A 144,179-nucleotide genomic window follows, 5' to 3' on the forward strand; every position below is an offset into this window, starting at 1 on the left:
GCTGTTTCTGTGAATAAAGAAAAAATAAATAGGTCTAGCAATGTAATTCCTTATTGTATTGATCAGACTCTCGCCATTAAAAATGTCTGCCCTTTAACCTTTTCCTTTTAATAAATCTTTCAGTGACTCAGATGAGCATGACATGAATGTGTTTCCCAGAAGACACTGTAAGCAATACTTTTTTATATTACTGACAGTGTAAAAAAAAATGGACATGTTTTAAGCCCTCTACAAATTGCTATTTAAAAACACAAGACATGATTGATCACCAGATGGAGCAGTAAAAATGAAAACTGGGAGATAAAGATGGAATACAAATATTTAATCATAAATGGGAAAACAATGAAAATCTGAGAATAACTATATTCTGCTTGCAGATAATAACCTTTCATATGAGAATGAGTCACTTATGGAGTCTAACATCGGGACATAAATCCAGTTGCATCATAAATACAAATTTTTGCCTGGAACACACTTGCTTATGACTGAAAACATTTGTTTAGCTATTGTAACTTGGAAAAGTCTAATATATTAAAATTTTGACATCACAGTAGTCAAGAAACATTACTTCTTATACCAAGAAAAAAAAAACCTTAGCTATGTCCCCACCCAAACCTCATCTTGAACTGTAGTTCCCTGAATCCCTATGTATCATGGGAGGGACCAAGTAGAAGGAAATTAAATTATGGGGGCAGTTACCTTCATGCTGTTCTCATGATAGCGGGTGAGTTCCCACAAGATCTGATGTTTTTATGAAGGGCTTTCCCCACTTGCACTCTGAACTTCTCCTTGTTGCCTGCTTGTGAAGGACATGATTGCCTCCGCTTCCACCATGATTGTAAGGTATAAATTCAGCATGGATCAGGTCTCCCCAGCCATGCTGAACTCTGAGTAAATTAAACCTCTTTCCATTATAAATAACCCAGTCTTGGCTATGTCTTTATTAGCAGCATGAGAACAGACTAATATAGTCTAACATATTAGAATTTTGACAACACACCAGTCAAGAAACATTACTTCTTATACCAAGAAAAAAGTTATTTTCTTCTGTAACTTCAAGAAAATATGACAGCTTCATAAAGCATATTGAAAGCATTTTGACAAGACATTGGATACAGAATAGTAGAGGCCTTATAAAATACTTTCTTTGGGATTAAATAGTTCCATTCTCATGGGTTCCAGGATGTTGATGAAATAGAAATTTATTTTAAAATATTTAGCAGATGGTATTGCATTATTTGTTTATGTAATTGAAGTATTTAAGATCACTCACACATGAATATAACATGTTAGACCAAAACAAATCATTTCATCAAAAATTGTTATAAGTTTAATAAGACAGAATATTAAAGTTTATTATACAATTATATTGGGATAAGTATAGGAATTGACTTCTCTGTCTCAATGTAAATTACAATAAAAAATAACTATATAAGAAGTAGTGTTATAAGTTTTTTGGCCTTTAGAGGAGGCACTGAAATGTAGTACTCACTAAAGAAAGCATTTTAAATTTATTAAATCAAAGCATCTTGTGTCAACCACTTGTGTACATTAACTTCTCTCCACCTCACAGCACCCAATAGAGAGCCTCTTCTTACTGTCATATCCATTCACCATCCCATCCTCACATTTTGAAAGGACCAGCCTTTAAATGTGAATAATTTGGCCTCTGCCTGAATACACTGCAATAAAACAAAATACCGACTGTGATAAATGGTACCTGTGAATATCTTGTACTGTCATAATGAACATGACTTTGGTATTTGTTTCAATAATGCTTGATGGCAAGTTTGTTTACATTTTTGACATAATTTTTCAAGTCTACAGATTTACATATTAGTCCACAATGCCTGGATCATTGGCAGTAAAGAGTCAGGGAGAACAGGGCAATGGCTTCTCATAAAAAATTTAATGAGAGAGTCACATAATTGCTTTTATAAGGATTAGCATTTCAGATACATAAATGGCTTGAATTTCAAGACTAAAGGAAGGTAATAATGGTCTTCTTGCTTCCCTGCCTTCTCATAATCTTTCAGAATACCAATCAGGCTAATGCATTAAGGAGAGTTCAACTGACAAAAGAGAAACAATTCTTTCTTAATAAATGTGTGTGATTGCAGTAAAACGTTCTTCCAGGTCCATGTAAAACATATTCTCAAACATCATCTGATTGTGACTATCCATTTTTAATACTTTTATTCTTTTAGTTTTGAATTTCCTCATTGTCCAGTTTTGACTAAATTATCCACCTGTGCACTAAATTCACATGACAAAGCCATGTTAATAAATATTTTGAAAACACCTCAGTAACTCTACTGTTTGTGATGTATTTTCTTCAACACCCCACTTTCAGCTTCAGATAGATCTTATCAAAAGCAAATAAAGACAATGAGTAAAGAAAAAATAAAAATTAAGAAACTAAATCATATCACCACAGAAAAATCAGCTTCACTAGAGAAAGACAGGAAGAAAACGAAGAAGGAAGAAAAGACCATTTTTAAAAAATCATAATAACAAATAACAGGAGTAAGTCCTTAATAATATCATTGAATATAAATGGACTAAATTCTCCAATCAAAAAACAGAGTGGCTGAATGATTGAAAAAGAAGACTCATTGATCTGTTTCCTAAGAAACATGGTTAACTTATAAAGACAAACATAGAATGAAAATAAAGAGATAGGAAAAGTTATTTCATGCCAATGGAAATAAAAACAAAAAGAGCAGGAGTCACTATGCTTATATCAAATGAAATAAAATTCAGGACAAAAACTGTAAGAAGCTACAAAGAAGGTTATGATGTAATGATAAAGGAATCAATACAGCAAAAAAAAAAAAAAAAAAAAAAACACTTTTAAATATATATACATCCAACACTGGAACACACAAATTTATAAAGAAAATGTATCTCTCTCATTAGTAGACCTAATGAGAGAGATAAACCTCAATACAATAATAGCTGGAGACTTCAACACCCTATTTTTAGCTTTGGATAGATCTCCCATGAAGAAATTCAACAAAGAACAGTAGACTTAATCAGCAATATCGACCAAATGGATTTAATAGATATTTACAGAACATTTCATCTAAGAGCTGAAGAGTATACATTGTTTCCTTAACACATGGATTATTCTCGAGAATAGACCATATATTAGGTCACAAAACAAGTCTTAGAGTATTCAGAAAATTGAAATATTATCAAGCATCTTCTCTGACCACAGTGAAATAAAACTGGAAATTTATCATCAGATAATTTTTGCAAATTATGCAAATACATGGAAATTAAATAATATGCTCCCACATGACCAGTGAGTCAAAGAAAAATTAAGAAGAACTTTAAAAAATTTACTGAAACAAAGATAATGGAAATAGAACATACCAAAACCTATGGAATACAGTAAAAGCAATAATAAGAGGGAGGTTTATAGCTATCAGGGCCTATATAAAAAAAGACTAAAAGCTTCAAATGAACAATCTAATGGTGCATCTTAAAGAACAAGAGAAGCAGGGAAAATGAAACCTAAAATTAGTAGAAGAAAAAAAATAATGAAGATCAGGGAGGAAATAAGTGAAATTTAAAAACACAAAAGATCAATGAAACAAAATATTGGTTTTTTTTTTTTTTGAAAAGTTAAACAAAATTGACAAACCTTTAGGCAGACTAAGAAAAAGAGAAGATCCCAATGAATACAATCAGAAATGAAAAAGGAAACATTACAACTGATACCACAGAAATTCAAAGAATCATTACTGGCTACTATGACCAACTATATGCCAATAAATTAAAAAATCAAAGAAATAAACCAATTCCATGACACATACAACCTACTAAGTTTGAAGAGAGAAGAAATCCAAAACCTGAACAGACCAATAACAAGCAACAAGAGCAAAGCCATAATAAATACCCTCCCAGTAAAGAAAATCCTAGATCCCAATGACTTCACTGCTGAATTCTACAAGACATTAAAAAAGAATTAATATCATTTCTACTGAAGCTATTCCAAAAAATATTGGAGGAGGGAATACTTCCAAACGTATTCTGCAAGGCCAGTATTATCCTGATACCAAAACCATACAAAAACACATAAAAACAAAACAAAACAACAACAAACTACAGGCCAATCTCTGATGTATATCATTGCAAAAATCCTCAACAAAATACTAGTGAACTAAATACAATACATTAGAAAGATCATTCATCATGATCAAATAGAATTTATCTCTCTGAGATGTAAGATTTGTTCAATGTACACAAATCAATCAATGTGGTAGGTTATATGAACAGACTAAAAGATAAAAACCATATAATTATTTCAATTGATGCTGAAAAAACGTGATAACATTAAATAACACTTCCTGATAAAAACCTTCAATAAACTGGGTATAGAAGGAATATACCTCAACATAATAAAAGCCATATATGACAGAGCTACAGCTAGTATCATACTAAATGGGGAAAAACTGAAAATCTTTCCTCTAAGATCTGGAACAAAACAAGGAGGGCCACTGTCACTGCTTATTCAACATAATACTGGAACTCCTAGCTAGAGCAATCACATAAGAGAAAATATAAAGGGCATCCACACTGGAAAGAAAGAAGTCAAATTATCCTTGTTTGCAGATGATACAGTCTTATATTTGGAAAAACCTAAATGCTTCATAGGAAAATGATTAGAAGTGATACATTAAGTAAAGTTGCAGGATACAAAATCAACAAACAAAAATCAGTAGTATTTCTATATGCCAATAGTGAACAATGTAAAAGTGAAATAAAAAAGTAATCCCATTTAAAATAGCCAAACATAAATAAATACGTAGGAATTAATCAAAGCAGTGAAAGAACTCTATAATGAAAACAGTAAAACACTGTTGAAAGAAATTGAAGAGGCTATTAAAAAATGGGAACATATTTTATGTTCATGGGTTGGAAGATCAATATTGTTAAAATGTTTACACTACCCAAAGAAATCTACAGATTCAATATGATCCCTATCAAAATAGCAATGATTTTCCTCACAGAAATAGAAAAAAAAAATCCTAAAATTTATATGCAACCACAAAAGAATAGCAACCAGAATAGCCGAAGCTATCCTAAGGAAAAAGAACAAAACTGGATGAATCACATTACCTGGCTTTAAATTATACTACAGAGCTATAGTAAACAAAATAGCATGGTACAAACACATAGACCAATGGACCAGAATAGAGAACCCAGAAACAAATGCACACACCTACACTGAACTCGTTTTTGACAAATGTGCCAAGAACCTACACTGGGGAAAAGAGTTTCTTCAAAGTGGTGTTTGGAAAATTGAATATCCAAATGCATACTAATGAATCTAGACCTTTATCCAACACCATATATAAAAATAAAATCAAAATGAATTAAAGATTTAAATCTAAGATCTCAAACTCTAAAACTACTATAAGGAAACTTTGGGAAAAATTTCCAGGACATAGGTCTGTACAAAGCCTTGTTGAGCAATATCCTACAAGTACAACAACTAAAGCAAAAATGAACAAATGGGATCACATCAAGTTAAAAAGCTTCTGCATGGCAAATGATACAATCAACAAAGTGAAGAAACAACCATGTAATGGGAGAAATATTTGTAAACTACCTATCTCACAGGAATTAATAACTAGACTATATAAGGAGCTCAAACAACTCTATTCTAAAGAGTCTATTAATCTGGTCAAAATGTGGTCTAAATATTTTGAATAGACATTTCTCAAAAGAAGACATACAAATGGCAAACAGGCACATGAAAATGTCCTCAACGTCATTAATCTTCAGAGAAATGCAAGCCAGAGCTATGATAAGATATCATCTCATCTCAGTTAAAATGGCTTATATTCAAAAGTCAGGCAATAGCAAATGCCAGCAAGAATGTGAAGAAAAGGGAATACTTGTACACTGTTGCTGGGAATATAAATGAGTAAAACCACTATAGAGAACAGTTTGGAGATTCCTCAGAAAAACAACAATTAGACCTACCAACAATTAGACCCAGCAATCCAATAGCTGGGTCTATACCTTAAGACAGGAAATCAGATATGTCTGCATTCCTATGTCTGTTGTAGCACTGTTTACGATAGCTACAATTGGACACAACCTAAGTGTCCATCAACAGCTGAATGGATAAAGAAAATGTGGTGCATATACACAGTAGAGTAGTACTATTCAGCCATTAAAAAAGAATGAGAACCAGTCATTTGCAACAACATGGATGAAACTGAGATATCATTATGTTAAGTGAAAGAAACCAGGCATGGAAAGACAAACACCGCATGTTCTCATTTATTTGTGTGATCTAAAAATCAAAACCACTGGACTTGTCAACATAGAGAATAAAAGGATGGTTACCAGAGGCTGGGAGGGGTTATGGTAGTATGGAGAGGAGGTATCGATGGATAATGGGTACAAAAAAATAGAATAAATAATACGCACTGTTTGATAGTACAATAGGGTGACTGTAATCAATAATAGCTTAATTGTATATTTTTAAATAATTAAAAGAGTTTAATTGGATTGTTTGTAACTCAAAGGATAAATGCTTGAGGATATGGATACCCCATTCCCTATTATGTGCTTATTTCACGTGACATGCCTCTATCAAAACATCTCATGTACTCCATAAATGTATATACCTACCATGTACTCACACAAATTTCACACATTTTAAGTATCTTTTTAAAAAATCTTTTTCTCAGCTAATTGAAAGTATAACTGTCAAAAAAATCCCCTATTAGTGCAACAACAAAAGGCAATAAAGACCAATTCAGTAATGTTGGACTGTTAATAAAAAATAAATAAAAAATAAAAAAACTTTTCTTTTTATTTCAGTTTCTTATGGTCTAATGACTTCATATTAGTTTTCCAGTATCTCACTGTTTTAGGAACATCCAAATTAGTAGCTCAGAGCCCTGGAATTCAGACTATTCAATAATGCCAGTGGTGATTCACTCAGAAATGCAGTTCATTCACAGAGAATGTTTAGCAGATTATACAGTAATCCATAGCAACCTTCCTTTCCGGTTCTTCTCTGTCACTTCTAGGTAATATCTATGTGAGTAAATAATACTTTCCTGGAGGAGACCATTTGCTCTACTTGATTTCAGGTTCCTACATTCTTAACATTCCATTGTTTCTACTAACCTTTTGAGAAAATATAGAAAATTTAGCCGTGTCAAGTCCACCAATTGCCACCTAGATGATGGCTTGACAGGAAGTCTAGCAGGTGCCTTGTTCACTGCTGCCTTCCTCAAGTAGGTGCCCACTGCTGGCTCCATGAGTGCTACCTGAATTAATTCAAAGTTATCACTTGATAGGAAAAGAAAATGATTTGATAAATACAATGCTCAGTAGTATCAAACTTTGAATAAGTTCACTTATCTTATTGCCTGGGTGATTATTTAGTTGTTTAAGGGATTTCACCCAATAGAAAGAGTTTGAGTTTCACATAGAAACAGAGTATAACCATGAAATAGTTTAATAATACCTCACAAAGTTATGAATAGTAAATGGAGTAGTATCTGCCAAGTGGCTAAGATATGACACTTAGTAAAATTAGATGTGGTCAGCAAATGTTTATGCTCACTGTTAATATTTAGTGTAGTTGAGGTTGTTTATAATGCCACTAAGGGTAAAAATTAATATATCCTGTTCAGTCTGACCTAGCAACTCAATAAAGTGCACCCCCCAAAAAAATGTAGAATAGAAATGATATATCCTTACTGATTCTAGTGAGCATAATAGAGATGTTTATCTTAGAGAGTTGATTAGCAAAAAGCATAATTGCAACTGAAGTTTGTGTTTAAATCCACAATCATTATGCAGCAGCATGGACAGCAGCAATCCTGAACTATAACCCGCTCCTGGACCTGCTTCTCCTGTATCTCATCATACTTTTTATATTCCAATTTTTTCATCTAAAACTTTCAATTATGGGTATTACAGTTTTGACAGTAGTTCTTTGTATCAACTAGATCATCTGCTGCTATCTTTGAGAAGATGCTGAAGAATGAAAAGTGGTTGCTGTCTTACTCTTAAGAGAGAGCATATTTGCACTTTAATAGTGTTCTGCTGTTGGCTTGAGTCATTCATGAGTGACTCAGGATCCAGGATCTCATACTCCCACTTTGCCTTCTCTGACTCATTCTTTCCCAAAGGAAGATTCATTTATCCTGTGAGTAAAACTCTCTTCCCTAGGTTCTTCTCTTCCTGGAATCCTTAACCATATATTTACCACGCTGTCATGAAGTCATCTTAAAAGGTATGTTTTGCACTGCAGGAGTTACCCATGGATTCTGGATGCAGAAGGATCATTGCGGACAAGCGATGGAGAAGAAGTAGAAACATGGTTCCAGTCTGAGGCTGAGTTGCATCTTCCAATCCAGGTTTTATTGTTTTTTTAAAACTTAATTTTTTGATACTCATTTGACTCTTGTGCTTGTTTCTCAATTGCTTCTGGACATGGAGAGGAAAAGAGTAAGATGATTAGCGAAATTATTCACGTAAATTTCTTAAACCCCACAGTAAACAACCTAGGTCTTTGAATTCATGAGAGACCATTCTATGACTCTCCAGGCAAATGATAATTTGGGAAAGAAAAAACAAAACCAACTTGAATGTGGAAATATAATCACTTATAACAGAAAAGCTGATGATTATTCAGAAATATAGTCATCCACATCTTTGGCAAGAAAGGTATATCAGAAGTTGGGCATCCACTATTCTTCTAGTAACAGCTAACTCCCAGAGTAACAAGCAGATATAGATGGTCGATTCCTTTGTTAGTCACTAGTAATTCCAGCTTTGAAAACAAGGCTGTTGCTTGTTACTTTTTCATTTTTCTATTACTCATAGTGTTTCTGACAGGAGGCTGAGCTGAAGGTGTCAATGTGAGAGTTGAACATTTAGCATTGAGGTTTTTTGCTCTATCCTCTAACGCTTCTAATTTTTATTTACTTTTTTTGGCAAACATGTCTGCTTCCTCATAAAGATCCAGCCTCTGAAAATAATTTTATACTTATTAATTAGTTGAAATGAATAGTCAAATTCTGTTTTTAAAACAGAAGTCTCATGCATTCTTCAAATTGAAAAGCAGGTTCAAGAGTAGAGAAAACACTTTCTTTTTGTAGCAGAAAGCATTTTATTTGATTCACAATGAATAAGGTTTCTCCTATCTGACAGCTACACATGCTGGGCTTAACAGCAGTACACAGGTGTACTTGGAGAGAGAGAAGATTATATTTTGGAATATTATAGGATGTTAGCCTTTATTATTATTATTTTAATATTCCTTAAAGTTGTAAAATGGTTAACTATCTAAATCGACCTTTAAGGGATTTTGATTCCTGAACAATTCTATATGTCCACTAATGTTTCTCCCCCTTCTCTTATTTTTACTTCATGAGAAAATGATGGAATTTAACTTTAAGTGGTGGATAAATGGGTTAACATTTTTGGTAATTCTCTCTTCTGGTTCAAAAGAAGAAATAGTTCTGTCATTCCTTTACTTGAAAACTTTTTTTTTTTTTTTTAGAAATAAAATTTATTTGGAAGTTTTTTATTTATTGAGGACAGTAACATAAAAGTGTTACTTTTATTTTGCTATGACAATGCTCTTTGAATAACCCTGCACATATAACATTTCAAATGGGTAAGAGTATATCTTTTGGATAATGTCCAAGATATGGAATTATTGGGTTGAAGAGTAGATGCATTTATACATTTATATGTTGCGACATTCTAACCATAGCAATAGCGTCTCTTAAACTCCCCCCAGCACTGCAACTCAGCAAATTAGGAAAATTGAATTTTTGCCAAATAGAAAGGTAAAAGAATGAGCAAAGGCTCAGTTTGTGTTTTTCTAATTACAAACAAAGTAGAATATTTTGTTAATCTTTACAGTTCACATTAATTCCTTTTCTATAAACAGTGTCTTTATTGTGTGACATAGTTCTCTATGACTACATTGGTCTTTTCCTTATCTGTTCATAGGAGCTCTGTATGTATTAAGAATATAGTTATTTGTTCTATGAGTAGTGGATAGTTTTCTGGATTATCATTATTTTAGCTTTGTTTTTTTGTGGTATGGATTTATTTTTATGGAATTGAATTTAAAATTTTTTTAAAAATATTTTGTGTATTTGAATTTGAAATAGTGTAAGAAAGTCTCCTTCAATGTGAGGTGATAAAATAATTCTGTATTTTCTTCAGATATATTTATGTCCTTATTTTAGATCTTTGAATGTTGTAGCTAGTTGGACTATATCCTGATAGTTGAAGTGATGTATTAATGCTAATTAATATTCTTATCACATCATTATCTACTTGTTCCCTGATCATTTATTACCTAATCTGTTTGTAAAGTGTGTTTATTTCTGAGTTTTCTATTGTTCCCCAATGCACATTTTCTTCATGTGCCAGTAGTATACACTAAAAGAGTTACTGAAAGCATTGAAAATCTTGATGGGCTAGTTTATCTTCTGTGCTTTTTTCCTAAGTTTTCTTGTTGTACTCTTATTTGTTTTTAGAGTTTAGATTGATTTAGCTTGTCTACTTCCATTGTCTTTTCAAAAAGGACTTGTGTGTTTGCATTTGATTCGTATTTATTATCATACATATTACTTTAGAAAAAACATTCAATAGAGTAAATGTTCAAAACCTGGCTCACTCCAACCTCTTTGCATCTTAGCCCTCTCATAAATGTGACTCATTCTTCATATATTATATAATATATAACAAATATATTCAAAAGTTTGCTTTGACCATGGTTGTTTCCTTGTTCAACCAACATTAATGAAGACAGTTGGCTAATCACAGTACTTCTTAGCTAGCTACGTGGGCTACCAAATGCTGCACAAATCACTGAATTTTTCTGTCTTCTTTGCCCATATTTTCCACCCTGGACAAATGTCTTACCCTATGTCTGACATGCACCACTTTAGGTCCAAATCACATCTGCACTGACCACCTCAAATAAGTGTTTACTCTTTCCTTTGAAATCTGCTTTTACTTCCTCTGTGTGTCAATCATTTGCCTCCAGCCTTTGACTTCAAGGCTAATTACCATATTACCATTTTATATGTAGCGTCTTCTTTTTTTTTTCTTTTTTGAGATAGAGTCTTGTTCTATCATCTAGCAGGCTGGAGTGCAGTGGTGCAATCTTGACTTACTGCAACCTCCACCTCCTGAATTCGAGTGATTCTCTTGCCTCAGACTCCTAAGTAGCTGGGATTCCAGGCACCTGCCACCATACTTGGCTAATTTTTGCATTTTTAGTAGAGATGGAGATTCACTATGTTGTCCAGGCTGGTCTCAAACTCCTGACCTCAAGTGATCCACCTGCCTCAGTGTCCCAAAGTGCTGGGATTACAGGTGTGAGTCACCGTGCTTAGCGGTATCTTCTTAATTAGGTCAGGAATCCTTTAAAGAAAGGCACTAATGCATAACGTTTTCATATTCCTTTAGACAAGAATACATGGCACAGGGAGTGGGGAGAGGGTGCATATATATCCACTCTTTTTGCATTAGTTTCTCAGGATTCTTTATCTCCTCTAAGTGCTTGTCCTCAGCAATTCAACATAAAAAGCTCACCTCCTTCTATTCTAAATAATGAATTAAATATTTGACTCTGTTCCAATAAGCAGACAGTTCTTTTTTTGTGTGTGCAGCAAGACAATATTCACAATCCTGCCGTTTGTCATTAATCCAGTTTTTAATCATGAACAGAACTTTCTTTCTCCTTCTGTTGCCAAGAATTTACAGCTTCTTGCGAATTGACATGCAACAAAAAATGGATTTGTCCAGGGGCAGAAGCTAACTCTGTGGTCTCCGGAAAAGCTGGACTGTAGATAGGCCAGATGGCAAAAAAGCTTCTTGTGTGTTCTCTAAATGTAGGTACAGATTCCCACTATCAGGTGATACTCAGGATAAAAATATCTCTTTTAAGAGGCATTGAAAATCTAAATTGAGTACATCTGGCAAACCTCCTTTATTTACTCTTTGTTAAGCATCATAAAGTATCCTTTCAAGGAAGAGAGGGAATGATTTACATTTGCAAAGCCTAGGCTGATTTATTCCTAAAGAATTTTGCTCACCCAGATGATTTGTGTTCCACCTTCCAAGATCTCTCAAACTAGTTTTCCAGGTGCAGAGGTGAGAGTTGCCAGTGTATAATTTTTCGATTACCCTTCACTCCCTTCTGCAAGATTTTCAACACTTTGGCTGTTGTCCAATCTCCAGCTATAGTCTCTGTTTGAAAGGATAAATTACATTTTTTTGTAATTATGTAGAAATAAAAACACATTTTACCAGTGAAGATGCCAAATCTGCCAACTATTTTAAAACATCTTTATTCTCATGCACCCGAAACTAAAATAAGTTCTATTTCAAATTAGATCCCTTTTGCAGAGTTTTATCAGCTTACAATGAATCTTAAAAACAAGTACCCTAAATTTAAAATATTTTGAATTTGATCATGTAATTAATGATCATTTTAAGAAAGGTGTAGCAGAATAATTGTTTTAGACACCAGACAAGACCAGGAACTAATAAGATAACAGTTATTCTGTAGGGACTTCTCCTTGATCTTTAATCTTTAACTTACAAAGACATTGAAATAGGGCTCACATCTATGATTCTCTACTTAATCAATTATGAAATACATGATTCCTAAAAGGTTTTAATTAATTTTTACAATATCAATAGGAGGTAAGCATTACCCATGTAGAAAAAATTCTTGAAGAAGAGTTGCTAAACTATGAACCATTGAAGCATTAGGTAGTCAGAGAAACAGCAATATTTGGGATCTTATCTATAAACTCCAGCTGTATGGTTCTTCTACTTAGAGATGTCCTGCATTCATTATTTAATTACTTAACATCAATGCATTAATACATTTGATCAATAAAATAATTAAATTTTATCTCAGGAGCATTTGGGTAGAGCATGGACCAGCATGCTTGAAATGGCATTAAGGATGATAACTTTGCATTAAAATTTAAATCTCTCCTTAAATTTATCCAGGAAAATAATGTTGTTGTTTCTGTGTGAAGCCGTTGAAAGAAATCTAATTGAAGAAAATTATTACTAGAAGGGAAATGAAAGCCAATAATAAATTAATATCACACAAGTAATAATAAATGATAAATAATCAATAGTAGTCAATTAACAGCAAAATAAACAATGGCATTCCCATAAGAGAGGTAAATGAACACTAAGCCTTATTAAATTTCATTGATCAGTGTGTAAATATGTCCCTAGACCAAATGCATTTGAGCAAGTGCATTAGCTTCCCCCAAGCAAAATGCCCAAATCCATGACCTTGCATTTTAAATAGTTTACTAAATTGGATACGGAGAGAGAACAACTGGAATTAGCTATCACTTTCTGAATGTTCTTACACAAACCTGTGTGTAGATATCAATATCCTAGCGTTTTTCATCCTGCAATTATTTCTTTTCTTTGATTTTTATTGCAATAATACATACATTTTTTTAAAAAACTAAATACTACCAAAGGGTGTGCAATAAAGTTAACATAAACACCTCAGTCTTCCTCACACACAGTTCCCCTATTCAGACAAAATAATTTACAAAGATTTTTATATTTAATTTGTCCAATGGATTCCCTGAGATTTATAAACAGTAACACACCCACAAAAAGTAAATAGTAAACTTTCTTTCAGATTTTTAAAATTTACCCATTATGTATTGATATCTCACTCTAAAAGGCCAGGCTTTTAGCTTACCACTCATGTATCCACTCTCCACTTGCAATAATTATCCCATAATTCTCAATACCTATCTCTATTGTTCCCATCTGCAAATTCAAGTGACTATTTATGGTCCATAAACCTTAATTTTTATGTCTTGAAGCCAACTTTCTAAAATAAGGGCATTGGTGCACCCATTTCCTCCAACTTATCTTTATTAACTCACTGTGTCATTGCTTTCATATTCTTCTCTTAAGGCAAAGTTAATTGTTTTATAATTATAGAAGTATAGTGCAAATATAAATTAAAGTTTAGGACAGGCCCAGGTAGTATATTGATTAACTCTTCTCCTTTGTGATATATTGATATGTTTATATTCAATTATAGTTTCTTCTGATCTAAACTAGACAATAGGTCAATTACTAAGTGACATATCAGTGCTTCTCTATTTTTTCTCTTATATTTATTTCCTGAACTTCACATTTTCCTTTCTTATTTAATTTGCTGGAATGTGACCACAATTCATTTCTTAAAGAAGACTTTTTGCCAAGCATACTTCCTGAGTTCTTTCAGATTTCAAAATAGTTTATTATTTCCTAACATTTTAACTGAAAGTATGCATGAGTATGTAAGTCTACATCAAAAATCTTTTCTGCTAAGAATTTTGAAAGCATGTTTCCATTTTTATGTAAAATGCTAAGTTAATGATAGTCTGATTATATGTCATTTATAGGTGATTTTAAGATTTTTTTATGTTTCACAATGATGTGCCTAAATATTTGAAGGTATACTGCATGGAAAGCCTTTTAAATTAGGTTGGTTACCTCTTTAACTTTTAAGGAATTTTTGGTACTGTATTTTTTTATCATTTCACCTTTGCTCTCTTCATGCTTTTTACCAATAACTTCTTAGCCAAATGTTAGCCATCCTGAACTGATGTTATTTTTTCTCTTCCATATTCCTTTTTTACTGTAGTCATATCAAATGAGCAATTAACTTCGTATTTATTTTCCAACATTCCCATTAAATATGTTATTTCAATGATGACTTTAACTTCCAAGATTTTTTCCTCATTAACTTACCTCCCTTCCTCCCTCTCTTCCTTCCTTCTTTCATTCCTTCTTTCTTCTCGTTCTCTCTCTCTTTTCTTCCTTCCTTCCTTCCTTCCTTCCTTCTTCTCTCTCTCTCTCTTTCTTTCTTATGGCCAAAACCTCAAATTCACCTAGGAGATTTTTAAAAATTATTTTGGTTTCCCAAATTATTCTTATTTACTCAGTGTTAATTTTTACTTAATACATCTTCTTCATTCTATTTCATGTTGCAATACCTTTATGAACTTACAGTGAGTCATGGTAGCCAAACTGTGCTAACCTACCCTGTGTTAGCCAGACAGACTCCATTTTGCTGAGAGTCAGACAAACTCTATCTTAACCTCTGCCTCACCACCCCCACCATTTCTTTTTTGAGTGCATATCTTGGTCATGCCCCTGTGCTGGGTCATGTTGTACTTAGAATAGAAACATATAACCATGGTAACCATATCCTGCTTGACAAGCCCACTTGCTATTGTGAATACCCCCTTAATTGACTGTATGGAAAGTACCAAATGCCCCTGCTTAGTAACCAGGAATCATGGGAGCCACTTGTATATACCCTCCTTAGTTAATCAACAATCATGGGAGCCTCCTGCCTCCTAGTTACCAGCCTCCTCCCTTAACCTGCTTGTTCTGCTTCTGTAAAATTCCACTTCAGCTAGGCTCCCCCTCCCATTTCTTAAGCAAGGTATAAAAAAAAAAAATCAATCCCCTTCCTTGAGGCCAAAGATTTTGAGTGTGAGCTGACTCTCAGTCGCTGGCAATAAAGGACTCACAATCAGATTTCAGAGTGTGGCGCTTTCCTAACAACTTGCTCGGATGTAACAAAACCATACGTAACAATAAGGGCCTAAGAAGATTGATACAGAAACTGCATTCAGCAGAAAATACTCTAGAGAAAGAAATCATAGGGGTGGATCTTGAGATGCAGAGCCCTACCTAACATGACAAGAAAGGATGAAGAAGATTTCACTCTGGGTCTGTTACTTAAACTAATCAACCTTATTTTCCTCAGATGGCTTTGTCACACTTGTGTTCGTACCTGGGTAAAGGGCCTCAATGTCGAGCACTGAGCATAAGGAGTTGGAGAAAGAAACATGGGTGATTTACATCTGCCAGGTAAGTCCTACGTTAATTGTCTTGTCTTAGTCCTATTTATTCCTTACACCCATCAAAGCACTGACATTTCTTAGTCTGCATCCTCTTTGGGAGTTCTGCTGAAGTCTGCTTTTCATTAGCTACTACTTCCTCTTCAAATGTTCTAGACCCTGTCTTTCTGTTCATTATTAATGACTCATCCATTCATCTCTTTTTGTTTATCAGAAATGTGTTTAAACCTGTCTTTTATTAATGCCTCTCCCCCAGTGCTCTTAGCTGTTAATTTATTTATTTACCTTCTTTACCTTTATTATACATGCATGTTAGGACTTGAAAAAGTGGAGGTAGGTACCAGTGCTTTATCTACCATCTTGCCCTGACGAATCCACCTCTCACATGAAACAGTGAGTTACTGAAAGACAGCAGTTGTGCTTTTTTGTCTTTGTATTCCTAGTTCTTATCATGGGGCCTGGAATATGTTACATGTTCAAAAAGTGGGTGATATAAAAGAAAACAAAGTTAATTCTATCCTAGGCAGATGTGCGGTAGCTAAAGGTCATTGCATTTTCACTGTACAATTCTTGCAGAAAGCAAGGCTATGCTGTGTGAAGCAAAATGTTGCAAGAAAGTCTGCCATCATTTCAAATCCTTCATGTGATAATTTCTGAATTAAAGTGTTATTATAATGAGGAAATGGCAAATTTTCTTAATAAGGAAAATAGTAAAACCATGAGCCTGTGAAATTAATAAGACTTTATAAATGAAATATATTTACAATGAAAATTTCATGCAAGGGAAATATTTAAATTACATGAAATCCTTGCACAGAACAGCAATGATAAATATATATGAATTTACTGACATGTAGTCATCAAATACTCATATCTGTGCATCATATAAAACACTTATATACAATTACATTTATCACCAATGCAGGCAGTTGATAGCCCAGTAACTCATTCTATGTCATTGATTCAGAACAATGATCTTTAAATATTACCAACACGGTAGCTCTGGAGGGGTATTAAATAAATAACATTATTATAACTTCCAAGTGTTTATGGGGAACATGCAATTTAATTCAACATCATAGTGAAATGTTGTCTTTTTAAAAAGACAAAGTAAACCAAAGCAGTATGTTTTCTTTTTAAAAACTCAGTGAACAGTGTTTTAAATGCCATTTCATATCTGACTTACATAAAAGTGAGAAAAGATAAATTTCTACTTAAAAGTCAACTGACACCCTGATGCTATACAATTACTACCCCGTTACACTAGTTTTTCAGATAAGGAAATAGGGTCCTAAGTACAGTTTAATGTGCACTCAATACTACAAAGTTATTTACAGTTTTAGAACTAGAAATAAGGACACCTGGATTCTAGTTCAATCTACTACTTTTTATATTACACAGTCTGTAGCCCATATGTGGAAAAATTGTGGGGAAGCAGGAAACCATCTGAAAGGTAATGACTTAAGTAGACCTATGCTTTAAAAGACTGGTCTTCAGGTCCAAAGAAAACAGGGATGATTCTTTACAAACCACGTCCATAAAGAATTCCAGAGAACAAAGCAGTTTAAGACAACCTGGGCCTTAAAGAAGGAAACTAGAGATGCTGTTTGGTTAATTCTCAATAGTTTCTGAATGACTGAATATGGATTGCTGTCAGTTAGGGCTGGTGTCATCTTTCTGAAGGACCCGTCCATGTTGATCTCCACAAAGCACTTCTACTGCCCCATACTGACATGAATACACTTTAAGAACTGTACCTTCTTGGGTAAGAAGAAACACTTGGCAGCACAGATGGCATTGTCATCACATAGTCTTCCCAAGAGTTAGGAGTTGAGAAAATGATCTAACATGTGAACAATGGATGAGCAGATGGTATCAATAAACAGCCTCTCAATTCCCGGATAATGGAATTGCATGTCAGAATTATGAGCTCATAGCTGGGGTGAAGTTCACCTTATGAGAAAAAGAAAAATTATGTTTACTAGAGCCTGCAGTACCTGCTCAGAGGGCTTTGTTCTACATATAGATCGATGAGGGAGAAAAAGGTAATAAATGTCAGACAATGACTAGCGAATGAGCAAAGCACAAACAAAAGGAGAATGAATGGTTTAGATGATGTCACACATCATCACAAAATGTCTGGCTGGGGTTATCCGGTTGCCCCTCTGGCCACTTGCCCAGGAATGTACCTTGGCAACTATGTACTCATTTTGTTCTGAGGCTTTTGTGGTCTTGTAAAAACATTTGAAACAGTAGTCTGAAAAATGAAATGTGATTAATAAAAGATCAACTGTTATTGGTTTCCATATGGGATATGTCTAGGCATTAGACTGGTATCTTCTGTAACAAGAGGATTCTACTCAGACATTATAATACATTTTCTGAGGCTCAGTCTCAGTAAGCTGTAAGTAGAATGTACTGTCTTAAACATAAACGTAAATCTTTTCCTAAATATTTGCTTTAAGGAGCATATTGTCAGTAGATGCAGAGTAGTATGAAGACCCAAGCATTTGCTGGATAATCTCTGCCTAGGCTTTCCAGCACAGGGTCTCCTATCAGATAGTGACGCACATCAGTGAAACAAAGGGCAAGGACAGGGACGTCTGTCTGTCTGACCTTACAGAGGAGCTGCCCTTTGGATGACTATAATGTCTAAATATTTTAAGCCCTATATCTGGGTTTCCTGAGTTTTTAGCTCTGCCTGCAATTGTCTCTGCTTGGAAGAGTAATAATTAGTTCTGTAGTTCTTTAATATTCACATACGTAATTATTGCTTTGCATTCATTGAGCTGTGAACATTTCTGTCTTCTACTTTAGAGATACAGGATTGGAAAAATAAATGAATTTCATCCAAAGAGAACTAGCACAAACATACACATATACACAGAGTGCACACAAAAAGTAATGTTAGCCGGGCGCGGTGGCTCAAGCCTGTAATCCAAGCACTTTGGGAGGCCGAGGCGGGTGGATCACGAGGTCAAGAGATCGAAACCATCCTGGTCAACGTGGTGAAACCCCGTCTCTACTAAAAAAAAAAAAAAAAATACAAAAAACTAGCTGGGCGTGGTGGCGCGTGCCTGTAATCCCAGCTACTCGGGAGGCTGAGGCAGGAGAATTGCCTGAACCCAGGAGGCGGAGGTTGCGGTGAGCCGAGATCGCGCCATTGCACTCCAGCCTGGGTAACAAGAGCGAAACTCCGTCTCAAAAAAAAAAAAAAAAAGTAATCTTAAAGAGGCTAGAAACGGGATGGTTTGGGGTTCCTGCTATGGAGTAGAGAGCAACCGGTGCCAGAGATTCAAAACTGTTCAGTGGATGTCATTACTCTGTCATAAAGAGTAATTCCATCAGGAAAATTGACATGCATTAATGTATTGTTGGTGCAACAGCTGAGAGGATGTAAAGACATAGAAAAAGTGGATATTGCAGATAAAAGGATGTTAACATGACATAATTTTTAAGAGGGCTGAGGAGAAGGATTGATGAGATACTTATATTGCTCTAAATTTTACAGATAATGATGTCCACAAAAAAGAGTTTGGTGAAATAATTTTAAATTTTGGTGAGCACAGACTATCAATGCCACAAGAAATGGGTAATTTTCTGTGAAAATTTGGCTAGGCTGTGATCCCCAAGTGTTTGTTCAGACAGCAATCTGCTTGTCCCTGCGAAGGTATTTTTAGATAAGATTAACATATAAATCAGTAGACTTTGAGTAAAGCAGGTGACCCTCAATAATGTGAGTGGGTCTCAAATTTATTTTAAGTTGAAGGCCTTAAGAGAGAAAAATTAAGGTCATCCGTGAAAGAGGAAATTTTTCTGCCTGATCACTTTTAGACTCAAGCTGCAATATAAGCTCTTCCTTGAGTCTCCAACCTGACAGGTTGTCCTAGAGCTAAGAGCTTCTTTATCTATCTCTCTCTCTCTGTACACACACACACACACACACACACACACACACACACACACACACACACATCTTATTAGTTCTGTTTCTCTGGAGAACTCAGAGTAATGTACTTCCTCAGTAATTATTGTAATGTTCTGGATTCTGTTACTTTACTATCAGTATTATAATTGCAAAAAAGAAGAAGAAAATTTTATTAACCATTTCAGACACTAAGTGTTCAGACATTTTGGATAAAAGAAAATGCAATCTATATGTTTCAGACTCACTTGCTGTTATTTAGAACATTTATATTGGAGATGGTTTAATATTTCTGTATATGTATTTTTCTTGAAAACAAGCAAAATAAAAAGTAGATTTTCTACTATATCCATATGCAGAGCATAAAATCTGTTTCTACCTCAAGATTTTTCAAAATATCCTTGGATTGCAATGTTGACAAAACCGTCTCTTAATGCTAAAAACAAAACAAAACTAACTGCTGGCAATAATACCTTTGCACTATAAAATATACTGAGTCTGAATTAGGTCAACAGGAAAAAAATTGATTGTCAAAAGCTGCATATGAAAAAATATTTCATTAAATGCATTTGATATGAATACATAACTGTAAAAGGTATATATTTCTAATGTACACTTGTGATATAGAGAAATCTGAAGCCAAGCTATAATCTTTTCCACAAAATAACTTATTATTTAAAAGAAAAGCTTCCTATTTTTCTCTTACCATTCAAACAATATACTGAATGTAGGCCTCCAAGTACCAATTAAAAAGTGTCTTTTTGCAGAATGTCCCATTTGAGGTGTCAAGTGATGAAAGATTGCCAACTGGCTTTGGAGAAAAACAATAAATCCTTAAGAGAAAAATATTGCTGCAATTTGTTTTATTGTATATTTAGTGAAATTCTTTCGATAGACCTCAATCTGAAGAAGTATTAGTACACAAATATCCAAGTAATTACTAGCTATTTAATCCCCCCACACAGACTTTTTCTTTTTCTTCCTTTCTTTTTTTTTTGTTTTGTTTTTTTTTTTGTTTGTTTGTTTGTTTTTCATTCTCTAGAGTAAAAACATCTAGGAAAGGAAAGAAAAAGTAATATATTTATTGTCCTTCTGATAGAAGATTTCAAATTTCTGAGTATCTTACAATAAGTGTCTGGTATTTTATTTACTATCATTGTATGTCAACTAAACATCACATAAAACCTGACATGCTGTAAATGGGAGCGAAAATAGTACCAGTTCCGAATGTTTGGGAAACATAAGTTTGACCTAGCTAGGCTGACCTTTCATCTTCTATCAGTACATACTCAGAAGACTGATAGATGTGCCTTGGACTCTTCAGTCCCATACATCATCAAAGTCCTCTCTTATGATGTTATTATTATAGTTAACATTTCAATTATCTCTCATTTCAAGGGCCCAGATGGCAATGTATCATGACAAGACCAAGGTTGGCTGTCTCTCCTTTGACCTATTACAATGACTTTTGGTCCCAATGATTGTCAAAATGTAAGCCTCTGTTACTACTAATGATATTTCAAGAATATGTGAAAAGGGCCGGCATAATCTATAGAAAATGGCCATGTATCTGGAATCCAGTGATGACTTTTCATAAGATCAATAATGAAGACTTTTCATAAGATCAGTTAAAGGCAAGACAGCAGTGGTTTTACCTCTGCTTCAGCAAAACATCAAATAGCAAAGCAGATCTACTGATTTTAAGCATTGGATAACTGGCCCATAATATTTTCAGATGTTGCATCATAATATTTTTCTAGCATTGGTTGGTCAGTATTTGATTGGCAATCTGCAACTTTAGAGAGTTCTATAAAATTAAAAAAGATCAGAAAAAAGAAATTGTAAATGTGAAATGCAATTTAAAATAATTCTAAGGAAAGGGACAGCTGTTAGAAAATATTCTTAAAAAATAAGTTTAAGAAATATTAGAGTGGGGGGACAATGAGCAGACTATAATCCAGGAAGAACTAGTACAGGAACACAGAAGCTCCATTCACCTTCCTGTGGAGGAGAAATCAGGTCTACACTGGCATAAGAGCGTTCATATTAACTTGGCCAAGATGAAGGTACTGAGATGCTGAATAATTCTGTAGAAACCTAGAATCATATAAGTGCTCATGTCTTTTATTTGAATGTTTCTCATCTGACCATTCCTCAGAAAAGCAAATAATTTTGATGATAAAGAGCTGCTACTGTAATTCAGTTATGTTTGCAAAAATGTCTCACTCCAGTTGATCAGATCATACTAGAAACTGCTGCCACAAACGTTTTTGTGACCAGATACATTTGAAATAACAGCTGAATCATTCAGTCATGCTTAATAGTCCAGAAAAAAAAGAAAAAAATACAAAAAAATATAAAAACATAGAAGACACACTCCATTCTGCTACTGAGGGATGGCAACATTGATTTTGCTTTACTATGAAACATAGCATCCAGAAGAAAAACAGAATTCAAGCATCTGGATATAAATGTCTTTTTCAATTTCACATATCACTAATAAGGCATTTAAGATTCAGACTACAGAGTCTACACTAATTTAAATAAAAATTGGTTTATTACAGGACATTCCAACTTATAAATTACATAACCTAAAACAAGGAAGCCAGAAAAATACCTAACTATATCGCAGGACTGACTCAGCAGAAATCCTACTGCTGCTGCTTGCTAGTCAAGAGTCCCAAAGCCAGGATCTATGCTACAGCTGTTTAGGAAAGAAAAATGAAATGCCTCTATGATCGTAAGACCCTTCCCTTTCCAGTTCCCACACTGGAGCATCTACTAGTAAATTTCTGGTCACATCCAGAGCACCAGCTGCAAAGGAATCTGTGGGATATGTAGTGTTAATATTCCATACTCTGAGCTCATCCAGTGTATTGGTCACTGGCACTCATAAAGAGAAGTCGAAAATGGAGACCATCAAAATGTTGGAGAAAGATTAGAGAATTGTTAGAAGGGATACTAGGTGAATTATAGTATTACAATTATTAAAATACACTTTTTATATTTTGAGAGTTTGAATTTATAAATATCTCATAGATTACATAGATTAACTAAATTACTACCAGTCCAAAAATTATCTGTTTTATTTATACTGCATTTTAATAGATGTCCTTTTACTTTCAAAAATTGTAGCATTTTTAAACAAATTTTCTTAAGAATGTGATACAGGAGAAAACTGAAAAACAACATATTTAGATTTTATCTGAGTTTTTTTTTTTTTTTTTCGGTCAGCTGGTGAAATTGGTAAATACTGCTAATAAGTCTTTATACCAAATTACATTTTTAAATTAGTTTCATAAAAGGAACAACAGCATGTCCATGCTAGATATTTATAGTCCATTTAGCTTGAGCCATCTGAAATAAAACAACTGCACTTTTACATTCAAAGTTATTTGTTACAGAAACTTAATAACATAATCCATAATGTGATGTGAGGTACTTGCCAAAAATTTTAAAGTTTTTATAACACATAAGTAAACATTTGAAAGCAAACCAATTTGATTTATAAATATTTAAAAACTAAAATTTAGCAAACTTTTTTTTAAAGAGATATGATCTTGCTTTGTTGCCTAGGCAGGAGTGCATTGGCCATTCACAGGCGCAATCATCACACACTACCGCCTCAAATTTCCGAGCTCAAGAGATCCTCCTGCCTCAACTTCCCAAGTTGCTGGGAATATAGGCATGCCCCTTTACATTTATATATGAAAAATCTCGTAGTATTGAGGGACTGTGTTAGAAGGACTTCCCGAGGTCGGCTAGGGGCATTGTTTCCAGTGCAGGAATTCTCTGGGTTTTCCTGCCTCTGGACAGGTAGGACCCTTTGTTTCTAATTTTTTCCCCTCTGGCTTTTGGAGGTAGGAGGCTTTGTGACTCAGGGTTATGAAACAAGTAGCCAATCCGGTAATGGAGTCAAAGATCAATCAATCCAGAGGCAGTTTGAAAGACCTTACTCATTGGATGAGAACATAAATGGGGCGGTAATAACTCAAAGGTAAAAGCTAGCCTCCAGCCAGGGCTGGATTCCTCTCCAGATCCCCTCCCACGCTGGGTGGGAGCTGTCATTTCACTCTGCCTAATAAACTGCACTTCTGCACACTCCTTGGGTCCACAAGTTCTATTTCAGCCGTAAAACTTACCGGGACTTTGGGGTCAAGTTCCCCATTCTTGCGGGTTAGGAAGGCCAAGAACCTAAGTTGCGACAATAGCTAGACCACTTCTGTAGTGGTCTACCGGTTACAACTCCTGGTTTTCACCCAGGCGGCCCGGGTATGATTGCTGTGTGTGGGAACCAGGGAATCCGGCTGTAGTTTTACTCTGGTTACAGTATCACAGTCACCTGAGTTATTCACATTTCCCTGTTGCTTATAACTACTTGCCATCCAAACACCTTGTTTCTTTTATGTGTCAATCATTCCCTGTGCCGTTTACCTAGCACTGAAACCACACTGTGCCTGAACTTTAACCTCGCTTTTCAACCTTGTCCGATTTTTAGCATTGACAGACGTTTTTGTTTATTCGGAAACGCTGCTTCTGGAACTGACGAAATGCACTGGTTTGCATTCTCTTGCACAGAAAGAAAAACTAAGCTTACAAAACGGAGAAGTGGAACAGCTATTCTCCGGAGAATAGCTTTTTCTTTTATGTCAGATTATAATGATCTTGAGGCCCTCACATGTTTTTCCATCTCATTTGTGTAAACGACTCTCTTCATGATTCAGTATTTGTGAAGAGAATCTGAAAATTATGGACTTAACCCTCCCTAAAATGACAATAAAGAAAGAAAAAAAAGAAAAGAAAAGAAAAGCATGTTTATGCTTCTTAACCTCATAGCTAAAAATTAAAAAGGTTTTTATTTACATAATTTATCTAGCACTGGGTTTAATGTAATAACCTAGCTTCTAAATAGAATATATTCCTGAATTGATTCCATAATCTATTTGGTTACCAGGGATTTCCTCCTGGTAGTTGTAGAAATAGAGAATGGACATATTTCTCTATTAACTATTTCTTCCTTATCTTTTGAGAAATCTCATAACATCACAGAATGTTATGTTTCACACTCTGTCAAAATGTAAAACGGCTTCCTCTTACCAAGTGTAGCTGTTGTTGGCTAGCAGCTCATCAGTGAATTTCACACGCAGATGTTCTGTTCCTATCTGCACACTAAAACCTAGTGCTTTCAGTACTAAAGATCTTCGTCCTGCCACATTAAACTATGACAGGCCCTGAGCTATCCAAGTGATAGGAAGACTCAAACAGCTTTATTTACTTCTGAATATACTGAAGGAGTTAGGGGTCGGGGAGGGCATGAAATCTTTAATTTGAGCCAGCTGTGAAACTTCCAGAGAATCCCTCTGTAGCCAGTGCTGGGCTAAGATTAAACCAGGCAAAATGCCTGAAGAGACACTGAGTAGGTTTGATACAAATTACATTGTCCTGCTGGTTTGAAAGTGCACATTACTGGAGTCATTAAGCATAATCATCCTCAATTACAAGCACTATAAGCCTGCATACAGCAGCCCAGTAAATGCAGCCATTGTCTGTCTGCAATGTCCATAATCTATGAAGACATTGCCTCCCCTCACTGGACAAGAAGCCACCTCCTTTCTGTCCTTTTCCTCTCTCTTGTCTACGTGGTCCCAGTGTTTCAAGTTTTATCTCCAAAATAGTGAAATCTGTTAAAGCATTTTTTTTTTCTTTCACAGTTCAATATTGTTAAAGATATTACTTTTCCTATTCCACACTAAGGAGTATACATTAGTTATGACAAATTTCAGATTCACTTTTGCTTGCCCTATTAGCTTGGCCAGTCTTTTTTTTAAAATTAATTTTCTAATTATTTTGCAATGGTATTATAAAACTTCATATCACAAAGTGGTAATAAAATAAGGAAACAAATAGGATATTCTTAATTACTCAGAATCTATATGCTTCCAGTCAAGGTTGAACTGAGCAAGAGTTTGGGAAGACATACCTAATATATATATATATATATATATATATATATATATATATACACACACACACACATACCCCACCCTAATACATATATATTATATTAGACATGCATATATATATACCCACACACATATATAAAGAAACAATTGTGTTTGGATATATACATTCATGTATATGTCTGTGTGTGTACATATATGTATGTGTGTCTTCCCAAACACTTGCTCAGTTCAGCTTTGACTGGAAGCATATACATTCTTATAATTAAATGTTATAATATGAGAGTTATAAACCATGTATGTCTCCTAAATGTTATGAGTTTTATATGTATATTTGAAATATTTCATATATATGAAATATTTTCAGACTAGCATAGTCTAAATACAAAATAGTACAAAAATAGTACAAAGTACTTTAGTATCTTTCCCCCTACATTTCCTGAATGTTAACATTTTTTCATACATGCTTTATCATGCTCTTCACTTTTTATCTCTCTATCCTTTATCTATATATCTATTGATCTTCTATCATCTATCATCTCTATCATCTATCTTGTCTATCATCTATTATATCTATCTTCTATCATATCTATCTACATCTATCTATTTTTGTCTGTGTGCTGTACTTTGCATATCTGTCCCTTTTAAAATTCCTGTTGAAATTGAATTGCCATTGTAACTGTATTTACAAGTGAGGCCTTTATGAGATGATTAGGTCCCGATGGTATCATCCTCATCTGTAGGTTTAAATCCTTAATAAAAGAACTTCTAGGAATGAGGTATCCCCCCAGGCTTCCACTCTTCTACCATGTGAGAACACAGGATTCCTCCTCTCTGGAGGGTGCATCATTCAGGGCACCATCTTGGAAGCACAGATACTTCCAAGATCTTACCTTACCAGGCAGCAAAACTGCCAGCACCTTGATCTTGAACTTCTGAGCCTCTAGAACTGTAAGAAATAGATTTTTATTGTTTATAAATTACCTATCTGCAGTATTCTGTTATAGCAGCACAAAACTGGCTAAGACACTTGTGTGTTTTGTTTTTTTTAAATACATATTTTGAAACTAAGTTGCAGATTTTACATTTAAATACCCCTTTACCTCTCAATACTTCAATATGTTTATAAATTCAGTATATTTCTAAAAATAGGATATTTCTTACACAACCAGAATCCAATTATTAAAAGGAAGAAAATAACTTTGATAAAGCAGCATTATCTGATCTAAATGTTTTAATCAGATTTGGCCACTGCTACCACTAATGTCCATTCCTGTTCCAGAATTCAATACAGAATGGCATGTTATCTTTAGTTTTCGTTTCTGTCTGATTTAACATTACCTTACATATTTAAAGAGGTCAGGCCAATTATCTTGTTGATTCTCCCTCATTTTGAGTTTGACTAATGGTATCTAACTATTAGATGCAAATTATAAAATTTTTGCAGGAATATAGCAGGTGTGATAATATGTGTTTCTCAGTATTTCTTATTAGGAGGCATCTGGTATTGATTTGTCCCATTGCTGATAACGTACATTTTAAATCTGCAGTTAAGGTTGTGTCTGTCAGGTTTCTTCACTACAAATATACTATTTTTCCCTTGTAATTAATAAGCATCTTATGAAGAGATGTTATCGAGTAAATATTTGGCTTGTTGTCATACTTTTGCCCATTATCCATTGATATTCTTGCCAGAAACTGTTATTACTATGATTGCAAACAAATGGCAATTTTTCTAATTCCATGATTGTTTTTACATGTGTTACTTGGAATTCTACAGTAAGAGCTCTTTGTTTTCCCCACTTATTCATGTATTGGTTCATCTCAACATTTAATCCTTGAATTTTATTATATTCTGTGTGTTATGTTACTATTAATGTGATTCATATTAGTCAAATGGTTCCAAATTTGGTCAATGGGAGAGACTTCAAGCTGGCCCTTGTGTTCTTTTTACATGTCCTCATCATTTTTTGAGCTTGTTTTTGTTGTTGTTTTTTACCTCCTAACATGACAAAATGTTCTAAGTACATCTTATCATTTCCATGTTTTAGTCCTAGAATCAGTCATATCTACAAGGATACCTGCATACCATTTAGAAGAATAATACTTAGAAACAAAAATCTGTGTGTAATGTTTGCTCAGTGATGGTGGGATGTTATTGCCCTTAAGAACTCTTTCTGGTTAGAAAATAGATTCATGTACGTATGGACATTGTGTGTTTATGTGTGTGTGTGTGCACACATCCAACATATCTATACCTATTTGTTGTAGATATAGTGTGGCTGTTACTTGCTGATACTTGGTGAGTAGTTTTTTCTTTTTAATTTATGGGTAATTCTTAATTTGGGGATTTTCTGTATTTGAGCATATTACTTTTGCTTTTTGTTGTTGTTGTTGTTTGTTTGTTTTCTTATTTTCATATTTTCTTTTCTGCATTGTTTTGAGAGGAACTGTGCGTTAACATGGATTTAGTTGGGTGCTGTTGTCTCTGGCTATGTGGAAATGTGAGCATAATTTTCCACTGTATTTCACTAGTTTTCACTTGGAATTTTTTTATTCAACAAATACTAGGAACTACGAGAAATACTTGAGATAATTCTTACATAAGGGAAATGGAAAAAAGATAGCATTCCTTATCTTTAAGAAATGATAATTATAGTATAGGGTAAACAAAACCTAATGTCAGAAATATCAGGTATCAATAATCAATAATAAAACCTTATTTATTGCTAGACTCTTTTTGTAGTTATTTCAGTGGCTTTTGTTTTGACTCTGACAGTAAGTTTCACTGAATTTCTTGCCTTATTTAAACCTTTTCAGCAGGCAGGATGGAGACTACATGGGGAGTTCATTCAAACCCAGGTGGATTTGGTTTTGTATGTACAGTTGTTGCTGATATTTCTTGCCAACTCTCTTCCAGTTGAAAAAAATCTAGCTTGGCATTAGATGAAATTATCTTTAACCCTTTTAATAACTCCTTTCAAGGAGTTAGATAAAAATTGATGGTTTTTTTTTTTGCCCAAAATATACCAGTCCTTGAGCATTAGTAAGTGATTATTTCAAATAAAGTTTTTAATATTCCTTTAAATATTATTATAAATTTATAATTTTAATTATTTTTACTCACAAAATATTATATTATTTAAGAATTAAGTTAATAAGTCAATTAATATAAATTTATGTAAAGTTTATTAAATTGTTTTTATGTTATTTAGTAATTTTCAATTGTCATATTTTTCATTTGAGTAAGGGCTATTGTATTTAAAACTTTTTCCCTAAGATATGAGGCATTGTTGAGATTGTTGAGATCTGAAATCTCAAGATTGTTGCGATTTCAAACTTTATGTATTTATCATTTAATGTGGCTATCGTAAATATGGATATCATTTAACAAGAGTGGAAATAAGTACCCATGAGGCATCCTATAATTTTTAAAAAATGGTCATATAGGAAAAAAAAAGAAAGACAAAGATGTAATTAATTAAATCTAGGTTAAATAATTTACCTATTTTTGAAATTTAGAATAATTTATCTAAACTACTAATGAGACAGGTAATTCCACATAACATAGAAGAAATTTCTATTAGGAAAATTAAACAAAAAATCAGAGCATATGTTATTTCTGAAATGTCAAGCAATAACCTTTAGCAATATTTGTTACTCCGAAGTAGACAGAATAACTTTTACTACCATCTCAACTACATACTACTATATATTGCTGCATTTTTGTAGTGTTTACCATGGACTGTGCTGTGTCCTAACAACTTTTAATAAACTAACTCATTATTGTTATAACACCCTATGGATGAGGTTCTAATATCTTTTAATTTGAGCAAACTGAAGTAGAGAGACTTTAAGTACCTTGTCTAACATTACTAAGCTAGGAAATTGAAGAACAAGTCACCAAATAGCAATCATGCTATTATAGCAGAGAACAACTTAGTTACTGAGAGACATTTAGGTTTTAGCTTCAGAGTTTAGGCCCTCTGATTAGCAGCATTTAAAACTATGATATATAATTAGAGAAATGTGTAACTTCACATTTTACATAGCAACAGAAAACTTAATGTTTTCCGTTGGCTATTAATAATCCATAACAAAAAAAATAGTGTAAAACAACAAACATAACTACTTTATTGTTGAACCTCTTTGGATTTTACCCTTTAGCTTTCAGTGTTTGATTTCTAAAACTTTATTATTTGGAAATTAAAATGCTACATATATAGTATGCATTAAACAAAACACTTCCTACTTGATCTTACACATTGTAAAACAATGACCTTTGCTTTCAATTTGTAAGTTCATTCAAAAATCACCCTTACTTTAATTTGCGAATGCTCTTAATCAGGTCATTCTCACTCCTAGATTGACCATCTCTGTGGGTACAGGCCACTTGCAGTTTATTGAACTATATACTGCTATCATTACAGAGAAACTCCTTTCCAGACATATGAGCTTCTCAATAGCACATGGAATATTCTCCAGATAGATTATATGTTAGACTACAATACATGTCTAAATAACTTTCAAAAAATTGAAATTACATCAAATATCTTTTCTGATCTCACTGTCATAAAACTAAAAATAAATAACAAGGAGAACTTTAAAATAATAGAAATACATGAAAATTAAACAGCATACTCCTGAACAACCAAAGTGTCAATGATAAATTTAGGAGAGAATTTTAAAGTGTTGTGAAATAAATGATAATGGAAACACAACATACCAAAACCTATGGGACACAGCAGAAGAAGTACTAAGAGAAAAGTTTATAGCAATATTCTAGATTCATAAATAGAAAACCCTCAAATAAAAAATTAAATTTTGTGACTCAGGGAACTGGAAAATAAAGAACAAGTGAAACCCCAAATCAGTAGAAGAAAATAAGTGATAAATATCTAAGAAAAAATAAATGCAATAGAAACTAAAAACATAACACCAAAAATCAATAGAATAAATAGTTTCTCAAAATGATAAACAAAATTGACAAAACTTTAGGTAGACTAAAAGAAAAAAGAGGATAGTTAAATAAATATAATTATAAATGAAAGAAAAAAGTCATTACAAGTAACACCACAGAAATATAAAGAATAATTAGAGACTATTATGGGAAAATTACATGCCAACAAATTACTACAATCTAGAAGAATGTATATATTATTAGACACATAAAATTTACCAATATTAAATCATGAATAATAGAAAAGCTGAACAGACAAATAACAACTAATAAAATGGAATCAGTAGTAAAAAGTCTTCCATCAAAGAAAACCTCAGGACCAGATGGCTTCATTGCTGAATTCTAACAAACATTTAAAGAAGAACTAATATCAATTCTTTTCAAGTGATTCCAAAAAATTAAAGAAGACCTTGTTTCAAATTCATTGTGCAAGGACAAAATTACCTTACTACCAAAACCAGACAAGAACAAAACAAAACAAAAATAAAGCAAAGTACAGGCCCATATTTCTGATAATCATAGATGCAGAAATTTTCAAAAAAATATTAGCAAACTGAATTTTAACAGCACATCAAAAATATTATTCACCATGAACAAGTGGGATTTATTCCAGCAATGCAAAAATGACACAAAACATGCAAATCAATAAATTTGATAAATCACACTAGAGGAATGAAAGACAAAACCATATGATCATTTCAATAGATGCAGAAAAAGCATTGATAAAAAATAACATCCTTTCATGATAAAAGCTCATAACAAATTAGGTATAGAAGGAATGTGCCTCAACATGATAAAGGCCACACATAAGAAACTCATAGCAAACATTGTACTGAATGGGGAAAAGCTGATAGCTTTCTCTCTGAGATTTAAAAGAAACAACAAAGCACAGTTTCACCACTTTTATTCAATACAGTACTATAAGTCCTAGCCATAGCAATCAGGCAAGAGAAATGAATAAAGGGCATCCAAATTGGAAAAGAAGACGTCAAGTTGTCCCTGATTGTATATATAGGTGACATAATCTAACATATAAAAAACTACAAAGACTCCACTGAAAAAGAATTAAAGCTAATAAACACATTTATTATACTTGCAGCATACAAAATCAACATACAAACACCGGTAGTGTTTCTATATGTCAATAACAAATTACCTGAAATTGAAATCAAGAAACAATCCCTTTCACTATAGCAAAAAAAAAAAAAAAAAAAAACAAAACAAACAAAAGCCTAGTATTACAATTTACTAAGGAGGTGAAAGATTTCTATAATAAAAACTATAAAAAATTGATAAAATAAATTGAAGAATACGTAACAAATGGAATGATAGCCCATGTTTGTGGATTGGAAGAATTAAGATTGTTAAAATATCCATACTGTAAACGTTATTGCCGAGTTTAGAATGAGGAAACTGAGACCAGTGTAAGAAAATTAAATGCCAATTTATTCAACTCCTGGGTGAGGTTCCATGGTCCCGGGGAAAGGGGCCAGGGAAGTCACGTCAACTTCCTGGGGTGTGGGGTTTTTATGGCTAGGAGGACCGAACAACAGCTGGGTGCTCTGATTGACTCCAGGGAAGCGGGATTGAGATGGGGTGGGCTGCTATTGGTTGGCAGGTTGTTGGGCAGGTTTTCCAGTCCGAGAGCCGGCCAGGAGTCTTCCATCAGCTGGAGCCTTCCAGGGGAGCCATGCAGCAGAGCTAGGTTCTGAGTGCAGAGCCTGGTGCCGGGTGCAGAGATGGGTGTGTCCAACCTCTCGACGAGGCAAACAGCCTTACACATACTACCCAAAGTAATGTATAAATTAAATGCAATTTCTGTCAAAATATGAATGACATTCTTCACAGAAATAGAAAAATATTCTAAAATTTGTATGGAACCACAAAAACATCCTGAATAGACGAAACAATCTTCAGCAAAACCAAACTGATGGCATCATGGTACTGAATTCAAAATGTACTACAAAGTATAGTAACTCAACACTATGGTACTGGTATAAAAACAGACACATAGACCAATGGAACACAAATAAAAGCCTGCTAGGGAAACTGTATATGCAGAAGAATGAAACTAGACCCTTATGTTTCATCATATGCAAAGATTAACTCAACATGAATTAAAGACTTAAATTTAAGTCCTGAAACTATGAAACTACTAGAAGAAAACTTTGCAGGGACTCTCCTTTGGTCAAGGCAAACATTTGTTGTCTATTTGTTTGTTTGTTTGTTTGTTTTGAGATAAGTTCTCACTCTGTCTCCTAGGCTGGAGGGCGGTAGCACAATCAGGACTCACTGCAGCCTTGAACTTCCTGGCTCAGATGATCCTCCCATCTCAGCCTCCCAAGTAGCTGGGACTACAGGTGCATAGCACCATGCCCAGATAAGTTTTGTATTTTTTGAAGATAAATGGTTTTGCCATGCTGTCCAGGCTGTTCTTGACCTCAAGGGCTCAAGGTATCTGCCTACCTCAGGGTCTCAAAGTACTGGGATTGGTCAAGGCAAAAAATTTTTTGTATAATACCTCAAAAACATAGACAACAAAAGCAAATCTGAGCAAATGAGATAGCATAAAATTAAAAAACTTCCACACAGCAAAGGAAACAATCAACAGAGCAAAGAGACAACCTACAAAATAGGGTAATATTTTTGCAAACTATACATCTGATAAGGAGTTAATATCCAAAATATATAAGGGGCTGGGCATGATGGCTCACGCCTATAATCCCAGCACTTTGGGAAGCCAAGGTGGACAGATCACTTGAGGCTAGGAGCCCAAGATCAGGTTGGCCAACATAGTGAAACCCCATCTCTAATAAAAATACAATAAAAATACAAAAATCAGCCAGGCGTGGCAGTGTGCACCTGTTACCCCAGCTACTCGGGAGGTTGAAGCACAGGAATTGCTTGAACCTGGGAGGTGGAGGCTGCAGTGAGCCAAGATCACACCACTGCACTCTAGCCTGGGTTACAAAACAAGACTGTCTCAAAAAAATTATACACACACACACACACACACACACACGCACACATATGTTTAAATATACATTTATATATGTTTATATACGTTTATATATATTTATATGCATTTATATATATGGAACTCAAAAAATCAATAACAGAATAACAAACTGCTGTATTTAAAAATGAACAAAAATCTGAATAGACATTTTTCAAAAAAAGAAAAAACACATAAAAATGACCAATAGATATGTGAAAAAATGCTCAACATCACTAATCATCATATAAATTTAAATCAAAACTACAATGATATATTATCCCATCCAAGTTATTTTTTTATGTGTACTATCAAAAAATAAAAGAAAATAACAATTGCTGGTGGGATGTGGAGAAAAGAGAACACTTAAGCATTGCATAAGAGGAGGCGGATTAGTATAATCACTATGGAAAACAACCGGGAATTTCCTCAACAAATTAAAAACAAAACTATCACATAATCACATAATATAATATAAAAATAAAACTAAGGTCATTACTGGGTAGATTTCCAAAACGAAATGAAATCAGTATTTTGAAGAGCAGCCTGCACTTACCTGTTTGTTGCAACACTATTCACAATAGCCAAGACAGGATCAATGTGAATGGCCATCACTCAATAAATAAATAAACAAAACGTGATGTTGGTAGGCTATGGAGTACTACTCAACCATTAAAAGTGAATGACTTTCTATCATTTGTGGCAACATGGATTAACCAGGAGTGCATTATGTTAAGAGAAATAAGCCAGGTACAGAAAGACAAATATTGCATGGTAACTCTCATACATAGAATCTACTCAGGGAAATAAAGAACAAAATAGTGATTACCAGAGGATAGAAGGGGTAGGGAAAAGGAGGAGATGGTGACAGATTGGTCAATGGGTAAAAAGCTACAATGAGGTAAGAGGAATACGTTCTGGTATTCTATTGCACAGTAGGAAGACTGTAATTAACAATGTATTGTATATTTCAAAATTGCTAGAAGAGAGGTTTTTGGATGTTCTCATCACAAAGAAATAATAAAGTGTTTGAGGTGATGGATATGCTAATTATCCTGATTTGATCATTATACGATGCATATATGTACTGAAACATTACACTATACCTCATAAATATGTCTAAGCATTACACGAATCATAATTTTCAAAAACATAGGCTGGGTGCTGTGGCTCACACCTGTAATCCCAGCACTTTGGGAGACTGAGCTAGGCAGATCACTCGCACCAGCCTGGACAAAAAGGCAAAATCCTGTCTTTACAAAAAATACAAAAATAAGCTGGACATGGTGCTACAGCTATAGTCCCAGCTGTTTGAGAGGCTGAGGTGAGAGGATCACCTGAGCCAGAAAGGTCAAGGCTGCAGTGATGAGCCCAGATTATGTGACTGCACTCTAGCCTAGGTGACACAGTGAGAACTTACACCAAAACAAACAAACAAACAACAACAGCAAAACACAAAACTGTGTGATACCCTACAGTCATACCAGAGTAACACAAATAAAGTTACAACAGCAATCAAACAAGTTCAATTGGATGTTAAAACATTACTCAAATGCCATGCAATGATTCTGTTTTGAGTTGGAGACCTAAGAGGTTAGGATTGGAACTTGGCATAAATCTCTCTCAGCACAGGTAATTGCATCAGGCTGCTGGAAAAGCAAAGGGACAATGTAAACAAATCTTCCTACCTCAGACCTTTGAGAAAAAGTTATTAATATCTTATAAGGAAAAGTTAAAAAGAATGTATGGGCAAATTAAAGCAAATATAAAATTCGGACAAATCGTAGGAGTTTTATGCACATGAGTATGTTGTTTATAGAGTTATTTTTCTTCTTTTCAACGCCGGTTTTTTACTGTGATGAGTAAAACTGGTAAAAGTGTTAGAAGTTTGCAGTCTTTACAAAAATATAGTTCATGGGTTTCTTGCATTAAATCATTTTGGGACACTTACTAGAAATGCAGTTTTTCAGGTCATAGCCACTAGGTTGGTATCCCAGGTGGTTGATTCTAGATAGGTGCTAATCTACATTACAGGTGAACTGTATGCATCTGAAATTTAGGAACGACTGGAGTAGACACTATGTATGGCCCAAAGAACATAACAATAGCATCATCCTCATTCTTGCTTTAGGCGCCATTGGAAGGTTGAGCAAAATTGTAATGGTTGAAGGAACATGCTAAAAGAAGTAGGTACTTTCCATCACAATCTCTAGCCTTATGTTTTAGAATGCAACACCTTCTCCACAGAGTGTCAGCATATTCAAACCATAAAAATAATATGAGGGAACAAAGAGGAAAAAGGAGAAAGAGGCATATTATAGAATTATTTATATAATTTAATCTACTGGAATTGCAAAAGTGAATTACTAAGTGACAAAAATGCTACAATAGTACAGAAAAATGCAATACATTTCTTCAAGCTATTAGTTGGTAAAAAGAGAAATGAGAGAATATACGAATTATATGACATATTCACAGATACTCCTCAATGTACATGATAACAAAACCAAATGTTTCTTTCTGAGTTCAGCTTCCCCATCGCCACTGACCCTGATGTTAACATCCAAATCCCAGTATCTACTCCCACACTCATTTTTCTCCTTGAAACTGAACTACAGAAATTACTTAGGGCTCACTACCTCTCTTTGCTGTAAGTAAGCACTGGCAGGAACCAAAATTTCAGATAGTATCAAATACCTTCAGAGTCTCAGGAGTTCATTTTATCTGGGTTCTATGAAGCCTTTCTTTCTTCTCTTTACAGTAGTCAGTGGCCATCCTCAAATCATCTTTGTTTATTCTATTGCAGTGTGTCTTGACTTCCTTGAGTCTTATTGCTTAGGTTCAACCATAAGTTATGTATCCTAATCCAAAGCCGTTGATGCATACATACAGAGAAATACTAAGACATCGATTGACTATCTGTTGAGGGAAGATGAGGAAGAGGCACACAATATTAACTCTAATCTAGATAAGTCCAGATTTTCTTGAGTCTCATTAATATTAGTACTCAGTAAAGGAAGCAAATACCAGTTTCTTTTCATGATTCATCCAGTATTTTGGAAAGTTTTTTTTATGTAATAATAACAACAGTTTGTATTTATATAGTGTTGGACAGTTTGAAAATTCTTTCACATAGATTTATTTATTGGATTCAAAATAGAACCACATGAGGCAAGCAAGGCATGCATTAATCAGAATTTCACAAATAAAGACCATGAATAGAATTTTTTCTTAACTCATGCAGCTAATAGAAATAACCTCCATTCAAAATAAGATTCCAAATCCAGAAACGTTTCTTGAAATTAATATGTTAAGTATTGGCTCTTAGGATGAAAATAGAGGTAGTCAAGATTATAACCATAGTTGAGAAAAAAATTAGATTTTGGCAAACATATTCTACTCACTTTGTCTGGTCTATATTGTATCAACTGGATTGATTGTTCACTGATCTTGGAAATTAGTTGTAACAACTTTTTTTTCAAGGTATGTCAGTCAGGATGTCCAAGATAAGCATCAGTGTATTAGATATCTTTACCTGTCATGTCTCTGAAACAGAAAATCCACCAAGTGAAATTTTTATCCCTACAAAATACATAGTACTTGATGTTTATTGGATATATAGCATGAAAACAATAATAGGTACTCTACTAAGAGGTCAATATTTTGACGATCAGAATATATGATGAAGAGTTTTCAGCTTCATGTACACTATCAACAAAACATTGTAGGACATTGCAGAGGTAAGAACTCTGCAATGTATATATATATATCAGTATATATACTTTAAAGAGTAATCAGGAAAAAACCAATGAGATTGTTCTAAATAAAATATATTTTTCTGTTACTAAATGGAGTTTAAGTAATGATACTTTTGAAAAGTAAGGACTTATAATTAGAGCGTAATTCAAGTGCAGCAGGCAGTTGAGATTCACAAAGCATTTCATACATACAAATCATTTCTTATACTGCTACCTCATCTTGAAAAGATAGAATCAAGCCATATGAAAACTGTAGAAAACTAGATCAAGAGATCTTTTTTCGGAATGGCATGTATTTAGCAATCTGACTGAAATTTATAAACTCAGCAAACTGTTAGCTTTTTACTTTTTTTGTTTTCGGTTTGTTTGATTTAGTAAGAGTGTATGACTTTATTGACAGAAAATTGCACCACTGAAATATTTTATACTACATTCTATTTCAAGATCCCTGGAAGTTTAAATAGCTTAAAGTCACTCTTTGGGGAATAGCAATTGACCCCTGAATAGGTCATATTTTACAGTGTTATTTACTTCCAAAAGAAATCAGAGCACTGGAAAGATTTCAAAAGTCAATCAGTATTTTAGAAAAATAAAGTGATAATTTGTTCAATAGTTTATACCAATAATCGCTGTCAAAAATAAGATATGATTCAGGTTAAATTTCAGCTGAAATGCAATTTAAATATAGGGTTCTCAGCTTACATGAAAGCTCACCTGAACCATACATAACAACAATGAAATAACAGAGATCAGTGAGTATAATGCACCTTATGGAAATAGAATTATTGTGCAAAACATATAAACAGTTTCATGGAGTGAATGTAATATTGTATCTCTGAGATTTTTCACCAGGCTCACTCGCAAAGCCAAGTAATCCATTTTTTTTTTTAGCATATGTGACATTTATGGCATGATTTTTGGATGTACAATAAGGGGAGCTGGATTGGTGTTTGGTAAGTGACATTTCAAAGTAGAAAATTAAATTACAAAAAGGCTAAATGTTGCACCACAGAACCAAAGGGTTTGGCAGGAGCAAAAGCTTCAAAGCCATTTTTCATATATTCTCTAAAGGATCATTTCACAGTTTATGCTGAAAAACCCACATTTCAATGTTTATTAACAGAAGTTAATCCAGATGACTGTCTGTGGAATAGACTTCATGAACTTACAGAATGTGAATTAACTGTCCATCATGAAAAAAATAAACTATTGCAGAGACAGATTCATCACAACTGTAAGAGAAATAGAATTGTCTGTTTTGGGCTGATCAGCTGCAAAGTAATTTCACTTCAGCAAATGTCAAATAAAATACGCTTATTATAAAAGCTAACATAGAATATTTGTAACCAACATTTTGTTTCACAATTTTAAAAATATTTTTTACCCAACTTACATGTTGTCTCTGTGCTATCCACCAGAAATTAAACAAAAGTTTCATTGTTTTCAAGTTATTTATAATTTAAGCCATGCATATGGTACTATGTTTTCTAAATTAATTAAAGAATAAAACAGGTTTTAGGCCTAGTTTTACCTGACCATACCAAACAAAAATATGAACAGATAGTAAAATTTCATTTAGATCTATGTGTGCAGTAAAAATATTTTGTCACATTCATTGAGTAAAAATGTATATGCTCCAAGGGAAACTTCTGGCCATCATTTCATGGAATCATAAACCCTCTATTTTCTTAAGTCCACATTAATGAAATATTTAGAAAGTTTGTTATGTTTACTTAGATTATTTCCTTAGGGTTTAAATTGCATGATTCTGCTACTAATTAGCTGCCCAATTTTGAGCAAGTCAAGTGAATTTCTGTGTCTTGGTTTTCTCAGCTATAAAACAAGTAGATAGGCTTAGATTATTTTCAAGGACACTTCTAGCTCTAGGTACTATAAGCTCTTGATTATCCTAACTATCATAAAAACTTCTTGAGAAGTAAGATTGTATGTAATTATATTTTTAAACTTATTTAATTTTCAAATTTGGAAAGTTATTGATTTAGTGATCTATATGATCATGATACAACAAAACTCAAATACTGTGATATTTCTAATATCACATATATACTGATATCATAAAAATTTTATAAAACCAAATTTAATATTTGAAGATCTAGGGAAAGATTTATGAATTCTGGAAGCAGGCAGAAGACAACAAGACTCACAATAATTCTTCCAAACACTTATCCTTCTCCCCTAGTTCTACAATTGTTGCTGTTACCACCACCATCCTATGCCACTAAATAAGAAAACCCACTTACTCTATATTTCTCTCTATTCATCCTGTCCTGCATACATCACTCAGCAAATTCTGTCTTTTTTACCTCAGTGGTGATGCAAAACATTCAATATTCTTTCTACCACATCTGTCAATTTGTCATCTTTTGCTGCACTATCGTAATACAGTAACCTAAATTGCCTACCAATCTATTACTAGCTACTATTTCTTCAAACTTTACATCAAAGTTGATGACACAAATTAGCAAATATAATAAATCTGACTATGCATTCAATCTGGTTGTTGCAAAGTGTGCATGTATACACACAGTGTGTGTGTATATATGGCATAATATATTTATACTTATTTAAGATCGTTTTAAACCTTCCAGTTCACTGTAGATCACGCCACTCCCTGCTGTATTTTTCCAAGCTTCTTTACACTTAATAGTTAAAAAAGCAAACTGCATGTTAGAATCCAGCTACTTAGAACTCTCCTGACTTGCAAATTAGTCTAATTGCATAGACAATTCCTATTACTTTAATGCACTCATCCAATTTGTCTGTCCCTAAAACTCCCATTTGCTTTTTGAAACTCAGTTCATGCATCATATCTGTATGAACTGTTCCATGAAATTTTCTCAGTTGGGACTTTGCCAATCAGTTAATACTTAAGAGTTGTCCTTATAACTTGTATGTACTTAATCTATTTTTCTTCAAACTCTATCATATATTGCACATTTCAAAAGTCCTGCCTACATGAATTTAAAAAGATAAGCAAATTGAACATAAGTATTGCCCTTTTCATCTTTTAATTCTATTCATAATCTTATACCTGTTAAATGGTAGATGTTCAATGAAAGAATAGAATCAACTCATTTCTCTAGTTCAGACTTTCACAAATAGATTTTTTTCATGAAACATCTTAAAATGTATTATATATTTATAAAATATAAGTACTATGTATTTACAAAATACATTTATAAATATATTTATAAAATACATTTTATAATACATACTATGTATTTATAAAATAGGAAGTATAATATGTATATAGAGTTTAATTAATAAGAAAAATATTCAAAATTTGATGGTTGTTTAATCTGTAATAAATATACAAAAGGTCTAATAATACATATGTTATATTATATACATTTTATTATGTATTTAATATAAAATTAACACTCTGAAATTACACTTAATAATGACTAGTGGTCACTGAATGACATTTTACTTATTTGTTCGCAATCCTCCATTGACAACCCTCCACTTTCAGAACAAATACCAAAGTCCTTGCCATGTCGGTAAGCCTCCCTCACTCCAAATATCTTCGGCTTCATCCTCTATCTTTCTCCTTTCCTCTCAAGCCACGCTGGAGTCTTAGACCTTCCTACAATTTACCAAGGACATCAACACCTCCTTGTCTCTGAGTTTGCTCTTCTTTCTCTTGCGTCTAATATATAGTTACTTGATAGCCCCATGACCCCTCACCTTGCGTTACGTCTCTGCTCAAATAACCACTTACGTGAGAGGCCATCTCAGAATATCCTGTATAAAATGGTATCCCTCAAACCACTGTGATCAAATCTCCTAGGCTAGTTCTTCCTAGTACTTGTCGTAATTTGACATATTGTGTATATATATGTATATGTGTGTGTGTGTGTGTGTGTGTGTGTGTGTGTGTGTGTGTTACTTTGCGATCTGAGTCCCTTAACAGAACATTAGCTTCACAAGGTGATCACTTTGTCTGTTTTATTCCTTGTCAGGCACACTGTAGGTGCTGAGAAGACGTTGATTCAATATATGAGGAAGTCACATAAACTAAACACTTCACAGAGCTCATTTTGGAAACTACAGCTATGACTATTTTCTTTTTTAAAATTTATAGATAATAATTGTACTATTCAGCCAATCTTGTCACTTGTGACAATATGAATGATCCTGGAGGACATTAAGTGAAATAAACCAGGAACAGAAAATCAAATATTGCATAATCTCACTCAGTGGATCTAAGCAGTTTTCTGAAACTAATAAAACAAATTTCAACCTTATCTTATTTAGTCATATTTCCACTAAACAAAACTGTCCATTCTGGCAAAATGGTTATACATAATCCATATGCAATAAGATTTGAATAAATAAATGAAAATGTGTATAAAAAATCTTATGTAAATTTTGAAAATGTTTGAAACTTTGCTAAATCTTTCAACCATACCCATATTTATTTGTATAAAAATATCATCTAACTATCCTACAAAAGCTAAAGAGCTTAGTTGTTTAGTATATAATTTAGTAATATTTTTTAAAGTATAAATATTCTTTTCAATCTTAGTGTTATTAATAAGCCCTACCATGGGCAGATTCACTTCAAGTAGTTATGTTCTGAAATCTTTGTAGACGTATAAGCTTTTATCATTAGAATAAAGCTTCTGAGCATTTAACTATTTTTGAATATTCACAGGCTTTTTACCATAAATTACTATCTCAAAAGAGTTTAATTGAAATAGATTTTAACTATCAAATGTCATAGAATGGAATAATTTAGGGGCTCATTTTTACCCTTAAATACATCTTCCCTCATTATGTCCTCTATTTGATGTTGCATTAAGCTAGAGAAAAGGTGAATCAGACATACCATTAAGATTGCTGAGGCTTAAAAATCAGTACTGTGGATAAAAATGGTATTACTCAAAGGTGTCAAAATGGAACCCAACCATACCTGATCTTAATAAGTCCATTATAATCGGTATTGACCAAGAATGCTTGTCAATCATTGAAAGACATTTTACAGCGATATTTAATACATTAGAATATTTTAGGATATGAACACTTGAAATAAGCTGTCAGTGTATGTTTAAATGACAATCAGTCAACTAGTGTATATTGAATAAAATCTCTGAATTAAAGACCCCTAGAAATATAAAGACAAATGAATATAATACTTGCTCTAAAGGGCTCTGAATTCCAGTTGGGATGAAGGATATGCACACTTCTGTAAGTTATCTATGTTGGTCCTCAATTTCATTTGCTGTAAATATGAAGCTAGTCTAGCTAATGCATCAATTCCCCCCTTTTTTTGTCTTTCCCTTCCTCTTTCTTTTAAATTCAGTTTTTAAATTTCTGTACTTGAACAATAACAATAAAGTTATAAACTACCGGGAATTTTCTTAAAAACCTGTCTGTATACATAACACCATGTATTAGTTTCCTATATAGGTTACCATGCAATTCCTATAGGTAAAGCAAGCAAATATGAATGTACACTCCTTTTTTGATACAAGAAGTCTCATACTATATCAACTGTATTTTACCTTGAAATTTTCAATTAGAAATATCCTAAAAATGTAATGGTTCACCATATTTTCTATAGCTGCATAGTATTTCAAAGTATTTATTTAACCAATCTCTGACAAGTGGATACTCAGGGTTTTTTTTTGTTTGTTTTGTTTGTTTTTTCCCCATAACAGTTTGCTGTAACAATGTTGCAGTGAATACTTCACTGTTTATAAATCACCTCCCATAGCCATGTATATGTACATGATGTGCTCCCAGAAGTAGAACCCCTAGGTCAAAGCCAAATACAAATGCAATGTTGCTGTAGAGTTGCTGTATTTTATTCCCACCAGCAATGCATGGGAGCTTAAGTCCTTCCTAACCTGAAATTCTATGTGTTTCTTGAAAAGCAATATGAAACTAGAGTTACCATAGTTCAAATAAAAATACACTTATAAGCCAAATGTATTGCTCCCTTTTTATAAAGACACAATGGCATAATAGGTACATTTTATCATAGAAACTACTTTTGGTGCTTGTCATCAAAGGTAGAAGGAACCTTACTTTCCAATGGAAGACAAAGGCTCATCATTTATCCTACAATGCTTTTCTCTGTGATTTTGTGTATGAAATTATTTCCTAGCACTTTTGCCATCCAGCTAATTATCCTTATGTCCCCTTAGTGATTTTTCATGGCCCAAAATAAACCTCTTTAGTTTGTAAAAATCTTTGTTCCTATCTGTGACATTTCTGAGATCTATCAAGATCCACCAAATAAAGAATGATTTTCTGTCCAGGTGGACAAGTGATCATGAACCCTAAAACGTGACTTTAAAAAAACCATTTTAGAGTCATTCTGTTGCAAACCATTGTCAGGCACATTATCTCATTATCAAGAGCTCTCACCATTCTCTACCTTAATCTGACTACATTTGTGAGTGACAGGAAAACCCAGACTCAGCAACTGCAGATACAGAGAATCTCAGAAAGATTGGTAAAGCCAGTCAAATGATGGGAAGTAAATTGCCTTGGTCAGATCTACACAAGTAACATTGTTGTACTGTTCCTCTATAGTTTTATTTAGAAAAATCACAACTTTTTAAACTTAAGGAATTTGGAGATATTTTTACTTTACTTAATCAACTGAGAGCTAGACTTCATAGACGCTAAGAAGAAAGAAAAAAAGACATCAGATTGATCTTCCATATGAGTTTATGCTCCTTTGGAATATGTCTTCCTTAAACCTACATTGTTTGCACAAAGCTAGTACCTCCCTACTCTTTTCGAGAGAACTGAATTCAATTTTCTCTTAGTTGGGAAGAATTCCCATTTAGTTCTGAATCATGTAGAAGCATTACAAATATCACAAGGTCAGTCTATAAAGAATAATGAGTGTCTACTTCTTCAAAGGGTCAAGGATGTGGATATAGTGTTCTAGTATTTTGTACATTCTGGTACACCTTGAATATAGCCCCAGAAACTTAGAAGGTATTATATGTGCCATTTTAAATATAATAGAATTTAGGAGAGAGAGATAAGTAACTTCTAAAAATTAAACACCTGGTAAGTAGCAGCATTGAATTTGAAATCTGGCTGTTATAGACATGAAAGTAGAAAGCTGTCTCATATTTTGTTTTATATGCGTATACAGTTGATTCTCATTATTCATGTTAATTACGTTTTATAAAATCAATGCAAATACTGAATTAAGGCATACTGAATCATTACTCCTGGGAGAAAAACATGATGAGGTTCCCATAAGCATCTTGTCACAACATTTTATCAACAAACCAATAACTTTGTTTTATGTATATTTCTACTTAAAGATACTTTATTTAATATACATTGTTAATTAATTAACATTGACTTCACAGAAAACAGAGCTATAACTTTTGCCTGATGAACTTTATTTAACATAAATATAAATGCTGCTTAACTTATAAGGGAGTTTTCTCCAGACAAAGCCATAGTAAGTTAAAAGTGTGAGGAAATTACATTTTATATTCTGATAAATCTATTGTAAGTTAAACCATTGTAAACTGGGAAGCATGTGTATTTTTCCATAAGGAACATCAAAGTCTTCTTGCACTTAGGAACACTAAAAAAAACTTCAACACTGCTTGGGGGCCACATTAACAAAACCACCAAAAACAAAAAACAAACAAACAAACAAAAATAACCCAGCAAAATGTGGCACTAAATAGATTATAAAAAGACACACTTTTTTGTAGTATCAGTACAAGAGCTGATTTGAAAGGCAGAGCACCATCTTGCTCAACCTCAGCTGGGAATATTTTAGGCAACTCACTCAAAATTTTTATGCTCTATTAGCATGTTGGTGAATAACATGAAATCACTGTGAGTATTGATTTCTGGGTTACAGACAAATTTTATTGAGTAGCAGAATTCACAAACACAGAATCTACCAGTAATGAAGAGAAAATACACAAACATGTGTTTGTGTTTTTAGGTATTAATTTGAAACCTCTGTTCCCTAATCTATATGAGAGGAAAGAATACTAACAAGTATACTCCTGCATCACTTAATGGCAGGCATACATTCAAAGAAACATGTTTTTAAGCAATTTCATGATTGTGCAAACATATAATATATTTACACTCATCTAGATGGGATAGCCTACTGCACATCAGGACTATATGGTATAGCCATTATAATCTTATGAGAATAGTTATGGTCCCTCATTGACCAAAACACCATTATATAGTGCATGACTGTATTAGTATTACTATTAAAGTGGATGTTTGAAGGGCCTCAAAATTAGCACCTTTCTCACAAATGAGTATGGAAGTGATCAAAAGATCCAGACAACAGGAAAATTAAAATTAAAATACCTTGATTAGTGTCAAATCCTTAAGTGGAGGAGATGATTTAATTCAACGCAAAAATGGACTGATACTAAATCAGACTACCAGCTCAGCTATGAAACAGGCTAGAATGCCAGCCAGGCCTTGAAAAACATATAGTATGAAAGGTATGAACCAAAGGGGTTCTCCAGAGTCAAGAGAGTGAATGAGGGTACAGTCACATACTGATTTCCAGCATTAACATGTATCTCTTGTTTTCAGGAACAAACATCAGATGCAATAAGCTAGTACTCCTGATATCAAGTAATAAGTCTTGTTTTCTAGGATTCTACTAAGGCATAAACTTATGATACATAATACTTAACATGATTCTGAGACATCCATACAAAAATCCCATTTCACAGCTGAGTAAATTGATAGAGAGATTAAAATTTTTACTCAAATTTCACTATGAAAAATAATAGAAGCTGGATCTTTATAAAGATTGGTAAGGCTCTGAAGTCCACATGCAGAGCTGCTTTGAAGATAATCCTGTAAAAATCCATCCACTTGCTTAAATCAAACACAAATGTAATGAAATATGAATATGACTTCTAGACTGATTCAATTTTTGAATGTCCAGCTCGGTTTATTTAAATTCCTCACAGTGATAATTCTGTGTTCACTGATCTCAAATGACATGTGAATTTCCACATCATTTTCTCACTCCATTTTCTGATTGACATTTATATTTTAGTCTAGACCAGATAGACCAGAATTAGAAATTAAGAAGTCATAGTTCTTCAAACACACTATTAAGTATTATTTAACCTGGTAGTGATAGGATATTCCCAGAAAGGTATAAGTCAAATTCATTTTCATTCATGAAATAACTATTGTGCCCTTTGTTTTAATACGCTCCAGCTCCCTAATAGTTTTACTCCTCCATTGACTGTTCTCTGAAGTGTATCTCTTGAGTAATTGGGTAGACTTACATCTTTAAAATCCTTTTAATGCAATCAAGGTTCTACCTAAGAAATAGATTCACTTAAATCACTGTCATATTTTCCCTTACCTCCAAAAATATCCAGCCATTCTATGATTACTGAGTTTTATAAAATTTACATGTGTTTTAACTATGTATATGTACATATAAAACATATACATATATTCATACACATATATTTTGTATGTTTTCAAAAATTGTCTGAGCGTTGGTCGCTGATTATCTCATTGAAAATATAAATAAATTCAGGCTGAGCATGGTGGCTTGCACCGGTAGTCCCAGCAATTCCAGAGGCTGAGGCAGAAGTATCAGTTGACCCAGAGATTGAGGCTACAGTGATCTATGATGATGCTACTGTATGCACTACAGCATAGACAACAGAAAAAAAAAGTCTTTCTAAAAAAAAGTTTTAAGTTTCATTTATTAGCAACAGGTATGCTTTATTCTTCTTTTGTCCTTCTCATCATGACTGTTAGGTAGAAAAAAACAATGAAAAGGAATGCATGGAAAAAAGGAGAGGTTTTGGACTAGTGATCTTGGTGCAGTACTATCAAGGCTTAGTTGTTCATTGAGAAGTGCTAATTCCCTTTTCAAAGAATGCTCCTGTCTCAGATACCCCAGTGCAGCAGTTACAGAATAAGAAAAATCTCAGAAATACTAGAGCTACTCCTTGGGGTTTAAGTGTTGCTCACCACCACTACTGCAATCTTTTTTTTTTTTTTTTTTTTTTTTTTTTTTGAGATGAAGTCTCGCTCTGTCACCAGGCTGGAATGCAGTGGTGCGATCTCAGCTCACTGCAACTTCTGCCTCCCAGGTTCAAGCTATTCTCTTACCTCAGCCTCCGGAGTAGCTGCGACTACAGTTGTGCACAGCCACGCCCAGCTAATTTTTGTAGAGATTAGGTTTCACCATGTTGGCCAGCATGGTCTCAGTCTCTTGACCTTGTGATCTGCATACCTCAGCCTCCCAAAGTGCCAGGATTACAGGCATGAGCCCCTGCGCCCAGCCCATTACTGCAATCTTAGGGCATTGCTACCCATGTCATCATAATAGCTGTGAACCAAGAGCTGTCCTACACTCAACCTCAATTTAGACTTATGAATAGTCTTGTCCTTATTGAACAAGCTCCAATAAGGAATTCAATGACAGCAAAGAAGGAAAGACAAAAGCAACTTAATTCTCTCTCTAGTTCTTGATTCTCTTGTTAGGACGTTGAGGGCATGCCTGTGAACTAAGTGAAATGATAGGGGCTGCTTTAGTGTGCTAGGGCTGCCATAACAAAATACCATAGAATGTGTGGCTTAAACAAAGTAATTTTATTTTCTCACAGTTCTGGATCTGAGAAATTCAAAATTCAGGTGTTGAACTATTCGGTATTTGACGAGAACTCTCTTCCTGGCTTGCAGACTGTCTCTTTTTTTGCTGTGTCCTCACACAGCAGAGAGAAGGAGAGAAAGAGGGAGCTCTGTGGAGTCTCTCCTTATAAGGATATTAATTCTGTTGAATCAAGGTCCCATTTTTATGGCCTCATTTAACTTTAATTATTTCCATAAAGTCCTTTCAAATATCATCACATTGAGAGTTGGGATTTCAACATTTCAACAATGTTTCGATGAACACAAACATTCACTCCTTAACAGAGGTTAAGATATGGATCAGGAAGGATGCTGGAAGAAGAAGTCACAAGATTTCCTAATCAGTTGGATCAATAGCGACAACAACAGTTAATCAGAGAAATCAAAGTTATTACAGTATTTGTCTGGTAGGCTGCTAGTATGGGTCATACTACCTACACATCTATAAAAAGAAAACAAAAACTTAAATACTGTTACTTTATCAGTCAGTGAAATTAAACTGACATTGATACAGTAAGTCCATTCAGCTGGGTTGTAGATATAGAATCCCTTGAATAGTAATCTGATGTTTTGATTTGTATTGAACTTTTTTAAAAATCAAAGTTATTAGATTCTAACTAGGGATGATGTAATGCATTAATAAAATATTGCAATGTACAATACAATTTTTTTCAAGTGTTTACCTTTTCAATGTAGCATGAAATAAAAGGCTTAGGTAATGAAGGAAATCAACTTTGTAAGTCTAATGATAATGTTTTTATTGGCTAATGAATTTGCAGGTAGATCTTTGACATTTTTCTTTTTCTCCATATAACCTCTCCATTCCCAAATGCCATGAACAATTTCATCAGCAATTGTAGACTTTGAAGATTATTTCTGTTTCCCAGGAATGTGGTGGAAATGTAGAAAGGCCATCCCCTAGAAAAGGTGGCCAACCCCTGAAATCCAAGAAAAAGTATAAAATCAATCATTCTTTTTATAAAATAACTTTAGATGTATAAAGAGAATAAGTTTTTTATATATGTAAATCCATAGAAATGTTTAAAGTATTAAATATATACAAATATATTTCACATTATTCTAATTTAAAACATTCCATCAGGCTTCATATAACCTAATATCCTCTATATGGTCATTAAAGAAGATCATATGATCTGTTTTTGAGAAGTAAAAGAATAGTGGAAAACATAATAATTGAAACATTATCTAGAGTACCACTAAGACAGCCAGTCTTGCCAATCTGTTTTAAAAAAATTCATCACATATATATGTGTATATATACATATACATATACATACATATATATAGATACACACACACACATACATACAATTTCTTTAATTTATGTAATACTCAATATTGTCAGCAGCATATTTTATGGAAGTGGTAAAATGCAGAAATTTAACAATAGAATAGAAGCAGAAATTTAAATTTCATATAATTACTAAAAGTTACAACTTACATTTTACACCTTTCTCATAAAAATTTTACTAAATAAAGCAATCATATTATAGAATTTGCTTTTCATATGCTTCAACTTAGTTAAATCTTCATATGTGTATCCTGCTCTGGAATCATATTAATATTTATATATTTTCCATTCTAGCCATAAATGACACTTGATATATCTAAAGAACTGCTATGTATTCTTGACATGAATGCAAGCAAGTTTAGAATGCAAGGTAACACTTCTATTTCACACGATTTGGAATAAATTTTAAAAATATTTTCCAAGTGGTTTTGCAATTTTATATACACTGATCATAATGCAGAAGGTATGTTTCAGCTAGCTTTGGTGTTTTTGAGGTACAAACCAACCAAAACAAAACAGATACCACATCTTTACAGTTATCTCTTATAATATTAATTGTAGTTCCATGAGTTCAGAATTGTTGAGAGGTCAATCTTGCAAAAGTTGACAACATATAATATTTAGAGATACATAAATAATTTTTAAATTTTAAATATGTACATAATTGTAATGGAAGGCAACTCAAATGGTTACCAGTGATCCCTGCCTCTGATCACTGGGTAATCACTAGTTGAGTATGGGCTGGACTCAGTGATATGGTTCCGCTCCGTATCCCCACCCAAATCTCATGTCAATTTGTAATCCCCATGAGTTAGGGAAGGGACCTGATGGGAGGTGGTTGGATCATGGGGGTGGTTTTCCCCCATGTTCTTCTCGTAATACTCAATGAGTTCTCACAAGATCTGATGGTTTAAAAGTGTGTGGCAGTTCCCCTTTCACTTTCTCTCTCTCTCTCCTGTCACCATGTAAGATGTGCCTCTTCCCTTCCCCTTCTGCTGTAATTGTAAGTTTCCTTGGGTCTCCACAGCCATGTGGAACTGTGAGGCAATTTAACCTCTTTTCTTTATAAACCAGTCAGTCTGGTAATTCTTTACAGCAGGGTGAAAATGGGCTAATACTCCTAGTGCGTTGCATCTAATAAGCAGAATAGTACAAAAGTGTTGTGATGCCACTTCTCATATTAGTTTATAAAAGAATATGGCTTCTACTTTGTTGGAGCTTCTCTTGCTCATTCTGATGAGGTCAGCTGCTGTGTTTTGGGCTGTCCTATGAAACGGACCAAGTGGCAAGTGAATGAGAACAGCTTCCATCAGTGGCCAGGAAGAAACTTGGTCCAACAGCCTGAAAGAACCAATCCTATCAACAACCACCAGGACAGCTTGAAAGCTGATCCTGCCCCTGTAGAATTTTGAGATGACTGTGGCAGCCAAAATCTTGATTGCAGTCTTGTGGGAGACCCTGAAACCAAAGACCCATGCAAGTATGTCATGCCCAGATTTCTGATCCATAGAACCTGTGAAAAAATACGTACATGATATTTTAAGCTGCTAAATCATGGATAACTTGTTATGCAGCAATAAATAATATAATAATGTTTTACCATAGAATCATCTAATTCTAATTCTTTAGGGCAAAAACAATTTTCTGTTACATAAAATGGTTACATGCTGTTGTTTTGGTGTTCCCTGTTCTCTAGCCCTTCTTTACCATATCTGCAAAATAAGAATGTCAGGAAAGAATATCTCTAAGATTGTTTCCAGGTCTAAATTTTATCTTATTTACATAATTCCACTATTAAATTAACATGCAGTTTTGATGAAAAAATAAAGAATAAGGCTTGTAAAGATTACCTGATACATGCATGAAAATGTACCTAGCTCAATGCTATTCACTGGTAAAATACTTAGAAGGTGTAAAGAAACCAATGTTGCTTGCCATAGAATAGAATGAAGAGAGAGCAAGCCTGGGAGTCCAATTTTGCTGCTATTTCTTGATCAGTGTGGGTTTATCAAATGGGCTAGAGAAGAGCAACTGGCAGCTAAAGTTTTGATACATCCAGTGGAAAATATTCAGTCCTTCATCATCTTTCACACAGATGTTTATTTTGGATTTACTGATTTTTAATGTTTTTGTTTTTGTAAGATCAATTCTTTAACTTTCTGTAAGAAAATGTCTGGAATGTCAGAATAAAAATAAAAGTGTGAAATATATATCCACAGCCTTCCATTTTCAAGATTAATAAGTACATGCTTTTAACAGAGATACAAGTTGAAAACTGAAAGGGTGGGTGGAAGATGATGAGGAAGTAGAAGTAGCTGCTTTGTTTCATTTTTATATTAGAAAATTCAAAAATTTAGAAGCACTAGTTCCAGTGGCTTTTATGACTTCTCAGACACACATTGACCAGGGTCCCTCCATAGGATAGTTAAATGAGAAAACTAATTTTGCAACATGATTGTACTACATTAAAGATGGCTGAAAATTCTTTGTGGTTCCTACCATTGAGAGGCACAGGGAAAATTTACCTCCCTTTGCATCGAGATTGGACTAATTAATTAACTTGACAAATGGAATATGGCAAAGTGATTTTCTGGGATTTTCAAAGCAAAGAAGACTTTTAGCTTCCATCAAGACCTCTTGTAATGCACACTCTGGGTGAAGCCAACAACCATGTAAGAAGCTTAGCTACTTTGAGACCACCACATTGGAGAGAACACATGTAGGTCAACAGTGAGAGCCACCTTCAGCTTTTTAGCTATCCCCATCAGGTGCCAGACATGCAACATAGGACCCTATATGCCAGCTCTGCCATAGCTGAGTATCATTGCATGACACCATGAGAAGTTAGAAGAAATACCAAGCTGAACTCTCCCCGAATTCTTAGTGAACTATATTAAAGGATTGCTGTTTTAAGCTATTTGATTTTGGGAATAGTTATTTTACACAGCAAACAATAACAGAAAATATCATTATATTCACCTAATTTTAAACCAAGTTTTTGATGTCTAACAGGTTGCGTGGTAGCCTCTAAGTGTCAAAAAAATACTTTGCAGCCTTATCTAGAATTGACAATTTAGGCCCACAATTAGATGGTACAAAGATGTTGTTGGAGAACCCTACAAAAATCAGAAAGAAAAATAACAATAAAACAGACATAGGGGATTTTCGTATTAGAAGCAGATGGTAGTAACTTTATTGAAATTCTATATTTCTGTTTGAGTTTCTATAAAAAAAGAAAAATGAATTGGTATCCATGCTTATGTGTATATATGTGTATGTATAAACACATACACATATACCTATATAGAGAATGTATAATATATATTTATATATAAAATACTGATTTAAAGAAAACTTCCATTTATTATTTTATGTAGAACAACTACATTGAATCCAATTTACCAATTAATCATAGCAAAGCTTATAATGATCACAATAGACAAAACTAGGTAAATAATGTCCCCAAAAGAACTCTGTCTAGAAAGGATCCATAACTCTTTATGTAGCACATACTTTAACACAGAAATAATTACTTACCTCTGTACCAAATAAACAACAACAAAAAAACTTTAATTCAGTTAATATTGAAAACAGAAAAGTGATAGCTTGACTAACAGATTCCTACTTAATTTCTTCCTCAAAATCCCTAATTAATAAATGCTGTCTTACACACTGAGCAGGACTCTGAGGTAGATATCCTCAACAGGTAACACTCTATTGGTAGTTTCCCATATGATATAGAAACATGGTTGTCAACAAAAGGAAAAACTAGTGGCATGTAGAAGATTTAATGAGAAGTATCTATCTGGCTATTGCCTCAGCCATAATTCTTCTAAGAGACAAACACACTGTTTCATTTTCCAAGTCTTCTTATGTTTACCTCCAAATCCTCTGTATCAAGCTCATACTGTTACTTCATAATTTATATTCATTAGATACCAATAAAATTTGATTATTATCTGTTGAGATTTTTCTAGCATTCAGCGATGAGATACTGATTTAGTTCACTTATACCACCTCATTCCCTTTTCTCTTTCCTTGATTATTCTTAGTTTCTTAATTCTATTATTAAAATTCAAGCTTCGTGATTAATCTTTCTGCCCCTTCCACAATAAAACTGCATTTTTTAATACAAAGTACTTACAAAATCCTGATTTACTCACTTTTGATAATCAACATAATATTAAATAATGTTTGTGAAGATATCTCAGTTTTAAAATTTTTTACCTATACTTAAAATCATTCAAAGACTGTAATGGTACAAATTTTACAACACGCACTGATCAAATATATCTATTTTCATCCAGATTGTTCTCTTTTGCACCCCAGGGGTAAATTTTTCAGTGGTGCTTTTGGTATATACTTTTCAGAAGAGTCATATAAAAAATAATAAAAGAGATTTTACACTTAAAATAATTCATTGATATGTCTTGTTAAAATACTGTCTTCTGAAATCCCAGAGGCTCACACCTCCTGGTGTGATACTTTGTCTCCACCTGTGTGAATCAGCATGATACCTCAGCACAGGAAATCTATAACATAATACTCTCCAAATGCCTTCAGAAAGGTAAATGTTCATACCAAAAAAAAAAAAAAAAGGCCTGTTTTTATTACAAAAATATTTGAAATGTGCCTAGGTATTTATCCTCCAATTATTATAGCAATTAATGATAGATTAAAAGGATTTAAATATCTATGGAAAACTAAACAGGATATATTACAGGCTTGGCACAGTGAGAAGTTTTTTGTTCCCTATTCCAATTTGTGGACCCAGAAAAGCTTCTAGGAAACCTTAACTGTAAAGAGGCATTCTTCTCTTTCAGCTTAAAGGCAAATGTTTACTTTTGAATAACTAGTGATTATGCTATATTCATATTCTATTCGATAGTTAATAACTTTACTTTTATTGCAAAAGAAAATCAAATATGTTTCTATTTATTTCTCACAAATTGAAGGTAACAAAAACTTCATTATCAAATTTTCTTTCTGAAGTGCTTAATGTCCAATTAAAGATACTGTCTTCTTGGAGATGACATAGCACTTGAATTCTCAGTTGCCTATTGTAAAACATTTATTGTTTCTTCTCTGTTTTAGATTTTGGAGCCTAACCTTTTTTAGTTGCCTTTGTTACATTACAGTTTCAGATACATTTTACAAACAAAATAATTTCTAGGCTTTAATCAGATTGAAACTTCAGTTTCTGCCAATAACACAAATTATATGTCCTGAAAATATTATCTATAAAGGCAACAAAATAAGATAAAGTAGAATAAATAATCTTTAAATATGTAACCAAGATTACAAGTAATTCTCTTCAGCGGGGAACCACAAAGATTCCAAAAGATGCCAAATAAAGACAGAGAAAACTCCACCCTTCAACACATAATAGTAAAACTATAGAACACAAAAGATATCAAGGAGACTTTAAACACACCTAGAGAGAAAGGAAAACTTACCAGGAGTAATAGCAGGCTTCTGAAGAGTCATTTTAAGAAGAAAATTAAATAACGTCTTTCAAATTATAAGAAAAAATTAAGCAACTAAACTTATACATAGCTAAGGTATTATTTTAGAACAAAATCAATATACAGACATTTTCTGAGAGTCAAAACTCAAGTCTCAGACAAATCTCAAAGATGTTTTTTGGGACAAAGGAAATTATATTTGGAAGGATAAAGATAAAATACAAGAAATAGTAACACCAAGAAAATCAGCAAACTTGAAGAAAATAAAGAGAAATTGAAATAAAAATTAGTGTTAGGTAATTAATATATATATTTTAAAAAATAGAACAAATCCAAAGGTAAGTTATGTGTAATATTTAATAAAAGAGATAAACCTCTAGCAAGACTATTATAGAAAAAAAAATTTGGTATTGAATATAATTGGGCCAACAAAAAGGAGATATTGCTAGATATTAGGGTTCTCTAGAGGAACAAAATATGATATCTCATATTATTTATATTATGAGATATATTATGTTTATCTCATAATATAAATAGCATATTATGAGGTACTATTTATCTCATAATAAATAAAATCAGTATTTATTATGAGAATTGGTTTACAAGACGATGAAAACCAACAAGCGCCATAAATATGCTATTTTTAAGGTGGAGATCATAAAAGCCAGTGTTGAAATCAGGCCGAATGAGAAGTCTTGAGAACCAGGGGGCTGCTGATGTAATTCCCAGAGTCAAATGGCCTGAGAACAGGAGCGCAGATGTCCCAGGGCAGGAGACAAAGAGAGCATTTACCTCTCCTTGACCTTTTGGTTCTAATTGAGACCTCAACACTTCGAATGATGACCCACTTTGTTGAGGAAGATCTTCTTTACTCAGTCTATTAACTTAAATGCCAATCTCTTCTGGAAACACCTTCACAGACACACCTAGAAATAATGCTTGATTAGCTATTTGGGCATCCCATTGAGGAACTGTGTTAGAGACACTTCCCTGGTCGGCTGCGGCGGTAGGGGCATTGTTTAAAGAGCAGGGATTCTCCCTTTGTTCAGTTTTCCTGCCGCAGGCCAGGTAGAGCTCTTTATTCCACCTTCCAGCCACTGGCAAGCCAGGTAGAGCCCTTTGTCTCTAATTTTCCCACCTCCGCCTCCTGGAGGTGGGGGTTCTGTGACTCAGGGATATAAAACAAGCAGCCAATCCAGTTACAGGAGTCAAACATCAATCAATCCAGAGGAAGTTTGAAAGGACTTCTCTCATTGGACGCTAACATGAACCGGAAGGAATAACTCAAGAGTGACAACACCAGCCGCCCATTCCTGGATGGCATTCTCTTTCCGGATGATCTTCCATGAAAATGTGGGAGTTGTTTTTCACTCTGCCTAATAAACTGCACTTTTGCACACTCTTTGGGTGCACAAGTTCTATTTGAACAGTAAAACTCACCATGCCTCAGGGACCCCTTTCCTCATTCTTCCGGGTTAGGAAGGTCAAGAACCTAAGCTCTAGCTGCAGCAGCAGTTTTTGCTTCCCCTGTGGTCTAGCGGTTAGGATTCCTGGTCAGGGTACAACTCCCGGTGTGGGAACTAGGGAATGCACCTGCAGTTTTACTCCAGAAACACCATAATCCAGTCAAGTTGACACATAAAATTAGCTATCACACTAGAAATATAAAAACATTTTAAAATAAATACAGATGATAATTACCCTGGTTTATGTTCAATATATACATGTGAAGTAATAATTACCTACCTAAAAATAAAGAGGGAGACACATACAAAGATTTGGAAAAAAACAAGTGACAAGGGTACAGTTACATGGAACACCAATAGACTCTACAGAACAGTTATGAGTAAACAAGATTGTACAATAAGATTTCTGGATATCATTTTTATATTTCATGTCCATTAGAAAATATAATTTTAAAGATAATTTTAATTTTAGCCCCTTATAAAATGTACATAGAACTATGTCCACCAAATGTAGATAAAAACTCTTAAAAAATTAAATCAAGGGGCCGGGCACGGTGGCTCACGCCTGTAATCCCAGCACTTTGGGAGGCCGAAGCAGGTGGATCATGAGGTCAAGAGATCGAGACCATCCTGGTCAACATGGTGAAACCCCGTCTCTACTAAAAATACAAAAAATTAGCTGGGCATGGTGGCGCGTGCCTGTAATCCCAGCTACTCAGGAGGCTGAGGCAGGAGAATTGCCTAAACCCAGGAGGCGGAGGTTGTGGTGAGCTGAGACCGCGCCATTGCACTCCAGCCTGGGTAACAAGAGCGAAACTCCGTCTCAAAAAAAAAAAATAAATAAATAAAAATAATTTAAATTGAAAGACATTAATGAGGAATTATTTAAAAGAAGATATAACACATGAAGATTAGAAATAAGAAAGCTCCAAGTGTTAAAAATGCCACTTTTCCCCAAATTAATTTTTTTAATTAAATAACAACGCCAATTAGCACAGTGTTTTAAGAAACTTAGAAAGGTGGTTAAAAACAAGAGACCAAGTAGAGATCAAGAATATAGAAGATACCAAGAATACCAAAGGTGATTCTGGTAGATAAAAACAACAGAGATTTAAATTATTATAGAGATACAGTAATTTAGAAATAGTTGAGAAAGCATTGGCTCAGTGATAGTTGAATAGCTATTACAGAAAGGGATAGGCTAGGGTACACTGGTATACAGTATAGGATCAGATAAGATATGCTAGGATAGATGAAGATAAGATGTGATATGATAAGCAAGAACAGAATAGAATAGAATAGAATAACAAAGTATTAAGTAATAGATCCACCAATACATGGAAACATTTCAAATAGGTGCCATTGCTGATGATAGATGAAACAATGGCACATTTATTAATAACTAAAGGCGCTAGAAAAATCATTACTCATATAAAGAAAATCAAGTCTTTACACAAGGACTTTAATCTGAAAACGAAAATTTTATATTTTGATATAAATATATAATAAGTAAATAATAAATATATTCTCTTCCAAACCTGACCTCAGGTTAAGAGTGTCTTTTCTTGAAAGTACAAACCATAAAATATACTTTGCAAAAGTACTTGCATTAAATTACACACAAACATGCGTGCACGCACACACACATACACACACACACACACACACACACACACTCCAGAGACTTGGAGAATTATTGCCATGGCATAAGATATACAAAGAAGCAATATGCCAAATACAAAATAAACTACAGTACCTGATGAAAAAAAGTAAGGAAGGAAAGAGAGAAGAAAGGAAGGAAAAAGGGAGAAAAAGAAATAAAGACACTCCAGCAAAGTGGGAAAAATATAGCAATAGAAAATTCCAAGAAGAAATGTCATTTGTGTGTAGACAGGTTTACTCTCACTAGCAATAAGAGGAATGTAAGTTAAAGAAACCATTTCACACTCAGAGACTGGCAACACTTAAATCTGACAATAATATGTTTTGACAAGGATATGGAACAAAAATATTTTTTTATAACCTGCTAGTGGAAATTTAAATAGTTACAGCCAATTTGAAGAGTAAATTGACAATCTAAATAAACTGAAGATATACATACTCTAAGACCCAGCAGTTCTTCTCTAGGGAGGCAGTCATACACAAACATGAATACATAAAGATATATACATAGAATCACTTATAATAAAGAAAATTTAGCAGCACCCTAAATTTTCACACAGTGAAAAGAAGATACATATATCCAACTTATTTAATAGCTGTGGAATGAATGCATACTAGTTAAATATTCCAAGATGTATTATTCTCAAAAATATATTGAACAAAAATAAGCAATTCGCAAAACAATTTGGCAACATAACATTTGAATAAATCTTAATATAATAAAATATAATATATACTTTAGGGATAAAATATATACATTATCACCTGCCAAAACATAAGAATATGAAATTAAACATATTGTTGTTTAGAAAAGATTTAAAAGGAATTGAAATATTTTATTTTTTAAGCAGGTGATAGAAAGTATACGAGATATTACTCTTTTGAATTTTTTAGGTTTAACATTTTCCACAGAAATAAACATATGGTCTCAAACTTCAGCAAATCTGTAGGGACATTCAGAGGAAATGGAAAAAGATAGTAATTTTTTCAGGACAATGCTGATACTAAATGGGCTGTGAGTATGAAAAGTATCTTCCGCAAGTTTCATCTACCTAATAAAGGGATCCCAATTATGACAATCCAGATTGTAGTAGAAGTTGATCTTCACCAAAGTGTAGAATCTGTTTATGACTAAAGCTGTTGAGATCTTCATGTAGACAGATGAAGCAAGGTTGAGATAATGAAAGAGAATATGGATCTTTCAGTTAAACCTCAGCTTTAGTTATAACAGCATTTTAAAAAGAAATTGACCAAACACAAGTCTGTATATAATATGCTATACCTTTTAAACTCTTTTTAAAATCATTTTTCTCACAGCAATTTCTAAAGGGAAAATTATTAGTATGTATATCTGTATGTCGATATGTGTACATATGTATATAGGTTTGCATACATATGTATATGCATATATGTGTGTGTATATATATAAACTTTCCAAACAAGTATGAGGGCACAGAGTGACAAAAAATTGATGGCAATTATCAAAATATATAAAAACAAATATCCACTAAGCCAGGGATAGAAAAATGTAATGGAATAGAATTGAATGGAATTGAGATAGTAGATTAGCAAGATTTCTGTTCTGATCACAATCTTGCTGATCAAAACAGAACCTAGCAGAAAAACCTGCCACCAAAGCTAGTAGATAGAGAGGAAAGTGACCTCTAGTTGCCTTCTCTGCTCACTAGCATAAAGACACTCCCACCAGTGCCATGATAGTTTACAAATGCCATGGCAATGACCCAGAACTTACATTAACTTCCTTGCTCCCTTTTCTAAAAAATTCTGAATAATCTGCTTCTTAATTAGCATATGAATAAGAGTAGGTATAAATATAGCTAGTCAGCACTCCACTGAGGCTCTAGACTGCTACTACTGCTGTACGTTGCTGCCGCTGCTGCCCTGGATGACTCTGCCTATGGGACAGCCCTGCTCTGTCTATGGAATAATTGCTGCTGCCAGTGCTGCTCTGAGTGACTCTGCCAATGAGTCAGCCCTGCTCTGTCTGTGGAGCAGCCACTTGGCTGCACACTGATGAGCTAATAAACTTGCTTTCTTTCACTGCCGACTCACTCTTGAGTTCTTTCCTGAGCAAAGTCAAGAACCTTCCTGGGCTCTGTCCCAGTTTTGAAGTATGAATGCATCAGAATGAAACTGGGCTATTCATCAGGTCTTAAGGGTTTTCTCTCCTTTTATTTGTATTTTATGAGGAGAGTGGTATTTTCTGATAGTTAGACAAGTGTATCAAGGTAAACCCAGACACATTTTCAGCAATTGCTATAACTAAATGTATTTCAAGATAGAGCTAAACTAATAATCTATTTAAACCTACTCAATCTACTTTAGTCAATATAAGACTAAAATTAACTACCTGTACCAGTTATTAAAGTGCCACATAAAATATTACAACAATATACATAATAAGCCAATAAAAAATTGAATTATTATTTTATAAATAAAAAGACTGAGACTCAGAAAATACAGGTAAGATTAGTTACAAAGAAAAATTCTATATATAACATACAATTATTTCTTTCCCCTAGCAACAAAGAGTCACAGCCAATGTTAAAAACCAGCTGTATCTGATTCCATTCACCATGCTTTCATGTTAAATGGGATTATTACAGCAATATCAGGTCCTCCTAAGATGAGAGCTATATTACGAGATATAGTAGGAAGAAACTCAAAGCCCAGTCTGTACCTGCTCAGTGGAGACTGCTAAATTTCTCTATTATTTGAAACATTACCATGAGTCAGATGTAGTACCTCTAAGACGTACATAATAATAACTGGTTGGAGCTCAAATTAAGATTTTTAACTTCTACTATTAAATTAGTAGTAATTAAGTTTTCAGATTACATTGCCATTATTTATCAAGGAAAAAAAAAAAAAAAAAACAAGAAGAGAAACTTAGTGAAAGGAAAGAAAGAGACCACGCTGGGCAATCAATCTAAATCACATCCTACACACATGGCCTAGGAAAATAGCAAAGAGCAATTGAGTATTAGTTTTGCACATTTAAATCAAGTTTCCAAAATTATAAGATTCACTGTATATTGGTGAGAAATCCATATGCATTTAGCACTTGTAAATATTTTACACAGTGTTTAGTAGAGCCTTGAATTCTTAGGCACATTATCTCTGACAGACAAAAGCCCACTGTGGAAAGAACATAGTGTTATTTAATTCTGGGTAGAAGTTTTGTGTCACATTGTTTAGTCTTGTTGGCTTGGTGGTGTTCCGGCAGCAAAGTTTCTAATTAGGGCACTGTTTCATGATTATCTTTATCATCATTCATACCACCACCACTGCTAACACAATGAAGTTAAGTTACAGTTTAGAAAACATTTATACATGCTTATTTACCCCTATGTGTGGATATGTGTGTGCACAGGTGGGTGGATGGGGTGCTGTATATTTTTCTGAAGGAGGTATCTGATCTGAGCTATATTTCATTCTCATTGCAATAGAAATAACTTACAGGGCTTTTAAGCAGGAGAGCAATAATAAATTTAAAGCTTTAGAAATATTAGTCTGGTCGATTTGCAGAGTAGATTAGAAAGAAGCAAAAGTTTAGGGATAATGATGGTTTGTAGTTAAACGACAGGTAATGGGCAAAAATATAGATTTGATTAGCATGTAAAATTATGTCTAGAACCATTTAAATGAGATTTAAATGAAAGCACCTAATGAGAGAAAAGAAAAAAGATAAGGGGAAGAAGTCTGCTATATTTAGAGGACTGGCAGATCAGAAAGTGAATCTCCGCTAATGGAGAGTCACCAGTAGTGGAGTCTGATTGGTGGGCATAGACAGCTAAGGGAGTATCACACTAGCCTACAGAAATAAGCTTTCCAAGGAGTTGGTTGTGGCCAACAGATAATAACCATTGACTTTGGCAAAATAAATACAGTTCACTGGCACTTTAATAAGATATATATTTTTTGCTGTCTTGGGGGAAAATTTCCAGATCAAACTGGTTTGTGTAGAAAAAGTGACGTTAGAAAGTGGAGTCAGAGAAATTACTGACTGCAGGCTTGTCAACTCCCTGCTTGATGTTACTGCTTCTAGTCTCATATTCTGAAAGTCCTCTGCGGTTATATAACTGACTCTTCTGGAAAGAAGCTTTATGCATTAAATTTAAGGTATTTATAACTACATACCAACACTTTTCCTATATAGTTTTATTTAACACTCTCTTTGATTGTGACTGCCTGGGTTTTACCTCTTAATAACTTCAGTTCCCATGATGGGTTATAAAATCTGGAAGTTTTGCAGTACAATGTATGAGAAAATTTTCAATTAATATTATAGCAGATGTTTCTTGGTGTGTATTTGAAATTTATTTCTAATTTATACATCAATTAAACAATACTTTTTAACAGCTTAATTCCTTCTGGTTGAATGTGTGTATAGATACGAAAATAAATACATTGGTAAATACATCTAATTTTCATTTTAGATAAACTCACACATTTTAGATCAATTTAATTTTTAAATTAGATTTGTTTTCTTTAATATGATAGAAACTCTCATTAAGACATGCAATTCGTTATCATAAAACAAAGTGTAATTATAGTCTTTCTCAGTTTGGGCTGCCGTAAGAAAATTCTGGGTAACTTATAAACAACAGAAATTTATTTCTCACAGTTCTGGAGACTGAGGGGTGTCTGGTGAGGGCCTGCTCCTTATATACCACACGTTCTCCCTGCAACTCCATATGGTAGAAGGGGCTAGTTTGCTCTCTGGGGCCTCTTTAAGGGCACTACTCCCATTCATGAGGGCAGAGACCTTGTGACAAAATCGTCTTCGAAGGTCCCACCTTCTAATACTCTCACATTGGGGATGAGGCTTCAATGCATAAATTTTGAGGGGACACAAACATTTAGACCACGCCATTCATAAATACAAAGAAAAGCACCATCTTGCTTATTTGTATGTATCTAAACTATCTCAACTATGTGATTAGATCTTCTAAATATATAAATATTTTAATACTATTTGCTTTTTTTTTTTTTTTAAGATGGAGTCTTGCTCTGTCACGCAGGCTGGAGAGGAGTGGCACAATCTATCTCAGCTTACTGCAACCTCTGCCTCCTGGGTTCAAGCTATTCTTGTGGCTCAGCCTTCTGAGTAGCTGTGATTACAGTCATCTGCCACCACACCTGGCTAATTTTTGTATTTTTAGTAGACACAGAGTTTCACCATATTGGCCAGGCTGGTCTCAAACTCCTGACCTCAAGTGATCTGCCCGCCTCAGCCTCCCAAAGTGCTGGAATGACAGTCATGAGCCACTGTGCCCTGCCAATGCTATTTACTTTCATATTTAACATTCCTAGCTTTTAAATTTTATCTAGTCATATTGATCATTTTTAAAAAAATATAATACACACACACACACACACACACACACACACACACACAGAGACATGCGAAGAAATAAACCAGTATTGTAATATCAATGTGCTGACAGGTAAACTGCACAAGAGTGCTTTATTTTATGTGAAGTTTGAATGTAAATTGATCTAGCTCTGATAAAGTAGTTGTTCAATGTCTTGATTTTTATATCTCCTTCAATTCATTTGACAGTACTGCAAAGGTTAGAGTTGGATAAAACTCTTTACAAAGTCTGAAATATGCTCCACACAGTCTTCCCTGTGATTCATTTAATGTAACCTTTATATAGTTTATTAGAGATGGAACATGTTGACATGGAGAATATGAAGTAATTCAAATGAGAGAGTTGCATATTATAAATTTTTAATACCTTTCTCTTCAGGGTAGGAGCTACATCCTTCCTCCTAGACTAAAACTCTCAAAGTACCCTAAATAGTTAATGTACATTTGCATTTCCAATTTATCCAGGTATTTTACAGTAATTTGAATACTACAGTGTGGCTTGTCCCTATTAATGATTTTAAAACCATAATTTTTTGTGTTTTTTCTATGTGCAAAGTAATATGTATAGTTTATTACTTTTATTATTTCATTTAATCCTCACAACTGTTCTGTAAGGTAACTACTTACTGTCTTAACTTGTATATGAGGAATTTGAGTCACAGAAAGTTTAATATCTTAGGTCACCAAGCTAGTCACCAAACCATAGCATTGTAATGAATATTAGTATTATTTTAAAGCCTAAACTATTGATTACTAGACTGTACTACTTTTGCATGATTTTGGTGCAAATACTGTGCCAGGAGATGAATTTAAGCTTACAAAAAGGAGAAACCGAGATTATTTGCTTTTAAAAAAGTATAATTGTCTTTATGTAGTAGAAAAAATACATAATTCAACGGTTACACTTAATACATAGATAAAGATTTCTAGATTAAAGTTATTAAAGAGATGTTAAATTGCTAAAAAATCACTATTATAAAAACAACTAAGAATCTCTCTTACATTATAGAGTCATTCTTACTAGCTGAACCTCTATTTCTAGATGAACATAATACATAATTACCTATTTCAATGTGTCATATACTGTTGTAATTTAATTTTTTCACAACCCCATGTCATCAGGACTGTTATTACCCCTATTTTCCAGATGGGATTTTTGAGGCCCAGAGGTATTAATTAAATTGTCCCAAGTCACATATCTAGTAAGCAGCAGACTACACATAAACATTCTTGTTGTGTGATTTCAAAATTTCTGATGATGATGTATTTCTGTCTTAGGATTATAACATCCAGTTGTTAATACAATAGTAACAACCTATTTCCATCACCATCCTCTTTCCCACTGACCTGTGTGCCGCAGTTACTGAGAACAGTCCTTGGGATCCAAACTTACTTTCACAGATAGAGTACATTTAGGTAACAACAGATAAATTTCTCAGTAATCAATAGTTCTTTTATCCCCACCAACTTCTCATTGACGGAGAGGCTAACCCTTGGCCTACACAAATGCACAAACCCACCTCCTCACACACACACACAGTTATAGAGTGAATGTTTATGTTGTCCCCAAATTCATTTGTTGAAATTCTAACCTCCAAGGTCCTGGTATTAGGAAGTGAGGCTCTTGGAAGGTGATTAGGTCATGAGGGTTAAGCCTCATATATGGGATTAGTGCCCTTATAAAAGGGATCCCAAAGAGCTCTTACTCCTTTCTGCTATGTGAGGACACTACAAGAAGAAAGACAAATACGAGCCAGAAAACAGGCTGTTGTCAGACCCTGAATCTGCTAGTGCCTCCGCCTTGGACTTCAGCCTTCAAAATTGTGAGAAATAAATATTTGCTAGTCAAGCTACTTAGTCAATGGGTATTTTATTATAGTAGCCTGAATAAACTAGACACACACACACACACACACACACACACACACACACACACACCAACCACCAGACCTTTCTTTATTCAAGTTACTATATTGGCAAATAACAATGATAATTGTAAAATCATCTGTTTTTTTCACTTCCAGGAAAGGGTAACTAGAAATGTTAACCCAACAGGTTGTTTCTTTCAACTGCTAAGACAATTTTTGAAGGATGTATTCCTAGTCTTTACTTATTATATAAATTTAAAATTCAGTTCTTAAAGTAAATTTTATGTGAAAATTTACAAAACTTACAAAATATGTGTACAAAACTCTTTCTCAACTAGAATTCAGCCCTCAAATGTTTAGGAGTCTGTGTCACTCCTACTGCTATCAAAAGCTCTCACATTGTATGATAAGGGATTTACTTTGCAAATGCATGTAAATTAAAAGATTTTGAAAAGAATAATGTAAACTTACGATAAAATGAAAAATCTGCAGTAAATCATAACCATAAAATGTTTAGGGCTTTTTATTTTCTAGAGTCATCTAATTGGCAAAACACAGAACACTTAAGACTGAAATGCAAATGATTAATAGTGTGACTCCATAAAAGCAATGGCAGAATTGACAAAAAAAGAAAAAGAAGTGGAAGGGAATGTAGATCTACTAATTTACTCATAATACAGGGTCAAAATGATGAACTGAGAAATACAAATCCAATCATAGCATCTAAAGTCATAAAAGTAACTTTAAAAATAAATTAAAATTATATATGTATCACAGTCAGGTAGTGGTCAAATAAAAAGCATGAAGGCAATATAAGTGCAGTTATTTCCTTAGCTACATAAATTCTGAAATAAAAGTAAGGATATGTTATTTTTAACATTACAATGATCACCCACAAAAGAAATAGCAATAGAAATACTTATTATTTCTATGAAATAAACTCAAATTTGGAGAAAAGACTTGCTTCTGCACTGCTGAAATATTTTTTCTTGTTTACATATTAGAATCATTTATATATAATTAATAAAATATGTTATAGTTTAATAAATAGTTAAAAAGAAGGAGCTAAATTTTTTGCTTAATATCAGAAAACAGAACTCATAATAAACTAAAATCTGAAAAAGTCAGCATCTTTAGTATACGTTCTCCTCTATCCAGTTTGATTATAGTAAGCAATTCTACTCAAAGATTTAATTGCCAAAGGATGCATTTTGTGGTTAACTTACTCTGGCTAACTCATTGGTTTGTGGTTTCACATGAGCATGTTCTTGAGGTACCATTTAAGCTTTCTTTGTGATAAAGAAAGGCATTTAGCTATTTCCACCCAAAATATCTCCTAGGCTAATATAATGCTGTACATATTAGTGATAGATAGTATTAGGCCTTCTTTGAAGTATATTTTTGAAAAATAAACATAAATCACAAAGTGCTTTGTGAAAAGTGATTGACTATACCTATAGGTATTGCATTTAACCTCCATATGAAATGGAGTGTCCCATCTAGACTGAAAAGTGGTGTTTCATTAAAAATTATATAACAAAATTTTTACATTTGATAACTACGTGCTTTGTATGTAAAAATAGGTTTTGCTTTGAAAAAATTACAATTCTCTCAGTTAGATATTTACCAATAGTTTAATCATTAATTGCGGTCTATTTATTTCTCATTAACAAGCTTCACAAAATCAAATCATCTTAAATGGGGATAGTATAAGATGTGTCAAGGCAAATATTCATTTCTCAATTTTCTCAAAATTTAAGTTTTGTATCATATTACCAAGACAATGCATTAGCACTATTTGTATGTATTTGTTTCTGATTTAAAAAGCCTAGAATAATAATATTATGTTCACAGTTATGGCCTTGTTAAGTGAATCGTATTAGAATCATTTATTTTTTATTTATTTTAAAATTTTTATTTATTGATTTACTTACTTGTTTGAAACAGAGTTTCATTCTTATTGCCCAGGCTGGAGTGCAATGGCAGTATCTCAGATCACTGCAACCTCTACCCATCCACCCCCTCTGGCTTCCCCCGCCCTTCCCGGGGTTCGAGCAATTCTTCTGCCTCAGCCTCCTGAGTTGCTGGGATTACAGGCAGGGACCACCACACCCAGCTGATTTTGTATTTTTAGTAGAGACCCAGTTTCTCCATGTTGGTCAAGATGGTCTCAAACTCTCGACTTCAGGTGACCCACCCCACTTAGCCTCCCAAAATGCTAGGATTACAGGCATGAGCCACTGTGTCTGGCACATATAAGGCTTAAATGATACATATGCAATTTACTTTTTTCAAAATAATCATTCCCAATTAAGACAAATATTATGCATAAAGATAATATTAAAGGTTTAAAATATTAGGTCATGTTTCAGGTAATGTAAGTTAGTATATATTGTTTTATTAATAGCAAATACAATTTCCAATTTTTTCTTTCTATTATTTTTTAATAAGAAAGAAAGAAAACAAATACAGTTACTGTATTCCTTTTGTGATTTCGGGTAAGCCTGACTAAAATCACTAGAACAGGTGATATTTCACAAAAGTCAATTTCCTGCCTAGTTTTTAAACCCTTCATATCCTATTCCAAACTACCTATCAGTTTTAGTTTCCAAAATAAATAGATGAGACCATTTGTTTTCCTTGAGTCTTTTCAAATTTTCTGGTCCTGTGATTATCTTATTTTCTGAACCTTGATTGCATTTAAAGCCACCAAGGAATATACTTAACCAAGGAGGTGAAAGTTATCTTCAAGGATAACTGCAAAACACTAATAAAAGAAATCATAGATGACACTAACAAATGGAAAGATATACCATACTCATAAATTGAAACAATCAATATCATTAAAATGATTATAGCGCTCAAAGAAATCTACAGCAATGCAATGCCTATCAAATATCAGTGCCTTTCTTCACAGAACTAGAAAAGAACTATCCTAAAATTCATATGGAACCAAAAAGAGCCCAAATAGCCAAACCAGTCCTAAGCAAAAAGAATAAAGCTGAGGTATCAGATTACCTGACTTCAAATTATATTAAAAGGCTATAATAGCCAAAACAGCATGGTACTGGTATCAAAAGACACATAAGCAATGAAACAAAATAGAAAACCCAGAAAGAAAGCCAACTGATCTTTGACAAAAACAAACAAACAAACAACAACAACAAAACACACACACACACACACGCACACACACACACACACACACACAAACCCACACCCTGAGGAAAGGACTCCCTATTCAATAAATGGTGCTGAGAAAGTTGGAGAGCCCTATGCAGAAGAAGGAAACTGGATCCCCTTCTCTCACCATATTCAAAATTTAACTCAAAGTACATTAAAAACGTATGTATAAGACCTGAAATTATAAAAATCCTAGAAGAAAACCCCAAAAGAGCTTTTCAGCAAAAAATTTATGTCTAAGTTATCAAAAGGAAACACGACAAGAACAAAAATAGAAAAATGAGACTTAACTGAACTAAAGAGCTTCTGGAAAGCAAAATGAATAATCTATAGAGTGAACAGACAGCATACAAAATGGAAGGAGATCTTTGCAAACGATACATCCAACAAAGGATTGATATACAAAATCTATAATGAACTTAAACAAATCAACAACAACAAAAAATAAAAATATAACCAATGATCCCATGCAAAGAGCACGGACAGACATTTCTCAAAGAAGACACACAAGGAGCCAAAAACATGTAAAAAGACTCTCAACATTATTAATTAATCATCAGAGAAATGCAAATTGCAACCACAATGAGATGCAATATTATACCAGTCAGAATGGCTACTACTAAAAAGTCAAAACATAATAGATGTTGATACAGATCTGGAGAAAACATATTGCTTATACACTGTTTGTGAGAAAGAAAATTAGTACAGCCTTATGGAAAACAGTACAGAGATTTCTCAAAGAACAAGAAATAGAACTTTCATTCAACCCAGCAATAATTTCAGGTATCTACTCATAGGAAAATAAATAATTTATCAAAAAAGACACCTGCACACATATGTTTATCACAACACTACTCACAATAGAAAAAAAATAGGCTTAAAATTAAATGAAAAGTCTGCACAGCAAATAAAATGATCAACGGAGAACACAGACAATCTAAAAAATGGAGACAATATTTTCAAGCTATGCATGCCACAAAGGGTTGATATTCAGAATCTACAAGGAACTCAAGCAACTCAACAAGAAAAATACAAATAACCCATGACAAAGCTGGCAAAAGATATGAACAGATATTTCTCAAAAGAAAACATACAAGTGGCCAACACACATGAAAAAATGCTCAACATCACTATTCATCAAATAAATAAAAATTAAAATCACAGTGAGATACCATCTCACATCAGTCAGAATGGCTCTTATTAAAAGTCAAAAAACAACAGATATTGGTGAGCATATGATAAAAAGGGAACACTTATATATTGTTGGTGGGAATGTAAATTAGTACAACCTCTATGGAAAACAGTATGGAGAGTTCTCAAATAACTAAAAATATAACTACCATTTGATACAGCAATTCCACTATTGGCTCTCTACCCAAAGGAAAATAAAACATTTAATAAAAATAAAACCTGCACACATATGTTATTCCAATAATGGTCACAATAGCAAAGTCATGGAATTAATCTAAGTTTCCAGCACAGATGGTTGCATTAAAATGTGTGTATAATACACACACACACACACACACACACACACACACACACACACTCATGCCATGGAGTACTACTCAGCCATTAAAAAAATAAAATCATGTTTCTTGCATTAGTAAGGATGGAGTCATCACATTAAGTGGAATTATTCAGGAACAGAAAGTGAAAAACTGTATGTTCTCACTTATAAGTGAGCTCTACACACAGCTCTACAGAGTGGAATAATAGACACTTAGAACTCCAAAAGTTAGGAGAGTGGAAAGGTAGTTGTGGATGAAATACTAGTCTATTGCATACAATGCACACTATTTGGGTGATGGGTATACTAAAGTCCAGAGTTCAGCAATACATCTATATAATACGACTGCACTGTACCCTTAAATGTATAAAAGTAGAAAAGTAAAAGCCACCTCATGTTAAATTAATATTCTCAAGTTATGTTAATATTTTTATTTATTCAGTAAGTCTATTACAGAAAGTAAAAATTCCATGTCCTAGGTCGAATATTGAATATTGATATAAATATTCTATCTCCATCTCCATTAAATGTTGACATGATATCCCTACAGTGATATCAAATTTGTTAAAATCAAGGAGTGAATTGGACCAGGTGTGGTGGCTCACACCTGTAATCCCAACTTTTTGGGAGGCCGATGCAAGCAGATCACAAGGTCAGGATTTTGAGACCAGCCTGGTCTATATGGTGAAACCCCATCTCTACTAAAAATACAAAAAATATTAGCTGGGCATGGTGGCACATACCTGTAATACCAGATACTTGTGAGGCTGAAGCAGGAGAATTGCTTGAACCTGGGAGGCAGAGGTTGTAGTGAGCTGAGACTGTGCCACTGCACTCCAGCCTGGGCGACAGAGCAAGACTCCATCTCAGAACAAAACAAAACAGTAAGGAGAGTTACAAAACATGTATAAAAAACCCAGAACCATTGGTATGATACAATTTTGCATGGAAAATTAGTTTGTATATATATTTTACCTTATTTTATTTTCTTGGAAAAGTCTCAGGCAGTCCCTAAAATGTCTTTATCCTTCTGCAATGTATGTGGAAACATTACTCACACAAAGAGAGTCATTTTGATTTTAGATTATTTTCATGTTACCTACTGTAGGTCATACAATCTATATGAGTAGTTTCCGCAATCCAGCCAACAATGCTATGTATCATAAGTCCATAATTTTCAGAATGATTTTCAATGTATAATCAGAGAATCTATGCATATTCTTCTACAAAATGATTCTGGAACTAGGACTCCATCTTTCTGCCAAGAATGCCACTAGCATGAAGGTTCTGATATATAGCCACTAACTTGTTTACAGGGAAGTTTGATTGCAACCATCCTTCTGATAGGTAATCCCCAGTAGAGAGTGAAGGGGTTACAGATGGCCCATTATCTGTAGGGCTGTTGGGCCCCACAGGGTCGTGGGGTGTCCCTTATGCTGTGGTGAAGTGCAGGATCCAAGAAGTAAAGAGACAGGACACTGAAAAACTGGTGAAGAGCAGCTGGACTCAGGGGGCCACGCAACCTGTGAGTGGAGATCAGTGAGAGCCCCAAGTGCCCAGAAGCATCTGTATTTATTAGGTACAAGCAGATGGCAGGGTCATGAATGAGGTCATCATCTATAGGCTTAGTAATAGGGCATACATAATCATGTGAGTCACAAGTGAGGGGCCACCCCATTATGTCACCTGGCCAGAGAGGTGGGCCGTACACAGTAGGGGGCTGTGTCATGCACAGTAGTAGAGGGTTGTGTACAGAAAAGGGGTCCACTCCCATTAGAGCACTGAGGCAAGGTGGTGGGCTGTATGCAACAGGTGTGTGCAACACTTCTTATCTGGGGGCTGGAGACGTCAAAGGATTTCTAATAGAAGTATACTGTAAGCCAATGCAGTGGGAGCTAACAGACTTGTGCTATTCTCTTAAGATATTTATGGGAGGATGATTTGAGCTAGCACAGAAGTGAGAAAGACTGACAGGGTGTACAGCCCCCATGATTGATCACACCAGATCTCCACTGGTTATTTCCAGGATCTCAGGCCTGAGGTCTATTTTCCACAGAAACTGGATTCAAGGTACTACAACTCCTTTAACAGGAAGAGAGAGTCTTGCTCCAAGCCAGCCATACAGCGTATGCCCTTTCAGGCAGGGACGCCACCGCCTGGGTCTTTGGTTCTTGTCCTGGTCTGGCTGTTTTCCCATGCACTGCTTCTGTTCTGTGACTGCTCTAGGCATTCCTTCTACTACAAACTACTGTATGGTGATATAGAAGGATTCTATAAATCAGCACTAAATGTGTCAGTACAGCTCCGACTACAATACCTATATGATTATATAGAAAGATTATATAGAACTAAGTATGCTATATATAAGTATTAAGTAGGATTATATAAACTAGATATATGTAAGCAGTAAGTTATACTTCAGGCACTTATTCTATAAACTAATATATGATCATATATAAAGGATTATATAAAGGAAATAGCTGAACAATAACCCTATAAACTAAGATATTCCTCAGGCACTACTTGTGCCTGGGGTCTGGACAGTTCTCCTTCCTCAGTGCCCATGGCGGGTGTTACCCACAATTATCTCCTATCCATTTTGACTATATTAAATTTAAGGAGTTCTGTTTATCACAAGAAACAATTAAGAGAGACTAGGCAACCTACCAACTGGAAGAAAATATTTAAAAAACATGTATCTAACAAAACCTTTATATCTAAAGTATTTAAAGAACTTATAAATCAATAAAAAGACAACATAACAGGAATAAACAGGCAAAAGTTACTCCTAAATAGAATACCCAATGGCTAATAAAAGATGAACAATGTCAGGTATTAGTGAGAATACAGAATAACCAGAATTATTATACACTACTGGTATGAGTCTATGCAAGTACAACCATTTTGGGAAACTCTGAAAATACCTACTAAAATTGAATATGGGCATACAGCACCACTCCACAATTCTAGTCCTGGTGATATACACATCAGAAATCTGTGCATATGTTTACCAGTAAAGCATGTCCTAAAATATTCAATTATCAATAACCACAAACTTGAAGTTTCTAAATGCTTATCAACAATTGAATGAATCAATAAATTCATCCCTATGACAGAATATCATACAAGGATAACTGAATGATTTACAAATATGTACAAGATCAATGAGCCTTACAATGCTGAACAAAAGTGGGCTGACATCATAGAACATATACGGTGTAACTCTGTTAATATTTAGTTTTTTTTAAGAAGAGGCCAAACTCTTGTCTGCTACATGAAGTCAGAAGAGTTACTAGGGAGGTAGTGACTGTGGGGGAAACACAGGAAAAATCTAAGGCTTGGGAAATGTTCACTTTCTTAATCTTGATGTTGTTTACATGGGTACGTTTACTTTGTGAGATTTTAATGATGCTGTACTTAAAAATTCAGCACACATATATGGTAAAACACACACACAAACTACAGAATAGTAAAAGTTCCCCTTTCTGCCAACTCTTTTCCATTTAACCTGTCTCTTTATTCCAAGGGTAATGCAAATAAATATTCCTTTATTAAGTTGAACTTAAATTGTGTAACACCTTCTCACATTAGGGACACTGTTATTAATATGGTAAAACATAGGGGATACAAAAATTACACTGATGTGCAGCAGTTAAAATTAATTACTGGAGAAAGTATTGGCTTTAAAAATAACAATAAAATTAGGGATTGCATTTCCCATAGGAATGCACTTTGAATTTCTGTTTCCAAAACTCTGGATTGCCTTTCTGTTAAAATATCTGTTCATGAGTTTTGTCAGTCTTTCACCAAAAAATAAATATTTATTATTCCAAAATAATATAAAAGGCAGAAACTCAAAGAGTAATGAATTTTTGAATTTCGAGCATAAAAAAACCAAAAGCCTACTAGAAGACTTTTTGTTTTAAAGACAGTCTAGAAAATTTAAAGCTGGCTTGGAGTAATTCTGAGCACTAATCAAGGATTCAGCCAGTGTACTCCGATCTACCTCAGTACCTAATGCTATATATTTTTTTACCCTTATAGACTGAAGAGTCACAGTAACCCTGTTCCAAACAAACAGGCAAACTCTTATTTGTAAAACAATTCCGATCTGAGTCGAGACATAAATTTCATAAATACACCTTGACTACAGACAGATTATTACATTACTAATTGAAGTATTTCTTTGAAATTGCTTGTTGAAAGCCAATAAAATCTCTACTGAATTATACTGAAGCTTGCTGAAAAATTACTTTCAATCAGAATGTCAATACAGCTATTAATAACCTTTACAAAGCTGCTTTATACTTACTGAGGTAACCAGGCAGCTGCCGTGAAACAGGGGACTTTGACTTCCCTTCCCCCCGATCCTTGCCATGACGGAGTAATTTGAACATCACTTATCTGCAATGATATTTTTCAATTGTCAGCATATGTGACAGAAATGGTTTTAGTTTGGGCTAATATTAAAATGGTAGTAGTGGAATCTCCCACCTATTTATATTTAACTTTATTTGATGCACCTTGATATGTCTAACTGAAGGTTTGACCATGTTTTTATCAGGAAAGACGTGAGGACCATTCATCAGTGCCAAAGGCAGGAAGTTGATATCATAGATCAAGTGTCATTTAGCACTCACACATCATTCAGAAACATCAATTATTACAATATTTATTCTAAACTGCCTAAGTTGTATCCACAAAAGTAAGACATCCATCTTTATCAAGTTGCATACCTTTAATTCCTGACATTGTTAACTGGATATTGCATACAACAGCCAGCCACTGTCTGAATTCTGAGGAGGTAATAATTTTTAATTTCATTTAGACATCTCTCAATTTATCTTCATCGTTCCTTTTTTTTAACTCAATAAATCCTTGTTTTGTAAATTCAGTCTGTAAGCCCTTGCTGAAAAAACTGTAATAACTACAAGATGTTGTTAAAGGGAGCAGTGGCTCTGCTGCCTCATTACTTAAAAGTGTAAGGAAAGATTATGTGGAATAAATTTCTTTCAGTTAAATCACACTTGAACTTTGGAATCTTTACAGAATCCTTCCTTTCTATCTTGTGAACAAGAACAAGTAAGAAAAGGAAAGCATTTATATACAAAGATGAAATTTCTAGTGACCACGTTATCAATGGAATTTCCTTAATCTATTTAAATGGCCCTGTTTTCCTCTTTCTGTGAAAGGCTGAAATTGTGTGCCAGAGAACCACTTGCTTTGATGTTAATAATTTATAGAAGTTGGCAATAGATATAATCACTTTAAGTGTTATGGGAATAGCATCTATAAATAACATAAATGTCTAGAATGAGGACTGAGGAGAGAGAAGTAGCATTCCTATTACATATTCAAAGTATTTTTATTTACAGTGCAGAATTAAATTTGCTCCCCTAAATCAAATCAGAGGATGGTGATGAATTTGCATTTAGCTATACTGAGGAACTTGACAACATATGGATTTTAAAGTTAAATATCTAAATATCACCGTCAATATGGAGGGAGGAAAAAGGAAAACCAAACACTTTGAAAACAAAACTAAAACACTTATGAGACAAGGAGGTGGAGGCTATTGTGGGAGTATTGCAAAATTTTTTAAACTATTAGTTGCAGTAGGCAGTATTTTTTGAGATTTCTGATTTTAAGAAATATGTTTTATCAGCGCTTTTCATAATTCCTAAAAACAGTAAAAAATAAATAAATAAATAAAAAGCTTAATATTCAACACTTAGCTACAATTCATTTTTGAAGTATTCCAATTATTATTATGGAAATACTTCTTTGTCAGGAATCAACATCTACTCTCTTCCTTTTAAAATAATTTAAGGAGATATCTCCAAGTAGATGAATTTATTATCATTTAACATAATTATCAGTGCCAGACTTGTGTACTAACCCAACCTGGTGGTCTCATTATCTATCCTTTCTCTATCAATCTGAACCCTACCCAGGGGCTAAACCCAACCTACAGTAGTATTTTTTAAAATTATTCTAATTATCATACTTTTATTGCTCAGATAGTTTGTTTTGGTGACTTAATACTGGTTCTGAAATTAGATTGTCTAGATTTGAATCCCCACTGCTCCACGAATTGGTTGTGCTGCCTTGAATGAATTGCTTAACTATTCTGTGTCTCATTTCTTCATCTGTTAGATAACAATAATAGTATTTTCTCAAAGGGATGTTGTAAGACTAAGATAAGATAATAAATGATACATGCAAAATTCTCACATGGAAAGTCAAATAATAATAATATAAAAACAATTATTCTAATAGCAATGAACATTGGAAGGATTCTCTCTGCTAGGTACATTTCTATGTACTTCATATGTATGAACATATTTAATTCCAGTGAAAATCCTATTAAACAGATACTATTATCTCCATTCAGAAGCACTAGATGCTATAACACTTGCCCAAGTCACAGTATGTTGGCTGGTCTTAGTTGTAAGCTTAGTTGTAAGCTTCCCTGGAGTTGGACATTTGGTTTCTTCTTCTAAGACTTGACAACATGGAGATGAATTATTAATATGATCTGATGTGTAATAATTCTGCAGTATCTAGATTCAAAGTGAGTTATTCTACAAAGTTAGTTGTATAGGATAATACGTTAGAGAAAGTTCTTATAGTTATTTATTATTACCTGTTAGGTACAAGTCACTGTCTAGGTAATTCTTCAGATATTGATTAATAATTAATCCTCATATAGATTAAAGAACTTTCTCAAGTTCACTGAGACAGCAGATGGCACAGCCATGATGTGAGCAAGAAATTCTGACCCTCACATTCCTGACATGTCTTCTGGAAATGAATATTTAGGACTTTTGCAAAGGTATGATAGTAGGTACAAAACCCAACATTACTGTTCCCAAGCAAAGACTTCGTTTTGCAACAGGGGAATTTTGCACATTTATGCCCTATCTCTAGACACATTCCCAGAAAGTTGTAGTGAAGGAATAAAAAGGCATAAACATGATGATAGAAACATAAAAAAATAAAATAAAATAAAATAAAACTGAAGATGCCTGCTGAAGCTAGTCAAAATCTGATGAGATCCACCCAAAACTAAGAAGGATGCAACTCAGCCTGGCAGATCCCTGAAGTCTACAGCTTTGTAAATACAGTGGGTAGGAAAAGGGAAAGTTTAGATTGCACATATTGTACAAATAAAAAAAGAAAAAAGTCAACTAACTCACTTAAGACACATTCATTGTTACACAGGCACATACACATTCATACATACGCTTCTGCTTATACACAGACCACTGCACGAGTCTGTACCCCACGAAACATGTAAAACTAATAAAACAAAAGGCTCTCCCCTCTGGAATTTGAATAACCCAATCAATGTGGTATGTAGGACTTCCCACGTGAAGCATTACTCTTTGCCCAAACACTCAAAAGCAAAGCCCACCTGTTCACAAGTCACAACCATGCAGCCAGAATGCCAAGTTATTGTTTATTCACTCAATATTAAATGTGAATTTATGAGAAAAGACTCATGAGATGTTTAGGGAATTTCTCTAAGTAAAAAAGACAAAGATAAATGAAGAAAATTATTCCAGAAGAAAGTGATATTTTTAAAAAATGTGCATCCTTAAGACACAATGTAAAAAAACAAAAATAAACAATTAGAGGACAAGAGGATTTTTTGGAAAATTAAATTGGAAAATTTTTATTATAAAATGTTGAGAAACAATCAATACAAGTATTAAAAATAAAGTTTGATATGTCTTCCAAAGAGGTCAAAACAAAACAAAAGATATAAGAAATGTAAAGGATATGAAGAATCAACTCAGAAGCACTACCATGTAACTAACAGATGTTTAAGAAAGTCCAGAACAACTGGAGTAGAGAAGGAAATTAAAGAAATATGTGAAAAATTTTCTCCCAATTAAGATATGTGTCTCTAAATTAAAGAGCCCACACAGTGCAATGCATGGAGGAAGTATGCACTCAATTACAACGTTATAGAGTTTGAGAATTTTAAGTAAAAATAGATTGTAAATATTGGGTTAAAAAAGTCAGCAGAGACGCAGACACAGGAATAAGAACAGAAAAGCAGGACTCAACAGCAATGCTGAACGGCAGAAGAAAAAAGGGCAATTCCCTCCAACTTCTCAAGTGAAATTATTTTTATCTTAGAATTCTGTTCACAACCAAACTATCAATCATGTATGAAGAGTGGATTGAGCTGTTTTCAAACACGCAAGATCTCAAAAAAATCACCCCCAGCAAATCCTTTAGAAAGTTACTTGAAAATGCAGCTCTTTTTCTCAGCAAAACAAATACAATAAGAATGAGGATCCACACACAAAATGGATTGAATCTAGGAAAGCATTAAATGGAATCAATCCCCAAGATGAATTGTAGTTTAGAAAGGTCCCAAGAAGTCAGCCTGTGGAAAGTTTGAGAATATTTGAAAACATGAAAGTTAACCAAGGAGAAAAATGTCATTAGAAAATATTTGGAGTGGTGAGACACAAAAATTTCAAGAAAAACAATGCCAGCAACATTTACAATTTAGCTCTGCAGTAAATATATTTTTTAAAAAGACAAACAATACAAACATTGTTTATGTGAATGTTACACAGGTAGAAATTATAAATGTAGAAACAAGAACAGGAATACAGTTAAAAGAAAGAGCAAGTACAAATATCTACATTTTCACAAAATGGAGAATAAAAAATAATTTTGATGGAGCAAGAATGAAAGGTACATTGCTACAAAAGGTAACCAAAAGAGTTAATAAAATACAATGATATGTGTATTCTGATAGGATTGTGAGATTAAATACAGGCTGTTCAGTTCGACTGAAATTTTGCATAAACAAATAATTTTTTATGTAAATATGTCCCATGTATCATTTGAGAAACACTTTAAAAAAGATAATTATTCTTTGTTGATAGGAAATTACAATGCAATTGAGCATTGCATATTTTTATCTGCAAGTTGTGGCAGCCCTATATTGTCAGGATGGGAAAAGAAAGATGTAAGTTTTTATAAGCTAGCTAAATTCTTGCTTCTTAAAACAGGAAATAAATACGTAATATCTAAAGCAAGTAAATGAAAAATTGTGTGGAAGCATATTATTCAGGGTTATTGATGTATCAGAAATAATAAAATAAAAACCTATACATGTTGCCCCCGCGGACAAAATGGGAGATGGAAAGGACTTAGCATAATACTGTTAGCTTAGCCATTTGCCTCTGTTAGTTTAATAATAGTATAAGCCTTTAAAAAATAAGTAATGAGGAGGTCACATTTTACTGAGTATCTTAAAGGTAAGCACTGATGAATAGTGAAGTCTCTTGATAGTAAAACTGTGAGCAATTATAGATTGGAAATGAGATAGTAATAAGAAAATTACCATTCCAGAGTATACTGGCAGGGATAAAAATAATATGGGGCATAGAACGAAAGCAGTAAGGTAGATGCAAATTCAAACAAGCATAGACTTAGGAAAAAGAATAAAGCATTCTTCTCGTCATATCTGTCAGTTCTTTACCATGTTCCTAATGAGGATAAAATATGGGTTCTCATGTATGATTATAATTAGATGTTTTGTTGGTAATTAATGCACACTTTCCATTACATTATGTGGGTTCAGTAAGTCGCCCTGTAGTCTTTATCTTCACATAGTCCTGGCTGAGCATTCTCTCAGGAATTTTTATTGGCAAATACCTGACTTTAAATGACCCCAGCTGAGGTTGGGAGTCAGCATCTTCATATATAGGTGTATTAGTTCATTCTTGCATTGCTATAAATACATACCTGATACTGGAGAATTTATAAAGCAAAGAGGTTTAGTTGGTTCATGGTTCTGCAGGCCGTACAGGAATCATGATTCTGGCATCTCCTCAGCTTCTAGGGGAGCCTCAGGAAAGTTACAAACATGGTGGAAGGAAAGGGGGGAACAAGCACTTCAGATGGCTGGAGGAGGAGGAAGAAAGTATGGAGGTACTACACACTTAAAAAAAAAAAACAAAAAAACAGATCTCACAGGAACTCGCTCACTATGATGAGGACACACACCAAGGCAGATAGTGCTAAACAGTTCATCAGAAATCCACCCCCATGATCCAATTACCTCCCTCTCGGCCCTACCTCTAATACTGGGGACTACAATTCAACATGAGATTTGGCAGGGACACAGATTCATACCATATCAGGAGGATAGATAAACAAGTGCCTATCAGAAGACTGCCCTTTCCAGTATTATGTTTGAGATTTGTGGGAGTAAGATGTCAGAAACTTTTCTCATTGATTTTCTTAGTATCCTGATAAAAAAGAACATTATAAGAAATCGAGTCTGCCACAGCTATGTGCAATCCAAAGTGCTGGAATCTGAGAGGAAAAGTCTAAAAAAAATATTTTAGAACCTACCTGAAATTTAGAAATAATTGAATTAAGTTGTCAACTACAAACATAACTGTATTCAGACTACATGGATTTTAAATATTTTCCACCTCTGCCTTTAGCATGTCCTTCATTCATATACTAGATCATTGATATGGGGTGGATAACAGGCTACTGTCTGAAAAGTAAGGACTACAGATTCATTAATACCAATTCTTCTTCCAAGATCTGCAAGGATTAGAATTCACTAGAGAAAGACACCAAGTGTAATGACACTGAAACTAAGAAACGCTTTAGAGAAAAATAAATAATATCTATACTATCCATTTATGTTTCCTTTTAATTCATAGACTTGCTACAAATAGACTTTGAATTCATAATACATGCTGCATGCCAAGAAATCCACATGATAGAAGTGATACTATTTCAAGATCTTTCTCTACAGCACAAGAGCCAAAGCATTCTAACTACCTTAGCTGAAAGGTGGATGATAGGATATCAGAGGCGTGTTTTTTATTATTTCTGAACACTATTAGTGATAAGCAAATAAGATATTTTAAGGAGAATTAACAGAAAAAAATCATATCAAATGCATTTTTAAAATTTTGCAGCATAAAATAAATTCAGCTCTACTAAATTGCAGAATTATTCCCTTATACTCTATTCATTGCCTAAAGACATGTTTGGAAAACAGCTGCAATTTTCTTTTTTTTTATTAAGTAAAAGAAAACTATGTAAGTGTTAAATAACACAAAGACATTTTAAAGAAAGTGCAGCTATGTAACTGCTTTGGAAAACAGTTTGGCAGTTTTTTAGCATAAAATTATGTGACACAGCAATCCTACTCCAAGGTATTTACACACAAAAAAATGAAAATATATTTCACACGAAGAAATAAAGAAACTTGTATGAGAAAGAGTAAGATTTAGTAGCCTTACTCTTAATAGACAAAAACTGGAACAATTCAAATGTTTTTCCATGAGTAAATGCATATATTGTGGTACATCCACAAATTGGAATAATATTCAGTAATAAAATGAGAAAGCACTATTGATTCACCCAGTTCGCACATGAATCAATCTCAATACATTCTCCCAAGTGAAATAATATAGTTTCAAAAGGTTTAAAACTGTATGATTCCATTTATTTTAGCAAAGGCAAAAAAAAAAAAAAAACCAAGAGAAGAGAAAATATCACTGGATGCCAGGTTCTATGTTATTTTTTGGCAGGGTCTGAATATAAAGGGGCAACATGAGAGAATTTTTTGAGATAATAGAATTATTCTATATTCTGTCTCTGCTAGTGGTTCTGATCATCTATTGATGTATAAGAACTAACGTGACTATACATCAAAAAAGTGAATTTTACTACATGTAACATTTTAAAAATAACGTACAGTAGCATAGTTTATCAAGGTGCAATGCAAAGAAGATTGGACACAGCTTTCAGCTTGGTGAGGTGGCTCGCCCCTGTAATCCCAGCATGTTGGGAGCCCAAAGTGGTCAGATCACGAGGTCAGGAGATCGAGACCATCCTGGCTAACACAGTGAAATCCCCATCTCTACTAAAAATACAAAAATTTGGCCTGGCATGGTGGCACATGCCTCTAGTCCCAGCAATTTGGGAGACTGAGGCCGATGAATTGCTTGAACCTGGAAGGCGGAGGTTGCAGTGAGCTTAGTGAGATGGTGCCATTGCACTCCTGCCTGGGCGACAGAGCAAGGCTCCATCTCAAAGTGAAATAAAGACAAAAACAAACAAAGAAAAAAGAAGTGATTGGACACAGCTTTCAAAAGAGATTAAAAAGGAAATAGAAGTCTCAAACATCAAGCAGAGTCATATTTGGGAAATCTCACCAGAATGAGTCCGAACCCAAGAAAACACTATTGATTCTTACTAGAAATAAATATGGGCCTACACCAGGAGTAAAACACGTAAAATATTCTACTAGTCAGCAACGACTAAAATAGAAAACTCAGAACCAACAGATACATTCAGAAGTAAGTGGGGCCCACCATTGCCTGTTCTTGGGAGGAGTTCAGGGTAGTTGTGTTCTAAAATGTCGCTAAAATTCTAAAAGCAGACACATATGCAACAAAAGCATTACCCTATTTTAGCTAGAAAGAGAGCCAGAGATACCGTGTGCTAATAGACTTTTTGAGCTATTTGGAAGTGAAGACAGGATGCAAATAACTGGCTGCCCTGTGCACATTCAAGAGAAGGCAAGTAGGGCATGGGGAAAGTTGAACAGCAATATATCCAGTAATCTGATAATCTGGAGAAATATTTATATTCTTAGCACCTGGTAAAATAATTCCATCAACAGAAGAGAACTTTTTTGAGAACAATACCTTTGCAAGGTAAATGCAAGAGCCAAGTGCCTGGGGTTGAAGTGGGTATCCCATTTTCCTAAGGAAAAGGGTATTTACTCTTCATGAACTATAGGAAATTAATTTGATATTTCAAAAAAGAAAATATGAAATAAAAATAGAAAACAGAAACACGGTTAAAAATTTAATGGAGAGAACGTTTAGGGAAGAAAGCACCACTGCTTTTCTACATGCTTCAAGAAAGGTCTTGAAAAATGCATATGTGTGCTGTAAAAGGAGGTATTATTTGTGCCGTGATGTAATATTACCACCACCAGTATCTCCATCCACAACCTCCTCTTCACCACTACAGTTTCCCCTACAAAATTGCCGCTAAAATGTAAAATTTATTCCTGACTGAAAAGAATAGATCTGATCTCTACACAAGTTAGCATAAGGTTAAATCAGTGTGGTCCGTGAAGCCTGGGGTGCAGCTGATATTTGAGTTGCCTAAATATTTGAATGGTCTCTGCTAACGCTTCCAGAAAAATCAATAAATAAATGACTGCTACAGCATTTCTGTAAATTACTTTCTGCAGCTGTCCTGACGGATTGCACATATAACCTCTGTCTTTAGATGGGAGGTGGGAGTGGAGGTGCTTTTCTGGAATAAATTTCACATGGAAGATTCTACTGTCCTATTCAGAGATCCTTTTCTTCAAGAGTAGTTCTTCTTTTTCACCCCCAGATGCCTCCCATTTGCAGCTTGGAAGGTTAAAAGGAAAACTCCTTGCTGCCTTGCTTCGGGTATTAATCTGTGTTGTATCTCTATATTCTGTTTGCCCTTTTCCTACTATATTGCTCTCACTTGATACTAATAAGAATAAAAATAAATTAGTAGAGCAGGCCTTCTTATTACCAATTAAAATATGAGAAAATTGAGGGTCAAGTATCAGTGTGTTCAGGATCACACAGCTTGTAATTAGTAAAGTCACAAATTAAATTCAGCATTCTTTTTCTTTTCCTTTTTTTCTCTTTTGTTGTAGCTGTTTTGTTTTATTCACATCAGGATAACATTCAGTTAAGAACAAATTCAAAACATTTAGAAAACATGTTCAAAAGAGAAACCCAACATTTTTGAAAGTGGAAAACAGGCAGAGGCATTAAAAATAATTTTTTACAGGATTAAATAGCATGTACTTATTCAGATACATCCAGGAGACTAAAAAAAAGCATAGCTATATATTTAGGTTGGTGCAAATGTAATTGCTTTTTTTGCTGTCACTTTAATGGAAAAACTGCAATTACATTTGCACCACTAATAGTATTGCATTCTTGGGCTAAGAATAAATAATCGCATGGACAAATTGTTACTTAAAGAACATATTATGCTTGCATTTTACTTTAGAACACAGATGTGTTTGTTGTTGCTTTAATTTTTTTAACTTTTATTTTAAGTTCAGGGGTACCTCGGTTTGTTACATAAGTAGTCTTGTGTCATGTTGTCCAGATTATTTCATCACCCAGGCACTAAGCCTAAGTTAGTTATTTTTCCCGATCCTCTCCCTCCTCCCACCCGCAACCCTCCAAAAGGCCCCAGTATGTGTTGCCCCCCATGTGTCCATCTATGCTCATAATTTAGCTTCCACTTATAAGTGATAACATGAGGTATTTGGTTTTCTGTTCCTGTGTTAGTTTGCTAAGGATGATAGCCTCCAGCTCCATCCATGTGCCTGCAAAGAGCGTGATCTTGTTTTTTTATTTTTACAATAGAAAAAATAATTTGTTTACCTACTGAAATTGTTACTTACATCAATATTATAACAATCTAAAATTATTTCATTAATAGCAAAAATAACTAATCTGGAGGCATCACACTATCTGACTTCAAATTATACTACAAGGCTACTTGTTACTGCCTGTCTTTTTTATCCTCTCTTACCTGTTCTGACGGGTGACTGGTGGGATTTCTTTGGGGTGTTAGTTTGCATTTTCTTAATGTTAAATAATGTTGAGCATCTTTTTATGTGCTTATTGGTCACTTTTACATCTTCTTTAAATAACTGTCTATTCAAATTATTTGCACATTTTAAATTTGGTTGTCTTTTTATATTTGAATCTTAAATATTCTTTACATATTCTGGATTAGTTTCTTTTCAGATATGATATATAAATATATATCTATATGTTTATATGTATATATGTAATTTTTTTGCAAATATTTTCTCCCATTATTTTTACCTTTCTGATGGCATCTTTTGAAATCACAAAAGTTTTCATTTTTATAAAGCCAATTCATCTTTTCTTTTGTTACTTCTGCTTCATGATGTCATACTTGAAAAACTACTGCCTAACCCAAGATTGCAAACATCCACTATAGTTTCCTTGCTGGTTTTAACCCTGACATTTACGTCTACAATCTATGTTGACTCCATTTTTGTGAGTAGTGTGATGTAGGGATTCATCTTTATTCTTTAGCATGTAGATAACTGGTTGTCCTGGCATGACTTATTGAAAACACTGTTTTGTTTTTATATATTGAATTGTCTGGGCAACTTTGTTGAAAATAATCTTTATATTAATAATTTATTCTTTGTATTAGGATGAGTTTCTTGTTGAATAATAGATTTGTGTTATGTTTTTTATCCAATCTGACAATTTCTGCCTTTTATTTGGTAGGTTTAGTTGGTTTATATTTAATGTCACATTTTTAATATTGCTGGATTAAAATCTAACATTTTGGTAGCTGTGCTCAACTTATCCCTCTGCCCTTTGTTAAACTTCACCCCTTTATCTTCCTCTTCTTGGATTAATTGAGCATTTTTTATTGTTTTATCTCCCCATTTTCTTATTTTTGTACCTCTTTTTTAAAAATATTATTTGTTGTTCTGTGTTTATAATATACATCTTTAGTAAGTGCATTTTATCTGCACCTTCAAATAACATTATACCACTTTATCTACTGTGTAAGAACCTTGAAAAATATATAAATAATTCCTTCTTTGTTCTTTTGTACTAATGTCATGAAATATTCTTATAATACTTAACAAACATGATAATTTGGTATTTTTTGTTGTTGTTGTTGTTCAGACAGGCAGTTAATTTTAAGAGCAATTAAAAGAGTGAAGACAAAATGAAATTCATCTTACCATTATTTGCTGTATTTTCGAATGTACTGCATTTCCTTGTGAACCTTAAATTTTCTGTATGGTATCATATTTTTTGTGTGTGTGAATTTTAATAACTTTGTAGAATAGACCTGCTGGCAATGAGTTCCCCAAGATTTTCTCAGCTGAGACTGTTTTCATTTCTACTTTACTTTTAAAACTTATTTCACTGGGTTTAAAACTCTGGGTTGACTTTAGTTGTTGTTCTTTTTCAGCTCTTTAAATATATCACTCCAAATTCAAAGTCTGTTGTAATTTTTGTGTTTATTCCTTTAACTGCAATTTGCCTATTTTTTCACCAAGCACTTCAAGATTTTCTTTTAGTCTTTTGTATTTAGTTGTTTTTGTATGATATATTTAAATGTGCTTTGTTTTATATTTATCTGATTTTATATTTCTTTGATTTTTATGTCTGTTGTTTGATATTCATTACTAATTATAGAAAATTTGGGCCATGATTTCTTCAAATATTACTTCTGCCTTGTCTTCTCTCTTTCTCTTCTTACTAGGGTACCAATTATATGTATTAGAACTTTACTATTTACCTATAGTTTTTGTATTCTCTGTTCTTTGTATTTTTGTTTTTCACTTTACTGTGGCTTTGTTTAGCTAATTTCAGTTTCAAATTTGTATTTTCAAATTCACTGACTTTTAATTCAGCTGTTGAGTGTGCTTATGATCCTATAGAAGTCAGTTTTTATATCTCTTACTGTGTTTTAAAATAATTATTGTATTCCTATTTGATTATTTCTTACAGTTTATTTCTCTCTGCTGAATGTATCCATATAATATGCTGTCCTCCTTCTTTGTTAGAAAACTTAACATATTAAACTGTTACTTTATATTTCCTTTAAAATACTTTCAACATCTGTGCCCTATCTGGATCTGAGTCTAATTCTACTGATTAATTCATCTCTTAGCAGTGTGTCTTTCTTTCTTCTTGTCTTTCATTTAAGTAATCTTTGGTTGAAAGAAGGACATCACATGTATAATAATAGAGACAAAGGTAAATCTTTTTTTAATTTATTTTTTGTTTGTTTGTTTTTGTTTTGTTGACTGGAAATGTGTATACCCTTAACTCTGCTGGTAAATTAAGACAGAGATGATCTTTTGCATTTGGGTTAAGATAGAGATGATCTGGCTTTGAAGATTTTCTTGCTTAATTAACTCAGAGCACCACTATCTTCAGATACCCTGGCATTCTCTTAGGTTTAAGGTGGGGGGCATATTCGCAAGACGTCTTTAAATATTTATTTAACTTTTAGCTTTAGGTACTTCCTTGCACTGTGCTTTGGGATTGGCCTGTCTGCATGCTCTTGAAACTCTTCTTGCAGTATTCATTGCTATTTGTTACTTGCTACTTGTTAGGCTAATGATGGTGGTTGGGAGCAGGAGCGAAGAGGTAGAAGCTGTTTCTATTGCGCTGATTTAATCTCCGTGTTAAGTAGGCAATGTGGACCTCATTGTCAGAGCCAAAATCTTTTCACTTTTTCTACCTCTCACCCCTATACTGTAGTTCTGTTCCCAGCATTTTTTGGCCCCCTCTCCAAACGGAGGTTTTCCCCTATTTTCTATAGCCATGATGGCTTTTGCAAATACACTAAATATGATCGTGTTTGGTAACTTGCCCTTAATACAGATTAAGACTTCTGTTCTAAAAAGGAAAATGGGGAGAAGCGTTTGGGTACAATTTCATGTCTTTCCCATGCACTTACTTTTCCTCCCTCAGGTCTACTCAAGAAGGGACACTTTACCACCATTTAGGCAAATGGGGTTGCTAGAGGAGAAAACCTGCAAAGGATGTGAATTCTTCTTATGTGCCCAGACCCAAGGGTTCACACACTTTCACCAACCTACACTTGACCTCCACTAATTTGTTAAATATTCCAAATTACTTTTTTTTTTTTTTTCCTGAGATGGAGTCTTACTCTGTCACCCAGGCTGCAGTGCCTGGCATGATCTCGGCTCACTGCAGCCTCCGCGGTAAGCTGAGATCCCAGGTTCAAGCAATTCTCCTGTCTCAGCCTCTCAAGTAGCTGGGACTATAGGTGCCTGCCACCATGCCCGGCTAATATTTGTATTTTTAGTAGAGACGAGGTTTCACCATATTGGTCAGGCTGGTCTTGAACTCCTGGCCTCAGGTGATCCACCTGCCTCAGCCTCCTAAAGTGCTGGGATTACAGACATGAGGCACCGCGCCCAACCCCAACTTACTTCTTTTTACTTGTGTTGAGCTACATCTGTTCCAAGTTCTGGCATGTCATTTCTCCCTCTATAGGTGTCTGTATTTCTTTAGATCTTAGGCTAGTTTCTTGCACTGTGACCACAACTTTCTGATGGGGTCAAAAAGTTTGTCAACTTACAGTTTGTCCAAATATTATTCATCTAAGTGTGGAAGTGATGCTATTTCCAGCTCTATATATTCCCCAGAAAATCTAGAAGTGTATCTCAACCATAATATTTTATTTTTTAATTACTAAAAAAAATTTTATGATTATACTATTCCAATTGAGTTAACTAAATAAAGCAAAACTCCAGTAATTTCATCTTCTCCGTCTTTCTCTGTAAGCCATTTTATTCTTATCCTCAAATCTGAAACAAACCACTCAGGCTAGTTTTCACAGTCATTCCTCTGTTTTAATAATGCCATTCAAACTCTGCTAATTACTAAAGATGTGCTCTAACCTAATGGCTGTAAAACTTTTAGTTTAAAACATTAACAATTATCTGGTGATAATATTTTGTATTAATAACCTATAATCTGGTGGTATTACAATGCAATTTGCTTAGTTTTACCCAAAGGAAATCTGATTCCCTACGTGGAGCTAGACACTGGAATTTTGATAAACCACTCTGGTATTCTGATGCCTGTTGTTCCATGATCATTCTCTAAGAAACTGTCCTAAGCCTCTATCCCAGTAAACTACTGTTTTTAAATTTCTTCCATTTGCATTTTTCTTGGTCTCACATCTCTGTCTCCAACGTTTGCCAATATTTTAATGTTTTTCTACTCCAAATTCTCTCCCTGAGAGAAGAGGTGATAATCAAATGATAACTGGCAAATTCTCTGCTCTGACCAATCAGAACACACTCCAGTCAGAACAGATGTCAGCAGTAAAGAACAGAACTGCTGTGCTGTGCCTACCAGCTAACATCAGACTTCAAGGAATGCACCTGAAGCGGTCGTGTTTCTGTAAACCTTAATTTGCATTTCTGTAAATATCAGTTTGTACACAGCTTTTTAAGTAATTTATTGAGATAAAATTCACTTACTATAAATTCACACACTTAAAGTATTATATATAATTGCACACGGTGCTTGCCATCTGATGGTTTACTGATTTGTGAATGTATATTATTTCACTAAAATATGATTTTAATTATTTTTTTAAGAAGAGGTATGTCTTCTTTTCTAGCATTTTCCATTGTTACCTATCTAGTTCTCTCCACCTAGTAGACATTCAGTGAACATATTTTATTGAATGATTGAGTAAATAATGTTGATTCTTAAATATTCTTAAGTTATTTGAGTTTATAGCTATGTTTCAATAGTTGCTATATTCAGGGTCCTAAATACATGAAAATGGAACAACAGTCATAAAAATTAAAAAAACACACACACTGTTAACTAACCTTATAGATGTAGTCCTATAATGATTTAAATAAATCTGGGAGCAGAAATTTTACCATTTTAATAAAAAGCAAACAAAAAATTCAAAAATAAGAACACTGAAATACATAGGTCTACAAAGAGTATATAATAAGGACGTAGAGTATTTTGCATTTCTCAACTGAGAATCAAACTCAGTAAGATATATGTTCCTTCTAGTCAGTGTCTAAAGTAGGCTATATTAGACATGTTTCTATATCACAAATCTTCTGAAAATAACAATCCAACATAAGCATTCTCAAGAAGCTGATTTTGTCACAATGCCCACATATTAAAAAATATACCTCAAGGAACAGCATCGAGAGAAGAGATAATATGTTTTGCTGTTTAACAGTTATTTTCTTCGCCAATATTTTAAGGTAATTATAATAAGACTCAACTATTTGATGCATACGCTTTTAAATCTAGGACACATTTCTTAATCTCCAGAAGTCTGTTGTTACCAGTTCTTCTAGTTATAACTCTACTGTCAAGTATACTTTATTCCACTGGGACTGAAATCCTCTACACAATCTGTGTTAAAAAAATATTCATAAATCATCTAAAACACAGCTGCCTGTATTTCATTCAGGCATAACAAAAATACTCCAGACATAACTTATATTTTTGTCTCTACCAACTTAACAGAAAGCAGGGCTAATCAGAGCAAGTCAATAAAGTTTGTCTTTGTGTCACTAGATCCACAATTGTCTTATGTTTTCCCAATCAGTATTAATTTATCTCGATCATTCAGGTCTTCAGTTTTCATCACCCTTTATCATGTCTTCCTTTGTCATATCTGGTAGGGATGTATTTGTCATGTAGGTGGTAGAGAAAACTAATTTTAAACAAAGAGGATTGTTTTCTCTTTGATTATATAGATATCCCTGAATGCAGGTCTGACCAACACACCCTGATAATGAACGTTTTAATCCTTTTAGGGCAATGTACAACAATAATGTAGATTTTCATCAAAGAAAAAAACTCAACAGATTGAGTTTTGAAATAGTTGGACTTCAGGTATTACTGAAAGTTCACGGAGTATGGAAAGAACACTGTATCATTTTTCAGGACTTTTTAAAGTTCTGAAGCATGCCATTTCTTATTCAATAAATATTGCTTCAAGCATTCTTCCTTCATTAAGAATGTAGCAGGGATTAAGATACATAAGGTCTCTACTGTTATTTGGTTTCTAACAGTAGAAAGGAAATATACCTTATGTAAGTATGTAAATGCATATGCAAGATAATTTCAAATATGAATGAGTGCTGTAATGATTCCCCTCCCTGGTTACAACCCCCGAATTAATGTAATAAATTGCCATTGAGAAGAATCCAGAGAAGCAGAATGAACATTTTACACAGAGTAGTCAAAAAAGTTATTTCTATAGGTGGTGACATTGGCAGAGAGCCCTGTGTAATGACAGAGAAAACCCAGTAGTTCAAGAGAATAAGGAGGCTTCCTTTCAGAAGTTCTATCCTGAGGAACAACAATTGTGAAAGCTTTAAAGGAGAAGAAGCTTAATATATTGGAGAAATAGTGAATAGGCTAGTGTGGCTCTAGCGTAATGAATCTTGGGAAACATAGAATGATAGATGTTTGTGAAGCAAAGCAAGGTAGAAATCTTGTAGTATCTTGTGAGTCAAGATAAGAAGTTTGGATTTTTATTATCTAACTAAGATGACAAGCCCTGGAAGGGTTTAAAGTAGTGAAATGGCATAATCTGGTTTCCATTTTAAAATACTGCTCAGATTACGTATGGAAAATGTATTGCAGGAAGGGGAGTTGGAAGCAGGAAGGGGAGCTGGAAGCAGGAAGATCAATTAGAAGAGTATATCCAGATGAGAGATGATGGCTTAAACTAGGACACTACAGTAGAGATGAAGTAGAATGTGTGAAATACATTTAAGAATATGTGAAATACATTAAGAGCTTAAATACATTTAAGTTCTGCCAAAACGTGATTCAATCGCTTTAGAGTCAAATACACCTGGGCTTGAAGCTTTCTCTAAAACTGACTTGGTGTGGGACATTGAACAAGTTATTTAATTATATGACAGTCTATGCACGCAACTCCTCAGTTATGAGCAGTAGAATATGTGGTAAATGGTAAAGTTGATGAAAAATTCTTTCCATCCCTGCCTGTATGGTTTGTGGTGTGATTTTGCAGGTATTTATATCGAGAGATGGGGCCTGTTTCTTCACCCCTTCACTCTGGGTTGGCTATGTCATCTTTATTTGCCCAGAGAACATTAGCATTATGATGTGAACAGATACTTAAAACCTTTTTCACAATGAGGTTTTCTTGCTATTTATGCTATTTGGATCCCTGCCGCCACCACCATGTGACGAAACCACAGCTAGCCTGCTGTTTGAGGGTGACAGGTGGCCCAGCTACTTCTGTCATCACAGCACACAGCAGTTCCTAGCAGCAGTCTTCCAAATGACTGACAGGTGACTCTATTTAACGAGTGAGGTTGGTCAAGATCAACAGAAGAACCATACAGCTGATACCAAATTGATAACCCACAGAATTCATGAACTAAATAGTTATTTCAAGCCATTAGGCTTTTGGGTGGCTTGTTAAAAGCAATAGATAACTGACACACAGAGTCACTGAGAATTAGGGTAGGAGATGATTCAACACTAATTAGAGTTTGTGAATAGAAACACTGGAGGTGTAAAATTCTCCATGGTGATTTACAATATTTGTCAGAAGACAACAGTAAATCATTATATTAATTGGCAGTGAAGGGAAATAGCTCATCTCTATGCTAACAGCAAGAAAGAACATTCCTTTTTAAACATGTTCTGTTTTGAACATTCCTACTCACATACAAATTCACACTTAGTGAATTTGAAGTTTTGGGGTACTAAGAAGGGTAGACCCATAATATAGAATGGCAACCTAGAAAGCGTGTAAGAAATGTTATTCACTGTGATTATTTAAATTTACAATGAAACATTTTAGATTTTAGCTTTTCCTTAAAGTCAAAAGTTTGACTGAACCAAAATTTTCCACCACTATTTTTTTTTTTTAACTGCAATGGAAAAGATGGTTTATGGCATGAGAACTTTTATGGATGTCTCTGGAGATCTACCTTTTAAAAATAAAATTCTACTTCTGGGAAAATAGAAATGCAATTCCAGAAAACCAACTAACAAAACACCTTTCACCATAGAAACATCATCTTAATTCTATGTGCCTATGTGTTTGTGTGTAATTCCTGGATATTGCAAATATATATCAGAAACAGAAAGAATAGTGTCTCTGTTTCTTGAGCTGGATATTACCTATTATTTTGGCTTGAGCAAATCATTTATCTGCTCTGCTTCTTTATTTCACATCTGTAAAATGAGAGTGTTGAGTTAGGTTGTCTAAGGTACTTTTTGCTTCACAGATTCTCTGATTTGTGATGCAGTTTCTTATTTTTAATGTTATATCATCTAACATATACTAACCATTTAATTTGACAATGCCACTACTCTCACATGAGTATTTATTGTTTGCTTATGTAATTATATGCACATAAGAACACTCATTCATTAAGTTCCAATCTTCTTTGTGTCTGTAAGCAGTGAATGGACCAGATATCAGTTTATCTCCTCTGTTCAATATAAGCCTCTTCCCAATCAATATTATGTGGTCACCTGTCAGGAAAATGCAACCAAGACTGATCACCACAGGCGCACCTTCAACCTTGATATCGATTTACCATCTTTGATTTATAAAATATATCATGGTTTCCAATTAATGTTATTCAGCTGTGTTTGATTGCTTCAGTGTCTGAAGAGTTTCATTATTGATTTCTTTTAATGGCAATAACATTAAGCATCCGATCTGTTTTATGCAATTTTTTGAAACATGTGAATAAGTTTCTTCCATTCAGTTTTTTGGAACAAAAAACTATAAACCATTTTTTTGTGATGTAATATTTTGATTCGTGTATTACTTTGTGTTCTTGAAAAAGTTAAATTATCCAGAGAGAAGAATTGTAGTACCAAATAATTGTTGTGAGCTTCTTAAATAATATGGCCCTAAAAGTGATAATATATTATCAATGCACAGAAATAAAATGGGAGACCTATTGTTGGGGCTGATTTGAAGGGTCCAAAAACACTAATCAAGATAAAATAATTACATCAACAGCTCAGTTTACAATGTGGAATTCTCTTTATTAACATAATATATCATTTAAAGCATTTTCTCAGAAAACAAAATTAAAATGCTTTTATCTAACCTATACCATTAACTAATGTATTATCTTAATTAATTTAAACCTAGTTTTTAATAGCATTTTTAAACAAAATTTATTTGCTGGACATTCAATATGATTTAATAGTTATCAAAATGGAACAAATAAACTTGATGAATTAATGGCAATGCACAAGTTTATACATTAGGAGTAGAAATTTGAACTTTCAGGTTAAGCCTACTAAGAAGCCAAAGTAAAACTATGTGTACGGAGAAACACTTCTTATGAATGAAAGTAAATCTAAGGGGTGGCAAAACTCCTCCTGGAATCTTCTAATGATGTGCCTATTATTCCTATGCTCAGTCTTATCCAGGATCTGACTTAGAAACTCTAAGCTACAGTGGCAGCATCTGTGTCTTTGAGAAGCTCCACGGAAGATTCAGATATTCATCAAAGCTTCTGAGCCACTAATAGGGACAAATTATGAGAAAGTAGAGGAAAGTGATCCACGAAAAACAAGACTCTGAGAGTAAGAAAAATTAAGCTCTTTATTAACATAGCACCTTTGCGTGATCTTTGCAGAAGCAACTGCCGTCACAAGAACACTTTTACCACAGCCACAAGATGTTAAATAGAACGTAAATAAATGTCAAAGTGCAGCCAGAATCATTGTCTTAGTGTTTTGCACTGCTCTAACAAAAATACCTGAAAGCAGGTAATTTATACATAAAAATTTATTTTCTCACAGTTCTAGAAGCTGGGATGTCCAACATTAAGGGACAGGCATGTGGCAGTTTCATTTGTCTGGTGAAGGCTGCTCTTTACTTACAAGATGGAGCCTTGTTGCGGCATTTTCTGGAAAGAAGGAGCACTGTGTTCTCACATGGCAGAAAGCAGAAGGGTAAGTAAGCAGAACATCCTGTGAAATCTCTTTAACAAGGTACTTAATCCCATTCAAAAGGAAGGAGCACTTATTGCCTTGTCATCTCTTAAAAGTCTCACCTCTTAATACCATCACAGTGCCAATTAAGTTTGATCACCTGAACTTAGAAGAGGATGCATACAAACCATACCAAGCAGGCAATGGATATAAAGAGCAATAGATGTTATTAAGAAGTGAATTATGAGTTAGTAAAAAATGAGAGTCTAGTTAGAGGTGTTATATATATAATATATAAAGTAGGGAAATTAGATCAGTGGAGAATTCTTTTTCAACCAAGCACAAATTTAAATTTAGACAGTAAACACTGCAAAACTCTAAGAGATGGAAATCAGAGAGAAGGGTTCTTAGTTAATTGCTTCTATTTTTATTCAAGAAAACACAATTGTCATACCCAAACTTGTTACCCAGCACATAGAATAAGAGGTTTCTCATTTAATTTCCGGACCATACCAACCATCTGAACAGAAACTTGATACTGTTCCTTGTGCTCAGACAAAAAACCTACACCATGTTTTTGACTTTCAAATATTAAGTTGATGTTGTTTTGGTCTTAACGTTTTTCCTTGTAATTCCATGTCTCCCTCTTTTGTATTAAAGGTGCTATCCAATTATATTTTCCATAGCATTAAGAGTTGAGAGAGGCACTTCTCAAATTTCCTTACAGAGCTATTGCAAGGTAACCAGCACGAGAGAGTGCAAGAGAAAATGTAAGCTATAAAGACCTAGAGAATACCTAATGCTTAGTTCCACTGCCTTGTAAGTTATAACTTACATACATTTCCTGAGGCAATAGCCTTGCTCTATCATGGCTTCCTAGGTTGCTCCAAATTCGGGTTCAGAAGTGAGCACTGTTACTTGCACGTGGCCAAGAAGCCCCGATCCTGATTCTGTAAGATTGTCCATTGCTGAGTGAGCTTTTACTAGATGGCAAGCATTTTGTTAAGTGATAGGTAAATATTTATATGCATGACAACCCAACCAGGGAGACATAATTGGTATAATTTGCCAAGAACATGTATTTACAGCCTTGGCTTGAAAGATGGTTTGAAACTTCTCTATAATGTTGCCTGGGGCATGGTGATAGGTTTGCTCTGCTCTCCCTCGTTATTTCTACATGTTTTGTGAGGAAGTGCGGTATGTCTCACTGTCAGCCATTACAAGATTGGAAGCTACTGAAGGTCAGAGATGTTAACTGTGCTCTCTCCTTCATACATATTATTATATAGTGGGTGTTACACAAATATTGAGTAATTGCCACCAGCCTCCTCTTTCCTGTCCTAATACTAATTTCATCCAGGAGTGTTCAATTCAATTCAACAAACATGTATTGACAACTTCTCATTTTGCTGGTATGAGACCAGTTTTAACTTGAGCTTTCTGCCCCAAGGCAAATTCTAGAATATTTCCCCCAATTGAAAGTAAAACAGTATCAGATCCCTTTGTCAGTGATCAGCAGGAGCCAAGCTGGAATTAGCAGCAACAATGACATCAGCCCTGAGAGTCAAGAAAACATTGCTGTCTCTGAATTGAGATTTTCACTCTGGTGTTATTTCAGCTCACCACTTGTCCACGCAAACAAAACTAAGCCAAGGCATTAGATTGGCCAGAACCGCAGCTTCTGGACCCAGCGGTAAGAAGTCCTCATTGTCCATAAATAAATGAATGGCACTTATATGGTGAGATCTCTATTTACTATTTTTGTTTAACTAGGTTTATCTGTTAGTAATTTGTATACTCTTGGATGGATTTATCAATGAAAGTAAATATTTTTACTCAAACCATGACTGAAATCCAGTGACTGATTGTTGTGATAATGCTATCTTTTGAAAAATCTGAAATTACTTTCAAAACCAGTTTGTAAGTCACATAAAATAAGTAAAAAGGCATATCTTTTGTCATCAACCATGTAAGAATATTGGTTTTCTTGCTCTACAGTTATTTTATTTTTTATTTTTGTTTTAATTTTTATTATTTTATTTTATTGTTCCATAAGATATTGGGGAAGAGGAAGCATTTGGTTACATGAATAATCCTTTAGCAGTGGTTTGTGAGATTTTGGTGCATCCACCCAAGCAGTATACCCTGCATCATATTTGCAGTCTTTTATTTCTCGCTCCCATCCCATTTCCCCGCCCAAGTCTCCAAAGTCCATTGTATCATTTTTATGCCTTTGCATCCTCATAGCTTAATGAACATTACCATGCTTGATTTGAATCTTACTTGACAACCTTGGCTAAGAAAGAATATCTGGCTGTTAAAAACCAATAACAAGAGCAAAAATATTCTCAAAATATCTAGATTTGGAACATATAATTGTATCAGTTTTTAGTGCACAGATATCTATTTATTACTTAACCTTCATAAACACAGCTAGTGCCACCAGTAGAGACAGAAATGATTAGAATTTATTCGTACAATGTACAAACAAGAAAACCAAGAACAGAATTGAGAGAAAAAAATAAGAAAAAAGGAAAATTTAGCTAAACTGACTCAATTTTCTTTTTTTCTTATTTTTTTCTCTCAATTATATCTCAAGCTCATAAATACAGAAAACCCTAAGTTAATGATTCTTAGAATCATGATGACATCTATTAAATCCAGGACTAGGGAGGCATCTCAAGAAAAGTACTACACCTGGCTGGGATTAGAAGCAGGGCATAGAAATAATTTCTCAGGGACTCAGTGAAGGATAACTTTGTGTAGGCAACAGGTTAGACATGCTTCAATAGAAGGCTAATCAGTGCCAACATGTAAAAGTGGTTACAAGGCTATAGATGAACAAAGACATCAAGAGGAAGCAGGGCCACTATGCAATGGAGACTAACAGGAGTCATCCCAGATGCATGGGAGGAATCATCTGAAGGCACCCAGATCAAATGCTTTTGGCCCTGTTCTCTCCTTCTGTGTTTGTAACCAGTGTGACTACACCACACTATTTACACCACTGCTTGAAGCTGATATTCCCTTTCCATTCCCAGCATCAAGACCTGTCATATCCAAACTAGATAACTGTAATCTCTTCTCCTTTAGGCTTCCTAGTGTGAGCAGATGCTGTGATATCTCAAATTGTTATTTGTTACAATCGGAAAAAAATATATATAGTTTATGAAATATTCTTTGGTAAGAAAAAATGCATTCCATGTCTTTTTCTTTACCAGTGAGAAGCAATATGAAAGCTGGGACCATTAATCAGTCTAACTTGAGAAGATCTCTGCTATCTAAAAACCTCATCTCTCAACACCTGAAATAACCTTAATTGTAGGCAGGATAGAAATAAACATAGCTTATGCATAAGTGTTCATAGGAAGTTTGAGTCCTAGAGGAAACGAAAAGAAGTCACATTTGACATTTATTAAGATTCTACCGTTTGCATTGAAAAACATCAAGATGAATGATATGCCATTCCTGTCATCAAAAAAATTCATTCTAATTGAAAAAAAAAAATTAAGCCCAAAGTGACAAATGGCTTCAGCTAATGGATAATGAAAGTTTTATTAGGAAGTATATTTAAAAAAAAAAACAATGGATTTACACTTTCACAGTTTTCAGAAAAAAAAAAAAAAACGTTTCAAAATAAAGCAATAGCAGCAAAATATCAGAGTATGCTATCAACCTATTTTTGAAGAAATATTTCTTAATTACCTTGTATATGTTTTACCATGGCAAGTAATGGTCTGGGGCTAGTAGTTATGATACAAGGCTGAGATACTTGGAGAAGATAAGAGAGTTAAGAGAAAGTAAACCAGAAAAGGAAATAAATAAATTAGGAAAAAATAATTTTTAAACAGGTGTTACATGGTCAAATACTTTTAAGAAATGTTACACACATTATTCCTCTATTCTGTTGAAAACATAATGAATATACCAACTTAAAATTCTAGAGAAATCTTTAATAAACCAAATAGGTGTCTTGGTTCTAATGTATTTTTTTTAAACATAGAACAGAGCTGTTATTTTGTTATTTTTTCCTTTTTCTGTGTATTTATAACCTATAAAATTAATTTATGCAGAGTACATATTTAAAGCAGAATACTCCTGTGGTTGTTACAAGCAGAAACTCTCCTTCAGTCAGCACAGCAGCCACATTCCAGGCTCACTGCCGATAAGCAGTTTGACCTGGAAAAGCTTCAAAGGCTTCAGCTTTTGTTTCTTTGCTTTCCAAGGGTGAAAGTAGCATCTACCCCAGAGCTGTTATGAGAATGAGATAAGATCAAGAGAAAGGGAGCTGAGCTCAGTTCCCGTTAAAGTGAACACTGATCATTATATTAATAATACATGAAGCACTCACTTTTACATTAATGAAAAAAGTATATGAAAGTTGTGGGCTTAATTTTTTTTCAATTACAGTGAATTTTTTCGATGGCAGGAATGGTATATAGAAGACTGGCACTCTGTAAATTACCCAATCTTTTATATTTGTATGGAACTGTAGTGATGAAATCTGGACAGTGGGCTAGAAGACAATGAGAAAGAAAGTTCTAGGCTTTAGTCACTTTTCATGAGTCTCCTAGAACTCTTTGCCACTCCCATCTTCCCGTGTTTACATTGCCTCCTATGTTTTATCATGCACTGTAATATAAATTATTGCCTTAGAGTTTCTTCATTGACTCTTCAACAACTCAAACAAATTTTAAACAAATTCCTACCATGTACCAGCCACTGTATTCACAATACTGAGGACAAAAACAATGAGGAATGAAACTACTTAAAATCCTCCCAACTCCATGAAGCCTTACCACACCAGGAAATACTGGAGTGAGTTCTAGTGCTACATACAGGATTCTCTGAGTTGAAGATAGCTTTTGCTATCATCAGACTTGAATCTTGGGAAAACTATTTAGTCAATGGAGCCATAGATTCCTCATATAGAATATAAAGCTATTTACATATATATTTCAAATTCATTATCAAATGACAATTTCCCTCTGCTTCTCTTACTATGAGAATACTGAAGTTGATTTTTCCTTAAAAACTAATGCTCTGATTACTGACCAGCAATTCCACATCTAAAAACTCTATACTTAGAATATAAAATCAATTATGTTACTCATAATATTTAAAAAGTATATATCTGGTTCTCTATGGTGATGGTATATATTTGTGGACTCCAAGGGTTGCATTGTATTTTTGAGTCTTTAAGCTTCTGAAAAGCAGTGTAAATGATTCATTTTTCTTTGAATGTCATAGCGTCTGAACTAGCACCGTATACTTTTGAAAATCTTTCATAAACAAATGAGAAGAGTTAGTAAAATAGAGATGATCAAGAAGGGTTTTTAAAATTGAAAATACTTCTTGCAGTTCTTTGCATCTGTTTATCCTGCCCTAAACCTTCTCTCTTGTAATAAAAGTTGAAATGTTATAATAACTTAAATAATATTCTAAATTATAATTCAAATTTTATCTTGGAAGAAGGTACTATACAACAGATAAAACTATTATTATTTTTAGAATGTATTTTGTAAAAGCCTAGCTTTATGCTATCTTATTTAAAAAATAATCATTTTTCTGTCATTGTCCATCGTAACACTTAAAATTTCACTTTTAGTCGTGAATTAAAATAACTTCTTTTCAGTATAAAAATAATTTATTCCTTTGTTTCTGACATGAATAAAATTCATTAATTATTTGATTAAAGACATTTGAAGGTGATGAAAAAATTAAGGACAACAGTAATCATAGCATGAGCTCTCAGATGCTGGCATCATACTGTAGTTATTCAATATACATGAGACTTAGGAATTATCAATCTTTCTATTAAGAAACAGAATCATCAAAAAACATTACATTTCTAAATTCCTCTTCCCCAAAAATATCATTTTTCTTTATAATAAAATGAAGATGTATTATAATAACAAAACTATCTCAAATGCTTTCTACTTGCTCAGTAGGTGTTTGACTTTTAGTTATAATCAATATCACCTGAGAAAAGGGAGATTTAAGGAACCAAACCAAACTTCTTCTTTACAGATTAGACCCAGAGGGATGACCCATCTTCTGATATCTAGTAGGCTTCATACTGAAATCCCTATCTTGATTGCAGCCTTACCCAGCTGTATGCTATGTTTTGCTGCATCTTCTGATTTACAGCCCTTTGCATTTAAACTTTCTACCTGTAGATATATTATTTCAGATCTTACAGTTTCCCATGCTTCAGGTTTCCATTTACATGGTTATTAAGAAATAACATATTTCTCATTTAGCATTCCCCATTGTTGGAACTCATAATACTTCCCATTTAAATACAAACTCTGTAATAGCCAAAATATTTATTATAGAAAGGCCACTTTCTATTCCACTCAGATATTACATTCATATATGGAGGTTTTTCTCCTTAGGCAAAAAGAGTTAACAATTCTGATAGAGCGAATGCAATTTAAAGACCATTTAAAGTGATTTAGCTTTTTTTAATGTTCAGTTTAAATATGAAAGGGTAAAAATTCATTCCCCAAACTGGTATTTTAATTAGAAAAAATTGAGAATTTTGTTCCAGCTATTAGAAGTTTCTGTAAATTGGCAATAATCTTTAAAAACTTTCTGTTTGCAAAATAAGTATGTCATTTTATAATGGCCTAGAAAATGGGCTGGATTCACTAAAATAGCATCTTTCTGTGTCCCTCTGCATCTGCCTGTCTCTCTCTTTCTCTCCATGTCTCTGTTGGTGTCTCTCAATCTGTGTCTTTTTCAGGAGCTATCACATCAACTACTGTGAGCTGATCATGTAAAAAGGTATACATAAAGTAAATGATGTTCCTTGGTTCTGCAAAGAAATGAAGTCCATCTGTGACTTTCAACGGTGTGCTGTAGACTGGCAGCTTGCCATCTGGAAAAACGGACACTTGGCTCCCCTGGGCCCACTGAACAGCACTGCTGCGAGATAGCATTAGTGTCTGACAAAAATGGAAATGGGACGCACAAGCTACTTGACACAAATAAAATGGCACAGTCAGTTGACTTGTAAAACATCGGGGGAAATAAACAGGAACTGATGGTCTTTCAAAAAAGTTTTATGAGACTATGTGTGGTGTCTTATACCTGTAATCCCAGCACTTTAGGATGCCAAGGAGGGCGGATTGCCTGAGCTCAGGAGCTCGAGACCAACCTGGACAACATGGTGAAATCCCATCTCTACTAAAAATACAAAAAATCAGCCGGGCATTGTGGCATGCGCCAGTCGTCCCAGCTACTCGGAGGCTGAGGCAGAAGAATCACGTGAACCTGGGAAGTGGAGATTTCAGTGAGCTGAGATGACACCAGCCTGGGTGAGAGAGTGAGATACTAGCCTCCAGAAAAAAAAAGAGTTTTATTCAACATCTTTCCTCAAAGAGACATTTTGAGGAATTCAAGTGAGGAAAACTTTTAAATTTTTGACTAACTTCAAGGAATAAACTGAGTTTACTAATGAGTAATCTAAACTGATCAGTATAGGTACAGTACACTATAGCTCAGTATCTGATCAAGAACTGTGGGTAAGTCATTGTTTCATGTCTACCTTGAAACATAATTAGCACTTAAACTTTGATTAATTAATTGATTTTCTTTATACATTGTGTTTTTTTTATCTTTTGCACTTCCGAACAAGTGCAGTTTTTCATGATTTGCTTTTTTTAAAGATATAACATGAAAATATTTCTTGGCCGGGCGCGGTGGCTCAAGCCTGTAATCCCAGCACTTTGGGAGGCCGAGGCGGGTGGATCACGAGGTCGAGAGATCGAGACCAACCTGGTCAACATGGTGAAACCCCATCTCTACTAAAAATACAAAAAATTAGCTGGGCATGGTGGTGCGTGCCTATAATCCCAGCTACTCAGGAGGCTGAGGCAGGAGAATTGCCTGAACCCAGGAGGCGGAGGTTGCGGTGAGCCGAGATCGCGCCATTGCACTCCAGCCTGGGTAACAAGAGCGAAACTCCACCTCAAAAAAAAAAAAAAGAAAATATTTCTTTTAAAAATATTTTCACAACAATAATTTGTCTACATTTAGAAAATGTAATGAATCCACTATTTTCTTAAACCCAAAAAAAATTTGATAATCAAATTAAAAGTTCTATCAAATACCACAAAGTAAACATTGCAGAGCTTTTTGCCTAATTAGTGTCATTCAAAATTTGCTTATTTCCTGGATTTTATAAAACATTCTTATGACTAACTGTTGCTTATATTGTTAAATTTAATCAAGCCATCAATTCTTTTGATTGAATTAAATGCTCACTTCAAGTAGACAAAAATAGTATATGAAGTACTATATAATATAAAAATACAGAGTCCAGAGTTTATATCTGAGCCCTGGTAGTATGTACTTCATTGTTTTAAAATGTTTTAAAGTTTACAAGTCATTTAATAATATCAGGTGCCTACTGACTACATGTGGTTTTCTAAGTGTTTTTAATTATTTTCCCCATGATCCTATGAAAGTATTAATAGTATTGTAGCTAACTTATAGAAAAAATAAGATAACGGGTTAAAGTAACGCTCCTAAATTACTTCAAGTATAGGAAGAAACAGAAGTCCAAGTCAGGTATTTTGACTTCAAGTCTTAATTCTTTCTATTAGCTCTATCTTCCTGCTATGCCATTCTCATTTTGCATATAATTTTTTCACTTGAGGCTCACAACATTGTTGTTGTTATCATTCACATTTTCTAGCCAAGGACATGGGAACAGACATAATGATTTTTTTCCCCAATTTACTCTGCAATAACTAGTAAGTGGGAATAAGTCTAGAGACTCAGATCCAAGCTTTGCACTATGTGTTCCCCAGCTTTCCATTTTCCTGGAGGGACAAGGACGGGAAATAGCTGTATTGTGCTTTAGAAAAGCCACTTTGGCATTGACAGTGAGAAAAAAATAGAGACACAAATTCACTGAGAATGTAGAATCAGCAGTATTTGTCAATGGATTGAATGTGTTTCATGAGGGAAAAACAAATTAAAGAAGACTTGCCACAACTGTAAACTGAGAAATTATTATAAAAGAAATAGTCAAACAATCAAAAGAATAATTTGGTAGAACCTTAAGGAAGCCCACCATTGGTGAGATGGGAAGAAATTATGTAATCACTATAAAATAAATGTTGATGACATTACTGGCAAAGACAGCTACTTTGTTGAGTTATTTGAGGTGTTGTTATATTTCTCTTCTACAGCTTCATAACTTGACTTTCTAAAAAGTCAGTACTACTTGTTGCAATGAGCATTGATAAGGAAATCAACAGCCTCGAATTTGCATTTTAGTTCTGCTGCTAATTAGCTTTGCGATCTTAGTCAAATCCCTTTCCCTCATTTGGATCTTCATTTTCTTATCTATCTAATGAGGAAGTACATCAGGTAAACCCTTAGACATTACATTTGTTGGCATTTTTACAATGAAAGCACTGGAAATTGTTTTGAATTTTGTTTTATTTTGTTTTGTAATATTTAAAATTAAAACATAAAGGCAGGTGGCCTTACGTTTTTTAAAGACTCATAGAAGAATCTGTGTTTCTGTAAAGCTACAAGGACATAAAATAAACAGATGTAACAAAGTAAATAGTCTTTCTCAAAGTATAATTGTAAGAGTGCAAAAAGTTTCTATGCTCTCAGATATAACCTCAAAGTCTTGGTCACTGGACAAAATGCCCATATTTGAGTCATTCATTTCAGAAGAGGTTGTGTTAACAAAGAATTCTCAGGTTAGGAGAGAGGAAAGTAAGCTACAAAGAAATAGAGATGGAAGTTAAAAAGAACACTGAACTGAGTGACAACAGCCTAAGGCATAGGAAGATAGGTATTACAGAAGAAACACATCCAAATTGAGTGTACAGTAAAAACAAAATGCAGGTGCTACACAAAATCTTCCCGAGGATGGCCCTGAAAGGATTTAAATCCAGCAAGAATGGAGTTCACTACGGACAAGGGCAGCACCCACCTCACCCACAGCCTTGCTCTATTTGTTGCCTGTATGGTCATCAGCTCCTTTTCCATCTCCAGAGCATTTAACATCTCCTTAGGTTAAGGGTAATAAGATTTGAAGAAAAATGTTTAATCATGCTATGGACAATCTCTCTGGACCCTCAAAATTCATCTATTAAAGCCCTAATCCCAACTTCGGTGCTTTCTGGAAGTGGCCTGTTTGGGAGGTAATTAGGTTTAGATGAGGTCATGAGAGTGACCTGCCTGTGATGGGATTAGTGTACTAATAAGGAGATGAAGGGAATACATCTTTTTTTCTCCTCCATGTGAAGATACAGTGAGAAGATGGCCCACTGGGAACCAGGAGGAGTGTCCTCACCAAGAACCCAGCAATTCTGGCACCCTAATCTTGGACTCCCAGACTTCAGAACTTTGAGAAATACATTTATTGTTTAAGCCACTCAGCCTAAAGTATTCTGTGACAGCAGCCAGAACTGACTAGGCTACATGAGGAATCCATTTTTACTCTATTTCAATACTTACATTATAGATCTCATGTTTAATACATTCCCTACTTTCTGCAACTCTGAAGCAAGGTTGAAAATTCCCATGTATTTTAAAAGGTTTAAAGATAATTTCACAGCCCTCTTGATAATCTCTCACAGGAAGATGTTACAATAGAGATAGAAGAGATTTTGGATTTACACAGATTTGGATTTCATTCCTGACTTCATCAATTAATACCTGTGTAATGCTGAGAAACTATAGTAAGCTGTCTAAGACCTATTTCCCTTGCCTGTTGTCTCCACAGAGTCCTAGTGAAGAAAATCATCCAAGCAATGTCTTCTCCATCCAAGTTTTTACTAATGCTATTAAATTTTACAACAAATCTGTAATACATAGGAATCCTATTTACACATCCTTTACCTTTTTTCTCCAACTAGCATAAAAAATAAAAAGCAAATAATCCTCTCATTTCTCTGAAAAAATATTTTCAAATAAGTCCTACTTACCTTCTGCATTTTTAACAACTATTAATTTCTTGGGATTCACATACAGATATGTGAGTATTCATAAAATGACATGAATGCCTGCTCCATATCTCACCTTATACTTCTCCCTGGTTATTATTTTTATAAGTGAAGAAGGAACAAATCATTTTAAGAGCTAAAAATACTAAACTACTGAAACCTTCAGGAAGTACATGCTCCAAGATGATGTTTTTCATTCAAAATCTAATCATAAGTTTCCAATCTAGTATGCACTTCAATAATGTTGTTAGGTAAAGCTTCGAGGATGATTTCTAGTTGAAGAATATCTAATTCATTTATGTTTATTTTGGAATTCAGTTTTACTCATATTACTCTTTCACTTTCATCTTTAAAATCGTTTATAATGGTAACTTTATACAAAAAGAAAGAGAGCACTTATTGTTCCAAATAACATTACACACTTTATATTAAATAATGACATAAAGAATGGGTCATTTAGAAACACAAGGAACTTTAGGGACTTTCCTGGCTGGAGATTTGCTCCATTCTTCAAGCTCTGTGAGAGTTATATGTTATATTTTAGAGAATATTTCCATACGTGATTTGTATTATTTTGATATGCTACATCCATACAATCTAATGGAACTATTACTGCTCTGAAAAACATAATTGATAAATTGTAATACCTCTTGACCTCTAATTTGGTTGTTGGTAGCCTTAACTGCATATTAAAGTCACCTAGGACGCTTTTAAAATCCCAAGGCTCAGGCCACACCCCATATCAATTACATCAAAATCTCTGGAGGTAGGATCTATTTTTAAATCTCCTGTAATAATTCCCATTATACAGCCAAGTTTGAGAACCATTAGCTAATTTGGCTCCACTCTGCTTAATTCATCTTCCCAACACTGCTTTAATTAGGCAATTACTTCAAGGTCCCCGCCTTAAAAAGAAAGAAACAAAAATGCAATGAGCCACTCAACAGATAGTGGAGGTCCTAGTGCTTAGAGAAGTAAAATCTAGACCTTGGAGAGGGAAGATCTTTGCTAAAACCAACTGTACCTTTCCAGTGACTGGATAAGCTGCTTAAACATGTAGAATTCTGGATATACTGGATTTTTAAAAACACTTTGTAAGGCACTAAAAGTAAGTATTGGACATTTTTAAAGCTGATGTTATACATTTTTGTTTATTGATATATAATGTATACATGTTTGAATATATGTGTATATATCTATCTTTTTTTTTCCTAGACAACTTTTTCTCTGTCACACAGGCTGGAGTAGTTGGGACCAATCCACTAAATAGCGGGGCCACAGGTGCGTGTCACCATGCCTAGCTAATTTTTAAAAAAATTTTTTGGTAGAGGTGGGGTCTCCCTATGTTGCCCAGGCTGGTCTCTAACTCCTGAGCTCAAGCAATCCTCCCAACTCAGCCTCCCAAAGTGCTGGAATTACAGGCGCAAGCCACCACACTTGGCCATATGTATATATTTCTAAAATGGCATTTACATAATAAATGAGTAAGTATATCTTTATGTGCTTGATTTTAAGACACCAGAAAATATGAAAACAGCCTCTGAGTGCTGAATAGCTTGGGTCAATAACTTTAAAACAATCTCTTCCCCTCAGATTAACTCAGTATAGTATAATTTTTTAATAAAAGGACCAAAGTTTGAGAGCAGAACCCTAATAAAGAGGGAGTAAAGAAAAAGAGAAATTTGAAATATGTAAAAACACACAGAGATACAACACTAGATATACTTCCTTGTATATTTTATTATCTTACCTCTGTCCTGAGATCACCATTTCAACAGAGCTGCTACTCACTTCCTGAAAAAGTAAGTAGTCAGTAACTCCTGTCAGAACTTAGACACAGTGAAAAGGCTAAGGCTAGAAATTCCTCAGTTTTAGCCTCATGTGTTGCTGCCAGGACTAGAGTATAAGAAACCAGGGTTTTGTGGGCTAGTGCTTTTTTGTCATTATGGAAGGGCAGGATCTGACATGAGACCTTAAAGTTTCTCCTGTCTCATCTGGATTCTGGCTCACGTGGCTTTCCCCAATTCTCCTTTCCTTGAGTTTCATTCTTTTAGTTTCTGGCCTTCTATGGGCAGTGGCCATCTCTCTCCAACACTACATTTCCCCTGATCGCTGTAACACAAAGCTACAAGGAGACAGGTTGATCAAAGGTCATGTGAGAGAGATTAAAGAGACATATACTTGTGCTTCTATTTCTCTAACAGTTTCCCCTAGTACAGTGGCATAAATGCTCGTGCCTAGAATAGAAATCATACACTTGAATATAATCAGATTCCCTTTACCTGAGGGATAGAATAAGCTTTGAACTTCCCCAGAGTTTTGAACTTGCTACTGATAGTATCTACTTTAGCTGTAGGTCTACTTACTTTAATAACGCATAAGGGCAGTGAGGGAAGAAAGAAAGGAAAGGAACCCAAATTAGTAAGATATGCCTTCATTTAATGCAAACAACAAAAACAGAAAACATTCAAGAAAGGTAAATTATCTCTATCCCACTTGAGCAATTAATTACAAAAGGTTGTTCTTGTAACATAGATGCCACTTTCACACTCTTTCAGCTCAACAAATATAAGTTGAAAATACGGTGTGTTAGATATTAACTTGAATAATATTAGTATGACTATTAACAGGTGTTAATATGAATACTATTCATGTGAAAATGATGCTAATTTTAAAAATAAGCCTGCCCTAGAGGAGTTTTCAGTATTGGGATGCACAAATAACTGTATCTCTTGGTGAAATGGGATTTGAAGATATTTTAAAAGGAATAAAATTTAAGATAAGGACTGTTAAGTGTGCTAACTGCAAGCATCACTGGATTTAAACATCCGGTCTTGGCTAACATCTTAAATTCTCAAAGGAATGCTGAAGATGTAGAATCCAGGTAGACGTGTTTTCACAAACACCAATCTCATTTAATGCACATAGAGAAAGCTTTCTTTATAAAAGTTGAATGTGCTTTATAAATTAAGTGGCAGGCAATCTACAAGATTACAATGAGGAAGCATGAGTTCTTTCTGTAATCACGTGATTTTCCACCAAAATACGAAAAGTCTGTTTTTTCTTACTTATTGAAGGATGACCCAAGGCCAAATACTAACTTCCTTTTTGACAAATCTCTAGGTATTCAGTCTGGTACGGGGTCGCCGAATGTGAAAAGTACTTTAGTTTCTAGACATTTTAATTGGAGAGAAGAGCCTGCCTTTCCAGTAATGTTTTCTTGTCAACCACTCATAGCAGCATTCGAATTTGGATTACATTAAGGAGGTGGAGATAGGAATTATCCTGAAAGATTGGAATTTAGAATTAACTTATGACCTATAAAAATGTGCTTTAATTTTGGTATAAAGGAAAGAAGGAAGAAATGAAAGTATGTTAATTAAAAATAAACAAATAAAAAATGTCTAGATTATAGGAATAGTTCTGACTCTAACTGCCAATTCTTAGGTAAGTCTCTGGTCATATGTTGAGATTAAGTGACATGATATTTATTTAGGTACAGGGAAGATTGGAAGGCAGTTAATATTGATGAAACAGATTATAGTTCCAAAGTAAAAGTCATCCTAATTAAAGAGAAGGTGGGCGAGGCAGGGGCCAGGATTAAAAACAGCTGAAAGGCCGGGCACGGTGGCTCGAGCCCGTAATCCCAGCACTTTGGGAGGCCGAGGCAGGTGGATCACGAGGTCAAGAGATCGAGACCATCCTGGTCAACATGGTGAAACCCCGTCTCTACTAAAAATACAAAAAATTAGCTGGGCATGGTGGTGCGTGCCTGTAATCCCAGCTACTCAGGAGGCTGAGGCAGGAGAATTGCCTGAACCCAGGAGGCGGAGGTTGCGGTGAGCCGAGATCGTGCCATTGCACTCCAGCCTGGGTAACAAGAGCGAAATTCTGTCTCCAAAAAAAAAAAAAAAAAAAAAAAAAAAAAAACAGCTGAAAATTGTTCTTACATTAACTTTGTAAGAACAAGATAGGAAAGAATAACACAAAATATTATATGACATTAACAAAAACCACACTAATTTCTCTTCTCATAACCTTATTCCCCTAGGCAATACATTTATCCCAAATATTAATTAGGAGATTCACAGCATGTGAATATAAATGAGATAGACTGGGAGCTCTGTGACATAAATGAACTAGAAATAGCTCTGTTACATCATAATAAGAGGTAGATAATAGGCATATGGGCCCTAAAAGACATCTTGATTTTGGGGAGCCTCTACTGAACCCACCTACTTCATCAATTGCCAGAAGATGTGGCAAATATGGCTTGCTTGAGAAGCCTTAAGATATATCCCTGAACAGCCAGCATGGTTATAACTCTGAGTCAAGAGGCTCCTAATACTAACACCTCGGGCTACACAGCTCAAACAATATAAGCCACTTAACATTTGCAACAAAACATTTTAAGTAATGAGAAATCATCATCATATTGTTCAATAGAAGACAATTATTTGCAATGATGTGAAGTCCTGAATCTTTTGCTTCTATTCAAGACCAGAGGTATAACAAAGAAGAACAGTCTTTTGTTTCACAGAATGATTGTCTCCATGCACAGTAAAGAACCTAATCTGTAGTAACTTTCCTACTAAAGCCTTTTTACAGCAGTAACAAACTCCTAGGAGAAAGAGGGCGATGTTTTGTTTGCTATTTCTAAAAATGTCATCACAGCTCTGAGAGCTCTCTTGTTCTGATATCATTCCTTCATTTCAGCAGCAGCCTCAATGGACATACACAGTCATTTCAGCTCATGTCTTCCCCATTTGATATTTGACGGGTCTGAACTTCTCCATAATCTCAAGTAGCCAATAGCAAGACCTGTCACCCAAGCAGTGAAACTCTGTGTATTTTACCAGCTATCACAGAGACCCATTATTTGTCTAGTGACAGAGACTCATGATGAATGTTTCTGAAATGACATTTGAGATGACAGGGGGTGAAAAATCCCCAAGTCAGAGACTGTAGTTCTTGGGGTCTCCAGAGCAGCATCATTGTCAGTTACACTGGATATGTGCTAAGATGTTGCCACATGGACAGCCCACAATCAATTTATTATCACAGGCCATGAAACTCACTTGTGGCAAAATCAATATGGAATTTCAGGCGCCCTGATAAAGAATCAGTGAGAATTTTATTTACTCTTTCACTTTGCAAATGTTGCCTTTAAGTCCAATGAGGAAAATCATATGTCAGACTTTTCTATAAAGTTATGAATCAAAACTAGTGTCCAAGTCAGAGTTAAGAAGTAATCTAAGATATTTTCAGTAACAAGCTCAACATTTTAACCTGATGTTTTGAAAGATAAATAAAGGCAGGTTTTCATGGTGAACAAAATAATCCTGATAGATTAAATATCAGATAGCTCAAAAATGGAAAAGGTCTAAAAAGTAGTATTCATGTAAAAATAAAGATATTATGCTGCTATTTTACATTCATGTGTAAATACTTGAACATTCATTAAAAGTTCAAGTATTTTAATCGCTGTAAGATAGTTATAAAGTTAATAAAAGCATAACGCAGGAAGTGCTGATTTCTGAGAGGAGTCTGTCATTATAATTGCTTGATTAAATAATAGCAAAAAGTAACAATAACTATTTAAGAGTCAGTGTTTGTTTTGCAGGCAGTGTGCTTAGGGATTCTTCTGCATGTGAGTGTGTGTCCATGTCTGTATAAATCTTTACAATAACCATTTAGATAGACACTTTAATATCCTCATTTCACAAAAGAAGTAATTGAAGTACAACAGACTAATGGCACAAGGATGCAAAGCTAGAAAGTGTTGAGCCAAAATAGGAATCCAGGCAACATAACTCCAGAGCAGGTACTCATAAGCATTATGGAATATTCAAGACGTTCAGAAAGAAGCCATTTTTCTTCCCCAGTCAACTCTAAGAATTTTGTGTCTAAGCTCAGGGTTTTTTAGGGACATTACCTGTAAAAATAGTCTCTCTTCTAATGGTATCTGATATCACTTTAAAAAATGCTACTGTAGCCAAAATCATACTACATATTAGCTTTATAAGGGTCTTAAAATTGCTCATCTGGTAATAAAATTAATGAGAATGTTCTCTAAGCCAAAACGTTTGTATCTAGGACAAATACTATCATCAACTTAGTTAATTCCAGAAATATTCGAAATAATTCTCAGCCAAACCTTGGTATGTTGTATTTTTCAAAATTAATTCCAGTGGAAATTAGCAAAGAAAAAAAAGAAAGAAAAGAAATAAAAACAACAATTTGCTTTAACAGCATTGATAATCTCTCTCTCTCTCTCTCTCTCTCTCTCTCTCTCACACACACACACACACACACACACACACACACACACGCACTCATACACACACACACAGTGAATCTAAATTCAGGGTTAATTTGGCAATGTTACTCAAGTTCCATTCCTCAAATTAATCTAATATTGATTTACTATTACATTACTGCCCCTTTCACTTTGAAGCTTATGATGTAATTGCACTTGTTTACCAAATTAAAAGCAGTTTTCACAGAGATGATGTTTAGAAAACAGATGGATTCATACCATACATAAAGCACTTCTATGAATTCTGGCATTCTCTGCAGAATGAATGAAGAACTGAACATAAAATGCATATTATTCTATGTAAAAGCAAATCAGCACACCTTCCATGAAGCATCAGCCTGGATTTGTGATCAGAGGATTTCCACAGAGCAAATCATCCTTGCTATCTTGACATGAGTACTAGGGGCATTTGAATAGAAGTATATGTTTCCTTACTGTGCATATTTCTTTATCCAGATGTCTGGCTTTCTGCTTAATACTACTGCTCTCAATTTTATAAGAAACTCAGACATTGAATATTTTCTACTAAAAAGAATGTGCCTGTAATCCCAGCACTTTGGGAGGCCGAGGCGGGTGGATCACAAGGTCAAGAGATCGAGACCATCCTGGTCAACATGGTGAAACCCCGTCTCTACTAAAAATACAAAAAATTAGCTGGGCATGGTGGCGCGTGCCTGTAATCCAAGCTACTCGGGAGGCTGAGGCAGGAGAATTGCCTGAACCCAGGAGGCGGAGGTTGCGGTGAGCCGAGATCGCGCCATTGCACTCCAGCCTGGGTAACAAGAGCGAAACTCTGTCTCAAAAAAAAAAAAAAAAAAAAAAAAGAATGTGATGCTTTAAACACAGCTTGCTAGCAACATATGGAGATGAAAGAACATTAAGCTATAATCAAATTTATATCTCTTGTTTATTAACATAAGGTTATAGCTGAGTGGAATTTAAAATCCTAAAGTCAAGAACATATTTACTATGAACAAGGTAATGGAATAGAAAATTTATAAACTTGCTTCCTTGGTATTCCCAATTCTTTAAAGGAAAAATTCAGCCACAGGTTTGTTTCATTTTATTTCTTTTCCCTTTTTTTTTTTTTAGGAAACTGGGCAAAGTATGTATATAGGATACATTCACTGGGGTATGGCTTCTTTCATAAACAACAATGTTCTGAAAAATATAAAGAACATTATCTCTCTTATGAAAGAATCCCAAATTTTTACTGAAAGCCTGGATCAAGTGTGTCTGTGTGTGTTTGTGTGTGTGTGTGTGTGTGTGTGTACACGTACATAAACATATATACACATACATATACACATATTTCTATTTCTAGCACATAATTTAATCTTAACATATATTGTTTAATAATTGTGAAGAAGAAAGAGTTTCATTACTTTATCGGTAAAAATGTAAGCAGATGAATACTGATTTTTATTTGCTTTCTTTTCTCCTAGAACCTCAGGCCAAGTGTTCTTGACAGCTCATCCACAGACACCCACTGGTAAAGCAGCATGAGGACTGCCTCTATTATTTTATTTCAGAATTTCTTCCTGCAGAGGCATGCCAGTACCAACTGAGCATCATGTATGCAATATTTGCCTTCTTTCATCTTCTACCTAGGATGGCTTTAATTTCCTTCAGGGAGAATTTATTTTAGTTTTTCCCAGTAAGGGAATCCACTTCTCTTGCCCATATTCATAAATTATCATTAAAAATTAAACTTGGTACAATAAATATTAACATTTTTCCAGCTTCTCCATTATTATGATCAGAATGCAGTTCATTGGCAGGATGTAGGAATAGGATCAGTCCAAAGTTGGGCCAAGGCACAAGGAAGATTTCACAAGTTTATAGGATCATTGAGAATCCTTATGACATCAAATTCCGACCACCAGAACCGATCATTTTATTCAAATTGCTGAGACAGAAATTAACTCCAGGAATCTGTAGATAATATATTCTCACATATACAGGAACTAGACATAAAAATTCATATAAATTCTTCAACATATTTTGTGTACAGAATAAGGCAAAAAACTGTGTGTATGAAATTAGATTGGGGTTTTAGTTAATTGCAAGCGCAGTTAGATTCAAGAGAATGTATGCTGTGTCCACTCAAAACAAAAATAAAGCCATTATTCATTCATTTATTCAATATGTGCAATTATTTGTTTCATACAACAATCAGTATTGAATATTCAAAATATATGTAGACATTTTGCCTTGTACAAGGTAGTAAACATAACAGATGTTCTTTTAAGCAAGGAAGACAAATAGGTTATTACAATGACAGGTGGTAAGTTTTAGGAAGCACATGGGTCATGAAATCTCCAGACTGTCTATACAGAGAATATTACATAATGCTGAAGATTTCCTAATCACCTTAAGAAAAGCAGGGGAAAATAATGATCTATGAAGTAGAAAGAGCCATCTAAAAACCCAGAAGCAAGAGGGAGCCAGGCAAGTCAAAAAATGAAAAAAAGTCAAACACAGCTGGAATAGAGAGTGTGGAAGTAAAAATAGAAAGATATCAGTGGGAAGAAGGGATGAGTAGAGTAATACCTGGAAAGAATTCATAATCAAAATTAAAAATTTTTAGTTTTATCTGAAGAGTCCAGGAAGCTGTTAAACTGTTTAAACAAGGACATCAAACAAACAAACAAACAAACACTAAGTTTATACCAGCACAGAAATAGGATTCAAATTTACACAAGGGCATAGAAACTAAAATTCTAAAATAATAATAATTTTTTAAATAGGTCTCAAAGCAGTGAAAGCCCTGGATTATTTACAGGAAAGAACTCAAAGCAAATTCACTCTATATTTAAAAAAATAATAACTAAAAATTAGGTCAAAATTTTAAAAAACTTAAAGCACACAATGAGAGTATCCAAATGATTGAGAAGCAGTATGCATAATAAACTGTAAGCTAGAGTATAAGAGTAGTTTTTAAAAAGACTATAAAATATGTATATTTAAAGTTACTGAAGAGACGAAAGAAGGATTGGAAACCATAAAGAAATCTTTTTAATAGGAGAAAAAAAAGCAAGCATAGAAAAGAATCATAAAACATTAACTTGTAGAAATTAAAAAAAAAAATACCATTGCAATTAAACACTCAACGGGGCCAGGCACAGTGACTCATACCTATAATGCCAGCACTTTGAGAGGCTGAGGCGGTCGAATCAGCTGAGGTCTGAAGTTTGAGACCAGGTTGACCAACATGGAGAAACCCCATCTCTACTAAAAATACAAAATTAGCTGGGCCTAGTAGTGCATCCCTGTGATTCCAGCTACTTGGGAGGCTGAGACAGGAGAATTGCTCAAATCCAGGAGGCAGAGGTTGCAATGAGCTGAGACTGCACCATTGCACTCCAGCCTGAAGAACAAGAGTGAAAATCTGTCTTAAAAACAAAAACAAAAACAATCAATAGATGAAAGATAGAGCTGATCTGAAAAACGTACCCATAATGAAGCAGAGAAAGGATGATGAAAAATACGAAAGATCAGTTAAGACATAGAAATTAGAATGAAAAGTTAACACATGGATTAAATATGTGACCCAGGAAGAATAAAAAGAAATAAATAGAAGTAATTATTTTTTAATGAGAAAATTGCTGAGAAATCCTCCAGAAATGCTGAAAATCATAAATACTGAAAAACTCTTAGGTCCAATAGAATCAATAAATATCAAGACCTAAACATGTTTCAGTTTAGAACAGAAGAAAATACAAAGAGCAACAAAATAAAGATAGCTCCAAAGAAGAATATTGAATTGAGAGGAATTTTCCCTAAAGCAACAAGTGAGGCCAATGGAATATGATCTTCAATGTGTTTCAATTGTAGAAGTAGAATATAATACCTTATAAATTACCATAAAAATTGAAGGCAAAGTGTATTCTTCAGACCAAAGAAAAGAGCCTATGCATAACATGCTGCAGGAGGAGCCACTGACAGAATCTCTCAGACACCAGAGTGAGAAAGGAAGAGACTTTTATTCAGCTAGCTGTAGAGTATCAGTTGACTCAGGTTCATAAAAAGGCTGAGCTCCCCTAAAAAGTTTATTTCCCTTTTTAAAGACATACAACTACGAAGGGGAGCAGAAGTGATACTGAGTCATTGTCCATTGGCTGGACCTCTGACCTTATAATCTTTGCCTTTCATTGTTTTACTAATTTGCACGTGGGTGTGGGAAGGCAAACAGGGAAGAGTTTCAAAAGTTGAACAAAGGCAGACTTAGTGACAGAGGCATCTCTAAGTAGAGGGGGCACCTGGTTTGTGCAAATGTAGAGTATGCGACTCAGGGAAGATCCTGGGCAGTAAGAAAAACATTTGCAACAATTTTTTTTTAATACTTTAAGTTCTGGGGTATATGTGCAGATCATGCAGGATTATTTTGTAGGTATACACATGTCATGGTAATTTGCTGCATCCATCCCACCATCATCTACATTAGGTATTTTTCCTTTATCCCTCTCCAATACCCCCATCCCCTGCTATCCCTCCCTTAGCTCTCCCACCCCTCAACAGGCCCCAGTGTGTGATGTTCCCCTCCCTGTGTCCTTGTGTTCTCATTGTTCATCACCCACTTATGAGTGAGAACATGTGATGTTTGTTTTTCTGTTCTTGTGTCTGTTTGCCGAGAATGATGGTTTCCAGCTTCATCCATGTCCCTACAAAGGACGTGAACTCGTTCTTTTTATGGCTGCCTAGTATTCCAGGGTGTATATATGCCACATTTTCTTTATCCAGTCTATCATTGATGGACATTTGGGTTGGTTCTAAGTCTTTGCTATTATAAACAGTTCTGCAATGAACATACGTGTGCATGTGTCTTTATAGTAGAACGATTTATAATCCTTTGGATATATACCCAGTACTGGGATTGCTGGGTCAAATGGTGTTTTTATTTCTAGATCCTTGAGAAATCGCCACAGTGTCTTCCACAATGTTTGAACTAATTTACACTCCCACCAACAGTGTAAAAGGGTTCCTATTTCTCCACATCCTCTCCAGCATCTGTTGTCTCCAGATTTTTTAATGATTGCCATTAGAATTGGTGTGAGATGGTATCTCAATGTGGTTTCAGTTTGCATTTCTCTAATGACTAGTGATGATGAGCATTTTTTCATACGTTTGTTGGCTGCATAAAGTGTCTTCTTTTGAAAAGTGTCTTTTCATATTATTTGCCCACTTTTTGATGGTTTTTTTTTTTCTTGTAAATTTGCTTAAATTCTTTGTAGATTCTGGATATTAGTCCTTTGTCAGATGGGTAGATTGCAAAATTTTTTTCTCATTCTATTGGTTGCTGGTTCACTCTAATGATAGCTTCTTTTGCTGTGCAGAAGCTCTTAAATTTAATTAGATCCCATTTGTCTATTTCAGCTTTTGTTGCCAGTGCTTTTGGTGTTTTAGTCAGGAACATTTGTAACCTTTTTAAGGTTTACAGATAACATAGGCACCAGTTACAGAGAGGGTAGTTATTTTATTTGTCCTTGGGCCCTGCTGCAGTCGGGCCAGTGGAGTCCGCAAGCTGTCAGATTGCTGACTTCAACTTTGTGCTATTTTATCTTCCCTCCTCCCTTTTCTAATAGAAGACAGGCAAGAAAGAGAGAGATGGTCTCCTCTCTCACTACTACTCATATAAACTTAGTTATTTAACAACTAAACATAAATTTCTGGAAAAAAAAAAGGAAACTAAGTGCAGAATGTCAAGGTGTTACACAAAAAGCAAAGGTGAAGCAATTATGAAAATAATGGATCAATAAAATTTACAGTTAACTGAGGACTTTGAATACATGGATCTAACATACCTGAAGAAAATATCACAGAGAGGTGTAATCAGATTAAACTGTTCTCAAGTCAATACTAACTGCGGGGTAGAAATAGTATAACCTTTAGTTAGCAGAAAGGGAAAAAAATAAATTAAAAAATTGATAAATTCAATAGAAAAGAGCAAAGGCTCAGCAGCAGCAAATAAAGCTCATCATACATACAAGATAGAACATAAGAATAATTAATTTCAAACAAATTTGTAACTCCAAATTTCAAATATGTTAGTAATCATGACAAAGTTAAGTGAGTTAAATTGGCGACTAAAAAGACAGAAATTCCCTGATTTGATTTTTTAAAATCCAGTTGGGTATATATAAATGCCACATTTAAATATAATGACACAAAAATTGAAAGAAAAGAGATGGAAAAATATATCAGACATATGCTGGCCTCCCCCAAACAGTACAAAACAAAACAAAAATTTGGACAGAAATAGTAATCAAAACAAAATGGATCTTTAATAAAAGTTAGCAAAAGAGAAAATAAAACATATTTAGTGTAACCAAACAAATCAAGAACTATAAAGATAATATTTCTGAACCATGTGCACACGAATGTTCATTGCAGCACTGTTTACAATAGCAAAGACCTGGAACCAACCCAAATGCCCAACGATGATAGACTGGATAGGGAAAATGTGGTACATATACACCATGGAATATTACGCAGCCATCAAAAAGGATGAGTTCACGTCCTTTGTAGGGACATGGATGAACCTGGAAACCATCATTCTCAGCAAACTGACACAAGAGCAGAAAATCAAACACCGTATATTCTCACTCATAGGCGGGTGCTGAACAATGAGAACACAAGGACACAGGGAGGGGAGCACTACACACTGGGGTCCGTTGGGGGGAAATGGGGGAGGGGCGGGGGGTAGGGAAGTGGGAAGAGATAGCATGGGGAGAAATGACAGATACAGGTGAGGGGACGGAAGGCAGCAAACCACACTGCCATGTGTGTACCTATGCAACAATCTTGCATGTTCATCACATGTACCCCGAAACCTAAAATGCAATAAAATTAAATTAAATTAAAAATATATATATATATATTTCTGAACCCAAAGGCCTGAGAAACATAGCCCACCAAATAGCAGTAAAGGTGAACTTGGAAATGTGCATGGCAGTCTCACTTCTAAAAACATACCTTACAGGAATCACTACTTGGACATATAACGAGACACATACAAAGTTGTTCATGATAACAATGCTTACACGGGATAGAAAGCAGCCTAATTTCCCACAAATCTGAAAATAAATACATAAGTGATAGTATATTTGTAAATTGAAAACTAAATGGTGGGGAGAGAATGAATAATACACTAAATCTAAATGTCAGTCTGACTAAATTTCAATAACAATGTTGAAAAAAGTACATAACTTTAAAACATATAGAGCTCTGTAAAGTGTTTATGGATGCAGACATAGATGGAGAAGGGAAGGGAAGAATATACAACAGCTTCAGAATAGCTGTTACGCCTGAAGAGAGTAAACTATATTGGAGATGACTGACAAACCACAGAACTCTTGGCTGAACATTTTCATTACATCTCACATTTGGACAGACAACGTTAAGATGTTTCATAAACCTTCATGCTCAGAAAATCTTACCTTATCAGAAAACTAAAGTTAAAACAAACACTAAATTTCTTTAATCTTTGCCTTTCGTGAAACTAATCCCAAAATAGCCAGTGAGTAAGTCTCTAGCAGTAGTCAATGAAATGCCTCAGGAGTTATATTATTACATCAACTTCCTCAGGATATCAAACTAATAACAAATTTAATCTATCAGTGACAATCCCACTTCCTTTAAGGGGACATAAACGTTGAAATCTTTAGAAGTGCATTTACTGCAAATCTAATCTAGTCGTTAATTTAAAGCACATTTAAAGAATAGTGAATGTGTTTTCATTTAATGTTTGGTTTCAACATTATGGCAAAAGATGAGAAAAGAAAGAGGAAGAAAGGCTTGATCTCCAGTTCTCAGGCAACCAGCTTGTTCCAAAAGGTCTTTGTTGTTAAATCATTTTCAGCTCAACACAGCCCACAGACTCCAATTAACAAGAATCCCTTGACAAATGAGGATAAAACTGGCCTGCTCTACCTTTAGAGGTGTAAAGTTATTTGCACTCTATCTTTAAATAAAGTTTACAGGCCAATGGTTTGGTAGAATTCACAGCATGCTTTCAAAGTTTTAGTATTGCAAAATTTGTGTCAATTACTAATTTTTTTAAAAAAATGTGGTAGTACAGTTCTGTCTACCTTTGCTCTTCAAAAGCCTCAACTGTGAAGGGTCACAAAGTGGCACATAACCAAGGCTTGACGATTTAATTAACATTAATGTGGAGCTTTAGGGCAAATGGTTCACAATGGATGGATTTTCCTGCCAACTGTAACTTCATATTTTTGATTGATTGTTTTTAATCTAAGAGGCTTTGCAACCAACTAGAAGTTCTTCATAATTTGGCAGGACATGGAAAGAGAACCTCTAATCAAATTTTCCATTTACACCTTTGCCCAATACCTGCAGGTGAGGAGGTGGGGAAGAGGGGAGGCTAGGCACTGCAAGTGTTCTTCTGGAAAGGTGTCCAAACAAAGTGTTGTCAGAATTGCAAGCTGCTGGAAGTTAATAGAGTCCATCCTCAAAGTTGGTATTTCAGAAGCTTATCTTTTGACATTTATATTATTTCTATTTCATTCACTATTAGACCAACACATTGGTCCATTGAGAATTATTTTATTCCATCTGACTGTTATGCACATGGAGAATAAACTTCATTTAGGTCATTATTATATTCCTTGACATTCAACATCTGTGGGGTTAAATGGAAAAGAAAAAGAAGGAATAGTGAAAGAGGAAAGAGGAAGGAATAGTGGCAGAGAAGAGGGGGAAGGAGGAAAGGGAATGAAGGAGTCGTAAATAAAGACACTTAAAGAAACTGGACCCCTTCCTGACACCTTACACTAAAATTAACTCCAGATGGATTAAATACTTAAACATCAGACCTAACACCATAAAAACCCTAGAAGAAAACCTAGGCAAAACCATTCAGGACATAGGCATAGGCAAGGACTTCATGACCAAAACACCAAAAGCATTGGCAACAAAAGCCAAAATAGACAAATGGGACCTAATCAAACTCCACAGCTTCTGCATGGCAAAAGAAACAGTCATTAGAGTGAATCAGCAACCAACAGAATGGGAAAACATTTTTGCAAATCTACCTAACTGATAAAGGGCTAATATCCAGAATCTACAAAGAACTAAAACAGATTTACAAGAAAAAAATAAGCCCATGTAAAAGTGGGCAAAGGATATGAACAGACACTTTACAAAAGAAGACATACATGAGGCCAACATGTATGTCTTCAACATATGAAAAAATGCTCATCATCAATGGTCATTAGAGAAATGCATATCAAAACTACATTGAGATACCATCTCACACCAGTTCGAATGGCAATTATTAAAAAATGTGGAGACAACAGATGCTGGAGAGGATGTGGAGAAATAGGAACACTTTTACATTGTTGGTGGGAGTGCAAATGAATTCAACCATTGTGGAAGACAGTGTGACGATTCCTCAAGGACCTAGAAATAGAAATTCCATTTGAGCCAACAATCCCATTACTGGGTATATATCCAAAGGATTACAAATCATTCTACTATAAGGACACACGCACACGAATGTTCACTGCAGAACTGTTTACAATAGCAAAGACATGGAACCAACCCAAATGCCCATCAATGATAGACTGGACAGGGAAAATGTGGCACATATACACCATGGAATACTATGCAGCCATAAAAAAACGATGAGTTTATGTCCTTTGTAGGGACATGGATGAACCTGGAAACCATCATTCTCAGCAAACTGACACAAGAGCAGAAAATCAAACACCGCATGTTCTCACTCATAGGTGGGTGTTGAACAATTAGAACACATGGACACAGGGAAGGGAGCATCACACACTTGGGCCTGTCGGGGGGAAATAGGGAGGGACAGCAGAGGGTGGGGAGTTGGGGAGAGATAGCATGGGGAGAAATGCCAGATGTAAGTGATGGGGCGGAAGGCAGCAAATCACACTGCCAGGTGTGTACCCAGGCAACAATCTTGCATGTTCTTCACATGTACCCACAAACCTAAAATGCAATAAAAATAAATAAATAAATAAAAAATAAAGACACTTGATTCAATGTTGAACATGCTGAATTAGAAGAATCTGCGGGCTACCTGAAAAAGGTGCTGGCAGGGAGGAGGTAATGTGTGTTTGAGCTCAAGAGGGAACTACGGCTCTCTTATAATACCAAAAGCCATAACAACAGAGGTGGACGGAAATTACAAAAACGAAATGGTCATCCAGGAAAACTATGGCATGAGAAGAGGCCTGTGAATTGAAAGTCTAGCAAACATCCATTTCGTAGATATTTACAGAAAGAGAAGAGTGAAGGTGATTAAAGCAATTCATCATTGTTTCATGGGAGCACAAGAGAAAAAAAGCCCTATAAGTTGTCATCCTGTAAAGCAGAAGGCTACTTTAAGCTTTAGATCACAGAGCAGGAAAATATTGATGGTAGTGGTAATGGTAGATAAATTGGAAATATAAATCTTAAAAGGTGGAAGTAGGATGCCATAACAAAGGGCACACGAGCAGCTAGGAATTAATGGATGTAAAATATTATAAGGTACGTGGCAGTGTATGGGAAAGGTGAAGATAGAACCACAGTAATCTGAGTAGATCATGTAGTGCCCTCTATAGTAATGATTTTATCTACTTTTCAGGGGTTCCATCATCCTAGCATGATAGAAACATTTACATGTGTTTATTCTGAAGGGCATAGGAAATTTATGTAACTCACAGAAAATTTAGTTTCTGTGAGTTACATGAATTTATCTCACAGAATAATGATATCTCACAGAAAACTGATTATGTTCAGGCAATGTCAAATGAGTTTATTTCAAATTATTCATAAGGCTAAGACGTGACCTAATAGCCAATATGCTAAATGTGTACTATTTACATGTAGATTTGTTGGTAAAATAAGAACATAATTAATTACCTCTTACTACTGGTATGTGAAGTATTTCTGTGAAATTAACAAAACAAACGTGAAATAAAGGAGAATAGTTATTTTCAATAGATATGCTTATTTTTAAGAAAACCATTTCAAAACTACTATAAGCTTTGTTTGAATCAAATAAGAAGTAAAAATTATCTTAGTGTATCTGGGCTATGACAACCTTAGACTGGGTAACTTATAACAGAAATTTGCTTTTCACGGTTCTGGAGGCTGGGAGATCCAAAATCAAGGCACTTACAGATGTGCCAAGTGTCTGGTGAGGGTCCACTTTCTGGTTCACAAATAACACGTATTCACGGCGTCCTCATATAGTGGAAGGCTGCAGCTAGCTCTCTGGAGTCTCTGTTCTCGTAGGCTAATCACTTCCTGAAGGCCTCACCTTCTATACTGGCACATTGGGCATTAGGTTTCAATAAATGAAGGAATTCTGAGGAGACACAAATATTTAGACCATTTATAACACCAGCCTTTGCCGATTTTTAGTTTACCTTGCTCAGGTTTCTTTTATTTCCCTAGACATAAGATTTTCTAAAATTATGTTAAAAGTCATTTCTGTGCCATATAGAAGTTTGAAGTCAAGGTAGCATCAACATTGTACGTTTTCCTTTTTATCACTAATTCATAAAGCATTAAAGTATCTCCCTAATTAAAATAACACATGAAATATATTCTGTTGTGCTTCACTGTAACAGGCACAGGGCTTGTATGTTTACATTTCCTGTTCCCTGGGTGAAGCTCTCACCTGCTCTTCTGATAGGCACCACGCAGCACTGCTCCATAACATCCACGTTATCCTTCTTTCACTGCTAAAGTACCAACTCCTTATGTCTCTGTAACCTGGTTGGATTTCTGACCACGATCCTCTCATCTCTGCTTCTTTTCATTACTGTGCTGCCCCTTGTTCCAGAAAAGTGTATTCCCTATTCTGCCAGCAATGCTATGTTGATGCCAACCCTTACTCTTTTCTCATTCTTGCCTCTAGGTAGCAACTTTGACGCTTCAACAGCACCCTCTGAATACCTCAATGAGTAGTTATCTTTTTCTTCTTCAAATTTCTTCTCCACTGATTGTGTTTCTCTTAAAAAGAAAAGACAGAAAGGAAGGCAGGGAGGGAGGAAGGCAGGTGGGACCAACACCCACATCAACAATATGTGTGATGTCTTGCACAATAGCTGCGTGTGTCTCAGTTGTCCTATTGGATTAAAAACTGGAGAGTAGAGGCCACTTTCTATACATCTCTGTGCCCTGAGATTTGCCTGAGTAGATGCTTCCAGTAGCTTTTTTTTTTTTTTTTTTTTTTTTTGAGACGGAGTTTCGCTCTTGTTACCCAGGTTGGAGTGCAATGGCGCGATCTCGGCTCACCGCAACCTCCGCCTCCTGGGTTCAGGCAATTCTCCTGCCTCAGCCTCCTGAGTAGCTGGGATTATAGGCACGCGCCACCATGCCCAGCTAATTTTTGTATTTTTAGTAGAGACGGGGTTTCACCATGTTGACCAGGATGGTCTCGATTTCTTGACCTCGTGATCCACCCGCCTCGGTCTCCCAGAGTGCTGGGATTACAGGTGTGAGCCACTGCATTCCAGTAGCTTTTTATAACATTTCTAAATGTGGGAAAACTGACAGGCAAAACTTCCTTGCACTTTTTCTTTATGATGCATTTATTTGATTTTATTTCTAAGTCATGAAATGAATTCATTTATGTGTTAATTATGTATTAAGCATCTACTCCTTGTTAGTAATGCCCCATATCAGGGATGTAAAGCTAAAAGAGGTAATGTAAAGTTTGTTGTGATAGAATTATTGCAGATTCCTTGAGCCATCCTGGGAGAGATATATAAATTTAAACTAGGAATTTAGGTGACTCTCTAAAGCAAGCTGGATCAATAGCATAGCGTATGCTCACAACGAGTAGCAGAGATTCATATATATTATTGCACAACTGAAAGTATGCTATTTATTATTTTACTGTATTTCTAATAAGTATGTGATTTATTTAGATTGAAAATATAATCCTAACTTTACATTCTACTTCCTAAAACAATTTTTTTCTTTAAACTAACAAAATGATTTCTGCCCATACAAAAATATATGCTATGATCTAGTTTTGATGAATGTTTGCAGCTTTTTAAAATACGTTTTTTACATTTCACAGTAGCTATTTCTAAAGTAAAAAAAGAAATGCTAAGAATACTTGAATCATATATTCTATTAAAGCTATTCCCAGTATGGTAACAAAAAATTGAAATAGCTAGTATGAAATTAATGTACATTAATCTGCCAAATTTTATGCCCTATTTATCTTAAAATCAGAACAGCAAAATGTGTACATTTTTCTAAAATTGATAGTATGTAATTTTTATACCAAATTACAAGTTTTAGACAAAGGTATATAAAGTTTATTGTTTAGTCCAAAAATAACTTTTTTTCCCATAGGTTACTGGGATATACAGGTGGTGTTTCGTCACATGAGTAAGTCCTTTAGTGGTGATCTGTGAGATTTCAGTGCACCCATCACCTGAACAGTATACACTGCACCCTATTTGTAGTCTACCAAAAAGAGTTCTTAACAGAGTCCAGAAATGGTGATGATAAAAATATTTAATAGCTTGTTTCATGAGAAAAATATTAACCAATCAATACATCACTTATGTTCTTATATTCTCAAGTTATTCTGAAATTACATGTTGATTCTTTTTTGCTACTCAAGCCTTGGCAAGACAAAGGCAAGGTGTCATTGTACACAACACTGGATGAGGAAACTGAGATTATTATCTTGAACAGTTGAGGTCTTTAATTTTCTGATGGAGTAAAAATAGAGCATTTAGGGCAGAGTTGTAGTAAACCATAATTTTAATATAGGTAGTGTTCAAGGTGAAAATAAGTTTGAAAGAAAGAGACTAGAGTGGGGCATGTGAATTTTTCTTTGGAAGGAATCTATTCTTGTTAACCAGGAAGCATTAACTAATATGGCACGTTTATATGGAATGGGTTTCAGGGGTGATTTATAGAGATTATGTATAATTTATGGGTATAGCTATAGGTGAAATAGATAACTTAGTTATTTGTAAGACAGAAATGAACTGCTAGCCAGTAAAATAATCTTAGAAATCCTTAGTAGGTTCTATAATCTAATCATTATTTTACTATTATTATTATAGTTATTTGCTAAGCATAATAAAAGGACAGGTTCAAGCTGTGAGAAATACAAATTTATTTAATAAATAGGCTTACAATTTAATGAGGATGAACATGCATGAAATAAAGCTGGAATAAATGTGAGACAAAATAACTGAAAGATAAGACCATAAAAGTACATGTGACTGATGTAATTCAAAATCCCTTAGAAGTTTATTGGAAAAACAGAGCGTAAGCTAGAGTGGACACTTAGAGCTACCAAAAGGTGACATTGGATCTTGGCCTTTGGGGCAGATAAGGAATGATAATATAGTAATTAATAGGCAAACAGAATTTAAAAATTCAAAGACTATGTTACTGGGTATGAGCAGATGAATTTGAGAGGATTGTTAGGAATTTATGAAAGATAAAACTGAAAATATATATACTGGAGCCACATTTGAAGGTTCTTAAAGATGCTGTTCAAGCATTTGGATTTCATTTATTAGAAATGGCTATTTGGGAATAAGTAAAGCATGATTAGAGTTATGCCTTAAGGAGAGTGGCCTATCAGCAGAAAACGAAATTGGATTAGAAGAGAAGCAGTGCTGAAAGTGGGGAAAACACCTGGCAGTCACTATGAAACCTAAGAAGAAAAGTAGTAGAACAGAGCTGAGCTTCTGAACTTTTCTCTGAACTTTCTTCTGCTTAATCTCCTTAAGAAAATCTCTTCTAGTATCTTCCTTTTTTTTTTTTTTTAAATCACACCTGCATATAACGTCTCTACCATTTACAGCAGAGGTTCTCATTCTTGTGTGTGTGTAGGTATCTAGGAATCTTTTGTAAAAAGGCATACTCAAGATCTCACCATCAGAAATTTGAATCAGGAGTTCCAGGATAGGATTTATGGAGGGTTTAACAATTCCCCAAGCATTTTTTATGTAAGTGACCCTGGAATCATAAACAAAAAAACATTGCCTTAAAGAATTTAAAGGTTGAGTTTTTTTCAAATGAATCTTTGTTATAGGAAGCCTTCCAAAAATAACCATTTGAAAAAAGTTCTCCATTATTGAACTTCTGATCTACTGTATTTAAGGGGAAAGTAAGTAAAATTTGTTAAAATATGAATAAACTATTAACTCAGCCATCACATATGATAAATAAGAAAATACTTATAAATTGCAAAGGCTTATCATTGTATATTAATTACGGCCCTAAAAGAAAAATTGGCTAGTCTATGTGGAAATAGAAATTTTTCTTTTTATGCTTTCATCATTCTTCTTAGGAATACAGAAAAATGTAAATTCTTGAAGTAAGACTTGGAAATGGATGGGGTACACTTGGCAACAAAACCATCGAATGCTTTCTGTGCTTGATTTTAAAACAACAGTGACAAGAAACACCACTATTACCTACAATGAATCTTAGCTCACTCCATATAATTCACATACACTCACAACTTACTTGTAGTGGACACTCTCAGTGTTCAGACCAAAATGCCTCCGCTTCTGAGTGCTGTACATCCTTCCACCTACAATTTCAACTTGTTTTGGAGGAATATCCTTAGACTACTAGAGCTCCTTTGCCCACCAGTGGTGGGAGTTGCAGGTACCTGGGAACTTATGTCCCTCCCGGATAGCTTTTAGTCAATGACTGGGGCAGAATTATAAAAGCCTAGCTCTCTTGATTGAACTGGGGACAAATTCTGAGGCTTCATCTACACTTCACAGCTTCCCTGTGCAATCAGGTTGAGACTGAAATGTTGCCTGAAATTTTACCTTTGCTTGGCTTCTTCCAATTTCAAGCTGTGCTTTCTCCATTACCATATGGGTTTCTCCTGGGAACATTTTTAAAATAAATAACACGTGGCTGATTTCTTAGAGTGTGAGTAAAAGGAGCCTAGCCAAGGTACAATGTTCACTGTACTCTCTACTAATATCTAGTAGAAAACATAAATCAGTAAAAAGACAAGTGCATCAACATTTTGGTGTTTGCTGTAAACAGGGGATTCTTAGAGTTTCTGTACCTACATTGAAAGGACAAGGATTTATTAGTGAAGTTTGAATAGAAAAAGTATGTTATTATCGTGTTAACCAGATGAAAGATATTGTACCTTTACCGTCTTGTGTGTGGGATTTACAAAAAAAAGTCTGTATGAATGTTACAGTTTTGTTTTGGGAGCCGATTAAGTTACTTAGCAAAAGTGTCGTCTGCTTGGGCTTTTTTTCTATGCCGAGTCATGAAAAATCAGTGCAGCATTTCGTCTAAGGTTAATTATTTCCACTACTGAAGCAAAACTTTTGTGATGACTCTATCCAATGCTACATGAGTCATGAGCTTTATCACACTGGTGAGAATAGGCAAAATCCATGACCCTGTTTGAGTTGTGTTGATAGTTACTCGCCACACTTTGGGTGATTTAGCCTTAGGGAGCTTCCACACATTCATCTGCTAATCAGTACTCATCTGAATACTTTAGTGGAACTATTTACAGATCTAAGGACTTTTCTAGTTAGAAAACACTGTCCACTCTGGTACTCTCACCTGTAAACTCAAACTGTCTTGTCTTTGCCAGACTCTCAGCTATATCTTTTCAATTATAGGGGGCCTCCTAGCTAGGCCTTAATCTCCTGTCAGGTGCTGCAGCGTTGAAAATTTCCTCAACCCATAATCTGGAGTAGTTGTGCAGCTAACCATGTTTGTTTCCTATCTCTTGGAGATTTTGTGATCTGATTGCCCATATCTTGAGAAATACCATTTCTTAAATTTTGTCAGTTTTTCTATTTTAAAAGTTGTTTCAGGCAGAAAGGTAAATTGGGTCCCTGGTACTCCACCTAGGTCAGAATTAGAAGTCTTCTGACCTGCTAATCTCAATATTCCATATAACTGACCAAACCAAACATTCCATGGGATAAAACATAGGCTCCTAAAAAGTGTTCCTTTAATGTCTATTATTATAGAATGCATAGAAACTCAGAGAACAAAAAGAACTGCTAAGGTCTTTAATCATCATGGGTATTTATGAAGTTTTTCTTACATAAATGTATTAACTTAATAAATACCCATAAGTAACTTAAGTTATATTATATTTTAATGAATAAATCTTATTTTTCAGTATTGATACTATACAAATGAGGGAAGGTGTTCTCTTTCCGGGTCCACAAGGGAGCGTAGTTTTAAGGGTAAGAAATTCCCAGATGGGAGGGCCCCCCTCACATCTCTCTCCATCTAGGAGATTTAATTTTCAGGTGTGGGAAGAATCAAAAGTCAATCACTTCAGTGGAAGTTCTAAGGAACTCCTTTCATTGGCCAGAGGGCTTGGAGAAGGTGGGAGTTGCTCCCAGATTAAAAGTCCCCTTCTTCCACCTCCCTTTAGACTCCCATGTTTGGATCCCCTTCCACACACTTTCTCTCTCTCATGTGGAAGTTTTCTCTCTTCTTCTCCTTTTTTTTTTCTCTTTCTCTACCTAAATAAAATACCTTTTCTGTAACAGTGTTTGGGGTCCAGTATTTATTTTGCGAGTGCACCTGGTCCCCTCTCTCATTCTTGAGAGAGCAGGAGACCAAGAGGACATTCCTTCAAGTCTCCCTGGAAGAATGTCCTCTCTGGGGAGCTAAGGGCTCTCCTGAACCCCTGAACCCCGACGAAAGTATACTCCTACATGTGTGTTTATAATGAAAATACATAGGAAGAAATTTATACCAATATGAATAATAAATTTAAAGTCAACTTAATGATTGTTTTTGGTAATGTGAGGTGATTTTTTAGGTGCCCTAAATTTTTCTAAGATCAAGAGAATGTTTAGAAAGGTAATAGGCATACATGGATTCCTTATAAGTATCAAAAAACTAAAAATCTTGAAAAGCAAAATATTTTAGGAATGTAGAGTAACATAAAATATAAAAAAATAAACAATTTTAAGACTTTAATTTACAAATTATGATATCATGAGTGCAATACATAAAAAGAACTCTAATGTCTATCCATTGTAACACCAGAAGTCCCTGTAGACATTAAAAAATATTTTTGCAATATGTTGCTGAATTTTCAGTAATTAAATCAGATAATTATCTTTTGCTTAGCTTCTATTAATAACAAAGATGAGTTACATAATTAGAGTATTTTTATGATCTTGGCTATCTTCATTGATCTACATTACTGAGATTTTATCTCACTATAGATTATGATGGCAAATGCAACTCAGGAGGATCATACTTTTATACTTGATTTCATTATTTTCTAACAACTTATTAAATCAATCAAAATTACAGAAATTATAAAATTATCAGATATAATCTCTTTAATTATCTTTTTTGCTTAACATTTTCTCTTTTAATTACCCCTATTAGTTGGTAGCATCCCACTTATATAACTGAAAACTAAAATTTGACAATTTAAAAATGTGTTCAAGGTCATACACCTAGTAATTATTTGAACAGTTATTAATATGGTTTCTCTGCGTCTCCACCCAAGTCTCATCTTAAATAGTAGCTTCCATAATCCACTCATGTCATGGGAGGGACCCAGTGGGAGGTAATTTAATTATGAGGGTGAGTTTTTCCCATGCTGTTCTGTGACAGAAAATAAGTCTCACAAGATTAGATGGTTTTATAAAGTGCAGTTCCCCTGCACATACTCTCTTGCTTGCTGCCATGTAAGACATGCCTTTGCTCCTCCTTTGCCTTCCCCCATGATTGTGAGGCCTCCCCAGTCATATGGAATTGTTCATTGATTAAACCTCTTTTTCCTTTATAAATTACCCAGTCTCAGGCACGTCTTTATTAGCAGCATGATAACAGACTTATGTAGTTATGTAAACCTAGTTCTTTTGTCTAAGATGCCATGTATGTTTCTTCTAAGGCATTGATTGAGTTCCCCATTTTCAAAAACTAGGCATCTTTATCAATATAAAAGTATTACAAGAAACCTATTTCTGTGCATTTCATTATAAGTATATATACAATATATTCATGTATTATGTAATTATAAAATATACAAAATAAAATCAAAATAAATGTGACAAAAATAAAAATTTTAAAATTTTTTATGTAGCCCCTTTCCTCTAAAGTAGATTTTCCTGCTTAATCCATAGAGTATAAATTTCTCGTTCGGTCAACAACTGCTCAGGACAATGAAAGAGCCAGGACTTGTTCAATGTTCCTCATTAGAGCTGTGCTTTTACATATATTTTCATATGTCGCCCTCATAAGAAATCTGTGGGCTAAGATATATACCATCTTATACATTGCTTACCTCAAATAATAACTAGAATAGTAAAAAGATATTAGGTAAAAACTGTAATCTATGTAAATCATGAAAAACAATATATCAGTATTGTTTCATTAATTATGACAAATGTATGATACTAATGTCAGCTCTTAATCATAGAAGACATTGGAGATGGCCTATATGAGAACTTTCTGTCCTGTCTTTATACGTTTTCTGTAAACATAAAACTGTTGTAAAGAAAATAAAGTTCATCAAACAAAATTAATCAACAACTACTGTATAGTTTCTTTAATTATATATTTCAGAAGATGTCCTAAAAGAAGGAGTGAACAGAAAATGGAAAAATACAGTGTTTCCTTTTTAAACTACTGAAGGAGGAGGAGGAATGTTTCTAGAATACAGAGTATATGTAAAAGCAGAAAATCTCAAAATAACAAAGATGGAAATGTTTTATATAAAGCACAAAGAAAAAAGATTAAGTGTATGGATAATTGTGAATCCTAATGAAGTATGCAAAGGAAATATACCATAAGAAATGATAAAATTGCATGAGCAAAATATTTTCTGACTTATAAATGGATCTTGAAATGACTTATCAAATATTTTTATTGTATGCCAGTTACACATAGAAAGGTCAACAGCTAGAAATATCAAACAAAGTTATTGGATTACATAATGAAGAAGTTAAAACTATAAAAATCCAAGTAGAAAATAGACTTTGAAAAAAAATTAAATTAAATTAAAGAGAAATAGAAATGTAAAACAGGCTTCTTTTTTGAAATACCAAATATTTTGAAACCCCAGAATTCTGTATTCACTCTAGTAGCCTACATGTAAATAAATATGTTTACAAACATATCTTTCTGAGAAAGAAAAAAATATGTTATTTCATACAAAACTAAAATTTCAGCTTTTTTTCTTTTTTTTTTTTTTTTTTTTTTTTTTTTTTTTTTTTTTTTTTTGAGACAGAGTCTCACTCTGTCATCCAGGTTGGAGCGTAGTGGAGCAATCTCAGCTCACTGCAACCTCCACCTCCTTGCTTCAAGGAATTCTCCTGCCATAGCCTCCCTAGAAGCTAGAACTACAGTTGCCTGCCACCATGCCTGGTTAATTTTTGTATTTTTAATAGAGATGGGATTTCACCATGTTGGCTAGGATGGTCCTGATCTCCTGACCTTTATTCCACCTACCTTGGCCTCCCAAAGTGCTGAGATTACAGGCGTGAGCCACCATGCTCATTTTAAGAGAACAAGCTAGACAAATAATCAAGTAGACATCAAAAGCAGTTTAGAATCAGGTTAATATGAATAATTTTTATAGATCTAGTGGTAGTCATATCTAAAAATTTGTCACAAATTATTGAAGAACATTTTCCATATTGTTAATAATAGGCACAGAGGATAAAATTTAAAATTATATTAATAGTTACAAAAGAATAAAGGACTACAAACTTAACTGCCCTAATTGGCAAGAATTAATAATTTTTTTCCTTAATTTTTATAATTACTTAAATGTTGGTTAAGAATGATTTTGAATTACTGTATTTAAAGAATTTTAAGGATTTAAACCAAATTTACAATACATGAAGAAGATATAAATTTACAGAATATCTTACAGAAAAACAAGCAAAATCAAGGTAAATAAAAATAAAATTTTAAAAATCAATAACAAGTAGGCAGAACTAAACAAAACCACTAAACACAAGACAGAAAGAAGGTAATAACACTCAATTTATAATTTATTTACTCCACAAAATTGTATGACCAGCATTATTTTCTTCGTTTTACAGAAGATAAGCCTGAAACATCAGCAAAGTTAATATAAAGCAAGTCAATGGTAAATGGCATGAATATGTGTGCATACATGTCTAATTTAACCAAAATGCACTACTGCCAGCCATGACTATTTCTAATTGAAAATTAATGTAAATGGTTAAAATTCACATTTAAATATAAAATAATATAAATTTGAGCTACAACTAAAATTCAGGAATAAGCTATATATAAATGATAACCCTAAATAAATAGTGCATTACATAAACATTTCCAAATAGACAAAAAACCAAACCACATCATATGTCATTAGGGAAAACAAATTAAAACAAAAATGAGATATCATTATATACTTATTAGAATGGCCAAAGTCCAGAACACAGACAACACCCAGTGCTGGTGGAGATGTTGAGTAAAAGCTTTCATTCACTGCTAATGGAAATGCAAAATGGTATAGTCACTTTGGAGAATATTTGTGCAATATTTCACAAAACAAAACATACTCTTACTATGCTATAAAGCAATTACACTTGTTGCTATTTCCCTAAAGGAACTGAAAACATACATTTTAAGTTGAAAACATAACTCCACCCAAAACCTGCCCATAGATATGTATAGCAGTTTTATTCATAATTGCCAAAACTTGGAAGCAACCAAGATTACCTTGAATACGTTATTGAATAAATAAACTTGGTGCATCTGGATAATGGAATATTATTCAGTGCTTAAAATATATGAGCTATTAAGCCATAAAAAGATATGAAGGGATGTTAAATGCATATCCCTGCATAATGTATGATTCTAACAATAATAAAACATTCTGGAAAAGGCAAAACTGAGGAAACAGTAGAAAGAACAGTGGTTGTCAGGAGTTAAAGGGAGAGAGGAATGGCTTGGTGGCACAGGGGATTTTAGGGCTGTGTAAATACTTTGTATGATATTGTAATGTGGGATACATGTTAGCATATATTTGTAAAAACCCATACAATGTACAATACCAAGAATGAACCTTAATGTAAACTATGGACTCTGGGTGATAATTATATGCAAATAGGTTCATCAGCTCTAACAAATGTTGCATGACTATGGTTGAAAATGTTGATAATGAGAGAGGCCACACATGGTGGGGCAGGAGGTATATGGGAAATTGCCGTATCTTCTACTCATTTATGTTATGAACTTAAAACTTCTCTAAAAAGAAAACGTATTTTTTTTTAAAAAAAGAAGAGGTTTCCATAGTGATTAAAATCAACTAAAATAGTTCTATAATGTAATGCTTCCCCATGTAAAATAATACTACATTCAAAATTATGAAGAATAAGTTATTCCTAATATTTTCTTTTAAATATATGCATTAAAGTAAACACCAAAATTGAGAAAAATGTTTTCAGTCTTCATCATATGTTTTAAAAAATGTGGCAGAAACACACATAAAAATAAATGGAATTGTCTGTAATTTTGTCATCAAGGTTATAATGTAATTCTATCAATTATTAGAGATTTAAAAGTCAAAAATTAAAGTGCTGCACAGATAAAATTACAGCAATAATAATTTTATTTACAAGTGGAGACAAGATTAGAAGGTCTGGGAAACAGGGCATATGATAGGCTATGACACTGTTTGTGCCTCTAAATCAATACCTAATCCATAGGGATCCGGAAATACATTCATAGAAACAGCTTATTGGGTGGAGCTGGGAAAACATGGAAATTCACATACACAAGTTAGCCAGAGAACTGAGATTACTTTATCTGTCTTTGGGATGCAATGCCTAGGTAAAGTACAGATTGATTCTAACAGAGAAAAAATTATCTCTTTTCCTAAACTATTTCTCCTCTTTCACAAAGCCCAACACTCCAAAAAATTTAATACTTCGCCTACAAAATGGATTTTGCAAGGTATTTAAATAGTTACACTTGTTTTGAAACTAAAGGAATTGATCAGTAATAAGCACCCAGCTCTACCAGTGCTGGTGTTTAGAGACCTCTCTATATATAAGAAGAAAAAGAAAACACATTAAAAAATATAGCAACATTCAGCATTGAAAAGATAGGACAAAATAAGAATGAGAGCAAAAGATATTCTGTAAAAATAGTCACTGCAAGAAGAAGAAGAAAATTCTTTTGGTTTAAAAAAAATTAGGAACCATATTTTATTGGTAAATCTAGAGGTGGTTCTTATGAAATGGGGTAGTAACAAAATGAGAAGTTCTTGTAAATGCAAATTACAATTGCAGGTTTTTGTTAAAAAGCAATGAGTAATAAATTGAATAAGGCAGAAAAATATAATTGAATTAAATAAAAGAGAATTCCAGAAAAGTCTTGTAACTCCAAGCATAATAAAACAAAAGGAGATGGAATTTGGGAAGAAAATGAGGAGAACTAATTTAGGAAATCTCACATATAGGATTTCAAATGGAGAGAATGGGGGTGAGGGAAGAAGAAATAATCTAAGAAAAAAATGTAGTTTTAGATTTCCAAGTATAAGATACTTAAATCTTTATTTAAAAACAACTAAGTGTCTGTCTTAGTCTTAGTCTTGTAATATTTGTAATACTTGTAAGTCATAGACTTGTAGTATTTCTGAACTCCATTAATACAAAAAAGATTATAAAATCATTCAGATGGAAAAAATTAGGCTATCCACATACAGAAAATACATGAAGACTAATTATCTACACAATTAAATCTTAGAAGAAATGGGATAATTTCAAGCACATATTTACTCAGAAGACATATCATTTACATTATCTTTCTGGAAAAAAGTATATATATATATATATATATACATATTTTTTTTTTTTGAGATGGAGTTTCGCTCTTGTTACCCAGGCTGGAGTGCAATGGCACGATCTCGGCTCACCACAACCTCCGCCTCCTAGGTTCAGGCAATTCTCAATTCTCCTGCCTCAGCCTCCTGAGTAGCTGGGATTACAGGCACGTGCCACCATGCCCAGCTAATTTTTTGTATTTTTAGTAGAGACGGGGTTTCACCATGTTGACCAGGATGGTTTCGATCTCTTGACCTCGTGATCCACCAGCCTCGGCCTCCCAAAGTGCTGGGATTACAAGCTTGGGCCACCGTGCCCGGCCAAAAAAGTATATTTTAAAAAGTAATTATATTTGCATTTCTTTGAATAACCCTGCATATACATGTGCCATGACTGGATCTTCTGTTCTATGACATGCCTGTGCAAAACTCCTGGCAGTATTATGAATAGATTATTATCTCTCTTGTATAGACTTGTTAGAGGACTCCGACATTTGATTGTCCAATGTGCAGTAACAGGTCAATGCACTGACACAACAAGAGTTGCACCAGAGAAAAAAATTTAATAATCATAGGGCAACTGAGGATGGGAGAAAACTTCAAATTCACCTACCCGAGTTTAGGCCTGGGTTTTTTTATTTATTTATTTTTCTTTAATGCATCTTGATGGGTAGGAGTTTCAGAAGTGTGGGTCACTGATTGATCAGAGCATGGAGGATGAAATTATAAAGATGAAGACTGCATTCTTGTGCTGAGTCAGTTCCTTCTCTGTGGTATTCAGACTAGCTGGCATCAACAGATTTGTTGGAATGCACAATCTTGAAAACAAATGAAAAATATGAGTTTTTTTTTTCACATTTAAGATGTTATTTACAGAAACAAATAAGGGAAGTTAGTGTCTTCTGACAGAGTGTACATATGACTTTCCAGCAGTGAGCAACCATAATAAAGTGGGCTAAAGGGAAAGCCAGCTAATGGTGAATTATGCTTCCATTCAAGGCTTATGCTTTTGTTAAAATGTAATAATTAACTTTTATTAAATTCATGAGGAATGGTTTCAGACTCATAGAAGTTCTTTTTATACTTTGAAAATGTTTTATACATATTGGCAAAAGGGCCATGACTTTACCAGTTTTTATTGTACATTTTCATACATAAATTTTTTATGGCTGCATAGTATTCCATGGTGTATATGTGCCACATTTTCTTTTTCCAGTCTATCATTGATGGGCATTTGGGGTGATTCCAACCTTTGCTATGTGAACAGTGCTGGAATAAACATACATGTGCATGTGTCTTTATGGTAGAATGACTTATAATCCTTTGAGTAAATACTCAGTAATGGAACTGCTGTGTCAAATGGTATTTCTGGTTCTAGATCCTTGAGGAATTGACAAACCGTCCTCTACAATGGTTAAAGTAATTTACACTCCCGCCAAATAGTGTAAAAGCATTCTTATTTTGCCACATCCTCTCCAGCATATGTTGTTTCCTGACTTTTTAATGATTGCTATTCTAACTGGAGTAAGATGGTATCTCATTGTGGCTTTGATTTGCATTTCTCTCATGACCAGTGATGATGAGCTTTTTTTCATCTGGTTTTGGCCACATAAATGTTTTATTTTGGGAAGTATCTTTCATGTCCTTTGCAGGGACATGAATAAAGCTGGAAACCGTCATCCTCAGCAAACTCACAGGAGAAGAAAAAAACAAAAACTTCATGTTCTCATTCAGAAGTGGGAGTTAAACACTGAGAATGCATGGACACAGGGAGGGAACATCACACACTGGGGATTGTGTAGGGGAGGCTATGGGAGAAATAGCATTAAAAGAAATACTTAATGTAGATGATGACAGGTTGATGGGTGCAGCAAACCACCATCGCACATGTATACCTATGTAACATACCTGCATGTTCTGCACGTGTTCAAAACTTAAAGCATAATTAAAAAAAAAAAAGTTTAAGGAGTTTGCATTAATCAATTTTTTTTAATGATTTTGCTTTTCTACCTGCTAAAAAATTTATTTCTTGGCCAGGCACAGTGGCACTGTGGGAGGCTGCACTTTGGGAGGATGAGGTTGGCAGATGATTTGAGGCCAGGCATTTGAGACCAGCCTGGCAAACATGGTGAATCCCCATCAGTACAAAAAATACAAAATTAGGCAGGCGTGGTGGCACACACTTGTAATCCCAGCTTCTCAGGAGGCTGAGACATGAGAATCGATTGAACCTGGAAGGTGGAGGTTGAAGTGCGCCAATACCACATCACTACTCTCCAGCCTGGGCAACAGAATGAGGCTCTTGTCTCCAAAAAAAACAGAAATCCATGGGTTTTTTTGTTTTGTTTTGTTTTGTTTTGTTTTGTTTTGTTTTAGGTTGCAAAAATATTCTTTTATATTGCTTTTTTAAAATTGTAAAGATTTTCTTTTCATATTTACGTTTTTAACCTATCTGGAATTAATTTTTGTGCATGATGTAAATAAGAAATTTAACCTCAACCTTTCTCATTGCATAGAAATAATTATGTATTTCAGGGCAACATGATAAAAATTTCCCATTGGTTTACTTATATAAAATATGTTTTTTCCATTTGTATGTGTATCCCTTCACCAATACAGTACTCTCTTAATTACTATACCGTTATCAAAAATCTTGATACCTGGTAGGGCAAGTGTTCCCAGTATGTTCCTCTCTAAAATTATCTTACTTACTTGTGATTCTTCTCACTTTCATATAAACTTCAGGTTAAAACAATAAATATAAAAAATACAAATACATTTGAAACTACAACCACACACACTGAATTTTGATTAGAACTGCACTGAATCTGTAGATCCATTTTGAAAGAATTTATGGTTTTTGCTCATGTATTTCACACTATGAATCTAGTAGATTATTTTTGTTTGTTTTTTTGTTTGCTGTTTTTTGTTTGTTGCACAGCCTTTGTATGGTAAATTTCTAAATAGCTTGTGTTTTTATTTGAAATAATATTTAATTTTTTTCAGTTTTAACTTAATGAAAATTTTTATAGAATGCTTGTGCTGTTTGACTATTAAGTCTGTATCCAACAGTTTGAGGAAACTCAGACTGTATCCAACAGTTTGATGAAGGCTTTATTATTTTGGTTGTTGATTTTGTTTAAAATCTGCTTAGGATTTACTTATTTGTTCCTGTACTGAATACCCAAAATTGAAAAAACTGTGATAACAGTCATCTGACTTTTGCTCCTAATATGTAAGGAAATGCTTTCAACATTTCACTATAAAATATTGTGTTTAGTTTTATGTAAATAACTTTTATCAAATTAAAGGATAAAATAGTAAGACATTGCTTTAAAGTAACATGAAAGCCAGAAAATAAAAAGACCAGTAAATCATGAGCACTTATGTTTTTGCTGAAGGAAAAAGAAATTAGAAACTATGTTGTTGCTATAGTTATCACTTTAAATAATAGATTATTGAAAATTGTTCTTTCATTAATTGGCTTTCTGGAATAGTTGATATATCTCTAGAGAGCATCGGTTAAGTATAGGTTACAGTAGCTTAAACAGGAGTTCCAAAAAAATGACTTGTCAAAGTTTCAGAGATTCATTTATGTTTAAAGTCAGATTTCTTAATACCTAGCATTTCAAGTCCTCATTTCTAAATAGGTGCGTTCTACTACCATAATAAAAGTTGAAAACAAGGAGGAAAACACACAAATTCTGACGTCTTCCTTTGGAAATTAATATTCCATATACTTATTAATTTAAAATATTATAAGGCATCAATTTATATTTATTAATTATTTACAAGATATTGCATGCAGTTTAAAATCTAATATTTTATAGAGGGTGTATGCAACATTTGGAAATGAAAAAAATATTTTTTAAGTTAAAACTTGTGGTCCGCAGGAAAAATTACTAAATATATGTAATCCCTGAAGAAAAAACATTAGAAGTAGAAAAATCTATTTGCCTAATTTAAAAATATATTTGGCTACATTATTACTAATCATATAAGTGATAACAATGTCATAATTTATATCTTTAAAATATATATAAGCAATCTACTTTTATTAAGATCATTCTTTAGATACTTCTCTCAGGAACACTTCTGTTACTTTCCGTTGTTACTTTCTATATATAGAGTGTTCTTGAAATGGAAGCTAAGTAAGTTGGTTATATACAAATAAAGAAAAAATAACTTTCTGGGAAAATGTTAAATTAAAATAATTTGCTTCCAGATACTTTGTTTCTTATATTTGGTTCCTATGATTCTGCACTATAGTGTACTTCCTTCCATAGATTTTTTTTTTACATTGCCTGTTCATTCTTTACAACAATCCCATCTCAATTTTAAATTGAAATGATCAGAGTGGGTTTCTGTTCCTCATGAGTATAGGAAAGGAAAGGAAAGTGCCTCTGGCAAAACACCATCTATAACACTGATTTAAATAATTTGCCATTTTGATATTATTGATATATTTAAATATATCAATATAATATTTAACGGTGCCATAGAAACAGAACTTATTTAGACTAAAAAAATAGATAATACATTTTTAGTTATCATATAAGTAAATAGTGCAGTATCTAGTCAAGCTTGGTGCTGAGATAAATAACTATACTGCATAAATTATTTTTAAAGAAATAAATAGTAGTGTTTATCAGAAAAAACATGTATAGAATGTATTAGAAGCCAGTTGTGTTCATTTAATCTACTTGGGTGTATTAATTCTAAATAGGCTTTAAAATAAATTCATGTTCTAATTAGTATCCTGCAACCCATTATTATCTTTGACTATTGCATCTAAATTCATGCATGATAATTACTATTGCTAAGGTACTTACCAACTTTTAAGTTTGTTTAGACCCTTCTCAACAATACATTAAAAGTGCCTTTTTAAAGTTATCAATATCTTTTTAACTACAGTTCCAGGTATTCATGCCAATTCATTTTGTCTAATTGAAGCAGCCAATAATGACAACTCTTTTTTCCTCCATCAAGAATTCTCTTACCTGATCTTTTAAAGTGCCATTCTTTATAGATTTTCTCCCATTATCAGCTCTCTGATGACCTTTACCCTTCTCAAATAAGTGAAGGGCTTACAATAATGCATGAATTATAAAAAGCAGTCAATAAACTTTTACTATTATTAGTAGTAATAGCAGCATTTTGTTTCCCTCTAATAAAGATGAATGTCCTTCAAGCACAGAAACTTCACCTATTTGAACGTTCAAACCACAAATACACCATGACCACCATCTTACTTTCCAAAGGAAACCCATTCTATTATTATGTATTCCTACTCATTAAAAGTAAATAACTTTTGCATTTATTAAATTGAATTTATTCCTTCTCCAATTTTTGTGCACTGGTCCTAATCATAGATTCCAGAATTGTGTATTTTGTTTAAGTAATCCCTTTCTTACATGACATATTTCCTTTATTTAAAGACAGCCATCAAGGTACTTCTGAATCTTCTCCAGTTTAAACACCAAAAGCACATGTATATTTTCCCATTGCCTGTCAGAAATAAAACTACCAAGACAGAAATTTGGCAGATTGCTTTAGAAAAATGAGACTCTTGCAGATATCTGAAGAACGGATTTCCTCCATTATGCAATGTCTTGTTTCTGCTCTTCTAGCTCTATTAGGAAGCATCATGCATGTTCCATTTTTTCTAGATTATTAGCTCGTATCTATCTCTCACATTCTATTACTTTAACCCTCAACCAAATACTTTCCTCTTGCTTCCACTTCTGAATTTTTAGAATATGTAATCTTAACCTTCTTCTTCTTAGCAGTATTATTATTTTATTTTATTATTATTGTTTTTTTCTTTTTGAGACAGAGTCTCACACTGTCACCCAGGCTGTAGTGCAGTGGTGCGATCTTGGCTCACTGCAATCTCCGCTTCCTGAGTTCAATCAATTCTCCTGCCTCAGCCTCCTGAGAAGTCAGGTCTACAGACGTGCACCACTGCGCCCAGCTAATTTTTTTGTATTTTTAGTAGAGATGGGGTTTCACCATGTTGGCCAGGATAGTCTCTATCTCCTGGTCTATGATCCTCCCACCTTGACTTCCCAAAGTGTTGGGGTTACAGGCGTGAGCTACTGCACCTGGACTGTTATTATTGTTATTATTATTATTGCTATCATTTTTCAGACAGAGTTTTGCTCTTGTTGCCCAGGCTGGAGTGCAGTGGTGCTATTTTGGCTCACTGAAACCTCCACCTCATGGGTTCAGGTGATTCTCCTGTCTCAGCCTCCCAAGTAGCTGGAAGTACAATGGAAAATTCCATTGTATTTCGTTGTTCTTGTTTCTTAGTACAGACAGGATTTTACCATGCTTGGTCAGCTGGTCTCAAAATCCTGACCTCAGGTGATCCACCTGCTTTGGCCTCTCAAAGTGCTGAGATTACAGGCATGAGCCACCATGCCTGGCCCTTCCTATTATTTTTCTGCAGAAAACTACTAGTCTCCTTTTCCACTGTAGTCTTTCTTTTCTTTAAATTTTTGGGTCATATTTGTAGTTTTCTAAAATACCCTCTGTTTTTAATTTAATGCTACTATTTTCTTTCCTCTCTCCTTGTCCCTTATCAATGTAATAATCTTTTGATTGACTGACAGCTTTATTTTCAATATATTTTTCTTCAAGATATGTTATAATTTTTGGTTACTATGTGAATTCTCGTATTTCACAGGTCAAGCCTTGTTTTCGGAAACACAATATGTGAATTCAACTAAAGCATGATTGAGCAACAAAAGCTTCTAAAGTAATAGCATTTCACATTACCCACCCCAGAGTTATAAATGGCTTTCACAGAGCAGGTAGTATTTGTAAATTCAGCTGCAACAGAAGACATGATAAGTATGGTATTAGTAATTTGAGTCAAGCAGGTGTGCTTCCTTTCAAAACAACCAAATATAAGCAAACTCGAAGTGCCATATAGGTTGATTTTCTTTTTAAATTTAAGTTCAAATTATTTGTTTGGAATCTGAAATTAACTTCTCCCCAAAGAACCACTCCTATATATGGAGCAGCTTATTTCTGCATATCAGCTCACAATTTATGTTTAACCTATTTTATAAAGAAAGCAATGTACAATTCCAAGAAGCAATAATAAAAAATGTATATAAATTTTCCAGTCACAGATTTAGTAAATAAATTAAACCTAAGAAAATAGTACTTATTTTTCTTAAAGGTCAATATTGAAGGAAAAGATTGACAGGTGGTCCATTCGCTGGTGACTATGAATAATACAAAAATGTTTAAACCATATAGATGTACTTGAAGTATGTTTATCAAATTTTGAAATCATTAAGGAGTCAAGCAGAGCAGCTTAGCAATAAGGAATTATGGGACATAAAAAGCCGTGTAACATAGTCCATCCTCACTGTTGAGGCAGTGTAGGAGGTGAGGCTTGGCGGTCTGCTAGGATATAAGAAAAAATAATCTATGTGGTATCAGAGAATTGAAATGGAAAGAGAGGAAAATTCCACCAAGCCTGCTGACTCATGGACAACTATATAGGCTGCTCTCCTACAGATGGTTAAAGCTCCATAGAGAAAGGACACATGAAGTGTGGTAGAGTTCTCCAGAGCCTGGAATCAGCCTGAGAGTGGCAACTAAGAGTCTACGTAACAAGGGACTTGGAGAGAGGAATTAAGTGTGAGAAAGAAGAGATGTATTCTTAAAGCTCCAAGGTGCCTTCCACCAGCTAAGAGGATGGGTTAAAGTATTACTGATGACACTAAGGAGTAAGCTGCCTCCTGTCACTAATTAGACCCCAATCACAGATCATCACATATAGAAATTAGGAATATGTTTGTTAAAACATAGAGGCAGTGTGGCATACAAAAATGGTAACAACAACAACAACAACAGCAACAACAAAACAGCAAGACTGTCTCAAGACCCAGAGTTAATGTTTACATGCTGTGATATTGAGCATATTTATCTTTTTCTCTTAAACTTTGTTTCTTCCACAAAATATGGCTAATTCTGCCCACACAGCATAACTTACAGAGTTATGAGATTCAAATAAGACAATAGAAGTAAAAATGTTTTTGATAAATTGTAAAGTGCTAAAAATACATATAAGGCCGTACATTGGAAGACAAAGTAATTATTTCTGGTAACCTCATTGGATATTTTTTGAAAAGTGAGTTTTCTTATTTACTTAAAATACAAATTCATTTATTAAAATGATTATTATATAATAGATGTGCTTAGGCATACATCTATTTTATAAGTAGGATTTATGATTGCAAATATTTTAAAGAATGGAACTCATAAGTTAATAAGTGTACAGTTGTTAATCTGTAGCAATCCTAGTCTCAATTTGATTGTTTTAGATACTAAATATTACAAATATTAGATTATTTTTTCAATTCTCCAATATCTTCACTCACCCAATACTCTACTTGCAAACCAGCTTGAACTCAATTTCTGAACTATTCTTGACTAAATCAAGAAGCAGCCTCAGTACA

The 144,179-nt window shown here is 34.2% G+C and overlaps 1 long non-coding RNA gene across 1 annotated transcript; it reads left to right on the top strand.

Annotated features, from left to right (window-relative positions):
- The first annotated feature begins 8,230 nt into the window (after nt 1–8,230).
- LOC120361634 (uncharacterized) lies at nt 8,231–101,808 on the top strand. The gene is made up of 4 exons (XR_012513360.1): nt 8,231–8,399; nt 15,833–15,936; nt 94,476–94,628; nt 101,356–101,808. It is a non-coding gene; the product is annotated as an uncharacterized LOC120361634 (long non-coding RNA).
- The last annotated feature ends 42,371 nt before the right edge of the window (nt 101,809–144,179 follow it).

This window comes from Saimiri boliviensis, chromosome 13, assembly GCF_048565385.1.
Source record: "Saimiri boliviensis isolate mSaiBol1 chromosome 13, mSaiBol1.pri, whole genome shotgun sequence".
NCBI lineage: Eukaryota > Metazoa > Chordata > Mammalia > Primates > Cebidae > Saimiri > Saimiri boliviensis.